This window comes from Gymnoscopelus microlampas, assembly GCF_963454915.1.
Source record: "Gymnoscopelus microlampas genome assembly, chromosome: 2".
NCBI classification, from domain to species: domain Eukaryota; kingdom Metazoa; phylum Chordata; class Actinopteri; order Myctophiformes; family Myctophidae; genus Gymnoscopelus; species Gymnoscopelus microlampas.
Window position 1 is genome coordinate 13500918 of NC_139939.1, and position 125357 is coordinate 13626274.

General features: G+C 42.3%; 2 protein-coding genes across 3 annotated transcripts; one reads left to right on the forward strand and one right to left on the reverse strand.

The window, feature by feature from the left end:
* Window positions 1-18728: 18728 nt before the first annotated feature.
* On the forward strand, window positions 18729-61865 carry cplx2a (complexin 2a). The gene is made up of 4 exons (XM_084083594.1): window positions 18729-18959; window positions 20407-20532; window positions 54013-54194; window positions 59916-61865. Exons 2-4 carry the CDS (start codon window positions 20502-20504, stop codon window positions 60108-60110), a joined length of 408 nt encoding a protein of 135 aa, XP_083939720.1. The 5' UTR covers window positions 18729-18959; window positions 20407-20501; the 3' UTR covers window positions 60111-61865.
* A 9215-nt stretch (window positions 61866-71080) lies between these two features.
* Window positions 71081-117664, reverse strand: tmod1 (tropomodulin 1; the record flags this gene model as incomplete). Of its 2 annotated transcripts, none has more annotated exons than XM_084082802.1 (11): window positions 117317-117661; window positions 106300-106380; window positions 105400-105536; window positions 99182-99338; window positions 96232-96348; window positions 93448-93537; window positions 90476-90606; window positions 83359-83466; window positions 81431-81574; window positions 78468-78612; window positions 71081-75120 (listed from the first exon to the last, which is right to left on the reverse strand). In XM_084082802.1, exons 3-11 carry the CDS (start codon window positions 105520-105522, stop codon window positions 75062-75064), a joined length of 1074 nt encoding a protein of 357 aa, XP_083938928.1. In that variant the 5' UTR covers window positions 105523-105536; window positions 106300-106380; window positions 117317-117661. The 2 variants fall into 2 exon arrangements, with proteins under 2 accessions (XP_083938928.1, XP_083938927.1); XM_084082801.1 differs by lacking the exon at window positions 71081-75120 and adding an exon at window positions 76025-76134 and having other exon boundaries at window positions 117317-117664.
* Window positions 117665-125357: the final 7693 nt, after the last annotated feature.

A 125357-nucleotide genomic window follows, 5' to 3' on the forward strand; every position in this document is an offset into this window, starting at 1 on the left:
TGTCAATTTGGGGGTCCTTGACATGAAAGAAATTGAGAACCACTTCTCTAAAGCACGCTGCTATTACACCCTGACTTATGCAGCCTGCCATGTTTTGACCCTGCTGGATTTGATAACCTGAACTGGACATCAAACTACCAAATCAGCCTATAGGCATCATGTCATGCACTTTAGATTTGAACAATCACGCTTTTCATTCATATTTCTTAAATTGATTTCCTTCATACTGTATATATCGTCTCTGTCGGGTGGAAACCGCCCAAACTGTTACTGTCCCAAACTGTTACTTTTCAGGATTCTATTTCAAAAATAGCAAAAGTAGCTGATCTACAAACTCAAAACACGTCGCTTCACGCTGCGTTTCAAGCTTGTATATCTGCTACTTTTTATGCTTTTGTGTGACGCTGTAGTATGTATGATCAAGCAGGGCGCTAATTTACGAAAAAACACAAAAAGTAAAAAATATGGAGATAAGAGGTTTCTGCCCGACAGCAACGATATGTTTAATGTCTTTTGTGTTTCAAGGCATTTCATACACCCGAACATTTCTTAATTTAGGCGATTCAAATGAGTGATCACAGAGCTTGTTTTTTCCGTTTCTAAGTCCTTTGTTTTTATCCAAACATTTATCACATACATTTTGTTATTTGATAATATTGTATCAGTCAGAGAGATATGATGGCCGATGAAGAGGGAAGGTTTTCCCCTGAGTCAGCTTATTTCAATACATTTAGAGACGTTTGTGCATCTATTCAGCTGAGCATCTACAGTGTTTCTTCATTATTTTATCTTCAAAGGAGTTTTTTTAAACAACCTCTATAGCTTCCAAATGATAGCAGCACAGACAAGACAAATACCAACCACAGTGTGCAAAGACAAACAGGGAACCTCAAAGGTTAAGCGGAAAATAATCTGCATGAGAGTCTTTTTTATTATTATATAGGTGCAGACTATTTGTTTTTATATGTGGCAGCCTAGGACATACCCACAGACTGGTTAGAGGGTTTCAACAACTGGGGATGCCCAAAAAGGAGGCAAAAAGGCTGGCAAAGTATTGTGCTGTCTCTGCTATAATTGGCAGCTGTGTGTGTGTGTGTGTGTGTGTGTGTGTGTGTGTGTGTGTGTGTGTGTGTGTGTGTGTGTGTGTGTGTGTGTGTGTGTGTGTGTGTGTGTGTGTGTGTGTGTGTGTGTGTGTGTGTGTGTGTGGATGGTTGTCTCATGGTTACAATGATTTTTAGATTTATTTTAGGCTTATAATTGCATTCTGTTGTCGCGCACCGAAAATAGCCTTAAAAATGACCTTAAACATTGGCTATTTTCAGCTTCAGGGTTTCAAAATGGTACAGTGGTACACAAAAAAAAAATGGCATTCATAAAGTCTCCGTCCTAAATGTTGACGTCCTCACAAGTAGTACTAGTAATACAAGTGCGTGTGTGTGTGCTTGTGTGTGTGTGCGTGCGTGTGTGTGTGTGCATGCATCTGTGTGTGTTTTGACAGTACTTTTCCGTCTTGTGCTGAATGACCTCTCTTGGTTGTTATTAAAGGTACGGTACTCATATATTAAATTTAGCGTCTGTGGGAGAAGCCAGCAGGCATTAGCTCATTCGAAGGCATACACATTCATATCAGTAGGAGGCCACAACACCCCACCCCCCCTTGGTGGTATATCCAATCAATCTCAATGGTTCTAGGACATTGGTTCTCAAAGTGGGGTCCGGGGACCCCCAGTGGTCCGTGGGGGGGCGTTCCAGGGGGTCCCCAGCAAAATGTGTTAATATACTGTCGCATCGCAATCATTAGAACCACTTTAACCTTTTATACTTTGGCTATTCAAAAATAGCAGATATACAAGCTCATAGCGCGGCACCGAGTGCCGCGCTATGAGCTTGCAGATCTGCTATTTTTGAAAAATCTTGAAAATTTGTGCAAACCTTTGAATATATATATTTTTTTAAAGCGAACATTTGTAACTCAAATCTTTGCTTCTGGGGGTCCATGGAAGAAAAGAGATGGTGTTCCGCGGCCAAATACATATCGTTTTGGGGGTCCTTGACATGAAAAAGTTTGAGAACCACTGTTCTAGGAGCAGGCTAGCAGTGGAGGTACAGTATGATTACATGACAGAGCATCTATTGGGGTTTTAAATAGCCTTTCACTGATCTTGTCTTTACAACCACTGCACGTTATAGCATGTAGCTTTGGTGCTATACGGTAGGCGTGTTGCTTACTTGCTCTACTAAATTACTGTTGTAGCATATCGTCACAGTCAGGCAGAAACCTTGCATCGCCATATTTCAACTTTTAATGATTTTTCTTTCGTAAATTAATGCCTACTTCGGTGTAGAAGGGTGTCCCGCAAAAGTGCCGGAAATAAACGCATCACATTGCGATATCTGCTATTTTTGAAAAACTTGGAAAGTGACTTGTAAGTGTCTTGTAAATATTTAACCAATGAAAGTTATTATAGAGCTTGTGGTTGTGAATAGAGCTAATAATAACCACATTGGATCCGTTGGATCACAAGCTCTTTTATTTTCCATTTCCGGAATAGTAACGGTTTGGGAAATGACAGCGACGATACCTTTGTTCCCATAACACTCTAATCCCACGGCCACGTGCCCTGTTGTGCCTTGACAAACGCTCATGGCGCTTTCCTCTGACCTTGCACCGCCGTAAATCGCTCTGCAAAAGAACGTCTGCTAAATTGTAGATTTTACTGGAGCATCTGCACTCGCATGCTCACATAAATCACCGGAGGGATTTTTACATATTGCAATGAAAGGGCCAAAAGAAACGGCAACGAAACAATCTGTCATTGTCACAATTGTGACATAATGGTATGTATACCACAGACTGACCCCCTTCATTTGATTCAAACCGTAAATAACATTAAGGACAGGATATATGCAGAAATGGCTCCACTTGGAGCTCTATAAGACTGCAGGATTTTTTTCCTCCAACCGATTCCTCCAGGGGGGTGAAGCACAAGTCTAATGGGAATTCTATAATGATTACATTTGTACTGCAGGAAGGAACAATATGCTTTGTAATTGATTTTGCTCCAAAATGTTACCATCTCTATATACAGCCCAATGTGCTACCTAACACAATGTCCGGCTATATGTCGTTCTTATTCCATTCAATCTGGGCGCGTCTGTGTCGTCTGTGTCATTTTAGATCTCTTTTGGCTATTCAAAAAATAGCAGATATACAAGCTCATAGCGGGAGTGCCGCGCTATGAGCTTGTAGATCTGCTATTTTTTTGAAAAATCGTGAAAATGTGTGCAAATCTTTCAATATATATATTTTTAAAGCGAACATTTGTAACTCAAATCTTTGCTTCTGGAGGTCCCTGGAACAAAATATATATTCAAAGATTTGCACAAATGTTCATGATTTTTCAAAAATATCAGATATACAAGCTCATAGCTCGGCACCAAGTGCCGAGCTATGAGCTTGTAAATCTGATATTTTTGAATAGCCAAAGACATCTAAAATGACAGAGATGCGTTCCCGGTCTTAATGGATTATTCTATGGACCCTGTGAGGAAGTCTCCCAGAACTAAAACCGTTTTTGATACCCGTTGTACCCGTCTGTCTGTCTGTCTGTCTGTCTGTCTGTGTCTCTTTGTGCCCATATATGGAGATATCTGTAGAGATGCACACTCGTAATACGCCTGCACGCAGAAATTCGCATAATTTATTCATAGCATCGGGAACGGTGAAAATGGTGAATGCATCAATGCAGTACCCTCTACCACAGTACTTAGAGGCTAGTATTACAGTCAGTACTATGACGTCATATAGATGACATCACCTCAATATATGTCCATACATGGGCACAGCGGTCGGTAAAGCGTTTCTGGACAATCAGACCGATCCGACTGACTTCACACCAGGCACTGCCCAGGGTCCTCAGCAATATGCTAACACTATAGCACAGGATTGGAGAAACATGCCAGGGAAGAGCTACAAAGGAAAACAAGAAACGCACTAATATTACAAAATAAAAGGAACACATGTAAGCAGTGGTGTAATCAAATGTTTTACTTAAGTAAAAGTAGCAATACTGCAATGTAGAAGCACTCTGTTACAAGTGAAAGTCCGGAATTAAAAATGTACTTGAGTAAAACTACAAAAGTATTGGTATCAAAAATGTTTGAAAATAGCAGATCAACAAGCACACAACGCATCGCGATGCGACGCGTTGTGAGTTTTCAAATAGTAAAAGTACAATAATTGCATCTGAGATGCAGTGGAGTAGAAGTCAAAGTATAGACAATTGGAAATACTCCAGTAAAGTAAAAGTACCTCAAAATTGCACTTAAGTACAGTACTTGAGTAAATGTGCGTAGTTACTTTACACCACTGCGTGTAAGTAATAAGTAAGTAAGTACGTAAGTAAACCTTAACTACAACAAAGAAACCAGGAAACACAATAACAGGTACAAAACAAAATAATAACACAACAAGGTGATGGCTCATATGTCACTATAGAACCACAGCTTTCTTTTGTATGATGCTACGTGCTGTCGGATGAAAACCTCCAAAGAACCTGAGCTTCTTCAGGAATCCATGACGATGACTATTTTTGGATGGAGGTTCATGTATTTTTAAAATGACAGGACGGGCTTTAAATAGTCGCCCATTCATTGGTTCATGATGAATGATCAGAGGTTGTGCTAATATCCTCATGGGACTGCAGCTCTACGTGAATACAACATTTTTGCAGAATCCTTGAAGCAGCGCCACTGGCACGATGACAGTGACAACAACAATGCAGAGATGGGTTACAAATAATAATACTATCCAGTGGTGTAAAGTAACTAAGTACATTTACTCAAGTACTGTACTTAAGTACAATTTTTACGTATTTTTTTTTACTTTACTTGAGTATTTCCAGTTTTTAGTACTTTTACTTCTACTCCATTACATCTCAGAGGCAACTATAGTATTTTTACTCCACTACAATTATTTGACAACTTTAGTTACTGGTTACTTTTCAGATATAAATTATGATATTATGAAACATACATAAACCACTTTAGCCCTATTTTATACATATAGGCTATTTGAAAATAGACGATCTACAAGCTCACAACGTGTCGCATGTATTTTCAAACATGTTAGTACTTTTACTTTTGGTACTTAAAGTATATGTTGATGCCAGTAAATTTGTACTTTTACTCAAGTAACATTTTGAACACAGGCCTTTTACCTGTAACAGAGTAAACATTGCAGTATTGATACTTTTACTTAAGTAAAACATGCAAGTACTTTTTCCACCACTGATAATATCTGAAATGTATATAGCCCTTTTCTAAGAACCCAAATACCCTTTACATGGGGGGGAGGAGAAAACAGTAATGAAAACTGTGAGGTGTGCGGTTGGGGAATACCATAATGGAGAGGTGGGTTTTGAAGGATTGGAGGGTGGGGGGCTTCTCTGAGAGTATTTGGGGAGTGCATACAAAAGGTATTGTATATATATGCATATTGTATGCGTCTCATTGTGAGCTGGCAGATCAGCATGAATATTCGCCCCGAGTAATGAACGACTAATTAAGTGATGAACAACTTATTGTCTACCCCCTACTGAGCTTGTAGATCAGCTATTTTCACTATTTTTATACACCACCCATTGTACAATAATGTATAATACAGGGTTAAGTGGTTTAGTCCATTATAATTTTAGTTTTAGTTTTTTTTGTAGCGATTTGTTGATATATAAGGAAAACGCCTCGTTTTTTCGCCTCGTTTATTCAATTAACCTACATGAGCAAGATTAAGTCGGATATTGGCTCTGATATATGTTTGGTTAATTGCCTATGGAGCCCTATAGGCTGTTGTTGGGGTACAAACTCAGACTGTCCAAACATATGTACACAATGTACAGTATGTTTGCAACCTTACGTCAGAAAACCAGGACACCGTAAAATCAATGACCATTATCACGAGAGAAACAACGCTACGCAATGGTCTATTCATTCATGGGACACACTCAAGCCGTGTCTCTCTGTGTGTGTGTGTGTGTGCGCGCGCGCGCGCGCGCGCGTGCGTGCGTGCGTGCGTGCGTGCGTGCGTGCGTGCGTGTGTGTGGGTGGGTGCGCGTTCTTGTTTGTATTACAGAAATTGTAAAAATGCCATTCATAATATGTGTGCCACAATCTTGATGTCCTCACACGTACTGTATAGAAACATAAAGGTGTGTGTGTGTGTGTGTGTGTGTGTGTGTGTGTGTGTGTGTGTGTGTGTGTGTGTGTGTGTGCGTGTGCGCGTGTGTGCGTGTGTGTGTGCGTGTGTGAGTTAGGCTTATAATTAGGAAAAGATTCAGGTTAGGTTTTAGGTTAGAATTATGCCTGATTCATACTAGGTTGCATGCTGCTGTCGGGCACTGAAAATAGCAGATGTACAAGCTCAGAAGGCGTCGCAGCGTGACGCGTTGTGAGCTAGTACATCTGCTACTTCCAGCTTGTAGATCTGCAATTTTCGGCTTCAGGCTTAGGGATACAAATGGCGAATATTGTGAAAACGGCATTCATTAAAATGGCCATCCTAAAGTAGTGATGTCCTCACAAGTATAGTAATACAAACGTGTGTGTGTGTGTGTGTGTGTGTGTGTGTGTGTGTGTGTGTGTGTGTGTGTGTGTGTGTGTGTGTGTGTGTGTGGTGTGTTTGTGTGTTGTTGTTGATGATGTTGCAGGGTGTGTGTGTGTGTGTGTGTGTGTGTGTGTGTGTGTGTGTGTGTGTGTGTAGGCTATAAACAGAGTGATGGATGTGTGTGTCACAGTGTGTTGACCGGACACACGCTCCTCTGCATTGATTCATTGACGGACCCACGGGAGTTCAACGTTCCACCGCCCTGCTCCGTGTGCTCATCACCTCTCTCTCTCTCTCTCTCTCTCTCTCTCTCTCTCTCTCTCTCTCTCTCTCTCTCTCTCTCTCTCTCTCTCTCTCTCTCTCTCTCTCTCTCTCTCTCTCTCTCTCTCTCTCTCTCTCTCTCTCTCTCTCTCTCTCTCCTCTCTCTCTCCCCCTCTCTCTCTCTCTCTCCCCCCCCCCCCCCCCCCCTCTCCTTCGCTAAGCACAGAAGCTCTCATTATTACAAACATTGGCACGGTAACAGAGGGGTTAGAATTAACCCATTAAGACCTGAGGCCGATTAAAACGTTTTTTTTTCCTATATCCTAACGCTTAAAAAAATATATGTATTCAAAGATTTTCACACATTTTCACAATTTTTCGAAAATAGCAGATCTACAAGCTCATAGATCTGCTATTTTTGAATAGCCAAAGAAATCTAAAAATAGGTTAAGTTGTAGTCAAGGTGACATGATTAGTGTGAGATTAAGACGCCATGAGGTGAAGGATAAAGTAAAAATTAAACAGTGTGTGTGCGTGCACGTACAGTATGCGCCCACGTGCGTGCGTGTGTGTGTGTGTGTGTGCGTGCGTGCGTCTGTGTGTGCGTGCATGCCTGCGTGCGTGCGTGTGCGTTTGTGCGTGTGTGTGTGTGTGTGTGTGTAAGCACCTGCTCAGTAAGGAGAAGGGGAGAGTTGAGAAGTCCTGGCCCTCCCTGGTGCTGAGCTGAACACAGTCCTCAGGGACACGCTGTGTTATGTGCGGGGACACACTGTCCTCAGGGACACACTGCCTCTGGCCCACCAACATTACCTCCAGCAAGTCCTGTTCTGCTGCAGAGGAGAGAGAGGTGGGCAGCTCTGGATGATGGAGACACTCTGAGTGGTTCTCCAAAAAGTGGGATCTACAAGCTCGCAAAGTGTCGCGATGTGACACGTTTTGAACTGGTAGATCTGCTATTTTCTAAAAAGCATTTAAAAGATGTGAAAAATGTTGAATATTTTAAAAGATGTGAAAAATGTTGAATATTTTAAACAACACAAATCTTGCATGGGGGTCCCCCCCCCCTGGCACAAAATATTTTCTATTCATCAATTTGTCATGGACAATTAATCACTGCGACAACACCGGCCGGGCAAAGCTCTACGGCATGTATCAAATGCCTGAACGCTCGATTTGGGAACAGTTCCTACCCGGCTGCCATCATCTGACTGTTGAACAACGCATGAACACTGTCTGCCTGAGGTGGGCGGTGAGGCTGCCTCAGGCTTGCCATTTAAAATATGTGTTGTTGTTGTTTTTACATTTCCATGCTGCATGAACTGGTCTTTGAAGCAGCACCTTAAGAAACACAGTGGCTGCTGCCACTTTATTTTACCCAGCCTTATGGCTTCACGTTATGCACACACACCTGCTGTCACAGTCACAGATTTTGCCTGTCTTGACTAGGTCTTGTATGTCTATGTTTTGTTCCCTGGTCTATAGGTTTCTATATTGTACAGTATAAGCATATGTTTTATTTAGTTTTTTGTTTTTTGTTTGTCGTTGCTTTTAATTAAATACAGTAACTCATATTATATGTAATGTAAACGGTGAGGTTCTCTACCTCACCGGCACAACAACTATTTCATAAATGTCCTGTAAATGTATACATACAGTATCAATCAATAAATAAATAAGTCTAGTATTCTTGGTTCTATGTTTCTGTTTGCCCCAGCTGTATCTGATTTGTAATCACCCCTCATGTGTATATTAGTCTTGTTCCCCAGTGACTCTTTGTCGAGTCATTGTTTGGTGTCACTGCCTTAGCTAGTTTGTATTTGTGATTTATTTTCTGTTCACGTACTGTTTATTAAAACACCCAACCATGGGTTTTGATCACTACCTGCCTGGCTGTCCTGCTTTTGGGTCCTCACCCACCACACCAGTACGTGACAGAATGACTCGACCAGACTGGACCCAGCGGGCAGCACTCTGACCACAGCCTGTCCACGCCTGGTGAGGCCTTGGGATGTTTAAATGGACATCAATGAAGCTCAGGCTAGTTGACTGTCGGGGGTGCAATTCGTTTGATGAGCCAGCTGGGTTGACTGTCGGAGGGAATGCTACTGGCGCACCACACCAGTATGTCACCATATGATGCAAATATTTCTAAATCATATGCAGGTGCATGTGATGCTGAGGTTCTAAACATCACGTGTATACTTGCTTTCACACAAGCTCTCTGTATACATTTTATATCTGTATTTGACATGTTTTCTATCTCTTCCCCTTTGCTCTCACTCGACTAATAAAATTATTATTTCACTCTGCTTTACACTGCAGATGATGGGCCATCACTATAACCTGGAGCTGGATGCGTGGGCACGCACACCCACACTTGGATCTCTGATATCTGTTGAGTCATGGAAATGTGCAAAGCAGCATTGCAATGGCAATAAAGTTACATAATGAAACATATCGTTGCTGTTGGGGCAGTAACCTCTTATCTCCATATTTTTTCGGGTGTTTTTTTAAAGTGAATTAACGCCCCACTTGATCATACTACAGCGTCGCACAAACGCATCGAAAGTAGCAGATCCACAAGCTCGCGAAGCGTTTTGAGCTTGTAGATCTGCTACTTTTGCAATTTTTGAACTTGAATCCTGTAACAGTTTTGGACATACAGTATAAGGTTTCCACCCGATACGATATACTGCATTGAGTAGTTTCCGCGGTATGTTTCCGCGGAAACTACTTTGCTGATAATCCCATGCTGTTTACTGGTATGTGTAACCACTATGTACTTATGAACTTTTAAGAGCAGGCTCTGGTACCTCGAAAAACTTTGAGGTTGCCTGAAGAAGACCTCATTTCAACACACGTCGCTTGTTTGTCCTGAATTCACTGGGGAGAAAAACGACCTTGTGTTTTGTTTTGTTTTGTTGTGTTGCGTTTTGTTTATCACTTTGGCGTTTGGCCAATACATTCTGCCCTTTTGGCACTTTTGTTTTGTCCTGTTCCCAGCCTGGCAACTCTGATCACCACCGATCGATCACGTTCCATTGAAAATAACCCCTAAAAAACCCTTATACTTCCTTCACTGGTGGGCCCCAGGGGTCATGGCCTCAGCCCCTTTTAACTAATGAAATAGCCGATGTACAAGCTCACAATGAGTTGCGACGATGAGTAAATTGTCTATTCTCGCCGAATGTTCGCCTATTATGACATACCCAGAATTGGGATGCGGTTCATGTGTTAAATCTAGGAATTATTTTGCTACGCTTTTTGTGATTAATTCAGATCATTTCAGTGACTTTATCCCTTTCTGTAGCCTTGTCTCTTGTTTCACTCTCGCTTGGCTTCATTCAACCTTCCTCTAGCTACAGTGGGTTGGGTCAGAACAAGCATGGATCAATGATTCTGGGTCATTGCTAAACTGGTTTGTGCTCCCCTGCCTTACTTATAGTTTGTGACACGTTGTGAGCTTGTAGCTCGCTATCAACACGTTCATGTGAGATGAACTTAATGTCAGTTTTTACAGGTGCTGTAACTGCTATTTCTTTGGTTAATGATAGTAATAATCTTTGAAGACTTTGCAGAATTTTTAATCTTCTCTGAGGAAGGCTGCTGCCGAAACGCGTTAGCGTTCTCTCAATAAAAATGAGAAATTACATCTGAGCCCGTCTTGCATTATTTATTTTGGAGTGCCGCTTTTTCCACTTTGTGGTTTTTGATTCAAATAATATTTGCAGTGTTTGTTCAGTAACAGGGGTCTCCCCGTCTCTCCTGCTTTTTAATACACAGAAAATACATTTTCAGCTGGGTGACGAAATTTCATCCAATCAGGAGAGTGATCCCATTTATCAACTTCAATTTTAAAGTACTCCAATTTTGTCCGCCCATTCTTTAGTTGCATCGCTTTGGTCAAATTGGTATCCCAACCTGAACGTATATTTTCTGATTATTAGAGCTGAAGAGATCTGGAGGCTGAACAAACTCTACAGCAGTGATTAATATGGGAATATACTTATTTTAAACACAGAAAAGATCACTTACACTCCCTTTAAGAGGTTTCGTAAGAATAGGTCCAGTAAGCGTTGCATGCTGGGAAAGGTCATCAGATTCCTGGCCCTGAAAAAGAAAGAGACAAAAGCATGAAAAGAAAATGTAAGAGTTCAACTTCCAACCGTGAAAACAACACACTGAGATTCTTCAAGCAAAACACCCGAGCACATTGACACCTGCAGGCTACACACAAACTCATGCAAATACAGCGTTCAGACGTTGGTAGGAAGATAGCCCGCTGAGACAATGTATACAGTATCTTTGTCTAACAGCAGGTGTGGGCAGTAATTTGTGCTGCAATTCTGATTTGGATCTATGTTTCAGAAAGGAATAAGTACATTTGTACAAGAAAACAAACAAACAAAATAGAGCGGCGTACAATTACTCAACCACTTAGGTACCCAAACATACTTAGGTACTTAGGTACGCCAAGTGTTAACGTGGTTAACATACATTTTTTATTAACTTAAATTGTGAGTCTACATTACATTTACCCAAAAGGAAATGCATGTATTTAATTCAGTCTTACCAGAAGCAGGGATACAACCTATGTATGAACCAGTGGTGGAAAAAGTACTCAAATGTTTAATTTAAGTGAAAGTATCAATACCACAGTATAGAAATACTCTGTTACAAGTGAAAGGCCTGTGTTCAAAATGTGACTACAAAAGTATTGGCATCAGAATATACTTAAAGCACCAAAAGTAAAAGTACTAAAATGTTTGAAAATAGCAGCTCACAACGTGCAAATAACCTAGATTTAAAAAAAAAAATAGGGCTTAGGGGTTAATGTATGTGTTTTAATATAATAATTTATATCTGCAAAGTAACTAGTAACTAAAGTTTTCAAATAATTGTAGTGGAGTAAAAGTACAATATTTGCCTCTGAGATGCTGTGAAATAGAAGTAAAAGAACTGAAAATTGGAAATACTCCAGTAAAGTAGAAATAGTACAGTACTTGAGTACATGTACTTAGTTACTGTACTTTACACCACTGGTATGAATCATACAAAAATTACAAATGAATGACCAGAGGGGGGATATCAAAAGCAGAGGCATGCCCCCCCCAGCAAATCCAACCTTAGGAACAAGGAACTAGAACTGCACATTATGTGCCTCACTCCATTTTGTGTGAATTCCTCTGCAAAGGACTGTCAAAGTTTGTTACACCCACCTCCTTGCCTGGGCATGATGTATTATAGCATCGCTGTCCGGTGGAAAACTTGTATGTCCAAGACCGTAACTAGTCAGGAAATGTAAACAAGGAAAAGAAGCTGTGAGTTCTGATGGATATTATTTCATCACTAGCTCTTGTTAATACGTGTTCTCACTGGTTAAATATCGATAAAACCCACAGACAAAAACACACTTTCAAAATGTTTGCGAAATAGTGAAAAATAGCAGATCTACAAACTCGCTATTTTCGCTGCTTTTGCGTAAAGAAAAGTTGAAATATGGAGATACAGGGTTTCTGCCTGACAGCAACTATAGTCAACAGCCTCCTGGGCAGCATTAGTGCGAGTACAGGACCATGCCAGGGTTTCTGCTGCCAGTGAGACGCTCACTGGCAGATATGGGTGCAAATATGGGTTCAGCTCAGTGCTGCAGTGAAGGTATATTCATTCTCCATGACATTTCTCCTGAAGTAAATAAGGAGAAGAGGCCAATTCCACTCCCGAGCCCCCGTCAGCTCACTCTGTGCTGATGTACTGTGTTACAGTGGTGGAAAGTAACCACGCACATTTATTCAAGTAGGGCTACTGTACTTGGGCAAAAAAATGTTGAGGTACTACTTTTACTTCACTTGAGAATACTTTTATACTCTGTTTCGTAACATGGAGAGGTTCTCTGGAGTGGGTTGTTAGCTCACAGCCAGAAGTCCTCAAGAGGCGGCTGTTCGTAGCTACAGTGGAGTCAGTATACTGCTGTATGGGGCTGAGACATGGACCCTCACAGCTCAACAGGAAAGGGCCCTGGATGGAGTCTACAGTACACACGAATGCTACGAATGGCAATACTGTAGGTGTCACATGGACGCACCACATCAGAAACGTGGTGCTCAGCGGGGGACCTACCACGGGTCACAGACAAAGTCAGAGAGAGACGGATGTAGCTGGCAGGGCACTGTGGGAGCCAACCCATGTCACGGTCTGAGACAGGGCAGAATGTATGACCATGTGCAGGATGAGGCAGAGGCTGAACTCAAAAGGGGGAGATACAAACTAACATTAGAATTGACCTAGCAAAAAGATCGTGTAAACACAGGGATTAAATAGACAGGGAAATAACAAGACACAGGTGAACTCAACAGACAATCAACACTGGGATAGGCTGGGGGACTAAGAGGACACAGGAGGAGAACATGACTAATCAAAGGGTAGGCGAGACAAGACAGGCAACAGCTACAAAGAGAACAAGAAACAATGGAACGACACTACAAAATATGGTACAGGAGTGTAAAGCAAAACATAACAAGGAAACAAGGACTGCAACATTACTTCAGAATAACAGGGACACAACTGAAAAGTAAGAAACTAACTATAACTGGGAAACAACAAATACATGAAAACACAGCAGGGAGACAGAGCACGTCACGGATCGTGACAACCCAGGGCAAAGCCAGGAATGGCAAGAAGCGCACCACCTACTGTATGTGAATGCACTGCGGCACGACAGCTTAGCTCGCAAGACCCTGATGCTAGATAGGAGAGTGTGGAGGGCAGTGATCCCGAGTGTTGGTGTTGGCTAGACCAAACTCTGGCATGAGACCAGTTTGCCATGGGAGACCCTATACCAGGAGCACAAGGCTCGGGACAACATAGCTCTCAGTGTCACAAACCTCTCCGCCACGGCAGTGTTGATTTTGACAGCAACATTTTAATTTTGTTTTTGTCAAAGTCTTTAGAATAAAATTCCATTTAGTTTTAGTCATATTTTAGTCATCTGTAAAGTTTTAGTTGTAGTCTAGTTTTAGTCGACTAAATATCATTAGATTGTAGTCGACTACACTTGATTTAGTCGACTAAGATGTATCTTGGCGGAACTTGATGGGCGTTATAATGCCTGATTTATACTTCAGCGTGTGCAGAAAATAGCAGATCTACAAGCTCACAACGCGTCGCTCTGCGACGCGTTGTGAGCTTGTAGATCTGCTATTTTCGGAGCATGACACCTGCACACAACCAAGCATAAAATGACTTGTCTTTTAGTTCTACTGGATCTCTTCTCCACTAGTCCCCCCCCAACATTTGTGTCTAGTTTTTATTTGTTGACGAAATTGTCAGTATATTTAGTCAAAGTTGTAGTCATCATAGCTTAGTTTTTATATAGCTTTTATGTAGTTTTCTAGTCGACGAACATTTTTCGTGATAGTTTTAGTCGATGAAATTAAGACTGCACCACGATATGGTGGTGGTTTCCGGAGTCTTTTGACATGCGCTAGACTAGTACGGCCATATCAAAAGAACACCCTATACATACAAAATCCTCCACCCAAAATGCCTCTGGCATGTGTTTTTTATACGGTGGTATTGTTACTGTGATACTTCCTTAAATCGGAGGACTTTTTCCACCATTGTGTACTCACGTGTTATTTTCCAGTAGGCCCAATCTCTCCATTATGTTGCTTAGATCACTGGTTCTCAAACTGGGGTCCGGGGAGTCCCCAAAGGGGACCTTGAGGGGGTTCCATCGTGTCCCTGCAGCAAAATGAACAGTTTGAAACAAGGCCTGGAATTTCATTATTGTAGGCCAAATGCCAAGGCAGCAAGGTCATCATATCATATAATATATTATTATTATTGTATGAACTCCTATGAGTCAAACGTTCATACAAGCTCAGCCCTGGACTAATCAGAGTCATTGGATTCATTTGAAGATGCGGGGATGACAAAAATAAAAACGCATTGACAGGGAGTAGGCAGAAGCAGAGCCGGCGCGCCCTATTAGGCAGAGTAGGCAGTTGCCTAGGGCGCCACTAGGGGGGGGGCGCAAAAAAAAAAAAAAAAAAAAAACTTTTTTTTTTTTTTTTTTTTTTTCAGAATCTAGGTGGCGCTGTGGCAGAAAACGGTGGCGGTGCGGGGGGGGGGGGGGGCGCCAGGAAAAATATTGCCTAGGGCGCCAAATTACCTAGCACCGGCACTGGGCAGAAGAGAAAACAGTGAAATCAGCTGGGGCCGAGTGGGTAGTGGTGTAAAGTACATGTACTCAAGTACATTTTTATGGTATTTTTTACTTTACTGGAGTATTTCCAGTTTTCAATACTTTTATTTCTACTCCATTACATCTCAAATATTCTACTTTTTACTCCAGTACAATTGTTGCAAAGGCCCTCAACACAGGCCCTTGGACACACCAAGGCGAACACTGCCAACCATGAACCATTACATACAGTCCTTTCCTTCCCTTCACTAAGCCTATTTTACAACAATTATTTGAAAACTTTAGTTTCTAGATACTATTAAGATTTTGATTATGATTATTTTGATTATTATTACAAAACCACTTCAGCCCTATATTTCGGCCATTTGAAAATAGGCGATCTACAAGCTCACAATGCGTTGCGATGCGACGCAATGTGAGCTTGTAGATCTGCTATTTTCAAAATATTTGTATACAATTTATTCATTTGAAAACTTGCAAAACGGGACATTCTGCATAATGACTACTTTCTACTTTTGGTACTTTAAGCACATTTTGATGCCAATACTTTTGTACTTTTACTCAAGTCAATTTTGAAAACCGAAGCTATTTCCACAATAGGGTATTGATACTTTTACTTGAGTAAAACATGTGAGTACTTCTTCCTTCACTGCTAAAAACCGCATTGACAGGGAGTCGGCAGAGGAGAAAACAGTGAAGTCAGCTGGGGCCGAGTGGGCAGGGCATCAAGGCCTCTGTGATCTGCCTCAGGGGCAGATCATGTTTTGAGGGGGCAGAAGAAAAAAGGGCAGGATTGTCACGGAGGCCTCCGTGGCCTCCGCGACATTCCTTCCATAAACAATTAAGCCCTATTTTATTATTTTTGTTTATTCGAAAATCTGATCCGCAAGCTCACGACGTGTCACAATGCGAAGCATTCTGAGCTTGTAAATCTGCTATATTTAGAAAGATTTGGACAAATCTTGACAAATCTCCTCTTAAGGGGGTCCCTGCCGGAAAATCTCGTCCGTGGCCTAATACATTTTGGGGTCCTTGACATGAAAATGTTTGAGAACCACTAGTTTAGATGGATTTAACAATTGATTGCATCCATGTTTCTTTATCATGGATCGATAGCTTTTAGAATTACAGTAACCTCCTACTGTATGGTGTCTTTTTACTGTGGCGTTTACCTATCTATATTTATCATCTTGTCAGTGCTGACCTGAGCAAAATGAATTTCCCTTGTGGACAACAAAGGACATCTAATCTAATCAAGCCAATAATCAAAACCCTGCACAGCACTGACACTCTGCCTGCCACATATGTGAAAGCATTTCATTTATATGGATTTCAATAGAAAGTTTCAATCAATATGGCCTAAATGAAATGATTTTCCGCCATGTCAGTGAGACATTTTCTGGGTGATCTGAAGGAGGTTCAAAAGACCTTCCACTGGACCAAAACACTCCAGCATGTGCAGTAGCTCAGAGGTACAGCCGTCGCTTGCTTGGGAATCAAAAGGTTATCGGTTCGATCCCCGGTTCGGTTAGTGTTGAAGTGTCCTTGAGCAAGACTCTGAACCCCTACCTGCTCCCGATGAGTCGGCTGGTACCTTGCATGGTTTCCACATTGGTAAAGGTGTTCTATACCCTTTTCACCTTAATGTCAGATTTGTTCACATCTGGGTTTAGTTTTCCTGAGGTAATTAACTGTCCCTGATTTATTTTATCAGCCATTCTTTAACCACCTAAACCATATACAGTTAAATAGTATCAACATCAATTTAACCACTTGAACCCTATTTTATAACTGCTTAAATCCACAAGCTCTGAACGCGTCGCAATGTGATGCATTGTGAGCTTGGGGGGGAAATTGCAAAGAAAAGAAATCATGGCACCCATCCCATGGACCCCCACCCTTTTCGGGTGGGGGTCCATGGCCAAAACCATCAATTTGGGGGTCCTTGAAATGAAAATGTCACTGCTGCACACTGTCTGCAATCAAGCAAAAACAGTGGCGCTACTGGTGAGGGTGAGGTAATGCAACAGCAGTGCATAACCTGAGAGGCTTCATTCAATACACAGGACGCAGTGCAAAAATCAGTGGTGGAAAAAGTACTCATATTTTTTACTTAAGTAAAAGTGTCAATACTGCAATGTAGAAATACTTCCAGAATTCAAATTTACTTGCGTAAAAGTACCAAAAGTAGAAAGTACTCATTATGCAGAATGTCCCATTTCACAAGTTTTCGAATGTGTAAAATGTATACAAATCTTTTTAAAATAGTAGATCTACAAGCGACACATTGTGAGCTTGTAGATCGGCTATTTTCAAATGGCAGAAATTAATGTATGTTTTGTAATAATTATTTAAATATCCAAAGTAGTAGCCTAACTAAAGTTTTCAAATAATTGTAGTGGAGTAGCCTAGTAAGTAAAAGTACTGAAAATTGGAAATACTCCAGTAAAGTTTTACTTAAGTACAGTACTTGAGTAAATATACTTAGTTACTTTACCCCACTACCCAAAAAAAAAACATGAGTGGAGTTATGTATGTGGGGGACAGGGCTTTTAAAATACTGTTATATAGGCCTACATGCCAGTAGCATTCGCTGTATATGCTGGGTATGCAATTTACAAAGAAAACATAACATAGGCTGCAGGGACAAGGGTTAACTTAACTAACTAATTATAGTGGTAATTTGGAAAGACACAACTGAACACTGTGGTGGAGTTTGTCAGCCGGCACAAGCCTAAATGTAGACTATCATAAACGTATTATTATTGTATTTCATCGAGTCTGGCTTTTACTTTCGTATGTACATAGTCTTGGCCTGCACCCCCCAGTGCGTCCTGCACTTTCACCAGTAAAACCCGTAGGCCTACTTCTCCGTACATGTACAAAAACATATATAAGGTGTTTACCCGGTTGCCTCAAATGTTAACTCACGCTTCGGAGTCTTTGTGCAATGTATTAGTCCATATTTTACAATAAAAAAGTGTTTTAATCCCGTCTGTAGCCGAACGCCATTTCCCCCCTCGTTTACTTCCTGTTTACATTGAGTGTAATACCGGATTTCACCGGATGCGCCCCGTCACTACCGCCCATTGAGGAATACAGGGAATTTCCGACAGAATCCAACACAGACGGGATTAAAACACTTCTTTATTGAAACATCTGGACTAATACATTGCACAAAGACTCCGCAGTGCTAGTTAACATTTGGGGCAACCTGGTAAGCAACTTATATATATATTTTTTTTTTGGATGTACGGAGAAGTACGGGCTTTACTGGTGAAAGTGCAGGACGCACTGGGGGAGTGCTAGCCAAAACTATCGTAGATATACGAAAGTAAAGGTCAGACTCAATAAAATACATAGATCTATGATAGTCTTGATCCAGGGCTAGTGTGTGTGTGTGTGTGTGTGTGTGAGATAGAGAGAGAGAGAGAGAGAGAGAGAGAGAGAGAGAGAGAGAGAGAGAGAGGTGGGGAGGGAGGGATGCACATGTGATTGCCATCATCAGCATCATCATCATCATCATAGGAGGAAGGCGGCAGCCAACTGCAGTTCCCCCCTCTCTCTCTCTCTCTCTCTCTCTCTCTCTCTCTCTCTCTCTCTCTCTCTCTCTCTGACGCCCTCCTCCTCATCTCTCTCCTTGCAGGAAGAAACGGCCGCGTCCTGCGCTGTGTGTGTATGTGTGTGTGTATGTGTGTGTAGTGTGTACCTTTAGCTTCTTGGACATAACAAGGATGATGATGATCGCAAACTGAGTGCCTGAAAAAAACAAAAAACAAAAGACACACGCTCCGTTTTGAGCGACAACTTCATTTTCCGCACAAGGATAAAACACGACACCGCCGGCCGCTCTCTCTCTCTTGTTTTTTTGGCGACAGAAACAGGCTCAAGGTAAACGCTATGCGGCCGATCCAACCCGCTCGTCTGTCGTGGTGGCGATACGATACGACGACATAACGGTCGATTGTTTGCGTTGTTTGTGTGCGGGACGGGACAGGACAGAGGAACTGTCCACCCCACACGGTGCTGAAATGTGGATAACAGGATAGGGTGGGCACTATAGGGACATCTGGGCACCTCAATGTAAAATTGGCTATTTTGTCCGAAATGTTAAAAGATATAATACTTGAAAATGGTCTTCTTAAGTAATGTAAAGTATATATGATGTGAACATGCAGGGTGCATCATTATCAGACTCAACTTCTTGTTTATGCCCCAAAAGGACTGGATATACAGGGTTTGTAGCACATTGTAGAAATTGAAGAAACATTTGACCTTAATTGTCGAATGTTTAAGCATGTTCTAATCGCGTATACTTTACTTTGCTTAAGACCATTTTTCAAATATTTATCTTTCTACCATTTTGGACAAAGTAGCCAGTTTTACATCGAGGTGCCCAGATGTCCATGATAGTGCCCACCTATCCTGTATCCATCCCGAGGAACTGTCCACCCCACACGGTGCTGAAAAACGGGATGCCGTGGCATAGATATAGAACTGAGTGCTTTGCGGTTCATTTGAGGTAATATAATGATAATAATAATATAAAAATAAATACATAATAATAATAAGCATTATTATGTCGCGGATGCTGGAGACGACGAGGAGGTGGGAAAGGAAAGCCACTCAATAACGGCGATTGGCTGTTTTCGAACTCAAGTTTGGACGCCCTGCAGCGTGTAAATTAGCCCGGGTTTTTTTTTCCTTTCTTTTTTTATCGTTACGTGACGTAAAAACGTTGCGAAAAATATAACCTTTAGGTTTTCCAAATGGGGACAAAAAGGTAACACAGATCGGAGATAGGCTAGTATATTTACACCAAGGCTAGTCGTTAGGAGAAGGATATCTCTGCGGTATCTCACTCTGGGATAATGCAAGTGTAGCAATTCCTTATGATTTATTACAATGGATATCAGTCTATCTCAGCCGCTTAGGACCGACATAATGAGAGCATTGTCCAATGCACGAACCCAATGCTGTAGCAAAAAATGCTCTAGTCAGATCGAGGAGGCTACCTCATACCGCGAGTTATTTCCATAAAAATACATCATAGTCAGAGACAACCACAGTCAGCATAAATCTACAGCAAAGGGAGCCTGGGCTGCTATAATAGACGGAGGAGAGGACGCAGGTGCACCAGCCACCAAACGCAGCGTTAGTCATCATCATCCCCCCCATCCCATCAAACTTCAGTAGTATATAGGCTCATACCGATCGTATACGGCCACACCGTCGTCGTCATCATAGCTTAAAAGTACCATCACAATATTATCACAGAGGCTGCTACTACTATATCGGCCGTCATAGGCTCTTGTTCTCTCTCCTCTTCTCGTCATAGGTTGTCGTCTCCCTAACACAGCTGACCACAGAGGAACACGGATCTTTGTCCGTGATTAACTTGAGGACCAAAAAGGAAGGAGGAACACATTCATCATGAATTTTGTAATGAAAGCAGCGATGGGAGGTAAGTGATGCTGGGGGGAGTGAGTGATTTCGGTGTGTGTGTGTGTGTGTGTGTGTGTGTGTGTGTGTGTGTGTGTGTGTGTGTGTGTGTGTGTGTGTGTGTGTGTGTGTGTGTGTGTGTGTGTGTGTGAGAGTGTGTGTGTGTGTGTGTGGGAGAGTGAGTGAGTGAGTGAGTGAGTGAGTGAGTGAGTGAGTGAGTGAGTGAGCTCTGGTCTGGAGGCTGGTTTAACGGTACTGCAGTGGAAAGGATTTAAAGGACTGTTGCGGCAGTATATAGGCTATAGTCTATGAGCACTGGTAGGTTGGGATGATAAGTCATCCTGCGCAAAAAACTAATGACTCCAGGCGTTTGTACACCACCCCCTCCAGCCCCACCCCCAACCCCACCTCCACAGTTCTCAACAAATGGAATCTAAAATTTGTACTCGTAAGGGTCCCATTTGCTTGCATTCGTACACTCTCAGAGTTACAAAGGGGTCCATTAAGTCTGGGGACCCTGGTGGTCCCCGAAGCCACCGTTGAGAAACCAGTGTAATAAGAGCACAGGAGCAGTGCATGACTTGACCATGCTGAAAATGAGCCCCATGGGACAGAGGCTGTGGTGCTGACGCCAGCCTGTTATACCGACTGAGCACAAGCAGCAGCAGGGAAGCGACCTGTTAGTAGTTGGTTGTTCCATATATTTACCCTATTGTCGACTAGAGATCGGTTATTTTCAAATAGCGGATGTATATATAGGGTTAAAGTGGTAAAACATTGATTCTGATGCCCTGGAACCCCCTCAAGGACCCCTGGGGTGTCCCCGGACCCCACTTTGAGAACCACTGCTGCAAGGTGGTCCCCTCATATAGTCAATTAATCAGTTGGTTTTGTCTGTCAAGACATTGTTGGTTGATTAGTCATTTTCTATGTTTCTTTCCATGTATCTCTTGAAAATCTACATGCAATGCTTGAATTTTGACAGTATGACTTTCAACATTGAATGCTGCTCATTTATAAGCCTCATCAACCTTAAAAATCTGATCTTTGCATGATTATATATAGAAACACAATTTCACAGAATTGTCGATTAAATGAACTAATGGATTAGTCAACAAATTCCAATGACTATTAGTAAAACAAATTTCTTTAGTCGAGGAGATCCCTGGTACATCGAGTACCTTAATTACCTTTTGCTAGTTATCTGCTGTCGGTACAGTATTGCAGTTGTAAGCTGAACAAGGAGCCTATGAACTATTGGCTCAGGAGGTAGAGCAACACATTGGGAAAAGGAAGGTTCCCGATTCGATCCCCAGCTCCCCCAGTGTTAGTGTCGAAGTGTCCTTGAGCAAGACACTGAACCCCTAACTGCTCCCGATGAGCAGGTTGGTGCCTTGTACGTTTCCTCCGCCGTGTTGGTGTGTGTGAATGAATGGGTGAATGTGCATTGTAAAGCACTCTGGATTAAAGGCACTAAATGTACCGTATACAATACTAGAGGTTCGGGCCGCTACGTGGCCCTCACATCTAGTAGCCTACAATATCAGCTATATATATTATTATTACAATTATTGTGGGCATGCACATGGCTACATATTTAATGACAAACGCGATGCAACAACAGAACACGCACAAAGATGAGCGCAGAGTACGCGCAGTCAAAATGTTTGCAGACTTTTAGTTATGTGTTCCTATGAGTCTGATGTCTGCCTGGTGACAGTTACAACACACACACACACACACACACACACACACACACACTCTCTCACACACACACACACACACGCACACGCACACGCACACGCACACGCACACACACACACACACACACACACACACACACACACACACAGACACACACACACACACACACACACACACACACACACACACACACACGGGGCAGCTTCACACGTTCTGATTCACAAAGAGAATTTTGTTACCGCAGTCGCGAGGCAGGTCGGACCCCCAGCAAATGCTTCGCGGGGGTCCCGACGCTCTGCTCCGTTGTGCCACCCGGGGATGTGCTCTCTCTCCCACAGCCATGAGAAGTTGATGTTTAAGCTGTTTGAGCTAAGCTATGTGTGCTAACAACAACACAACCTGCATTCGAACATTGCACGTGTGCAGTTTGATATCAACTGCGTTATACTCCCGACCTGTGGGAGGCAGCAAAGTGTCAGAACATAACGTAGCAGAGACAAAGAATCACGCAAAGAATAACACGGAAACGATAACAGCCAAACTCCGCCCCTTTGCAGATAACCCGGAAGTCCTACCACTAGGCGTTTATATCAATAGAGATACCATGGTTTTAAACCCATGCTCTAATGCTAGCATACACTAGATAATAATAAATAGAATATGATAACAATAAACAACAGAAACACAATGACAGCCCTGACAAAGTGTGAACATTGTAGGCCTATTACAATGTAGATTATGCAGTTCTTGTCAAAACACTTTTGACACTTACGGTCCGCAGGAGGCATCCTCCACAGTTTTAATCCCACTTAACAATTCCTGTCCTGTCACTGCAGTCAAAATGTCCCATCTCCCGTGCCTCGCAGTGCTAGCCAAGCCATGTAATAAATGCAGCGATAACTCTGGGGAGCTATTGTATGTGTGTGAGTGTGTGTGTGTGTGTGTGTGTGTGTGTGTGTGTGCGTGCGTGCGTGCGTGCGTGCGTGCGTGCGTGCGTGCGTGCGTGCGTGCGTGCGCGCGCACCTGCGTGCCTGCATGCGTGTGTGTGTTTGTGTGCAGAAGGGCATGACACCCTACTTGTTAACACAATTATTTGTTCATTTCCTGTTGGTTATTAACAGCTGCAGAAGGGTGAGGATGGATGTTTACTTTGAGCTCATCCCTATTGCACCTGCCTTACAGTTACAAGTAAGGATTATAAGTAGCTAACACTATACTGTACCTGCCGTACAGTTACAAGTAAGGAGTATTAGTAACAGCTAGTATGGATGAATCAAGTAAGGATACTCAAATGGACCTTGAAAATGTCTTAATATAGCATTCAAATCAGTTCAACCACTTTAACCCTATTTTATGCTTCAGCTATTCAAAACTAGCCTATCTACAGGCTTACAGTGTCTTGTAGCCTACTGTAGATTGGCTGTTTTTGAAATAGACTCATCTTGGGGAGATTTATATATTATTTATTTATTTATTTTTCTCCTTTCCCCCAAATGTTTAACATTTGTAACATGTACTCTTATGGACGTCCCTGGCACGAGATCTTTTCAGATGGGGGTCAGCGGCCAAATACATATAAATGTGGGGGTCCTTGACACGACAAGGGTTGAGAACCCCTGCTGTAGCTAACATTTACTGTAACTGTAAAGACAGTTACAGTAGCAATGTGACACTGTGGTACAGTGAGACAGTTACAGCAGTATTGATGTTGTGGTACAGTGAGACAGTTACAGCAGTATTGATGTTGTGGTGCAGTGAGACAGTTACAGCAGTATTGATGTTGTGGTGCAGTGAGACAGTTACAGCAGTATTGATATACTAACTTTGAGGTTGTGGTACAGTAGTGTAATTGTAAAAAATGTGAAGTGAGTGTACTTTACCTGAGTATTTCCAATTTCCAATACTTTTACTTCTACTCCACTACATCTCGGAGGCAAATATTGTACTTTTACTCCACTACAATTATTTTAAAACTTGAGTTACTAGTTACTTTGCAGATATACATTATTACATTACAAAACATACATTAACCACTTATAGTCCTATTTTATGCCTAGGCTATTTGAAAATAGCCGATATACAAGCTCACAACGCGTCGCATCGCGACGCGTTGTGAGCTTGTAGATCTGCTATTTTGAAACATTTTTGTACTTTTACTTTTGGTACTTTAAGTATATTTTGATGCCTATACTTTTCTACTTTTACTCTAGTAACATTTTGAACACAGGCCTTTTGCCTTGTAATAGAGTATTTTTATATTGTTGTATTGTTACTTTTACTTAAGTGAAAATATCTGAGTACTTTTGTGGTACAGTAGCTCAGAGGCTGTGGTATACAGTAGCTCAGAGGCTGTGGTATACAGTAGCTCAGAGGCTGTGGTACAGTAGCTCAGAGGCTGTGGTATACAGTAGCTCAGAGGCTGTGGTACAGTAGCTCAGAGGCTGTGGTACAGTAGCTCAGAGGCTGTGGTACAGTAGCTCAGAGGCTGTGGTATACAGTAGCTCAGAGGCTGTGGTACAGTAGCTCAGAGGCTGTGGTACAGTAGCTCAGAGGCTGTGGTATACAGTAGCTCAGAGGCTGTGGTATACAGTAGCTCAGAGGCTGTGGTACAGTAGCTCAGAGGCTGTGGTACAGTAGCTCAGAGGTTGTGGTACAGTAGCTCAGAGGCTGTGGTATACAGTAGCTCAGAGGCTGTGGTATACAGTAGCTCAGAGGCTGTGGTACAGTAGCTCAGAGGCTGTAGTACAGTAGCTCAGAGGCTGTGGTACAGTAGCTCAGAGGTTGTGGTACAGTAGCTCAGAGGCTGTGGTATACAGTAGCTCAGAGGCTGTGGTATACAGTAGCTCGGAGGCTGTGGTATACAGTAGCTCGGAGGCTGTGGTATACAGTAGCTCGGAGGCTGTGGTATACAGTAGCTCAGAGGCTGTGGTACAGTAGCTCAGAGGCTGTGGTACAGTAGCTCAGAGGCTGTGGTACAGTAGCTCAGAGGCTGTAGTACAGTAGCTCAGAGGCTGTGGTATACAGTAGCTCAGAGGCTGTGGTATACAGTAGCTCGGAGGCTGTGGTACAGTAGCTCAGAGGCTGTGGTATACAGTAGCTCAGAGGCTGTGGTACAGTAGCTCAGAGGCTGTGGTACAGTAGCTCAGAGGCTGTGGTATACAGTAGCTCATTGGGATGCAGGAGACGCCTCCGCTGCCTAGTTCTGCATAGCTGCCGTGTCCTGTGTGTCCGCGCTCTGAATCCTTAAGTAAACTGCACCGCATTACATTACATATACCACCGACCACGCACTCTGAACCAACGCAGCGCAAGCCTCGCCGTTGTAACCAGCTGGTTACATTTGTACGCTCTCAAGGGTTACAAGTGGGGGGGAAATGAACACTGGGGATTTTTTTTTTACCGTGCACTCTCTCTCTCTCCTCTGCACTTTGCACTTTGGGAACGTATTTGACAGCGGAGTACAATAAATCACACGGTTTTATGTGTGTGTGTGTGTGTGTGTGTGTGTGTGTGTGTGTGTGTGTGGGTGTGGGTGTGGGTGTGGGTGTGTGTGTGGGTGTGGGTGTGGGTGGGTGGGTGGGTGGGTGTGTGTGTGTGTGAGTGAGTGTCAGCCGGTCTGCGTGGCGCGTGATCTTGATGGGGGAGGTGAACTTTGCAAATAGGCTACTATATCGTCTCTGTCGGGTGGAAACCTTGTATGTCCAAAACACTTTTCAGGATTCAAATAAAAAAAAATGCTAAAGTAGCAGATCTACGAGCTCAACGCGAGTCTCTTTGCGCCGTGTTTCGAGCTTGTGCCTGTAGATCTGCTATTTTTGCTGCCTTTGTGTGACGTATGATCAAGTAGGGCGACAATTTAGGAAACAACACAAACAGTTAAAATATGGAGTTAGATCAAAAACCACCGAAGTGGAAAAAGCGGCACTCCAAAATAAATAATGCAAGACGGGCTCAGATGTAATTTCTCGTTTTTATTGAGAGAACGCTAGCGCGTTTCGGCCGCAGCCTTCCTCAGAGCAGATTCAATTCATTTGCATTTTACCATAAGGTCTATTGATAATGTTTATGTTGTCAATTCCTTTATGTTTACTCTCATCTATCTATGTCTGTCGGTTGACATCTGCAAACAACACTGACCTCTCCTCTGAAGAAATGCTGACTGCATGCTGCATATCACACAAGCCAGTGGTGGACAAGAATAGATATTAAAGCTCACAACGCGTTGAGATGCGCCGCGTCGTGAGCTTGTAAATCTGCTGTTTTCACTGTATTTGAAATAGAGCTTAAGTGGCTAATTCATAATGTACTTTCTGCCTTCCTAGATATGTACTGGAGTCAAAAGTACAATATCTGTCTTTACAATGCAATGGAGTGAAAGTGTCCTAACACACAGATACTCAAGTAAAGTACAGATACTCAAAATAATGACTTAAGTACAGTACTCGAGTAAAAGTACTTCCTACTGCAGACAAATCAGATAATGAAACAAAACAATTCTCCCAGCAATCAATTATCTAAAGTAAACCATCAATCAGTTGTTGAGAACAGTCAGTCAATCAATACATTCATTTAAGTGAAATATTCTCAGTAAAATACTATTGAATTACAATAGTCACTTGCATGTAATCCCAAGGGAAATTCAGGATAGCTATCAGTTTTAGGCTAAAGCCTGAGAGGCTGCAGATACTCATTGAGAATGCAGGGCCCCAGGGAGGTCAAATTATTGATTAAAATATTGATTAAGTATTGATTCAAGCTTGCCTCTTAAACCGCATTAATATGCATGCCGTTGCTGTCGGGCATAAACCTCTTATTTAAACTTTTTATGTTTTTTTGGGTAAAAAATAATACCCCACTTGATCGTACTACAGCGTCACACACAAGTATCCAAAATAGCAGATCTACAAGCTCGAAATGCACTTTGTGCTTGTCATTCCATTAGTACACTCAAAGTTATTGGGGTCTGCAGTAGCCCAATCTGGGAACCCATCGCCAAATGAAAAGGAAAAACAGTGCCCTCTGCTGTTTTTACTATCTCAGTTGGCTCTGGGAGGAAGTCGACGTAGCACACGTGCGCAAGGAAACCGGGGTTTTGGTCTGCCTTCAGCCTTTCACTTCCGGTGGTGCGACTATGTTTTCATTCCCACTAACAATATTTCTACACGGAACACTAACACCACTTCTCCCAGAGGACATGGATCGTTTTGGTTATACGCCCACTTGTTTCTATGATGAAAGAGCAAGTTAAAATGTGAATATCTTTCCGTGGTTTTGTCTGCTCCGAGGACGCTATTGTTAAATGAGTTTCGGTTTGTTTCGAGTGGGGATCGGCGGACACGTAAATCCTGCCCATTACATTTGATTGGGTAAAGCGCGGCCTGCTTCCTGATCTGAAGGCACGCCCACTTGTAGGCCAGTGCGTACGCGATATGACGAGCCCCCCCGACAGATTCAAACGCTGTTCTTGAGAGATTAGCAGTAGCCTAATCCTAATGCATACTAATTTGGGCATCCTTGAAATGAAAAACTTTGAGAACCACTGCTGTAAATCAAAGTAATCAGTGATGTTTTCTACCCATGCATACTGTAGATGCAAGCAAGGCATACGGATGAAACATTTGTGTGTTCACCATTGACAGCATCAGTGGTGTAAAGTAACTAAGTGCATTTACTCAAGTACTGTACTTAAGTACAATTTTGAGGTACTTTCACTTTACTAGAGTATTTCCAATTGTCTATACTTTTACTTCTACTCCACTACATCTCGGAGACAAATATTGTACTTTTACTCCACTACAATTATTTGAAAACTTTAGTTACTAGTTACTTTGCAGATATAAATTATTACATTACAAAACATACATTAACCACTTTAGCCTTATTTTATAACTAGGCTATTTGAAAATAGCCGATACAAGCTCACAACGTGTCTCGACTCGTTGTGAGCTTGTAGATCTGCTATTTTCAAACTTTTTACTACTTTAACTTTTGGTACTTTAAGTACATTTTGATACCAATACTTTTGTACTTCTATGTTGCAGTATTGATACTTTTACTTAAGTAAAACATTTGAGTACTTTTTCCACCACTGGACAGCATTGACAGTGAGTGCTCGTCATTGTCCATTTTTGGACTGGATCCCGTTTCTACAAGAGTCAAGAAACAATTAGAAGAGATAAATGAGAATTGCCTCGCAATTAAGAAAAAAAAGAGAGAATGGAGCGCATCTGTTTGGCCGGAGTTAAAATCCCCAACAAGGTGCTCTTTGGTACATAATGGGTGATAACATTGATTTGCAAGAAAGGGAAGAGTCCAAGGCACTCTTGTGGAAAAATTCAAAAGCCTCTAATAGTCTAATGCATGGCAAGAATAGAAAACACTACGCGTTGCGGCAACAATGCCTTCATCAGGGCTACAATTAAATCGTTAATCCTAATTATTTGTGCAACAATTAATCAACTAAAATGTCATGATGGTGACAAGCCCTAACAGTGAGGCATTTACAGTAGGTATTTAGCCACGTAATAGCATGTGTGTGTGTGTGTGTGTGTGTGTGTGTGTGTGTGTGTGTGTGTGTGTGTGTGTGTATGTGTGTGTGTGTGGAGCCACCTGAACAACCTCAATTAAATGCACTTAATACATGGCAATACATGAGTTTATCATGCAGTTGTTTTGCTAAGGTTTGTGCAAGTATGTGTAGTTGTGTATGGATGCAAACCCTATTACTGACAAAGGCTCAGCACACTGTAATGAGCGAGTCTGGCGGGGGGATATTACATTCCTGTGCGCGTGTGCGCTTGAGTGTGCGTGTGCGTGTGCGTGTGCGTGTGTGCGTGTGCGCGTGTGCATGCATGCGTGTGTGCGTGCGTGCGGTACATTAAGCTATCCGCCAAGGCTCTTTTGGTTATCTAGAAGAAAAGAACATTTTTTTTTAGCATGATGAGTCAGCAGGATTCAGACTCAAGGCTACAGCAGTTTTCTCAGTAGTGACAGCCAAATTAGGACCTCGGCCCTGTTGCTCTGACTGTTGCTGCTGTATCTGCACTGGTTGAATCCCAGTGGCGGAAAGTAACTAAGTAGATTTACTTTACTAAACTACAATTTTGAGGTACAAAACGTGTACTAACCAATTAAGTCATATGTTATACTTCGTCTATTCAAAAATAGCTGAGCTTGTAGATCTGCTGTTTGATACATTTTGACAATTTTTACTTTGGTACTGTAAGTATACAATATTTTGATGCCACTACTTTCTTTCTTTCTTTTTTTACTGTTACTGCAGTAAAACTTACAGCAGGAGGACTTCTACTTGTAACAATGGTATTTTTTTTATATTTTGGTATTGGTACTTTTACCAACCCTGTTGAAACCTGAAGTTGTTGACATCTCCTCAAAACTATGTTATTATTAGAACAGTACAGTACTGTACAGTCAACACTGTTCGGCAAACAATGTTGTGACAACAGAAATGCAGCTCAAAATGTTGAACAAGATAAACATTTCATGGAACATTTCACAGCTCTGCTCTGAGCTGTTTCATTTCTTTATGATTTATTTATTTATTTTGGCGTGCGCGCCGATACGCACATTGTGTGAGTTGCTTCCAGATAGGTAATGTTTACATCTAAGTTTAGAGCACTATCTCATTGGGGTAAAAAGTACTTTGAAGAATGAATTCAGTTGTTGCCATGGAGAATAGAATTTTGGCTGAGGACTTAGCCTACTTCCCAATTAAAATGTTTCCAGTTTTGGAAAACAACAAGAGGTTCACAACATCACAGCCAAGACACGTGCGAGTGTGATGGAGGAACGGCTGATTTCCACTAAAGCTGTTACTCTACTATGGGCAATTACAGACAAAACCCTCACAACAAGTTTAAATATAGAACATTGTTCCTCAACGCAGGGCCTGGGGACCACCAGGGGCCCAAATGGACCCTTACGGCAGTGGTTCTCAATCTTTTTAGAGGACCCTCAAATTTAGGTGTATTTGGCGTGGACCCCCATCTGAAAAGGTTTTGTGCCAGGGACCCCCAGAAGACAAGATTTATGTAAAAAAAAATGTCTTGAATAGTCAACATATAAATGGATGAAGTGGTTAAAATAATTGTGATGCTGTATTTACTACTTTTACTGGGGACCCCCTGGAACCCCCCCAAGGACCCCTTACGGGACTGTAACCCTGAGAGTGTACAAATGGAACCAAATATGTTTTAACCGACGTGGCTTCTACTTATAAATGGCTATAGATCTACTTGGTTATAATACTAAATAATTATAATATAAAATATAAAGTTATATAACTGTGCAAAATCGATAGTCATGAGAGTTTAATGCTTTCTACCACAAAACATATTCTGCAATTGATTCCCATCCCCCAATTACATTATATCGATAAAGCCCCAAAATATACCTAAATATTATGATTTTTCCATTCAGGGCTTTATGCTCAAAATCCAAAATGTGTATGAAAACTGGTTGATGAAAACCATTAATTTCTAACTACTACCGGTATGGTACTTTATTTCATTTCACTTTAAGGTTTTTCAATTATGAGTTCATCATTCAATGACTATCAAACCACTTTGGTGATTGAGGTTGGGTGTAAAGAGCAGCATGGCCTCTAGGGGGAGCTAGCTAGTGAAAAAAAACAAAACGTTTTTGGCACTACAGTACAGAGACATGTCAGCATGGTAGCTTGTTAGCATTTTGTAAGATGTGAATAGAAACCAATGAGGTCAGCTTGACATTTGCCAATAAAAATTGATTTTCTCTTTTAGATTTTTGATCTCATCCCCATTCACTCATCCCTGACCGATGCTCAGGGGCGGAGGGTCAAGAGTTCCACCGATTTCGCAAATTCCAATTTAACTCCACGCTGCGGATGGTCAGTTCATCAATACGGGGTCGATGCCGTCCAGATGTGTCGTGTGCCGCACTAAACACTGCATTGCAACGTGTGCTGCTTAGTTCACAAACTGCAAACCTATAGTCACTTATATTTAACTTACTACTGGTGGCTAAAATAGTCTTGTTTTGTGCGTTCCTATATGAAAGATAGCAGACTAACTAATTATTCTGTGGTTTCATTAGACATTATAGAGTAGTCATACGGATACTTCAGCGATATCGTGATATTTGAGACTCTACATCATATGGGATTTTGGATACAATAATTCCGTGATATGGCATAAGTAGCCTTATCTTCCTGGTTTTAATAATGTAAGCCCTATTTTAATACATTTATCAAAAATATAATATCATAGCGAAAATAGCCGATCAATAATTTTTTATATTACTGCCGCAATACAATAACAATATCAATATCAAGGTATTTGGTCAACAATATTGTGATATTTGATTGGTAACACCTGGTTAGAACCTGACTCTTTCTCTATCTAGCATCTATTCTGTCACCAACGCTTCTCAAAGCGGGATCTTCAGCTAAATTATTGACAGTTGGAGGAACCAAATGGACCCTTAGAGGTTTGCAATTCACCCTTACGGGTTCATTTGGTTCCACTTGAACAATCTCAGAGTCATGGGGGTCAGTGGCCTATTACGACACAAACTGGGGGTCCTTGAAAGTTTGAGAAACACTGCTGTAAGCTGTCAATGACAAAGCTGATAAGCCGTAAAAAAACAGAAAGTTGCTTCTCTCTGTATGACCTTTGCTGTGACCTCAAAGGTTTGTGTTGTGAGCCGTATCTTTGTTCTGTTCAGCCTCAAGAGACAGGCATGACTGTAAATCTTTCTCTCTCTCACAAATACGCACGCACGCACGCACGCACGCACGCACACACACACACACACACACACACACACACACACACACACACACACACACACACACACACACACACACACACACACACACACTGATGATTTTGCAAACTTCTGTGGACATTGCATTGATTGATTGATTGAAGTTTTTATTGACACATTTGCATAATATTCATGAACATATGGTAGTATGTTCACTCTGTATTGCATGTGTGTGTGTGTGTGTGTGTGTGTGTGTCATTCACTGTGTATGCGTATGTGTTTATTGCACGCGCGCCAACGTGTGTGTGTGTGTGTTTACTCTGTGTGCGTGTGCATTTGTCTGTGAGTTCACTGTGTGTGTGCGTGTGCGTGTGTGTGTGCGTGTGCGTGTGTGTGTGTGTACAGTATGCCAGCACTACACTCGCTAATGTGGCGATGAGCGCAGCACAGATGCAGAGTAATAGACTTAAACAATGAACATTCCAGCCTCACACTCTCTTTCACTTCATTATACATTCTTAAAGTGTTCCCAGTGCAGCTGATGTTTGACACAGCACAGTCCCCTGTGGTTAGTTTCATCTCCTAAACCCATTAAGACCTGGAACGCATCTGTGTCACTTTAGATTTCTTTGGCTATTCAAAAATAGCAGATATACAAGCGCGGCACCGAGTGCCGCGCTATGACTGTTAGGATTTAGAAAACATTTTTAAGAATCGCCTCAGGTCTTAATGGGTTAAACCAGCGGCCCCCAACCCTTTCTGGATCAGGGCCCACTTGAAACATCTGGAAAGTGTTCGCGGCCCACCCATCTGAACATTCGCCGGTGGTCAGATGCGAGGGCCGCGAACATTTTTTTCACAGAATGTTTGTTTTAACGATCCAATCAATTGATTGGATCAATGGAACTAACACATAGTATGCTTTAAGTTGTTGTTTATCGGCATCACAATGAGAACTCATTTTTTTAAGGTAAAAAAAAAATACAGTGACTTATTTTGGTGGAAAAAGTACTCAAATGTTTTACTTAAGTAAAAGTATCAATGCCAAAATATAAAAATACCCTGTTACAAGTGCAAGGCCTGTGTTCAAAATGTTACTTTAGTATAAGTACAAAAGTATTGGCATCATAATATACTTAAAGCACCAAAAGTAAAAGTACTAAAATGTTTGAAAATAGCCGATCTACAAGCTTGCGACGTGTTGTGAGCTTGTAGATCGGCTATTTTCAAATAACCTAGATATAAAATAGGGCTGAGGGGTTAATGTATGAATTTCAATATAATAATTTATATCTGCAAAGTAACTATAGTAACTACATTTCCAAATAATTGTAGTGGAGTAAAATTACTATATTTGCCTCTGCGATGTAGTGGAGTAGAAGTAAAAGTACTGTAAATTTGAAATACCTCAGTAGAGTAGAAATACCTAAATGTTTCACTTAAGTACAGTACTTGAGTACATGTACTTAGTTACTTTACACCACTATTTTGTATACATACAATCTACTAAATATGCATTTTGTATTACCATTAAAATCGTAGTGTTTCGTCATTTATTTTGGGTCCCGCTTGCAAAATCCTCACGGCCCAACACTCGGCCCCGGGCCGCAGGTTGAGAATCACTGCATTAACGAATCACAGAAGTAATGTTTCACAGTAAAGTCACTGAATTTGTCGTAAGCATTAACTCTGAGATTCATTTGCTATTTCAGTAGACTGTGGGGGGGTTTTATTAGACACAGACACTAAGCCTGCATTTCCATTTTGTTTCTCTTCATTATTGCTGGGAATCTATTCAGAACAGCTTCAATCGCAGCAGAACAGAACCTGGAAATGGCAACACAGAATATCATCGCTGTCAGGCAGAAAACCTCATATCTCCATATTTCAACTTTTAACCCATTAAGACCTGGAACGCATCTGTGTCATTTTTAGATTTGAGCTAAAAAAAGCATTATTTTACACTTTTGGCTATTCAAAAATAGCAGATATACAAGCTCGTAGCGCGCTATGAGCTTGTAGATCTGCTATTTTTGAAAAATTGTGAAAATATGTGCAAAACTGTGAAAATATATGTTGTTTTAAAGCAAACATTTTTAACTCAAATCTTTACTTCTGGGGGGGTCCCTGGTACAAAATATTTTGAGATGGGGGGTCCGCGGCCAAATACATATAATTTTGGGGATCCTTGACAATTTTGAAAAAGTTTGAAAACCACTCATATAGCAACATAAGTTTTTTAGAAAATTGTTGGGATTTAGAAGGCATTTGTAGAATAGGTTTTCCTTTTTTTCCCGTAAATTGATGGCCTACTTCATCACAGAAGAGTGTCACACTAAAGTAGTGAAAATAGCAGATCTGCAAGCTCACAACGCGTCGCATTTTACTTTTAAAAATGATAATATAATGACAGTTTTGGACATACAAGGTTTCCGCCCAACAGCAACGATATTTTAATGGCCGCGCCGAGCAATTCAGGGGCTGGAGCCAGCCAGTGGTGGATAGTAACTAAGTACATTTACTCAAGTACTACGCCTCAGAGTCAAATATTGTACTTTGTATTCCACTGCAATTCTTTGACAGCTGTAGTTACAAGTTACTTTGTAGATTTACATTATTAATACAAACTATACTGTACGTGTACATCAATCAGTTATTTTGCTTCGGCTATTCGAAAATCGCAGATCTTCAAGCCCACATCGCGAAGCTTTTGTGAGCTTGTAGATCTGCTATTTTCGAGTACTTTTACCTCGGTACAGTAGGTGTATTACTACTTCTTCCACTGGGAGCCAGGCAGCGAACAATCCGCTCTGTCTTGCTTTACTGATAAAGTATTTAACAATGACATTTAATACTGCTATTTCTACACATAAAACGAAAACCCAGAGATAGTGGCAGACTCTCATTAAAAGGAGAGTTAATCCCAGCACTATGATTCGTCACTGTCGAGCAGAAACCTTGCATCTCCATATTTTAATAATTGTTCATGCCAAGGACCCCTAAATTGATACACATTTGTACCCCACCTGAAAACGTTTTGTGCCAGGGACCCCCAGAAGCAAAGAGTTGAGTTAAAAATGTTCGCTTAAAAAAAATATATATATATATTCAAAGATATGCACACATTTTCAAGATTTTTCAAAAATAGCAGATCTACAAGCTCATAGCGCGGCACTCGGTGCCGTGCTATGAGCTTGTATATCTGCTATTTTTGAATAGCCAAAGCTAAGTGGTTAAGGTGATTGTAAACTAATTTTGCTGGGGACCCCCTGGCAACCAGGCCTGCACGCACAGATCTGCTATTTTTAACGCGGCGCGTTTTTGATGTCGTACTTCGCCCGAGGATCCGCAACGTTTTGAGCTTATAGATCGGCTATTTCCGAAAGATTTTGAAAGTGAAAGTGGTTGATTCTGTCTGAATAATAACTGCATTGGAACAGGTTATTTTTTCCATTTCCTTGTCCAAAACAATACAAGGTTTACACAATATGTACAGTAGGTATAGCCAGGCAACAGCCTACCGTGAACATGTACTATACTGTGCAATGTAACATTCCATTTCCTCCCTCATTTCATGTATCATCATATGGTGTGCAATGACCAGAACCAGTGGTTCTCAAACTGGGGTCCGAGGACCGCCAGGGGTCCCTGAGGGGGTTTCCAGGGGGTCACCAGCAAAATGAGTTCATATAGTATCAAAATCAGTTGTACCACTTCAGCCCTATTCTATACTTTGGATTTACAAAAATAGCCGATCTGCAAGCTCACAACGTGAAGATGTTTGAATAATCTTAAAGCACAAATCATCTCTTATGGGGGTCCCCTAGTACAACATCTTTTCAGATGGGGGTCCGCGGGCCAAGTACTGTCAATTGGAGGGTTCCTTGACATGAGAATCCTTGAGAAGCACAGGTTTAGAGAGGGTGTAACAAAGCTCTCTCATTAGCTCGCAGCAGTATGGCCTCTATACTGTATCAGCTCATTGTACAGTATACTATAGGCTGTGAAACGGCTACTTCCCTCGGCCAATAAGGCTTATGAATGATTGACACTATAGGCCTGCTGCCTGTCTTCATACTACGACCGTACTACTACACACAGACACGCGCGCATATACACACACACACACACACACACACACGCATGCACGTATGTACATAGAGGTAGCTACACACTCAGTCACACATAGCACCACTCACACACATACGCTATATTAACCCTTTAAGACCTGAAGACGATTCTACATGTCTCCTAAATCTCAACAGTATTCTTAAAAACGTATGTTTCTATATCAGTGGTGCTCAATCTTTTTCATGTCAAGGACCCCCAAAATGATATGTATTTGGCCGCGGACCCCCATCAAAATATTGTGTTCCAGGGACCCCCCAGAAGCAAAGATTTGAGTTAAAAATGTTCGCTTTAAAAATATAAATATTCAAAGATTTGCACACATTTTCACGATTTTTCAAAAATAGCAGATCTACAAGCTCATAGCGCGGCACTCGGTGCCGCGCTATGAGCTTGTATATCTGCTATTTTTGAATAGCCCAAAGTGTAAAATAATGCTTTCTATCTCCTCCATATAGCCATGGGAAGTTAATTGTAATTAAAACGACTGATCCGGATGGGGAGATGTAAAATCGCCACCTGCTGGTTAGAAGTTGTTTGATTGTCACTTTGTCCCTGAGTCTAGTAGTAGTAAGACTCGCGTTTCAGCGTTCTCTGCCCCGGGTGCTTCAAGAAGAAAATAGTTCAACTTTTGGAGAGGAGAGAGGAGCGCCGCTCGGCAATTTACGATCTGGCTTTGAATCATAACCAGGACCACGAGAAGTCCATGTTTACTGTTATTTCTGGCTATTTGTGTTAATACCGCAGAAGATTGACCATTCGAGCGCAGCGGCAGTTGATAGATTTGAACGTTTGCAGGCATTCTGTCAACTTAGTAAAAAGCACGCTGGACAGGATATGTGTATCTGTGGACTATGGTCCATTAGATATACCATACGTTTGACAGGTGTTGGTGTGTTTGTCTTAGATGTATGTGATCCGCAGGGAAGAGAATATTATTTGCTTTGAGGACCACAATGGAAATAAGTCCTGGACTTTGAGTTGTCCTCGTGAAGCTTTAACTGTATGTTGATTCTTTTTCGAATAAAGTCAACTAATCAAAACTTTACAGCGATGTGTCAACACTGTGAGTGTCCTCCAAAATACTCAGTGAGATACAATCTGTCACATTAAATATGAATGTAGCACACAAAAGTTTGGAGAGAAATGACATATCTGAAGTAGGCTAGCGCACAATGTTCTGACATTTCATGGCATGTCGTGAGCTACTTTGGATACCATCGCTGTCAGGTGTGTTAACTTTTCAGGAAATGGGGGAAAAAGACTCTGCGTTCCAATGGGTCCAATGTAGTTTATTATTTAGCCACAAGAAATGTGACTGAAATACTGCATGGAGATACAAGGTTTCTGGTGGACAGACGATATCCTGTTGCTAGCATACAACCTCCTATAGGCGCTTGAATGAGCTGCTCTGCGTCTATACAGCAGTTGGACACTGGCACAAAGAGGCTAAGGCAAAATACAACGGAGACAGTGAAGACAGAGGGCTTTTATCTCGTCAGAAACTACATCAAATTGCGTTCACGCAACGTTACTTGGATCAGTAATGTTTAATAATATTACTGTTTTGGCAAAAGGAATAGCCTTAGTTACATTAGTCGTTACTGGGGAAAGCAATAATATTACAGTAATATATTACTAAGTAACGTGTTACTGCCCAACACCACACTGCACAAAATTCAAAACTATCATTTTCATCAGAATTTGGCTTTTTTTTTGGGGGTGGGGGGGGGGTTTGCAAAAAAGCAAAGCTGTTGTTCCAAAATAAAGATTTTGACAGGATGAGTGACTTCAAATGAGTTGCAGTGAGATCTGACAGATTTGAGAAGAGCAAAGTAGCAGATGGCAGATTAAATATGTTTTTTGTTAACTCACTTCTGACTGGCTGCCACAATGATCTGGATTCTGGAACACACACACACGCACACGCACACACACACACACACACACACACACACACACACACACACACACACACACACACACACACACACACACACACACACACACACACACACACACACACACACACACACACACACACACAAACACACACACACACACACACACACACACACACACACACACACACACATTCACAGTGAACTCACACACACATGCACATGCATACACAGTAAACACGCACGTGCGTATGCACGCACGCACACACACACGCAATACACACACGCACACACACGCAATACACACGCAATACACACGCAATACACACTGAAGACACGCATGCACTACACAGCGCAAATTGAATGTATATTTTTTAAAGCGAACATTTGTAAAATATTTTGATCCAGGGACCCCCCAGAAGCAAAGATTTTAGTTACAAATGTTCATTTGTGGGTCGTGGACACATATTTATGGGTCACCAGTAAATGTCAAAAAATGTAAAAATATATATATATATCCCCAAAAATTCAACATCTTTCATGAATAAAAAAAATAGTCAATGATTGTTCAAAAGAATTTCATGAATAGAAAGAAAAAAAAAAAAAAATCCATAAATTAGAAAGTAGTGAAAATAGCCAAGTGTCGCGTTGTGAGCTTGTAAATCTGCTATTTTCACTAGTTTGGGTACCGGGCAAATGTCTCATTTCTCATTTTGGGTCTTGAGCTAAAACGTTTGGGAACCACTGCCTTAGACTTCACCAGATATCACCCCACTGCTTCCTTTCCTTCTATTCTGCTTGTTGCAAGTCAGGCCTTTAAATAATATTCCATTGTGCCAACCCCTTAAATGAAATAATGTGAACAAAATTAAAACTCTGTAATTTTCCTGTGCTCCCATGTGTACCCAAGGAAGGACCCCTGGGGGTCCAAAATTATAGGCGCGTTGAAACGTTTTTTTTTTAAATATATATTTTTTACTTTGGTGCTATAAGTATATTTTAATGCAAATACTTTTGTACCTTTAAATAAGTGAAACTGAGTATTTCTACATTGTGGTATTGGGAGTTCTTCCTCCACCACTACAACCCATGATACAGTACTTTAAGCACCACTGCCGTGGGCTATTATGATAAACCTCTTCCGCCTCAAAGTGCCTCCTGCCCTGTGCTGACTCTGCACTCTTTAAAGCAGAAAGCAGTTCGAGGCCTTCGTTAGCTTGACAAAAATGCCAACTTTACACTCCAAAGAGTCCATACCTTTGCCGCTCATGGAGCAGAACTGTACAGAAATAGCAAAATAAAGAAATACATCTGAACAGAAGCCAAAAGAAGAAGACAAAACAGAATAGAACAGAACAGAACAGAATGAAGCGAAACAAACTGAACAACTTCACGTTATCCAGTGCTGTGATATGTTATAGTCCGGTGGTTTTCAACCTTTTTCATGCCAACGACCCCTAAATTGATATCCATTTGGCCGCGGACCCCCATCTGAAAATGTTTTGTGCCAGGGACCCCCAGAATCAACGATTTGAGTTAAAAATGTACGCTTTAAAAAATATTAATATTCAAAGATTTGCACACATTTTCAAGATTTTTCAAAAATAGCAGATCTACAAGCTCATAGCGCGGCACTCGGTGCCGCGCTATGAGCTTGTAGATCTGCTATTTTTGAATAGCCAAAGTTAAGTGGTTAAAATGATTGTGACGCTATGTTAACTAACTCACACTGCACTAGTTCACACTGCACTTTGCAATCACACATATATACACACATATACTTCCCAGCATTCTGAAGTGCATTATTTAGTTGAAGGTTTAACCACATGAATCCTAGCGTCCCTATTTTGGGGGGAATACTCGGCAAAAATACCAGATCTACAAGCTCACGACGTGTCGACTATTTTCAGCTGAGAGATTTGGTGTAGGCTGAAATACTAGCGTACCTAGAATAGAGCCCTATAGGGAACCCCAATCAAGTAAGTATAGCCTATAGGGGTTTAAGTGGTTAAGACAACATCTACACGAATATAGATCTTTTTGAAAACTCAACTTATTTTCTCTGTTAAAAGAAAAAAAGAAATCCTGGTCCGTGCTTGGAGCATTTTAGAAAATGTCTCTGTATACACGAAACCGCAAAAGACAGGGCCATAGATGGCCACAGATGTGACAGCAGACAGTTTCTGATGTGTTTACAGTCACTGTAAACACACTACAAAGGGAAAATACAGGTTTTTTTTTAACATTCCCATCTGGCCAGCATCTTCAAAAGGTTTGCATTTTTGGAGACCGAAACCGAAAATGCCGTCCTCGCGTGGATGCCGGGCCAGAATGGAAAGGAAAAAGTTGCATGGACCAGACGGTCGCCGGGGACCCCCAGGGGTCCTTGAGGTGGTTCCAGGGGGTCCCCAGCCAAATGGTTGGGAACCCGGTGGACCCTTATGGGGCTGTAACCAAATTTTGTCTGCTCATTTCACTTTGTGTCATCACTTCCAATTTTGCTTATTTAATCTGTATCCTGTGTGACCTCTGATTACATCAAATTGGCATCCCGCCCTGAAATGCATTTTCTGTTTATTAAAGAGCAGGAGAGGCGGGGAGACCCCTGTTATTGAACAGACACTGAGTGCAATGAGTACTATCACAATATAGAGATATTTGACACTTATTTTAACAAAGAAATCACTTACCCGACCTCTAATATTTTTTATAATGTTTTCTTGAAAGTCACTTTTACTCTGACCCACATTGGTTAGTGAACAGAGAGAAGTGCATCCTGCAAGTTGGCCTTCAACAGAGGACTGTGGCTCGGGCCGGGGTGAGAGAAAACGTGATTGATTGCCTACCTTGAGATGCTCCTCTCTTTAAAAAAAAAAACAGGGTTAATCACATTTACAGTAGAAGCACTGTAAATGTGATTGGATGAGGGTTTCAGCTCTGCATCACTTGATTGGCCTGGAGGTTCACCCCCATCACGCACGCACACACGCACGCACGCACGCACGCACGCTCGCTCGCGCGCGCACACACACACACACACACACACACACACTTCATCTCCTTCCCATCCGCTCCCCTGAAGCAAATCAAATTCAATTCATCAAACCGACCTTGAGTTCCTCTTAGAGCCAAAAGTGTGTATGTGAAGCATTGTGTGTGTGTGTGTGTGTGTGTGTGTGTGTGTGTGTGTGTGTGTGTGTGTGTGTGTGTGTGTGTGTGTGTGTGTGTGTGTGTGTGTGTGTGTGTGTGTGTGTGTGTGAGAGAGAGAGAGAGAGAGAGAGAGAGGGAGAGGGAGAGACAGATAGAGAGAGAGAGAGTGAGAGAGCGAGAGGGGGAGAGAGAGAGAGAGAGAGAGAGAGAGAGAGAGAGAGAGAGAGTGACAGTGTAAATGGGCACATGTCCAGATTCTATAAATAATTTATTCTACAATCTATCCTACAAAGTCACGACTGGGAGCAGAGAGAGAGAGAGAGAGAGAGAGAGAAAGAGAGAGAGAGAGAGAGAGAGAGAGAGAGAGAGAGAGAGAGAGAGAGAGAGAGAGAGAGAGAGAGAGAGAGGGGGGAGGGGGAGAGAGAGAGTGAGAGAGAGAGTTAAACATGGAGGGGAGGGGGAGAAAGAGTAGAAGAGAGAGGAATAGAGATATGTTATGAGAAGATGGCTGGCTGTGACCTTGCTAATGTGCAAAAAAGTTGTGGCTATAAATCTGTAGTGTGTTTGTTCTACTGTATCACACAAATTAGACCATGGTTAGAGATTAACTTTCCCAGAGCTTTTTTTGGGGAGGGGGGGGCACTGATTTGATATGCAGTACATATTATCCACTGTTTTCTGATTGACAGCACTCTCCTACATGTATGTATGATTTGATTCATGATGTTCCAAATATCATATTCTCTACATAAGAATAAACCGTTTTTAGAATGTATGATGATAATGTAATGCTAATTTATACGTTCAAAAATAATCTGCAGATGCTGTGCAGTTATCAGTGAATAGAAACCAGACCCGTGAGGTTACTGCTCCATCAAACAGATTTAATACCACGTCTTCTACTTGTTATCAGTTCAATTCATTGTAATTCATTTTTATAATATGTTTGATAATGCATTGTTAATGCCTCCAGATCTATTATTTATACACTTATAAAACTGCGGAGGGCTTTTCTCTGACCCCCTTAAGTTATTTTTGGGGGCATTTAGTATTTTTTTTTGGGCATTTTGCCCCTGTAAATATCAAACCCCGAACTACACAGAATATTATTCATCTACAAGATGCGTTCTGCACCTGAGACATGGGCTTTATATTTAGCAAGTGCTATTGTTTTGTATTCCTGCACATTGTCTGTACTCTCTCCTGTCCTTTAGCAAAGTACCAAATCGTTGATGTCGGGTGGAAACCTCAAATATCCAAAACTGTTACGGTTCAGGATTCAAAATCAAGTGGCAAAAGTAGCAGATCGACAAGGTCAACAAGGTCAACACGCGTCAACACGCAACGCTTTGTGCCGCCTTTCGAGCTTGCGGATCAGCTTCTTTTGATACCTTTGTGTGACGCTGTTGTATGATCAAATAGGGCAGGGGTGGGCAACTTTGATGATGGAGAGGGCCACTATATTTCAACACTCACTCCAGGGGGCCACATTGCATAATACTGTCGGGCAGACACGTCTTATCGACGTATTTTAACTTTTTTCGTAAATGAATGCCGCAAACAAAAGTAGCAAAAATAGCCGATCTACAAGCTCAAAACGTGTCGCACTGCGACGCGTTTTGAGCTTGTAGATCTGCTATTTTTGCATTTAAAAAAAAAATTGGAATCCAGATTTTTTTTGTTGCTATTTTTACCAGGTGCTCGAAGAGCGCCGGGTCTACAGACAGGCTGGGACATAGTCCGACACCTAAGTGACACCTAAGTGTCATTGGCTGTCCTGGCTGTCCTTCACTCCTTTAAGCCAATGGCGACACGAATGGGTAACCGTGCTCCGCTCCGCCCCCCTCATTCACACTGCAACAGTTGTTGCAGACAGTGCAAGTTTTACTGCAGCCTCAGGCAGGAGGGTTAGCCTAAATGCTAGCGTGCTTCATTAGACCTAGTTTGGCTATTAAGTTATTATTTGGCCATGTTCACACTGACTTCAATCTTCGCTATTGTTGGGAAGACCCGTGTGGTGTCAAAAAATGTTGCCACCACTTATATAAAAAACATTATAGCGTTTAGCGTCGCAGATTCAATGTTGCTAGGTTTGGCGAGAGAAACAAGCAATCCGAAAAACAAGTAATCAGGTCTATGAAAACAATCACACACACACACACACACACACACACACACACACACACACACACACACACACACATGTGTGCATGTTTGGAATTGTAACAGCTGAAATCAATAATATATCACTATTCCGATATTAACCCGCGGGCCGCATTAAGTGAAGGCGGGGGCCGCATATGGCCCCCGGGCCGCCAGTTGCCCATGTACTGTATGAAATAGGGTATTCATTTAAAAAAACTCAGAATATGGAGATGAGAGGTTTCTGCCCGACAGCAAGGAGATATACAAGGCTTTCCTGCCCGACGACAGTGGGCCAAATCATCCTGACCAGACAGAATCTAAAAATTGACTTTTGTTTCTGGGCTCCGGTCCTGGCAGTGTTCTAGCTCTCTCTAATTAGAAAAAGGCTCATTTAGATGTGGAACAGCAGGTGAATGCCATGCACTACCTGGCTGAATGAGAATGAATGCAGCAGCGTGCCTGCACTGCCTGGCTCCTGGGAGACCGCAGACCAGAAAAATCACTGGCGTCTGCAGAAGGGAAGAGACAGTGGTGTAAAGTAACTAAGTACATTTACTCAAGTACAGACTACTTAAGTACAGTTTTGAGGTACTTTTCACTTTACTGGAGTATTTCCAATTTTCTGTACTTTTACTTCTACTCCAAATATTGTACTTTTTACTCCACTACAATTATTTGAAAACTTTAGTAACTAGTTATATATTATAAAACATACATTAACCACTTCAGCCCTATTTTAGACCTTGGCTATTTGAAAAAAAAGTAGATCTACAAGCTCACAAGCGTTGGGAGCTTGTAGATCTGCAATTTTCAAACATTTTAGTACTTTTACTTTTGGTTCTTTATGTATATTTTGATGCCAATACTTTTGTACTTTTACTCAAGTAACATTTTGTACACACAGGCCTTTTACTTAGTAACAGAGTATTTTTATATTATGCTATTGCTACTTTTACTTAAGTAAAATGTCCGAGTACTTCTTCCACCACTGTATTTGTCTCTGTTTTCTTTTTGTGAATTAATACCCTACTTGATCATACTACAGTGTCACACAAAAGCATCAAAAGATCCACCGATCCACAAGCTCGAAACATGGCGCGTTTCGAGCTTGTAGATCGGCTACTTTTGATGCTTTCGAATTTGAATCCTGAAATGTAACAGTCTTGGACATGTGAGGTTTCCACCCGACAGGAGACGATTCATATAGCGCTGCTCTAGTCTTATATAGAATAGAATAGAAATACTTAATTAATCCCCGAAGGGAAATGATAAAAAAAAAAAACACACAGCTGCTCTCATCAGCGAAGCAAGCACGCACAAGGCAATAAACATAGTGAAACTAAGTAATAAAAACGTAGCTGCAATAGCTGCAGCGAGCGGCCGACCGGGTCGGCGCGTTATATCGATATTGTGATATGAGACTATCTGGGATTTTGGGATATTGAAAAACAGTGTAATCATTGATTTTGTCCATATCGCCCCCAGCCCTACACGACCTACACTTCGGGAACGGTTACTGTAGGTTAGGGGTTAAAGTTTCTTGCTCAAGGACACTTCGACGCGATGCAGGGAGGGGCCGGGGTCAAACCATCCAATTCCACGATGACCTCTCTACCTCCTGAGCCACTAAAACAGATATATAAACCCACAGAATAAATGTTGAAAAGCATTTACCAGCAGTTGTGTTGCTCAGGTCTCTCACAAAACTGCCATTTTGAACCTTAGGTGGGACCGACTGCCTGTTTAAATAGATAAACAAAACAATAGGGGTTCAACAGTTGATCAAACTAAACGATTTAATTTAAAATGAAAAAAAAAAGATCAATAATTAATTAAAATAATTGATTCATCGCTATTTCAGGCATGCTATTGTAGGTGAAATATTTATCAAAATTCTGCTATTTTCACTAGTGTTAAACGACACCGTTGTGTAACAAAGTATGAAATAAAATAACGCTTATCTGGTGAATCAGGGAGCAGAATTGAAATGCTATCGGCGTCCATAGCGTCACGCTGGGAGCCATTTAATTGCTTCATAGGTTACAATCAACAGCATTAGAGGGTGATGGAGTGATTCTCAACATGATCCTGCATATTGATACAGGACCACCTCCATCCACCTGAAAACACACACACACACACACACACGCACACACGCACAAACACACACACACACACACACACACACACACACACACACACACACACACACACACACACACACACACACACACACACACACACACACACACACACACACACACACACACACACACACACACATACACACACACACACACACACACACACACACACAGCGTAACAAAGGTAGCAGAGATAGAGAGGTCGGGAAGAAGCAGTGAAGTGATGCAAGTGTGACAGACTGCAACGACTTCTTGAACTGTCTGTCTGTCTGTCTAACTGTCTGTCTGTCTGTCGGCAGAGTTCTATCAATGTTATTTAGGTCATTCGTTCTCAAAGCGGGGACCCCCATGGGTCCTTGGGGGGGGGGGGGGTTCCAGGGTTCCAGCAAAAGTAGTCACCACACCACAATCATCTTAACCACTTCAGCCATTTGTATGTCGGCTATTGAAATAGCAGATCTACAAGCTTGTACATCTGCTATTTGTAACATCATTTGAATAATTTTGCATTTAATTGAACACAAATCTTCTCTTCCCTGCCTCCCTGGCACAAAACCTTTTCCGATGGGGGGGGGGGGGGGGGGTCCGTGGCCAAATACATATCAATTTTGGGGGTCCTTGACACGAAAACGTTTGAGAACTACAGCTTTATGGGTTCAATTCTAATGTAATGCTATAACATCAGGTGTACGTGCAGTGATGGAAAACGCGTTGAGAGCTTGTAGATCTGCCATTTTCAAATAGCCTATGTATAAAATAGGGCTTAAGTGGTTAATGTATGTTTTATAATATAATGATTTATATCTGCAAAAGTAACTAGTAACTAAAGTTTTCAAATAATTGTGGTGGAGTAAAATTACAATATTTGCCTCTGAGATGTAGTGGAGTAGAAGTAAAAGTATAGACAATTGGAAATACTCCAGTAAAGTAAAAGTACCTCAAAATTGTGTGTAGTACTTGAGTAAATGTACTTAGTTACTTTACGCCACTGTGTACGTGAGACCTTCTCATGTGTTCCGCCGCTAACAAAGTTCTTCAGACTGTTAGCTCAAAGTGAACACACTCTGCACACCCTGTGGTCCTTTGTAATGGAATACAACGGAAACGAACACTGGCGCCGGTTCCCACATTATGCCAATATGGAACGTTGCCAGTGGATTACTGCTTTTCAGTGCGAGTGGGGAAAGGGGCTCAAGTTGCTCAAAGAATGAGAGAGCGTTGCATATACAAAAAAAACCTTACCTACATCTAGAGGTTGCAACACTAACTAATCAATGTAATCGATTATACAAAATAATCTATCTTTTTTTATATAAAATAATCTATTAACACATTCAATCCGGGAACGCATCTCTGTCGTTTTAGATTTCCTTGGCTATTCAAAAATAGCAGATCTACAAGCTCATAGCGCGGCACCGAGTGCCGCGCTATGAGCTTGTAGATCTGCTATTTTTGAAAAATCGCGCAAAATGTGTGCAAATCTTTGAATAATATTTTTTAAAGCGAACATTTGTAACTCAAATCTTTTGCTTCTGGAGGTTCCTGGTACAAATGTTCGCTTTAAGCTTGTATATCTGCTATTTTTGATTTTCTTCGCCAAAGAAATACAAAATGACAGAGTTGCGTTCCCGGATACGAATGGGCTAATACTCCATCCCTATGCCATTACAGTATATGCAAAGATATTTCAATAATAATGAATGTATACAGTATATCAAACAAAATCAAAGTCAGGTACAGCCCTAGTTTTGGGCGTGGGACTGTAAATGGGTCAGTGTCGTGCCTCCAGTGGGTCACCACACTGCAAGAGTGACACTGTGTTAAGACCATGCCAAGTCCTGAGGCAAGACCAAAAATAGATCAGAAGTCTCATATTTACATATTTCAACTTTTTTCTGATAAAAATAAAAAATGAAGGCCCTACTTCATCGACATGTGTCGCGATGTGACGCGTGAGCTTGTAGATCTGCTTCTATTTTGGATATTTTGAAATGAAAGTTAAAGTGGTTAACCCTTTCAATTCGGAAACGCATCGGTGTCATTTTAAGATTTCTTTGGCTATTCAAAAATAGCAGATATACAAGCTCATAGCGTGGCACTGAATGCCGCGCTACGAGCTTGTATAGATCTGCTATTTTTTTGAAAAATCGTGAAAATGTGTGCAAATCTTTGAATATATATATATTTTTTAAAGCGAACATTTTTAACTCCAATTTTTGCTTCTGGGACAAAATATGAGATGGGGGTCCGCGACCAAATACATATCATTATGAGGGTCTTTGACAGAAAAATATTCGAGAATCACTGATTATAGCAACATACGTTTTTTCAAAAAACTTTTAGTTACAAACGTTCACGATTTTTCAAAAATCTTAAAATGACACACATGCGTTCCCGGTCTTAATGGCTTAAGTGTGTCTGTGGGTTTCATAAACGTTGAACCAATGAAAAGTATATTAACAAGAGCTTGTGACTAAACAATAACTAGATTCCATCCATTGGAACACGGGTTCTTCTCTCCATTTTCCTGCAAAGTAACCGTTTAAGGTTTTCTCCCGACAGCATATACGACATATATGCTCATTATGGGCCCCTGGCAGAAATCGCTGGCTCTTAAGAGAATTTGTTGTTTGTATTAAAAATAACTGCCACCCATTAGGGGATAAACAGGCAGCGGAACAACAATGGCTAGACGTTCTGCTTTCTATGATTTACTCGGCTCTAACATTTTCCCAGGTGTGACATTAGAGGAGTACACACATACAATGGCTTCTATTATTAAAGCCCAAAGCCAGCTCTTTTCCTCCGTGGGGATTTAAATAAGGGATTTAGCTTGTGCCTTCCGGAGAGAATGATTAGAAAGGCATTTACATGTATCTAGCACGGAAATCTAGGTGTGTGCATTGTCACAATGAGCCACAGCTAGTCATTATCAGTCTTTTTTCCACTTTTTTTGCAATCCAGAAAGTTAGGTGGATTCCATTAAAAAGCTGAATTTAAGCCAAGAGATTGACAGCTCCTTATTTGCCAGACTGAATAAAAAGTTTAGTTTATTCAGTTTCCCTTTAGTTTTTAATATGCTATAGAAAAACGGAGGCCAGAAAGAATTTGTGCATGTAGTAGGTTGGGGCGTCAGACCAAAAGTTATGGTCCTTATAAGATTACATAATCACCCAAGTCAGCAAATGCTGAAATACTACACTGTCCCTTAGAGCATTGGTTCTCAAAGTGGGGTCCGGGTACAAATGGAATCAAATGGACCCTAACAGGTCCATTTGGTTCCATTTGTACACTCTCAGAGTTAAAATAACATTGATTTTACAATACAAATTGGGGTCCAAGAGATAGAAATGCCATTAAATGGGGGTCTGTAGCCCTAATGCATGTCAAACTGGGTGTCCTTGAAATTAAAATGGTTGAGAATCACTGCTAGAGCCGTACAAAATCTTCTCTTATGGGGGTCCCTGGCATATCTTTTCAAATGGGGGTCCGCGGGCTAATAAGTGTCAATTTGGGGGTCCTTGACATGAAAAAGTTTGAGAACCACTGTCTTAGAGATCACTTAACGTTTGTTTCAAAGAGTATTATTTTAATGTCTGTTCAGTGTTCATATAGTACAGTACAGCACATGCATCAGCGTCTCTGAACGGTAACAAACAATTGAGCCTATTTCCCAAGAACCTCCGTTAGCATCTCCACTAATGGAGAAAGAGAACGCTTTTAAGGCTTTTTGAGAATCTACACCTGGCTCCATGGGGTTTGCTTTGGCAAATGATATGAGGAAAGAGTCTCTTTGTAAATTGCTTGATAGGAAGAAAGCAAACAGTGCTGAGCTGTTAGCTTAGAGGATAATATCATGTGTGTGCCGCAGGTCTGGTTGTGAGTCATCATCATCATCACTCCTATGAGGATTAAACCTCTTGTGTTCACGGGGGCAACTTTTGGTTATCTGGAGAGGCACACACAGGATGTACATTAATATACCGCATAGGCACGCATTCACACGCACACACAGAACGGTATGCGTGCAATGCATGCATATATATATAGTGCATAAAGTGCAGGATTGCAATTATTCATGCCCACATGAACTGATAGGGCCATACAGCTCTCTCTACCCAACCCGCCCCCTCTCTCTCACTCACACACACACACACTCTCTCACTCTCTCTCTTTCTCTCTCTCACTCACTCGCACGCACACCCCCCCCCCCCCCCACACACACACACACACACACACACACACACACACACATTACACCTGGAGTTATGAGAGAGCAGAGAGAGAGAGTGAATCACGGTCAAAGCAGATGTTGCTGTGTCTGCATTCTGTCCCCATCGCCACACCGTTACAATTACATCATTATACTGTAAATCAATCTGTCTGTCTGTCTGTCTGTCTGTCTGTCTGTCTGTCTGTCTGTCTGTCTGTCTGTTTCCCCTTTTCTCTATATGTTTTATTTCAACCTCTCTTCCTATCCGCTTCCCCTCACACACCCTCCCCGCTGTTTTTGTCTCCTCTTTCGCCTCACCATGTGAACTTTCCTTGTGTTTTTCTGTCAATCATTTCCTCTCTTTGCCTTCCCCCTCTTCCATCCCTCACCCCCCCCCCCCTCTCTCTCTCCTCTCAATGTCATCCCCTCTTTCTTCCGCTGCGGTGTCTTTTCTCTCAGTATACGCCGGCTATCCAACGGCCAGCTGCTCTGCTGTTGGCTACTGCATCTTTCTTTCTTTCTGTCTTTCTTTCTCCCTCCCTCCCTCCCTCCCTCCCTCCCTCCCTCTTTTCTCTTCCTCTAATTCCTCTCGCTCCTTCGGGCGTATCTCTCCATCTCTCTTTCCACCCCACAACCCCAGTTCGACTCCCTCCGGTCCTTTCCGTCCTCTCCTCTCTCTCTCTCTCTCTCTCTCTCTCTCTCTCTCTCTCTTTCGGTTCACTTCCTCCCCCTGTTTCAACCCCTTTGGCCTCCCTCCTCTCCTCCTCAGACTCCTTTCCATCCCTCTGCCCGGCCTGCGATTCTGTCATCCTTCAATCCACACCCCGCGCCCTTCCTCCACCCTTCTCTTCTTCTCCTTATCTCTTCTCCTCCATCTCTCTCTCTCTCTCTCTCTCTCTCTCTCGCCGTCTACCTCTCTCTTTCTCATCCCTGTACAGTGTAATCTCTCTAACTGGAGCAGCTGGGCTTATTATAAAGTTATAAAGTTATAAAAGTTTCAGACAGAGACTATTCTTTCTCTTGCAGCACTTTCTCCTATTCACCATTTTTAGCCCCACTAGCGGCGGGGCTCCAAGGCATGGAGAGTTCATTTGTATTATGTAGCACATTTCAACAACGAGGCTATCCAAAGAGATTAAAACAAAGCATTAAGCATTGAGACGTTAAGACACAGGGCACTCAGACTTTGCCAAATGAACATATTATAAAATAACATTTGAAAGCAATTTAAAACAAGAAGAAGTTAAAATAAAAACAGAACAGAAATATCAGTGAATAAGATAACAGCGCAGAGGAAACGATCAAAGAAAAACTGAAAGGCAGGGGCAAAGAGAAAGGTCTTCAGCTTTGATTTACAAGAAGTGAGAGTTGTAGCAGACCTGATATGTGGTAAAAACTGAACGTTGCTTCTCCACATTTAGCTCTGACTCACAAACCAGACCTGTCCCAGACGACCTGAGAAGTCTGGAATGTTCATGATGTACAGCACAAGATCAGACATGTATTTTGGACCTAAACAATTCAATGCTTTGTAATTCCAAAGGTACTTTTTGATCCAGAGCGATGTGATGTACTTTCTTGGTGTTAGTAACGACTCAAGCCGCAGCTTTCTGAATCAACTGCAGCTTTCTGCAACTGCACCTTCATGAATCCCCACGGTGGTTGAATGCTACTGATACGCTCTATGCACAGCAGCCATATTGTGAAGAAATTCACAGGTGCTGCTAATGAAGGCTCTGTTCCATTCTGGTCAAACAGAGTCAGATTGTCAGCTGATGTTGTGCACATTGGCTCACTGGATACACTCTGCAACACCAGTGGGTCTAAAATTGGGGTTCAGGGACCCTCATGGTTCCTTGAGGGGGTTCCAAATGGCCTCTTACGGGTGTGTAACTCTGAGAGTTTACAAATGGAACCGGGTCCATTTGGTTCCATTTGTACACTCTCAGAGTTATGGGGGTCGTGGAAATTAAAAAATCTGAGAACCACTGTGCTACACTAAATGGAACAGAGCCTTCATTAGTATCATTGGTAACACCTGTGAAGGAAGTGATACTATGGCTGCTGTGCATAGAGCCTATTTCGGTGATCCAATGGCCTTCCCTCTAGCGCCACCCATAGGCCAAACATTTTAATATCTCAGAAGATAATTCAAAATCCAATGGGCAGATTGCCATGGATTTTGCAGTGGGGATTCATGCTTCTGGGAGGATGAAACCTGCGGATTTATGTCACCCCACGGTCTTTCCTCTAGCGCCACCCTTATACGGCCAAAATGCTGTGGGGCTCTAAGGATGGAAATATCAGTTGTTTCAAACCACTTTGGTCTAGCTGGGTGTGAGAAGCAACACGGCTTCGAGGGGCAGCTTGTGGGTCTTTTGACTCTTTAACTTGTTCTAAATCTCTCTCTAAACCTCTTCCCTCTTCTCTTGGCCCTCCGTGTCTCCCACCTTCCCTCGTCATTATCCGTCCCATTCTCTCCTCCAAATCCTTGTGACCCCCCCTCTCTAATCCACCAACGCCTTGTGACAGGTTCTTTCGCTTCCGTTTCTCTTGTTCTTTTGTTCAGCACTCAGCAGTTTGGGGCTTTTTACGCTCGCCCCGCCAGACAGCCTCAGCCTAAAACTCAGACGTGTTTTGGGTGCAGTTTTCTCTGTGATGCATGAGGCTTGTCGTAGCCCGACAATAAGCTTGCGTGAGCTGAATTGGAAAGCCTCTGCTAGCCGCTTCCCTTTGTAGGCTGTTAAAAAATATAAGCTTAGTTTTGAGAACTTTTCGAGGGCTCCCCGCATATACGGTTTGTTTGGCCTTCTCGTCACGTTGTGGTATTGTGTATGTCTGTCCCTCGCCACTCTCAAGTCTCACCAGAGTCAAGTGGTGGATAGTAAAGGAAGTACACTCGAGTACTGTACTTAAAGGTAGGGTAAGTGATATCTTTTGGTTAAAACAAAAAGTATTTTGTTAAAAGGTTAAAGCACTATATTCTGATAGTAATCATTGCTATAGAGTGTTTGTTCAGTAACAGGAGTCTCCCCGCCTCTCCAGCTCTTTAATAAACAGAAAATACATTTTCCGGTAGGTGTCAAAATCTCAGCCAATCAGGAGAAAGTACCCATTTTTAAGCTTCATTTTTATAGTGTTCCAGTTCCAATTTTGCCTGCTCATTTCTTAGTGTCATCACTTCCAATTCCACTTGTTTAATCTATGTCCTGATTGAGTTCTCTATCCTGATTGGATAAAATTGGAAATGAAACTGAAACTGTTTTATAAAGAGCTGGAGAGACAAGGAGACTAATACTGAACAAACACTCTATAGCAATGAGTACTATCAGAATATAGAGCTATTTAACACTTATTTTAACCAAAGAAAATCACTTACCCTACCTTTAAATAAATGAGTATCCGTACTTTACTCGGGTATTTGTCTTTTTGGATACATTTAAAGGACAAATATTGGGCCCGATTCACTAAGCTGGTCGTAAATATCAGTGTAAATATGGGTGTAAATAAAGTGACTAAAGGAGGGTGTATTTTCTCTATGCAAAAACCGACGTGCAATTCACAAAGGGGTGTGTAAATCCCTGATATGTGCGCATCACAGTTGTTCCTCATTTTTGCCTGAAGGTCAGAGGCGCGTTCATATGGAAGATTCTTTGCATTGCTCCACGCCCCCATTTAAGACCATAATATGCAGCTTAGTGAATCGGGCCCATTGTGCTTTTGACTATACATTTCTAGGAAGGGAAAGGGTGCGTTATGAATGACAAAGTGATTTGGTGTAGAGGGAAAAAAGAGCGCACCGAGTGCAGTGCCAACTCAGTATGGAGGGTCTAAGTCAGTGGTTCTCAACCAGTGGTCCGGGGACCGCCAGTGGTCCTTGGGGGGTACCAGGGGGTCCCCAGCAAAATTAGTTAACATAGAGTCTCAATCATTTTAACCGACTTAGCTTTGGCTATTCAAAAATAGCAGATCTACAAGCTCATAGCGTAGATGAGCTTGTAGATCTGCTATTTTTGAAAAATCTTGAAAATGTGTGCAAATCTTTGTATATATATATTTTTTAAAGTGAATATTTTTAACTCAAATCTTTGCTTCTGGGGGTCCCTGGCACAAAACATTTTCAGATGGGGGTCCGCGGCCAAATGTATATCAATTTAGGGTTCCTTAGCATGAAAAAGGTTGAAAACCACTGATCTAATCAGGTCTAATCAGGCCAAATGTATATCAATTTAGGGTTCCTTAGCATGAAAAAGGTTGAGAACCACTGATCTAAGTGGTTCATCTTGAATACTTCACTGCAGCAGTTCCTCATCAATGTCTCTTTCTCCCTCTTTGCCCCTCTCTCTCTCCAGGTGGCCCTCCCGATGTGAGTAAAATGATGGGGGGCGGGGAGGAGAAGGAGGAGGACCCCGACGCCGCCGAGAAGGAAGCGGAGCGACAGGAGGCCCTCAGGCAGGAGGAGGAGGAGAGGAAGGATAAGTACGCCAAGATCGAGGCAGAGAGGGAAGGCATGAGGCAAGGCATCAGGGATAAGGTACAAGAAACAACCACTGCATAACCAGATATATACACTCACACATGCACGCACGCACGCACACACACGCATGCACGCACGCATTCACGCATTCACGCATGCACTCACTCACTCACTCTGTTTTAACCAGTTATACCTACTTCTTTGTATAACAAATAGCAGAAATAGCCGATCTACAAGCCCAAAGCGCATTGTGAGCTTTTTAAAACAAAGTTGTAAATATTTTTTTCAAAAAGAAGGAAAAAAAGCCCAAAATATCTATGCCAGAGTTAACTATTTTTGTATTTTTTTGTATTCACAACTGTTAGAGAACTTTCGCGCGCACAGATTTAAAGGCTCTTTTAGCAGGTGTGAAGGCAAAATACAGTACAGCGAACATCAACATCAATCAATAAAATGATTACCCGTACACTGCCCAATGAAGAAGCAACGTTTCGGTCAGTGACAACCTTCATTGAACAAACTGCCATCTACAATCTACATTAAAATGTATACAATTAAGGAAGTAAAACTCCAAAGTCATGTACATTATCCCGCATCTTTGATGAATGCTGTTTTACTCCATGCGACAGCTTTTCACAACAAAAACAGATCACTCCTCATTAAAGCTTCAAAATGTCCTCTAAAGACCAAGCGTTCTTCTGAACAGAATATCATTTTTGAAACAGACAATGTTGTTGTTGCTGCTGCTATTTTTGCCAATAGGTGTCAAGTCTGTCAACATTAAAGACTTAAAGGACGGTGGCAGGACAAGAAAAACACAAAAGTGATACACTGTCATTAAGGAGATGGAAAAAATAACCTATAGAAACCTTGTATATTCATATTTCAGTTTGTTTTTTTCATAAATGAATGTCCTATTTTATAATTTGTTAGCAAAAGTAGCTGAACTAGCCGATCTACAAGCTCACAATGCATCACGATGCAACACCTTGGGAGCATGTAGATCTGCTATTTTGACTATTTAGGATTTTTTTTAAATCTAAAATGACATGCCTGAAAGATGCCAGGTTGAAAGTGGTTAAGTCTGTCTGGTTTTCTAAATAGTGAACCAATGAAAAGCTTTAACAAGAGCTTGTGTCTAAATAATAACTACAGTGGCTCCATTGGAACACAGGTTCTTTTTTTTCCTTTTCATTTCCTGAAAAATATCAGTTTTGGACGTACAGTATGAGGTTTCCGCCCGACGGCGACGATATGCAGAAGAGATTGGAGAAACAAGATGTGGAGCACGCAAACAAAATGGCAGGCAGTGTACAAACAAAATGGCAGGCAGTGTACAAACAAAATGGCAGGCAGTGTTCAAACAAAATGGCAGGCAGTGTACAAACAAAATGGCAGGAAGTGTACAAACAAAATGGCAGGCAGTGTACAAACAAAATGGCAGGCGGTGTACAAACAAAATGGCAGGCGGTGTACAAACAAAATGGCAGGCGGTGTACAAACAAAATGGCAGTCATACAGTAAGCATTATTACCACACCGTTTATTATTCCGTCAACTGAACTGAATGCACCGTGTGACAGAAATGCAACGTGTTACATAAACCGTACCGCCCCGTCCTCAAGATAACTTGTACTTCGTCTGAAAAGGAGGAGAGAGAGTTACATGTGCTGGATGTAAAGGCACATGGCAAGAAGGAAAAACACCAGTTCACCTACAAATTGGGACAGCACTGGCCCTCAGGTGGTTGCATGACTGTAGCATGGTTGTTACGTTATGTAAGCTCACTGCAGAGAGAGAGAGAGAGAGAGAGAGAGAGAGAGAGAGAGAGAGAGAGAGAGCGAGCGAGCATAGGTGTAGCCAGGGATATTATCAAGGCTCCACCCCTTTTCCTGGAAGGTTGGCCCCACGAGGCTGGTCCAACTCCCCAAGCGTTCGTTACTACAGGCGCTCCTGTCATCATCTCCTTCCACAACTTATCCCTCGATCTGCTGCGAAACAAACAAAAAACGCTGGAGTGCATTTCTGGAGAGTTTTGCCATTTTGTTTTAGAGATGTTATCAAAGTTTGGCATGACTATAGGGTTCGTTTCCCATCAGATAAGCATTATTTTGACCTTAATAATTCGTTATCGGTGCTGTACTATGTATAGCCTACTCAACACAGGAAGTAAAATGATTCATTTTATTCATACAAGTGCATTATAGAATGTCTGTCGTCTCTAGTCGGGTGGAAACCAAAACGAATGTGTCCAAAATGTACTTTTCAGGATTCAAATAAAAAAAATAGGAAAAGCAGCAGATCTACAAGCTCGAAACGCGTCGCTTCGCCCCGCGTTTCGAGCTTGTAGATCTGCTGCTTTTGATGCTTTTGTGTGACGCTGTAGTATGATCAAGTAGGGTATTCATTTACGAAAAAAACACCAAAAGTTAAAATACGGAGATAAGAGGCTTCTGCCCGACAGCTACCATATGCTACTACCCTCTGTGTACACTTTCAACATGCTATACCAGCCTCCATAATCAATAGGGTGCCTTGTATAGCGTTGCTGTCGGGTGGAAATCTAATGTCCAAAACCATTACTTTTCAGTAAATATAATCCAAAGGATACAATGTAGTTATTTAGTCACAAGCTCTTGTTAACTGCCAGAATTATTTCAGATTTTTTGCAGTCTTCTGCCAGAGATTTTTCATTGGAAAAAAAAAAGTACTCAGGAGCCGAGATACAAAATTTTAAAGTTTTAAGTTAACAAGGAAGTGGATGAGAGTAAAGATCTTCGAAAATTCATATCTCCTTGGTCTTTGGGTAAAATTTAAAAAAATATATTTTTTTGCTAAAATCGAGTTATCTCGATCTTGGCAGGCAAGTGATTCGATCTAGGCAGTCAATGTGTTAATACTTTTCATTGGTTAAATAATTATAAAACCCACAAAAAGACTGCATTGTGAGCGTGTAGACACTGTCATGCAACCGTAAAATAGGGCATTCATTTATGAAAAAAACATTAAGATTAAATATGGAGATTACAAGCTTTCTGGCCAACAGCGACAAACATATACACACTTTCTATCGAGCTTGAGTAGGCTAAATGTAAAAACTGCATGTTAAAGCGATAACGAAATTAACCACTTAAAGTTTGCATGGGTCAGCCTCACACTTCCAATAAACATGGATAAGGTTGTACAGTAGACACGTTCCGTCCTTAACCCTTTAAGACCGGGAACGCATCTGTGTGTCATTTTTAGATTCCTTTGCCTGTTCAAAAATAGCAGATCTACAAGCTCATAGCACGGCACCGAGTGCCGCGCTATGAGCTTGTAGATCTGCTATTTTTGAAAAACCTTTAAAATATGTGTAAATATATGTTTATTTATTTTTAAAGCGAACTTTTCTAACTCTGTTACAACTTCTGGGGGTCCCTGGAACAAAATATTTTGAGATCGGGGTCCACGGCCAAATACATATATTTTTTGAGAGCCACTGACATTATAGCAACATACTGTACGTTTTTAAAAAAAGCTGTTAGGATTGAGAAGACATTTGTAGAATCCCCAGAAGCAAAGATTTGAGTTACAAAAGATTTGAGTTACAAAAGATTTGAGTTACAAAAGATTTGAGTTACAAACGATTTGAGTTACAAAAGATTTGAGTTACAAATAGCAGATCTACAAGCACATAGCACAGTGCCGCGCTATGAGCTTGTATATCTGCTATTTTTGCATAGCCCAATGAAATCTAAAAATGACAGTTCCCGTCTTGAATGGGTAAAGGGTTTAGTCCTAACCTGACGTGTCACAGCCATAGATAGTTCTACAGCCGTGTCCAACATCAGCATGAGGTTTCTGCTGGGTAACTTTGTCACAGTGGAGTCCTTCTGACGTCCACCGTACGTACAGATGCTGAGGAACTATAGGTTCTATTTCTGACTTCGTACCAAAATGTTCTCTCTCGCTGAAGGACGAACGACAGACAGACAGACAGACAGACAGACAGACAGACAGACAGACAGACAGACAGACAGACAGACAGACAGACAGACAGACAGACAGACAGACAGACAGACAGGAAGGAAGGAAGGAAAGAAAGAAAAGAAAGAAAGAAAGAACGAAAGAAAAGTGCTGCTCAAAACATGTCAACAGGAAGCTATTGCTCTGGGGTACCGAGAGACGCATTAATTAGCAGCTATCATCGCACGCACGCACGCACGCACGCACGCACGCACGCACGCACGCACGCACGCACGCACGCACGCACGCACACACACACACACACGCGCGCACGCACACAAGCACGCACGCACACACACACACACACATGCACACAAGCACGCACACACGCAAGCTAAATCCCTACAGTCTGACACCATTGCTCCAAGCGTCCTCAAATAGCCTTTTAGCGCTTCTGCTATGCTCTGATTTTACTGGGACAACGTCGTCTTATGTATTATTGCAAGGAAAATAGGAAAGGGTTAGATGTGTGTGTGTGTGGGGGACGGGGGGGACGGGGTGTTAATGGGTTGTGTTCTGTCACCATTGTAGCTGCAGTGGAAGTTTGACAGAAATAAAAACTACCAGACCAGAAGAGTGTTAAAGAAAGTGTAACTTTCACATCTGCTTAAATCTGATATCAAAATGTCTGTGTGAACAAGCATATTTCTTGGAATCCTTAAAACTACACTAGGTCTAGTTATAGTTCCGTAGTTGTTACTTGTTACTGCTTTGCAATTTCCTTAAACTTTCACAAATGTCACTTCTCGCTTTACAAGGATAATTACAGAACCAAGCTACTTATAAGCTACTCCTCTCCCAGCTACAGTATGAGTGTCAAGAAGCCATAACCTAATTCTGCTCTAAATAATCTCTACAAATGTCAGTAAGCGAAAAACAGGCTGCAGTCTTACTGGACTGTTTCTCCACAACTATAATACAATACATAAAATACATGTAACTTTCTTTACTCACAAAAGCTGCTGTTTATTCTATTTCTACTTTGTTAGTCATCATAATAAAAAATAAAACTCTTGCTTGTAGATCGGCTATTTTCGCTATCCGTAGGTATACAGGGTTTAAGTGCTCTTTGCTTATTCACGGAATTACTGTACTTAAGTACAATTTACGATACTTTACTTGAGTATTTCAATGTCACACACGTACTAGTTACTTTAATTAAAATTACAAAACATACTACATTAACCAATTAAGCCTTATTTTACACTTCACCTATTAAAAAATATCAGATCAGCTATTTTCCAAACATGTGAGCACTTTATTACTGTTTATTTTGACACCAATACTTTTGTACTTTCACTCAAGTACAAATCTTTTTTACATGTATTTGTATTTTTGGGGCGGTGTAACCGCCCCCTATAAGTGAGGTTTGGACACTGAGCAATCCTGCACCGTGATTGGCCAATAGTCTACAACGCCGCCTACAACCCTAACCCTTCCACAGTCAATGCAAATCTATACTTTTGCAAAGTCAGCCAATCACAGCTACAGCTAGTGTCATCACCACTAGCTGTAATGTGATTGGCTGACTTTGCAAATTCAGGACTGTGATTAGCTAGCGAAACACATGACACATGTGCAGCCCTATGAATAGCAGTATGGACTTAAAAAAAACACTTTTATGTTTTTTTAAGTGAGTCATGTTGTGATGACCACACACCGCCCACTTCACACTGGGTGTGATTTTTTATTTACTTGTAACAGAGTATTTCAATATTGTGGTATTTGCTATATTTTAAGTAACACCCCAGCACTTCTTCCATTCCCTCAGTACGGCATCAAGAAGCGCGAGGTGGTCGACGCAGAGGCCGCGGCCGCCATGGACCAGCAGGCCGAGGGCAGTCTCACCAGGCCCAAGAAGCTGGTGCCGGCCGGCTGCGGTGACGAGGAGGAGGAAGAGGAGAGCATCATGGACACGGTGATGAAGTACCTGCCCGGCCCCCTGCAGGACATGCTGAAGAAGTAGGAGCCGGCGCCGCTCGACACCAAACGGCATCTTAGCTTAGCTGACCAATGAGGCTTAAGAGATTCACAATGCTGGCTCAAATCAAAACAGTGTGGGGTTTGTTGTGTATGTTGTCGTTTGTTGTTTTTTTTTCCCATCCAAAATGACAAAGCTTTGAGGTTTTTTTTGGACATTGTTGTCTGACAACAGGGGGGGGGGCGTGAGGGTTGGGAAGAGAAAGTTTTTTGTCACATTGGTGGGAAAATCGAGATTTGAGCCACCAGTGTGAATTGCAGCCATAGACCAAGGTATAAGGCCAATATGGCCAGATGAGAGTTAGCTTGGCTGATGTTGAAGACACAAATATACTAGATTGTTTATCCTTCTAGTTCGACAAGTTTTAGAGTAACTTACTTGTTCTTCCTCTCTGCAGTGGGTGTGCGGAGATGTTTAGCGGCACCGTAAAAACTAATCTTCCTGTCCGCCGTGCTTTTCACCAAATTTATTTGTACATAAACAAAGTATATACGAAAAAAAAAAAAAGGCTCACGGTGGACAAAATAATCATATTAAAAATAACGAAATAATCATACTAACTGTGTGTCTGTCTATAAAATAGTAAATATAAATGAGAGAATAACTCGACAAGCCATATTTTAAAAAGGAAATTTGAAGACTCTTATCAGTGTACTACTTAAGGCTATATGTTGTGTTTTCGTTGTTCTTCCATGTCTGAGATTTATGTCAAAACTTTTTGCACACGCATACTGTAGTTAGTGTTATAATACATTCTCTCTGTCCGTTCCCCCCCCGAGACCCCCGACACATCATCACGTCCGACATCACGTATCTGTGGTAAAGTGTTTCAAGGATTTTTCTATAAGACATTTAGGCTATCCCCCTGTTATTTGTGTCTCTTTACTGTCTTGCATGACATTTTGTCTAGTCAGGTGTATTGTGAAAAATATGTACGATCTCCCCCTTTCTCCTTTTACGTCTTTGTCACGCAAGAATATAAAAGGCAATAAGTCTTGATTTTGAATGTGGTTTCACTATCCTGTCAACCAACAACAAAAACGAGTCAACAATAACAATAATGACAATGTGTAATGCATTCAGGAATTTTAATTTACAGGTTTTTTTCGTTTTGGTTTGGATGAGGAATGACTGATTTAGTAGACCTTGTTTCAACAGCCACAAACCTTCAGCTATCAAGCCACAAAACCGAGAATTCAACGATGTAGGCCTATCGTATTATACGGTACATGCACCACTATCAGAATTCACTTAAAACTGTAAGAGGGGAACTCTAACCAGTGAAAACATGTTAACAATCATTTCTACACTTTCAAGTAAAGCAGTATTGACCAGAAAGAGGGCAGGATGGCTTTATTCTGCAGAGAGAGAACAATACTTTTTGCCCCCTCAGATAATATGTAAAATAAACACTGCAATTTGGCTTTCAATGATGTTTTCCTATAAAGCCTGATTTCTACTTTTGTCGTCTGGCGGTGTCGCGCATCCAAAATAGCCCGATCTACAAGCTCACAACACGGCGTGTTTTGCGACGTGTCGTGAACTTGTAGATCGGCTATTTCCGGGGCGCGACACTGCTTGTACGACGGAGTATTACTCGGTAAAGAAAGGGGAAAAAAAGAACAATTTTAAAAAGGAGACGTGATTCTGTTCTACTCATTGTTGGACTGAATGTGAGAATGTGCCGGCCTGGCAAAGCAGAATGGAATGCCATTAAGCAATAAAGGACCATGTTGTATGTTTTCTGCCTGAGATTCAATAAAAATCTTTAAAACTTGTTCACAGACAAAACCGTGTTGTGATCTCTTTTTTATGACGCCGTTTGATCTTCTCCGTCTCAGCAGAAGTGCAGAGAGAGACACACACACACACACACACACAGACAAGATGTTAATAGGATCATTGCTTTGTCATCTCTATTTAAAAATAACTGCCTGATCAGACCATTGAGTACAGTCTGTTCCAATAAAGGGGGTCAATGTTTTCCCTTTGATGAAGGCTAGACATTCTTGTTATGAGGAAAATGTGAGTAAGCTGTTGTGGAAGGTAACTGGCAAAGTAGATTTACACAAGTCATGTATTTAAATGGACTTTTGAGGCACTTTTACATTACTTGAGTATTTATATTTAATACTGTATATAATACTTTATATTATGTAAAAGTATATGTAATGCAGTATAATATACTGCATTACATCTCAAAGGAATATATTGCACTTTTTACTGCAATTATTTAACAGCTCTAGTTAATCGCTACATTGCAGATTTAGATTGTTATTACAAAGCATACATTATACATTACAAGTATTATGATGCATTATTATAGGTTAAGCTTCCCAGCAGCAGCAGTAATTAAAATCAGCCCCATCTTTACCAGATGCAACATTAAAGTGGTTTTACTAATTACAATACCGTTAACGATATATTACACTGGTGGTAATATGTTGAGGACCAGGAATTAATGATGAGTTCATGATAAATTCATGATGAATTAATGCATGAGTTCATCATTAATTCATAATTAAGCGCTAATTATGTGTAGGCATTTGCCCCCTTAAGTAAAGTGTATTTTGATGCCAAACCTTTGAAAACAGGATTTAGAAGATCCCCCAGAAGCAAAGATTTGAGTTAAAAATCTTTGCTTTGAAAATCTATCTATCTATCTATCTATCTATCTATCTATCTATCTATCTATCTATCTATCTATATATATATATATATATATATATATATATATATATATATATATATACACACACACACACACACACACACACACACACACACACACACACACACACACACACACACACACACACACACACATATACAAAGATTTGCACACATTTTCACGATTTTTCAAAAATAGATAGCAGATCTACAAGCTCATAGTGCGGCACTCGGTGCCGCGCTATGAGCTTGCAGATCTGCTATTTTTTAATAGCCAAAGAAATCTTAAAATGACACAGATGCGTTCACGTTAAATTGGGAGAAAATGTAAATAGCAAATATAAAAAGAGAAAATAAAAAAAAGTTCACACTATATGAAACACAACCGACTAAGTCTTAGTTGTCTGTCTCTGTTTGTTACTAAGACATAATCCAGTGGGATGAGATGGGGACAAGAAGAGAAAGCTTAAAAAAGAGACTAAAGTGGAGAGTAAAAGCGAGGAGAATGAGAGGAGGAGGAAGAGGTGGACAGAGAGACATCTGAGGTAAAGGATAAGAGCTTTGGCATTGTTGGAACGTGGGATGGGACCGGAGGGAGAATTTAGCATGGCATGACATAAGTTTGGATTAAGTCTAAAATACCACTTGAAGTTGAACAACAAAAGGTATAAAACCTTGACTACATGGCAGTGTTTTCAAACTTTTTTTGTTTGGTTTAAACAGTATACCTGTATATCTCTTAAACTAAAACAAAAAAAACTATCTAACAAGACAAAATACTAACTACTTTTTTCTACTTTTACAGATAGTTCACCTGTTCTGCTATTTTCAAAAAATCTTAAAGGATCTACACCATGAATTTAAAAAATAATGATAAAATTGAATATCATATTGTTTACAAACGTTTTTTCAAAAGGTTTGAGCCTAAATCAAGCCTCAGATTGAGATATACTCATTCCAATAAACTTCTCTCTGGCTTATAAAGCACTTTCACCTGCAATACCACATTGTCCTGTTTGGCACGGGCGCTATTGAGCCAGTTTGTATGCATGTTATCTACTGGTTCTGTGTGGAAAAAGTAAAAAAAAAAAAATAAGAAAAAAAGTTTTTTTTTTGGGGTTGGAACTGAAAAACGGGAGGTATTGTACCCTGACGTGACGTCACGTCAGGGTGCAAATCAGTTTGGCCTGTTTTGAGACCAATTTACAGAAAACCCCAGATTTGCTGTGAAAGCCTGAGTGTTCAAACTGGGGTATTTTGGGGGATAGAACAGAGATAGGGGAGACCAAAAGCACACAAAAAAGAAGAAAAAGTTAAAATTCATGGTGTAGTCCCTTTAAAGTTTTGAATATTTTTGATATTTCTTAACCATGTCTTAAATGCAGGTCACTGGCACAACCTATTTTCTGATGGGGGATAGGAAATAACTAGGACTGAATTGAGTAACTGGCAAAAAGCGTTACCGCACACTGGAAGTTGTGAAACGATCTGGCATCACATGCAGAGAAGACCATGGCTTTATAGACTGTGGAGGTGATGAGCTGATGGCAGGCAGGTGGGGTAGATGAGGGAACTGGAAACAGGTGTGCCAAGCTGGGAGCTGGAGCCAAGCACAAAACACACGCCCACTCACAAATACACACAAAGAACACACAAACACAGACAGAGACTGTGACAAAAAGTGACCGTGTGCATGTCAGTCCAAGCACCCATAGGTGCAATAAGATGTCAATGTGGGCAAAGTGTGGGTGTGCCTTCCGCACTAGAGGGTAGGGGTTAGATACCTGAGGAATACAGGTCAACCAACTGTACAACTATAAATAAGACACCATTCATTTCAATACATTTAGACCCAGTTTAGACTCAGACTCTGCTCTGCCTTAACCATTCCTTTAGGGACAATTTTAAAGATTCATAGGAACTGTTACTCTTAAAGGAGTAGTTCACCCAAAAGATGACTTATTTTCTATCAATTGCACATCACATGAAGCCTTGAATTTGTTGTTTTTGTCAAATTTCTAGGTCTCCGGTAGGAGACAGTCTCCATTGAGTCCGATGACCGGACCGGTCATCAAATTATTGGCTCAGGAATGGCTTTTTTTTTTTAATGAAGGCTTCATGGGGTGTGTAATTGATAGAAAATAAGTCCTTTGTTGGATGAACTACACTTTAAGGTCTTCATGAATGTACACTGTCCTCTTAAATCTGACAGGAACCAGGTCAGTGGATCTCTCCCTTGCAGCGCGGTCGTGAACATCACTGACCTTTCTTTAAATAAGTACTGAGGTACTTCCGAGCTACATTATTCAAAATCCTATGCACCCTCCCTGCACATCTTGATTTGGGTCACTCTCTCATCTAGTCTCTAGTCTAAGCCATTTCAGGCCGTCAAAGTGTGCTGGGAGGAAGCGAGTTCTGGGACCAAGCTTGAGTATTAAACCATTAAAATCGGGAAAGCATCCGTGTGATTTTAGTTAATATAGCATCACAATCATTTTAACCACTTTAACCATTATTTTATACTTTTACTTACTACTTTTTGAATAATCGTGAAAATGTCTTTGTATAGATATATTTTTTTAAAGCAAACATTTGAACTCAAATCTTGGGGGGTCACTGGAACAAAATATTTTCAGATAGGGGTTGGCATATAATTTTGGGGGGGTCCTTGACATGAAAAAGTTTGAGCACCACTGGCCTCAGGTCTGGGTGGTCTGGAGTTTTTATAATTTTGGGGGTGCTGGTGTACCAAGATTTCTGTTCAGAAACGTGGACATTCTCCCATGGAATCTGATTCTCTGGTTGACCTTAGAGGTGACTTTTTCGGCCATACTAGTAGAGACTATGCTCTGGGGGGTTTGTGATTTCAGATCTGTTGTCCTGCTTGCGCAGGTAATCTGTAATATCACATGAGCAGAGTCACACCGCCAAACTTGAATGCAATATCATTGCATATATGGTAAATGGTTAATATGGTAATGGCTAATAAATGGTGAATGGTTAATTAATGGTCTGGTTATTTCTGAGCTGAAGTGTCTAAATGAAATATAGGTTGCAGACTGTTGGCTTCAACTTCATGAAATGGGATGAGAAAAGGCTGCTGGAAAAAAAAAACTCCAGTATCTCCAGAAATGCACCCTGCAGACCACCTGAAACCCCCCATGGAGTAGAATAAATGGGCTGAGGAGCAACAAGTGCCAGTTGGAAAAGACATGAGAGATAAAGAAAGGTCATAGCAGGTCAGAAGCCACTCAAGAGGAGCTGCAACCCGAGTTCCCTGTGGAGGGGTTGCAATTTTCATTTCAGTTGAAACATATACAGGCCTAGATATATGTATATACTGCTTATGGTATATCATTTTGTTTATTTTTTTTTTACTGATATGATGAAGAAAAGACAAAACTTTGGAATCCTCTACCAAGAGACTCACTACCTTTTCGTGTAATTACTGAAGGCTCCACTAAGGAAACCTGTCTTAAGATGTGCGTTGCTGCTTGAATGATTTAGTACTGTATGAGATCTGTAGGCTACAGCAGTAGTTCTCAACCTTTTCAGGCCGTGACCCCCCAAAATAATCCTATTAGAACTGGGGACCCCCCAAAATAATCCTATTAGAACTGGGGACCCCACAAATAATCATATTAGAACTGGGGACCCCCCCAAAATAATCATATTAGAACTGGGGACCCCAAAAATAATCATATTAGAACTGGGGACCCCCCCCCCCCCCCAAATAATCCTATTAGAACTGGGGACCCCCCCCCCCCCAAATAATCCTATTAGAACTGGGGACCCCCCCAAAATAATCCTATTAGAACTGGGGACCCCCAAAATAATCATATTAGAACTGGGGACCCCAAAAATAATCATATTAGAACTGGGAACCCCCAAAAATAATCATATTAGAACTGGGGACCCCCCAAAATAATCATATTAGAACTGGGGACCCCCCAAAATAATCATATTAGAACTGGGGACCCCCCACCCTGACAAGCACTTGGAATTGTAGGAGTTGAGGTATTACATTCAGTTCCACAGATAAATATTGTGAAAATAGTTGATCTACAAGCTCACAATGCCTCGCAACGAGGCGTTGTGAGCTTGTAGATCAACTATTTTCACAATTGTTGCCTCTTTCTTATTTTATTTGACAATTTATTTTGTCAAATGTTTGACCAGTTTTTTTGTTGATTACTTTAGATGCAGTAATGGTCTTTTTTATTATATTAAAAAGGTCTTAAAAGTCCTAAAATTGTCACTTCACTGTCATCTAAGGACCCCCCCAAAATCATGTTAAGACCCACCTAGGGGTCCCGACCCACATGTTGAGAACCACTGGGCTACAGTATACTGACCCACGTACACACACAATCATTTCAGTAGGCTACAGCATACAGCATACTACTTACAAACCACACAGAATTAATTGTAATTCTGCTGTTTAGCCACAGAGTGGCAGGATTTGAACTGGTTGTTTGGGTGATAGAACTAAATCACTTACATTTGTTCAGTGACATGTAAACAAGATGGATTCATTAAAAAGGGCTTTCACCAAGCTGCTGCAGCAGCTCTCCTTTGCCCATTGGACGCATATCATTTAATGGAAACTATAGGCTCTGCAGACTGTTGGCTTCAACTTCATGAAATGGGATGAGATGCAGAGTACTCACAAATTAAAAGTATCAATACTGCTATGTGTAAAAATGTAAAAAATACTCTGTTACAAGTAAAAGTCCGAAATTCAACATTTACTTGAGTGAAAGTACAAAAGTATTGGTATCAAAATGTACTTAAAGTACCAAAAGTAGAAACTCAATGTCCCATTTCACAAGTTTTCAAATAAAATGTATAAAAATCATTTGAAAATAGCAGATCTACAAGCTCACAGCGACGCATTGTGAGCTTGTAGATCGCTTTTTTCAAATGGCCGAAATGTAAATAGGGCTGAAGTGGTTCATGTATGTTTTGTAATAATAATCAAAATCTACAAAGTAACTAGTAACTAAAGTTTTCAAATAATTGTAGTGGAGTAAAAGTACAATATTTGCCTCTGAGATGTAGTGGAGTAGAAGTAAAAGTACTGAAAATTGGAAATAATCCAGTAAAGTAAAAAATACCTCAAAATTGTACTTAAGTACAGTACTTAAGTAAATGTACTTAGTTACTTTACACCACTGTGTAACAGGGTCAGGAGGTAGCTCAACAGAGTTCAAGAAAAGGGCACAGGGCTCCATGTTGCTGCTGAAAAGAGTAGACAACTCCAGTATCTACAGAAATGCACCCTGCAGGGCCGACTGAAACCCCCCATGGAGCAGAATAAATGGGCTGAGGAGCAACAAGTGCCAGTTGGAAAATACATGAGAGAGATAAAGGTCATAAGGTCAGAAGCCACGCTAGAGGGGTTGCGATTTTCATTTCAGTCTAAACATACTTAGGCCTAGATGTATGATACTGCTTATTGTATATACTTGGGCATGTAATGTTTATTTTTTTTATTTTATTGATGATTTGGTGAAGAAAATACAAAACTTTAAAATCCTCTACCAGGAGACTCTTTTTCTGTAATTACTGAGGGCTCCACTAAGGAAACGTGTCTTAAGATTGAATGATCTAGTACTGTATGAGATCTGTACAATGTGCTGACGCGCGCGCACACACACACACACACACACACACACACACACACACACACACACACACACACACACACACACACACACACACACACACACACACACACACACACACACACACACACACACACACACACACACACACACACACACACACACACACACACACACACAGTAATTCTACTGTTTAGCCACTGAGTGGCAGGATTTAGCCTGAAATGTAATCCTTACAGAATGTAAAATAGCACAGTTGAACAAAGAAAACCATCACAACAACCTGGCAGTAATTTTTAACTTTTCTATATATATATATATATATCTGAAACAAAAAATGTAAACACGTTGAACTATCTAACAAAACAGTCAAGCGATAAAATGAAACAGAACTGCTCTAACAGTTACATTTGTATGTGTGGGGTTCCTAATGTATGTTCCATGTAGAACCACAGTTTGCCTACTGCATACTTTCTTTAAACTTTGATTAATTTATGGTTAGTTAGGATTGGGGTTAACTACACCACTGAAAAAACATGTAAACAATTTGTTATATGGGTCCAGAAATAACCTTTTCTTAGCCATGGTTTAGAAATCACAATGACAGTGATCAAATACCTGGGGAGGCCTTCCAAATCAATGTTCTCTTGCTAATGTTGTCCTTTAGATTTATATCCATCGTACTTGGTTGATCAACATTTTGCCTATTATACAATACCAAAACATCATTTTCATGAAAGTTTGGTTTTTAAACTTCTGTTTCCATTATCTTCCTTTATTTGTGTCATTGCTGTTTGTCACACATTATTCACACCTGTGAACAAAAGACAAGAAACAACATGAAATAATGTTAAGTGGGTGAACTACATTTACATTTCATTCGTGTTTGAGTTGGAAGTTCACGTCAACTCCATAAGGTTTCATCATCAATCGAGATCATCATGCTATAAAGAAAACATCACATGGATGCACCTGGGACGTATCATCAGTGTTGTAGCCTGGGGTCATCGGGTGTTTCGGGTCGCGCAACAACAAACACCCTCGCCCAGGTGACCCAGCCGGGGTTGATCAAGCCCCGACTTACCTCCCAGTAGCTACCCACGGTCAGTCCTCTTAGGGAAAGACAGGGCCACTCAGTCCGCTTCTCCGGAACTACTCTGCTGTGACTGGGGGAGGCTCTGGCACGTGGAGGGACTAGGCTCTGTGGATGGCCCCCTGGCCAGGCTCCTCCTTCGTCTCACCAGGTCCAGTTGCATCAGACTACCCCCGATCCAATCATTTCCTTCTGGCGTGATGGTTCCTTGGGCCGTGGTGGTACTGCGGGCTCCACTTGCGGTTTGCTGGAATAGCCCTCCTAAAGGCCTCACGGTGGATTTGTTGGGCTTCTTCCTCACGGAAGACACAGGCTGGGGCACTAACCCATACTGCTCCCGGATGCCGTCTACTTTCCGGCTGTCACCCGTCTCTCCAGTGGTCACCAAACTACTCCTGGTTGTCACGTAGTCTAATTCCTATGAGCCACTATAAATGAATTCATTAATTTGTTAGACGCTTTAACTGAATGTAGGTATTCAGAACTACTTCATCTTGAGTCTTCATTGCAACAGGAAGAACACCCTTATTATGGTCCCAAATTAGAGGTGTTCAAAGACAGAAATAACGCATAATCCTCCGACTTCTGAGCTGAGCCAACTGCAAGAGCAGCAAAATCATAAAGGAAAGAAAAGGGCTTGCAACTCACTTTTGTTGATCCAAATTGTATTCCCAACTGCAGCCAATATTATTCGCTGCTGTTGGGAATAAAGTTTGGAGCATTAAAAGTGAGTTACCCTTCTTTCGCATACCAAATTAGATGTAAAAATGATTATGAAAGCCATAATTATACATTAGAGATAATAATTAAGAAGACTATGGCCCAATTTTCTGCAGCAGTGTTGTAGGCTAATAGGATTTTTAGAACCATACTTCCACTTCATATTTAGCTTATGTACAGTGTGAGCGCAAAATCACATTGAGTGCCTTTTTGCTTTTCATTATTTATTTTATTTTCCTTGCCCCCCCTGCTGCAAATCTGTGATGTGACAATAAAGATGATTATGATCAATGCCAACCAGTGGTGTAAAGTAACTAAGTACATTTACTCAAGTTCTCAAATTTTGAGGTACTTTTACTTGAGTATTTCAAATTATTTCAAATTTTCAGTACTTTTGCTTCTACTCCACTACATCTCAGAGGCAAATATTGTACTTTTACTACAAACGTTTAGTTACTAGCTCCTTTGTAGATATACATTATTACATTATAAAACATACATTAACCACTTCAGCCTTATTTTATACCTAGGCTATTTGAAAATAGCCGATCTACAAGCTCACAACGCGTCGCATCGCGACGCGTTGTGAGCTTGTAGATCTGCTATTTTCATACATTTTAGAACTTTTACTTTTGGTACTTTAAGTACATTTTGATACCAATACTTTTGCTCAAGTAAATTTTGAATTCCGCACTTTTACTTGTATCAGAGTACTTCTACATTGCAGTATTGATACTTTTACATAAGGTAAAACCTTTGAGTACTTTTTCCACCACTGATGCCAACACAATGATAATCTAATCGAATGTAAAACATACAAATAAAAGGCAACAGTTTGTGGTATTTAAACTCTTGATATTTAATGTTTATTTGAACTTCATTTCCACTGACTATGACCATGATAAAAGGCCCAGCCCAGAATCAGTGTATTATACCCCCAACACACTGTACACGACACAATCTGACCTGGAATTTGGGCTTTAATCCACTGATGGGAAACTGTACAGCCGCACAGTAAAAACCTGAGTAAATGTAACTCTGAGCGTGTACAAATGGAGTTATATACCCAAAGTTACACTCCCACAAGGGTCCATTTGGTACCCAACTATCAACCATGTAGCCGGAGACCCAAATGAACCCTTATGGGTCTGGGACTCTTGAATGGAAACAAATGGAAACGATTATGGGTCCATTTGGTTACATTAGTACACTCTCATAGTTACATTAACACTCAGGCATTTACAGTGCATCTCATATTTAACCACAAAGCTCAGCTCCAGTAAATAACAACACAAGCACAAAAAAACAATCAAAAAAACAAACCGTAGCTGGTTGAAGTTGTAATCACAATCCATTCAAATACACTAAAGTTTACACTGTGTGGTGCCGGCTTCTCCACAAAGGTCCCACGACCGAAACACTGACTGAAATACATTGAAGCTATTTTCTCACCCTCAGCATAGGACTTCAAGTCAAGTTTATTGTCATACATGAAAAGTATACGGCTTCAATCCAAGTCGGAGTAGGCCTATTTAGAGACAGATGAAGTATTTCCAAATTTCAATACTTTTACTTCTACTCCACTACATCTCAGAGGCAAATATTATACTTTTACTCCACCACAATTATTTGAAAACGTTAGTTACTAGTTACTTTGTAGATTTTGATTATTATTACAAAACATACATTACCCTCTTCAGCCCTGTATCCTTTTCGGCCTTTTGAAAATAGCAGATCTACAAGCTCTGCGATTCATTGCGAGCTTGTAGATCTGCTATTTTCAAAAGATATGTATTCATTTATACATTTGAAAACTTGTGAAATTCTACTTTTGGTACTTTAAGTACATTTTGATACCAATACTTTTCTACTTTTACTCAAGTACATTTTGAATTCCAGACTTTTACTTGTAACAGAGTATTTCTACATTGCAGTATTGATACTTTTACTTAAGTAAGAAATGTGAGAACTTTTTCCACCACTATGACCTGCTCTAGATATAAAGTGCTATGATTTGGTACTATACTGTATAAGATTTGGTACTACATAAATCAAGTTGATTGGTTCGTTGATGGTTAAACAGTGGGGTCCTGTGCTGGTCTAGCATGGACAGACTTTTAGTGTCTATAATTTGCCGTGATGCTAAAGTCTGGAGGCAGGCAATACAATTTGATATAAAAGACATTTTAATACCCCCATCCAGACTTTAGCACCAGGGACAGTGCTGACCCTACTTTTTGGATGGACTTTAACATCACCAGTGTTAAAAAATAAAGATAAAAATCATATACAATAATGTAAAATATAAACCCATTTATGAAACAAATTTGTCTTTGCAATAACAAACTGTAACCGAAATAGATAATTCATCATACATGACGCTATAGGGCAGGGCACATAGCTAATGTACAGTATTTGTTCAATAAAAGTGGTTTCGGTCAAGGAAACAGACATCTTGTCAAGTCCCATTTTAACCCTGTAGTTTTGAACGAAGGGCAGTTCACATTTCAGCCTTGCTATGCTAGCTTAGGCCCGCTCAGTGAAATCTCATAATGATGTATTTGAATAGATTTAAACAACAGAGCTTCTTGCCAGGTCTACCAGAAATAAATACAACCTGTATATATAGTGGACCGGTCTCATAGTAACCAGGTTTATATATCAACCCATTACTGAAATATCTCTCTGTAGGCAAATACAAAGTAAAATAATCAGTGTTCATTTCACTCAGACTTGGATTAACACTCATGATTTGACAGTGTAGACACTGACTACAAGATATTATCAAGACTACACACGAATGCAGCCGGATGGAAAGGCCACCTTAGTGTTTTAACTCTTTAAGACCGGGAACGCATCTGTGTGTCATTTTTAGATTTCGTTGGGCTATTCAAAAATAGCAGATCTACAAGCTCATATGAAAAGTTGTGCAAATATTTTTTATTTTTTTTGGCGGACATTTGTAACTCAAATCTTTGCTTCTGGGGGTTCCTGGAACTAAATATTTGACAAATGTTCGCCTTAAAAAATATATAATCAAGATTTTGCCACGAATTTTCACGATTAAAAAAAAATAGCAGATCTACAACCTCATAGTGCGGCACTCGGTGCCGCGCTATGAGCTTGTATATCTGCTATTTTTTAATGGCCAAAGAAATCAAAAAATGACACGCAGATGCGTTCCCGGTCTTAATGGGTTAAATATTTTAAAAGGTATCTTGCAGGGTGCATCCACCTTAAACCAACATCAGTAGAAAGACTGTGATGGGATGACACTAACAACAACAACAACATCATCAACTCATTTACAGCAGAATATTATTAATAATTAGAATCCAACAAACTCAACAACAGGGCTTGACACAGGAACAGGGCTTGTAAAAAAAAAAAAGGTTTTAAATGGGCCCTAGTTAAAAAAAAGAAGAAAGAAAAAACAGCCCTTAGTCTTTGTACATTGGAAACTATAGACCCTTGAGGAGATGTTAAAGGATTGCAAACAGCATGTTCCAACTACTGTATTGGTTCTAAAAAGCTACAGCAAATGGTTATTCAAGTTATTTTTCCCCCAAACCTGGGACTCCATTTGAAATCCCCAGTTCCACAACTTAAGAAAGAAACACTGTGCTAAGGTCGGCCAACACACAGCGCTAGTCGGGGTCACTTCTCAAGTGACACTCGAAACATTTCCCGCTGTATTTGCGTAACGACGTTCAATCGCATCCTTTAAAATCTACTGCAGCGGTTCCCAACCTTTTTCTGGATCAGGGCCCACTTTGAAAATCTCAAAAGCGCTCGTGGGCCCACCCACGTGAACGTCGCACAACCGCAGCCGTTCAGGCTGCCGTGTTAAGTTGGTCAGTTGGGTGGGCCGTGTCCATTTTCAGAACTATTTCAACGATCAATCGATCGACTGTGTTCTGGCTTGGATCGATGGAACCAACGTAGTACACTTTAACCAATTAAGACCGGGAACGCATCTGTGTCATTGTTATATTTCTTTGGCTGTAAAAAAAATAGCAGATATACAAGCTAGTGTGGCACCGAGTGCCACACTACGAGCTTGTAGATCTGTTTGTTTGTTTTTATCGTGAAAATGCGTGCAAATCTTTGAATATACAGTACAGTATATATATACATTTTTTATACATATTTTTTTTACTCAAATTGAACCACTGATCTAGACACCATTTTTTTTAAAAAAAACTGTTAGGATTTAGAAGACAATTGTAGAATCCCCAGAAGCAAAGATTTGAATTACAAATGTTCGCTTTAAAAAACGTATTATATTCAAAGATTTGCACAAATTTTCACGATTTTTCAAAAAATAGCAGATCTACAAGCTCATAGCGCGGCACTCGGTGCCGCGCTATGAGCTTGTATATCTGCTATTTTTGAATAGCCAAAAGCATAAAACAATGGTTAAAATCTAAAATGCTTTTCCCGGTCTTAATGGGTTAAGCTCTCATTTTATTGGTATCACTGAAAACACATTTCGTAAGGTTTTATCATTAAAAAAAAATTGTACCGTTTTGCCAAATATTTGGGGAAGCCACCTGCAATACCCTGGGGGACCACCAGTGGGCCCCTGGCCAAACAGGTTGGGAATCGCTGATCTGCTGGAAAGTGTCTAGGCAGCTTAACGTAGAGAGGGATTCATCATCACAGACCATCTCGGACGCCGTGCCTTCGAGCCCAGTGGCGCCAGGCGGGTCACGACCTTCGGGGCAGATCATCGGAGGACTTGGAGCTTTGGGGAGGGGTCTGGGAGGGGCAGGCAGGGGGAAACGGGGAAAAGGGGGGGGTGGAGGTGGTTCGAGCCCCAGTTTCTACACGTTTGTCCGACACTTGGGGAAGATGGGTCCTCCTTCAAGCCTTCTCTTTCTTACTGTGGGATGGAGAGACGGGGGTGAGGGATGGATGGATGGAGAGAGAAAGAGGGAAAGGAACAAGTGGAGAAGGAGGGGGGGGGGTGGGAGGGATAAACGGAAGGAGGGATGGAGGAAGGGGGTAGGAGGTGGGGAAGAGGAGGGGCGAGGAGAAAAGGAACACAGAGAAAATATAAGTCAGACTTTACAAAAACATAATTTTGAGGTAATTGCTGAGCTGCTTGTAATAATAGAATTAACAATACAAAAATAAATGTGTTCAGCTGGAAGGAAAAGAAAGCTGGTGTATCGACGGCTTTTGCAAGAAGCACGTTTCAAAGAACAAGCTTTAAAAGGGAAAAGGAAGAAAGGAACGACGTGTCAGTTGCGCTACTTTCCTTCCAAGTGGCCGTAAAAGTTTACTTTTACTGCAGCTATTAGCACTCAAGAAAAGACTTCAGAGGAAGATTTGGAGCTTCTGAAGAGTGACCTTTGGAGGCCAGGAGGGTATTTAGAGAAGGAGAAGAAGCCTTAAAAATTGGAAATGGAAAAAAACAGGACAGAGGAAAAGAAAAAACAAGAAGGGTGGAGGCAAACAAGTGCCCCTAGCCTTGTGGAGAAAACACCAAAGAGAAAGTCTGCATGATAACCAGACGCAAGGAAAACGAAGCAAACGCAGTCAGAAGGAGGACTGCAGTACAGCTGTCATAATCTAGAGCTTCAACACAACCCACAGCTGAAGAACAAACGGCAGCAAGAAGTTCTCGCAGAGCAGAACCCAGGCAGACAAACTAAAACAAAAAACAAAGAGACAGATGCATGTTCTGTATCAGCGGAAGCAGAAGATCACAGAGGCTGGAGTTCAGAAGCAGGAGATATTTTGCAGAGGGCTGACGCTGGTTGCGCCTGTTGGCTTTGTTGCTTTTACTTAGTCTTGGACTTGAACTTCTTGCCAAAGGCCCGCTCCAGCTCGGGAACGGACAGGGTGAGGGTGAAGGAACCGTCAGAGTCCATTTCTGATCTAATTACCCGGGCTAAGAGATGACAGGGGGGGGGGGGACAACGAATTGACAAATAACAGTCAAGTCAACAGTCATACATGAGCACTCTGGTTAAAAATAGTCATCGTTAAATACATCACCTTCTGCAAACATGATCCAATGCACCATGAGTGTACTAATTAAACAATTAAAAGTGAGTCAGAGTCATGTTACGTGGTTATCTAGGAGGGGGATTTGCCACAAGAGCATAAGGGTCATCCGAGTTGTTTTCGCTGGCACTCACTTGTCCCCACATGCTCTCCTACTTTGGCAAGAGCCTGGAGAGGGCTGTAAAGACTGTGATGAACACAGCCATGAATGGCCTCTACTCACTGCCATTCTCTAAGTCAGTGGTCTGAACCTTTTCAGGCCCTGACCCTCCAAAATAATCAACTGGGTGCCCCAACCCTGACAAGCACTTGGAATTGTAGGAGTTGAGGCATTACATTTAGTTTGACTCTGTTCAACAGATAAATATTGCGAAAATAGCCGAAATACAAGCTCACAAGCTTGTAGTTCGGCTGTTTTCACAATATTTGCCTCTTTCTTAAGTAATACTTTACAATTTGGCCAATTTAGTATTAAAAAGGTCTTAAATTAAATTGTAACTTTAGAAATGTGCAGATACCCTGTATACATATACTGCGAGTTCTTTAGTTTAGTTTTTTACTGTTGAGTGAGAAAACGATGTTGCACATTAAGCTAATCATCTGGGGACCCCCCAAAATAATTTGGGGACCCCCTGGGGGTCTCTCGACCCACAATTTGGGAACCACTGTTCTAAGTCACTCTCGTAGACAACAACAAATATAATTCACTTTGTCTGTTTCTCCGTCTAGCACGCATGTTCGAGGGGGGTCCCCAGCTGAATTATTGAATAGTTAGGAACCAAATGGATCCGTACGGGTATGTAACTCTGAGAGTGTACGAATGTAAGGGTCCATTTGTACACTCTCAGAGTTAGAGTAAGACTGAGGATTTTACAGTGTATACTGGGGGGTCCCAGATATAAAAAAAATCATATTGAATGGGGGTCCGCGGCCTGACGCATCTCAAACCTTGAAATAAACAAACTGGTTGAGAATCACCGTTCTAGCACACTCTCCCACACACACACACACACACACAGCATGCACCCCGCACTCCGCTCTTAGTGCTGATGTCACGGCCCAGGAAGGCGTTGTTTTGATTGGCCGGGGGGCTCTCCAGTCGTACCGAGTTACCGGGCCAATGACATCACTCTGATTCCTCTGTGCTGGGAGGCTGATTACAGCACAACCATATACAGAGATAAAGAGTTACCACCGATAACCACTGCCAAGAGCAGCACAACTCAAACCCTTTGAACGTAATACAACTCCTCGTTCTGTTTTAGTGCTGCACGGACGTGTGCAGTGGTGTAATAGTAACAAGAGTACATTTACTCAAGTACTATAATTACAGTAAGTACAATTTCAATTGTACTTGTACTTCACTTGAGTATTTCCAAGTCTTGGTACTTTATACTTCTACTCCACTACATCTCACAGGAAAAGGTTGCACTTTTTACTTTGCAGATTTAGATTATTAATAATGAATGATTCAAAAACCTTCAACCGTGTGGTGATGTGACACGTTGTGAGCTTGTAGATAAGCTATATTCGACAAAATAGTGCTTAAGTGGTTAATGATCAATAAAATAGTCCTACAAGATCATCATTCTGCATGATGAGTTATTTTACCTTTGCTACTTTAAGTATATTTTGATGTTAATACTTTTGTACTTTGCCTTAGGCAAACTTTTGAAAGCAGGGCTGTTACTGTAAGAAAGTATTTTTTACATGGTGGTATTGCTACTTTTACTGTAAGAGTGCTTCTTCCACCTCTGGATGTGTCAGTGAGCTCAGAGGAGCGCCATGCACTGTACTTTTGACACTGCAGTTTGAATCCGACTCTTTCGATCTAAATCATGTCTCTCTTATCTTTACTGGCGCTCTCAACTGCATACTGCAAGACAAAAGCATTTTGTCAGCTTTATTTATCACAGCTTAAATCATCGTAGAGTCTTTGCATATGTCCAGGGTCTAACTAACACCAGAAAGTACATCAGAGATGATGATTTACCGCAAATTAACCGCAAATGTTATCATAAACTAGCTCAACATAAAACAATTCACCACAAAGTAGCTTAAATTCTGCCAAAACGTATGTGTGTGTGTGTGTGTGTGTGTGTGTGTGTGTGTGTGTGTGTGTGTGTGTGTGTGTGTGTGTGTGTGTGTGTGTGTGTGTGTGTGTGTGTGTGTGTGTGTGTGTGTGTGTGTGTGTGTGTGTGTGAGTGAGAGACCCACCCAGGTCGTTGTTGTTCATCATGGCATTGGAGCTACGTAGGCGGGGTCCCTGCTGGGTGAAGTGGTAGCCAAACTTTAACAGAGTGGTGTTCTTTTCCAACATGCTGGCTATCTCCATCTCCACATGGTTCCCCAACGGCTGGCTCTGGATGGACGGAGAGGAGAGGAGAGGAGATGGGAAACAGAAAGGAAGGAATGACAAACAAACAAAAGAATGAGCAAACCAACAAAAATGAAATCAATAAAGAAAAAATAGAGAGAGGCAGGAGGTGTGGTGAAAGTTGGTGGTGAAAAGTGGAGATAAAACAGAAAAAAGCGAAGAAAGAAAAGTAAGAAAGAGGAGTCAGAAGGCGGGAAAGAGAGGAAGAGAAGAGTGGACACACAAGATGGACAACAAAAGGACCATCAGGGAGGGGAGGGGGGTAAGAAGAAGAGAAACACAGGAATGAGAGTGTTTTTCCCTTTGATGTTCAGTTCTAAATGCATAGGGAAGATACCAGACCTGTCATCACAGAGTCTGTCTGTCCCTGAATGTTTGTGGGGACTAATTGTCTCCGCCTGGCCGAAGCATAGACTGTATAAATGAGATGGACAAACCCCCTCCGCTGCTTTCTACAGACCGAAAATGAAGCCTTTGCTGCAAGATTGTAGGTCCGCCATCTTTCAATACGCGTCAGAATGAGTTCAGACCATTATTGGTTGGGTAACTTGTCAATCAAGAGCGGGGGGCGGGGAATGAATGCTATTGGTTGTGTAGCGTGTCAATCAAATCATCCCGCCCCTCCTAGAGAATAGCCTACTTTATCGTCAATTTTATAATAAATAGAACCATAATTTAGCAAAACGCATATCCTGATGATTGAAAGGAGACTTTAAACTAGCGACTGGAAGCATATAAAATTTATGACAATTTTTATTACAGTAAGAAAATCTAGTCTAAAGTTTGTCAAAAAACCCATTCACTTGCGCTAAAATAAATTCTTTCTGAACTCACAGGTCGGCGCAGGGTAAAACAGCGCCACTCTGGCCATTTTGTCGGCCTCATCGTAAATATCTCAGCCTTGCCCCTTGGGCCGAAGGCATGGCCCGAGACTTGATTGCAGCGAAACTGCGCAAACACACTCCCTGGATGCCAGAACAGAACCTCTGCCTCAAACTTTTCACATGGGCCTGTTATAGTGCCACCAGGCGGCCAATTTTTGCAAAACACGTTTTTTGACAGTACTCCTACAGATTTTGTCCAAACATCACGCAAATCTGTACACAGTATCTCTATAGTCATTAAACAAAACCAGACTTTTGGATTTTTCATATTCCATCCTGATTGGCTAAGATTGGCTTCCAAAGTTTGCAGGAGTACTCCGTTTTGTACAAAATCATGAACGCAGCGTACGATTGCTGTGACACTTTGCACGCACAGTCGCACTACATTAAGGAACAAATGCCACCCATTTAACATCTATTATAGCTGTTATAGCTCTATTATAGCGTCACCATGAGGCAGATTTTTTGCTAAAGAATTTGTTTATATTACTCACATATATATTATATATAAGTGATAAATATTACACATTTTGTCTAAACATCACTCAAATCGGTACACATTATCTCAAGTGATCAAGACGGATCCGTCCGATATTTCCTATTCCATCCTGATTAGCAAATTCCGAACATTGCTGAACAACACCTGTGCTACGAGGAACACTTTTTCTAGTTTAGGTGTGTAGTCACAGTCACACCTGGCTCTGAGTCCAGTTAATTTGTCTCAGGCCAGGTGTGACTGCTTAAAATCAGCCATCCCCCATCCCCCAACATTATATCTTCTTAAAATGACTTGAAATCAATTGATAAATGATGGCACAATAGAACCAGACAGAGAGGGTGAGGTAGATAGGGGGAGAGTGCACAGAGGGGTGAGAAAAAGCACAAAGTACACAAAGGCATAATGAAACAAGGGGGCAATGTGGTGTGTGTGTGTGTGTGTGTGTGTGTGTGTGTGTGTGTGTGTGTGTGTGTGTGTGTGTGTGTGTGTGTGTGTGTGTGTGTGTGTGCGGAATCCATTTCTATGAATCATTCAGCTCGTCACATTAATGAGCAAACAGTGAGTCAGAGAGCCTTATAAATATGCAATATGGCAGTATGCAGTTATCTGGTGCAATCCAAGAACATTAGACTGAGGTGTCTAAGATTGCCTGTGTACAGTAACTGACTCACCAGTGTGTGTGTGTGTGTGTGTGTGTGTGTGTGTGTGTGTGTGTGTGTGTGTGTGTGTGTGTGTGTGTGTGTGTGTGTGTGTGTGTGTGTGTGTGTGTGTGTGTGTGTGTGTGTGTGTGTGTGTGTGTGTGTTTTTACTCTGCACCAGAGTGACTCAATTCTAGGTCCTTGCAAGGTTAAAGATACTGAGGTAAACAAACATCATCATCGCTGCACAGCACAGCCACACAGTGTTGTTTGGTGGCTGAAGGCATAGGGTTTGTCTGTATGTACATGTATGTCTGTCTTGAGGTACATGTACACCTGTCTGTCTGTCTGTACTTGTAAAACAGTGGTAAAACAGTAGCACAGGTTTACAGTTTTAACAACATATTACATCTATCCATACACGTTTTCAGCAAAGACTTCATGTAATCCGTAAGTTAAGATCATTATCTGTTGCCTTTCATCTGTTATTACTGTACAAAAGCATTATTCAACCTGTTCTGTTGTACAGTGAGTGACGCATGGTCAGGTGTTATCAGTGTCGTCACTATCGCACAGTTTGAGAGTGAGAATATATTATGCGTGTGTGCGTTTGTGTGTGTGTGTGTGTGTGTGTGTGTGTGTGTGTGTGTGTGTGTGTGTGTGTGTGTGTGTGTGTGTGTGTGTGTGTGTGTGTGTGTGTGTGTGTGTGTGTGTGTGTGTGTGTGTGTGTGTGTGTGTGTGTGTGTGTGTGTGTGTGTGTGTGTGTGTGCGCGCGCGTGTACCTGGTTGTCTATCTTGAGCTCCAGCAGTGTGGTGTTGGACTGCAGGGCCTGTATGAGGGCCAGTATTCCTGTCCCTGTGATGAAGTTGGACTCCACGTTCAGGCTCTTGAGTGTCATGTTCACCTTTAACATCTGAGCCAGGGCCTGCATGAGCAGTGGTGGAAAGAAGTACTCACATTATCTACTTGAGTAAAAGTATCAAAACTGCAATGTAGAAATACCCTGTTACAAGTAAAAGTCCGGAATTAAAAATGTAGCATTAAGTATTAGTAAGTATTGGCCACAAAATGTACTTAAAGTACCAAAAGTAGAAAGTCATCAAAACAAACATCAAACTCCTACAAGTACAGTAAGCAACCAAATAAAAGGACACCATCATGAAATATCACACTAGTAATAAAGTCCACTTTGGATGGGAGGTAGGCATGCAGACTCCTGTATTCACACATGGCAGGCAGATGGCAGCAGACATCTGTTGGTATGGTGTCCCCTGCCAGTACCACAATCACTATCTCTCCTTTGTTGGTGCACTTCTGAACCTGGTCAAATCTTCCTCGTCAAAGCGCTATGAGCTTCTGCTCATAGCGCTATTTTTGAAAAATCGTGAAAAATGTGTGCACATCTTTGAATATGCATATTTTTTTAAGTGAACATTTTCAACTCAAATCTTTTGCTTCTGGGGGATTCTACAAATGTCTTCTAAATCCTGACAGTTTTTTGAAAAAACTTATCTTGCTATAATCAGTGGTTCTCAAACTTTTTTCATGTCAAGGACCCCCAAAATTATATGTATTTAGCCTGCGGACCCCCATCTCAAAATATGTTGTTCCAGGGACCCCCCAGAAGCAAAGATTTGAGTTAAAAACGTTCGCTTTAAAAATATATATATTCCAAGATTTGCACACATTTTCAAGATTTTTCAAAAAGAGCAGATCTGCAAGCTCATAGCGCCGTGCTATGAGCTTGTAGATCTGCTATTTTTGGATAGCCAAAGAAATCTTAAATGCGTTCCCGGTCTTAATGGATTGAAGTGGCAAACACCTCTGCATCAGTAGAAAGCTACTGTTTTACTGGGAGCTGAAATTTCATCCTTTCTTTCACGCTATGAGAGGTCCCCTAGGAGTTTATCTTCATTGAGACACATAACAGGAAATGTGAGGGTCAGGGGGGCCAGAGGAGAGAGGGCTCTGGGCCTTCTGGCACGCTTAAATTACTAAATTAAACTATTCAAGGTTGCACACTCCTCTCCATCCAAAAAATATTGTTTATTACCACACTGACACGACCCGCTCTGGCAACATGCCTTCTCCAGGGTGTCATCGTAAGAATTCATTTCCAGCCCAGAGACGGGCTGCACGTGGTTCCGGTGATGGAGGTGTTATTAACCGCTACGCTATCTATCTCTGGCCATTTCATTACTCTTACAGCAGAAATATGAAAAGTGTCACCCTGAAGTCAGACTTACACCCACTCCTAAGAAATCACAAAACTGCATGGAACACATTTTAGTGTTTTGGCAATTATGTGGGGGCCACACACACACACACACACACACACACACACACACACACACACACACACACACACACACACACACACACACACACACACACACACACACACACACACACACACACACACACCCGTCTCTGTCGGGTGGAAACCTCATATTTCCCAAATGTTACTTTTCAGGATTCAAATTCAAAAGTATCAAAAATAGCAGATCTACAAGCTCAAAACTTTCGAGCTTGTACACTAGATCTGCTACTTTTGATGCTTTTGTGTGACGCCGCCTATGATCAAGTAGGGCGGTCATTTACGAAAAGGCACAAAAAGCTAGAATATGGAGATAAGAGGTTTCAGCCCGACAGCCACGATACGTATGTACACATCTTCTAACAGAGAGCGATATTGGAGCTGTGACTTACAAAGGCGATAGGGTCATTGCTCCGGGTCCCAACGAGGCTGAACCTCTCCACCACTGTGTTGTCAGCCAGCGCTGCAGCGTAGTCCTTCAGCGTGGGGACAGGGATGTTCTAGCACACACACACACACACACACACACACACACACACACACACACACACACTGTCAATGTCTGAACCTCGTCAAATGGTGATGATTATCTCACCCATCACTGTATTCTATATGATAAAGTGGGTTGGCCATCTCTTGCAGTTCGTAGAGAGTGTGGGGCGTCGCTAGGCAACAGCCTGCCAGGTAAGCACCTCAGCAGGGAGAGTCAGTGGGACAGAGGCGGTGCACGGCCAGCCAGGCCCCGCCCCCAGCTGGGCTGCGTCATCGACGGGCGTTACCTGCCCGTCTACCTGTGGAATCAGCCTGAAGTGAGCGCAGCCGTGGCACCCAGCTGGGGAGCGCACAAACAATGTAAAAGCACTGTCTCTGCCTCCGTGTGGACTGACTCTCCACGCTGGCCAGACAGGTGCACAGGCGGTAAGCGACCCCCCACTTCTTATCCTCCTCCTCATTTACCTGGTGTTATATAGATCGGAGTCTAATGTCTGTATCTCTCTGTTATAGGCAACCTAGGACCTGGTCCAAACCTTACAGAGCGTCTGTGGACAGGAATCCCCCGCAGAGCGCGGGCAGAGGATTACGCACAGACTTTATATGTTTCACTGAACCCTGGCTGGGTAGTGATAGTTATTGTTCTTGTCGACTTATGATTTGAAACGTAATAACAAGACGGCACCGGGGGAAACCCCGTGGACGTGCCGTATTCATTAATAAAACGCCCTGTGAGGCCTTCGCACATACTGTCTCCGAGTGTTGGTTTGGTTCAGTCTTCACAAGTGGTGGAGAATACGGGTAAAGACTGATCCACGCCAATACCTCTGATTATGGAGCATGCACAGGCACTCACTGCGCTCCTTAAGAGCCAGACCGAGTTACAAACAGCAGTGCAAAAGTTAATGGATAAAATGACACGGGACCCGGTGCTCTCGCGGGCACCAGGCGATGTACTCACCAAACTGTCTCCGGATGACGATGTGGAAGCCTACCTGGAAGTATTCGAACGCACCGCCGCTCGGGAGAGGTGGCCAGTGGCTGACTGGGCCTCGCTCCTCGCGCCGTTTCTGACCGGGGAAGCCCAGCGAGCGTGTCGGGACCTGACGCTGGCCGATGCTCGAGACTTCCCCAAATTAAAAGCTGCGATCCTGGCCTCCCACGGCTACAGCCTCCCCGCCCGGGCCCAGAGGTTCCACAACTGGGCCTACCAGGTGGCCCAGTCTCCGCGACCGCAGGTAGCCGCTCTGCTGAGAGTGGCGCACAGCTGGCTGACCACCGGGGGAGATCCGCCCGCCATCGACCGCCTGGTGATTGATAGATGCATCCGCTCGTTGCCGCCTGATGCACGGAAGTACGCCTCTCAAGTCAGCCCCAGCTCCCTGGAAGAGTTGGTGGCCCTGTTGGAGAACCACCAGGTTAGCGTGGAGATGCTAAAGACGACCAAGATGGACGCGCCGCGTGGCGGCCCTGACGAGCGCTCCGGCCGCGAGCGAAAGAGGACGCCGCCGCCCAACCGCTCGCCTCCCCGTCGGAGGAACTCGGCCCCAGAAAGGCCCAGTCGGGGCCCACCGACCCGGAGGTGCTACGTGTGTGGCCAGCAGGACCACATTTCCTGGAGCTGCCCGGACCGGGACCGCGACGTCGCCATGCCTACCGCGTCCAGCGCGGACGGAGCCAGAGCCTGCCTCCACTCGGGAAGCAGCCCGGGAAGCCACTCCGTCCTGCCGGTGAAAGTGGGGGGAGTCGACACGCACGCGCTCCTGGACTCAGGAAGCGCCGTCACCCTGGTCCACGCCGCCCTGGCCGGGCCCTTGGAGAAGGCCACCATCCCGGTCACATGTGTCCATGGCGACCTCCGCCATTACCCGGTCAGCCACATCCACATCCAGACGGCCCGGGGCAACGCCGTGGTGACCGCCGGCGTCGTCCCGAATCTTCCCGTGCCGCTCTTGATCGGCTCCGACTGCCCGCTCTTCGCCAGGTACTGGGAGCCGGGTCTGACCCGTCCGCCGCCGCACCGCCGCCAGCGACGGCCCACTCGGCCCACTAGGCCCACTCGGCCCAGCCCGGCCACGGGCCGCCCGGCCTGCCCCGCCTTTGGAGCTCTCAGCGACACCTCCCTCAGCGGCGACTCCACAGGAAGGGACGCGGCGGCGCCCGAGGAGGAGGATCCACCCAACGCCCCGGCGGAGACCACGCCGGAGCCAGACGCAGACGCGGACCCGTTCATGGAGTTTCCGCGCCCTGAAGCGTGTGCCTCGGAGCGGAGAGGGGAGTTCGCCACGGCCCAGTGGACCGACCCGAACCTTGAGATGGCCAGGCAGCACGTCGTGGCCATAGACGGACAGAAGGGCGAGGGGGTGAGTGACCTTGTGTCGCCATACTTTAATGTGAAAAATGGATTGTTATATCGGGCCGTGTTAGTTAGCGGGGAAGAGCTAGTGGAACAGCTCTTGGTGCCGAAACCGTATGTCACTCGAGTTCTATATTTAGCCCACACTCACCAGTTCGGGGCCCACTTGGGGGTGAAGAAAACGTATGATCGCATATTGGCTCGCTTCTATTGGCCCGGGGTGAAACGGGCTGTGGAGGATTTTTGCAAGAGCTGTCCGGAATGTCAAAAAATGTCTCCCCGTCCCTCACAACGTAACCCCCTGGTACCACTACCGATTATCGATGTGCCGTTTTCGCGACTAGCTATGGACATTGTGGGCCCACTCCCCAAGTCCGCCCGGGGCCACCGTTACATTCTCGTCATTGTGGACTATGCCACCCGCTATCCAGAGGCCATACCATTACGCACCGCGTCAGCCAAGGCTGTTGCGCACGAACTGTTAATGCTCTTTAGTCGGGTGGGAATTGCGGACGAGGTACTCACGGACCAGGGCACGTGTTTTATGTCTCGAGTTATGACACTACTGTACCGCTGGCTAAAAGTGAAACGCATACGCACATCGGTGTATCATCCCCAGACCGACGGACTGGTGGAGCGGTTTAACCAGACTCTAAAAAAAATGTTGAAAAAGTTGATTGATGTGGATGGCAAGGACTGGGACCAGTTAATTCCCTACGTCCTGTTCGCCATCAGAGAGGTGCCCCAGGCTTCCACAGGGTTTTCTCCGTTTGAACTGGTGTATGGGAGGAGACCGCGCGGCCTGTTGGACCTCGCCAAGGAAACCTGGGAAAGCCAGCCATCTCCCCACCGGAGTGTAATCGACCATGTCGCGCAGCTGCAAACACGAGCAAAGAAGATTTGGCCCCTGGTCCGCCAGCATATGGAGCAGGCACAGAGGGACCAGTGCCGCACCTACAACCGGGGGGCCAAGCTCCGGGAGTTCCAGGTCGGGGAGAAAGTGTTGGTACTGGTCCCCACCTCCGAGTGCAAGTTCCTGGCCCAGTGGAAAGGGCCCTACGAGGTGGTGGAGAAAGTAGGCCCGGTCGACTACCGAGTGAGGCAGCCGGGTCGGCGCAAAGGCCACCAGATTTACCACGTGAATATTCTAAAACAGTGGCACACAGCGGGGCCGCTGCCTTCCTCGGTCCTACTGGCCACCACCTCTCCGCGGACCCCCGCCGCCGTGCCGACAGGAGATGACTTGGCCCCGTCGCAGCGCCAGGACCTGAAGGAGCTGCTGGCGCGCAACGACGACATCTTCTCCGAGCTGCCCGGCCGGACCACCGCCATCCGCCATGACATCCGCACCAACCCCGGCGAAATCGTGCGCCAGCGGCCCTACCGGATACCGGAGGCCCGGAGAGTGGCCATCAAAGAGGAGGTGAAGAAGATGTTAGAACTCGGCGTAATAGAGGAGTCCCACAGCCCCTGGTCCAGTCCAATTGTGATCGTGCCGAAACCTGACGGGACCTTGAGATTCTGTAATGACTTTAGGAAGCTGAATGAAGTCTCGGCCTTCGATGCTTATCCCATGCCACGAGTCGATGAGCTGATCGAGCGCCTGGGACCGGCCCGCTTCGTCAGTACCCTGGACCTAACGAAGGGGTACTGGCAGGTGCCCCTGACGGAGAGAGCCAAGGCCAAGACGGCGTTCTCCACCCCCGAGGGCCTCTTCCAGTACCGCGTCCTGCCGTTTGGAGTCCATGGCGCCCCCGCAACCTTCCAGCGGCTAATGGACCGGGTCCTGCGGCCCCACCGGGACTATGCTGCCGCGTACCTCGACGATATCGTCATACACAGCCCTAGTTGGTCCCAGCACCTCCTGCACCTCGACGCCGTCCTGGGCGCCCTAAGACGAGCCGGCCTCACCGCGAACGCCAAGAAGTGCCGGGTGGGTCTAGCGGAGACTGACTATCTTGGATACACCATCGGACGAGGGTGTGTGAAGCCCCAGGTCCGGAAGGTGGAGCGGATCCGGGACTGGCCCCGGCCCGCTACTAAGAAGCAAGTAAGATCATTCATGGGTCTAATCTCATATTATCAAAAGTTTATTAAAAATTACGCTACTATTGCAGCACCCCTATATGAGCTGACGCGCCAGAGCCTGCCCCACCACGTCGCTTGGACAGCGGAGACTGAGGCGGCGTTCGTCACGCTGAAGGCTGCACTATGCGAGGAACCGGTGCTGATCGCCCCGGACTTCCAGAAGCCGTTCCTCCTCCACACCGATGCGTCCGGCACCGGGGTCGGAGCCGTGCTGGCGCAGGTGGTGGAGGGAGACGAGCACCCGGTCACGTTCATCTCCAGGAAACTCCTCAAACATGAACGAAACTACGCCACGGTGGAGAAAGAGTGCCTCGCCGTGAAGTGGGCCATTCATCACCTGCGGTACTACCTGTGGGGGAGGACCTTCACGCTCGTCACGGACCACGCCCCGTTGAAGTGGATGGCCAGGAACAAGAACCGAAACGACCGGGTCACCAGATGGTTCCTTGAGCTCCAGGACTACCACTTCACCGTGGAACACCGTCCAGGGAAAGAGATTCCCCACGCCGACGCCCTCTCGAGGCTGTACGAGGAAAGAAGTGAAGCTCCCGACCCAGGCACGGAGCTTAGGGGGGGGATATGTGGGGCGTCGCTAGGCAACAGCCTGCCAGGTAAGCACCTCAGCAGGGAGAGTCAGTGGGACAGAGGCGGTGCACGGCCAGCCAGGCCCCGCCCCCAGCTGGGCTGCGTCATCGACGGGCGTTACCTGCCCGTCTACCTGTGGAATCAGCCTGAAGTGAGCGCAGCCGTGGCACCCAGCTGGGGAGCGCACAAACAATGTAAAAGCACCGTCTCTGCCTCCGTGTGGACTGACTCTCCACGCTGGCCAGACAGGTGCACAGGCGGTAAGCGACCCCCCACTTCTTATCCTCCTCCTCATTTACCTGGTGTTATATAGATCGGAGTCTAATGTCTGTATCTCTCTGTTATAGGCAACCTAGGACCTGGTCCAAACCTTACAGAGCGTCTGTGGACAGGAATCCCCCGCAGAGCGCGGGCAGAGGATTACGCACAGACTTTATATGTTTCACTGAACCCTGGCTGGGTAGTGATAGTTATTGTTCTTGTCGACTTATGATTTGAAACGTAATAACAAGACGGCACCGGGGGAAACCCCGTGGACGTGCCGTATTCATTAATAAAACGCCCTGTGAGGCCTTCGCACATACTGTCTCCGAGTGTTGGTTTGGTTCAGTCTTCACAAGAGCAACACTGTATTTTATTTATTTATAAGGCCTTGTGTGGTAAACTTCCTTTATACCTATCCTCGCTTTTGAAACCAAAGGTTACAGGACATTCAACACGTTCACAAACACACATTAGATATACCAGTCCACGTAAGAGCAATGAACAAGGAAAGATTGCTTTCATGTATTATGCTCCACACAAATGGAACAAACTTCAGGACTCTCTGAAACTGGTGCGATTGGTCTCAATAGAGACATTCAGGGTGCTTCTTGAGGACACACTACATAGTGAATGCACCCGTTTCATGTAACACTATATTTATTTGCATCTGTGACATTGTAACGTGATTCAAATGTTTGTTATTGTTTTTCATTATGTATGTATTTTATATGCTGTTATCAGGGCGTCCTTGAAAAAGAGAGCTTGCTCTCAATGGGCTTCCCTGAATAAATATAGGAAAAAGAAAGAAAGAAAGAACGTCCCACAGCTCTCAAACAAGGTAATTATGGTTCAGAATTTCATTCATTATTATTATTTCTCTTTTTAGTTGACTTTGTTTTCAATATCGGTTTAGTCACTTTTAATTTGTTTTCATGTGTGTTTGCTTGTTTAGTTTACGTTTTTTGAGGGATTGGTTTACGTTTTTTTATTTGTTTTATTAGTTTTGTTGTTATTTTTGTAATATGGGGCGAGATTCACAAAACAGAAACATTTTGAAAATAGCCGATCTACAAGCTCACAACATTTTTTTAAATGTTTTGACAATTTTCACAACTGGGCTTAAAAATGGCATAGCTTAAAATATTGGAAGATAAGATTTTCTATTTTGCCCCAAATATTAGGCTTATGTGAAATATTGAGAAAGACTAAAACTAAGGACATTTTTAGTTAGTTTTAGTATATACTTATACTGTATATTTATTTCAGCTAGCTAAAATGTTAGTTTTTTCCCCAGTTCTATCTGTTGTTTTGTTTCCAAATAGTTTTAGTTCACTATAATAATAACTCTGCTCTGAACTCACCGTTTACTGATCTTTACACTTTACTGCAAGTACAGAATGCTGACAGAGTGGGATAATTATTTAATAGAATGTCTAATTGGTTCCAGATCACCATCAGTAGCCTTTAGATTCGATTAGACTTTACTGTCCCAGAGGAGTATGTGCTTTCTCAGCCTGTTCAACATGGAACACGTAAGGAACAGTACAGTGGCATGCAACACAACATAATACAGTAAAGACAATACATAGAATCTCCACAGAACAGTGCATCCATACTTCCTAACACACAACATGCATTAGACAGTTTGTTTAATGCTGCAACGGCCGAGTGGACAAAGTCATGGCAGTCTACTCAGTGTGTTTGTGAGAGAACGCCAAACATACTCTGATGTTGTTGAGGTTGACCTCCACCAGCTCCGGGTCGTTCATCTTTATTCTCCTGAGGGTCTCCTCGACGTCTGTGGAGTTGGGTTCCTCGTCTGGAACGGGTTTATACTGAGTACACTGGATCACACCTAGACGTGCAACAACAAAGCTCATTATTTATGCGGCACATTTCTACGACAAGCGTAGATGTGCTTAAAATGTTTTAAATAAACTGAATATGCAAAGATCAACGATAATAAAACATAAAAGATAAGAATAAATGAAATAGATACATTAATTAATAAGAACTATAAAACATAAGCATTAATTACAATGAAGCAACAATATAATAAAAAGGAATAAGGTAACCACACACTTTAAATCTAGCTAATTTAGTTGATAAATAGCCTCTAGAGACACTTATAATTACACTTGGACTGAGAGTAAAAGCCATCTTCATCTTCATGTGGCATTTAGTGACAGTACTTTCATCATCCTTCAGCATGTCCTATTATTCGGCTCATTACTGTCTGGAGACCAGTGGTGGAAAAAGTACTCAAATTCTTTACCGAAGTAACAGTACCAATACCGCAATATAGAAATACCCTGTTAGGACGCGGCACCACCGCACTTTTATTTTACCTCTGGGGCGGAATGTGCCAATGCTTTGTCAATGCAAATGCGTGGATTGGACCAAAAGTAAAAGTACTCAAATATTTGAAAATATCAGATCTACAAGCTCAATGCGACGTGTTGTGAGCTTGTAGATTGGCTATTTTCAAATAGCCTAGGTATAAAATAGGGCTGAAGTGGTTAATGTATGTTCCATAATACCATAATTTATATCTGAAAAGTAACTAGTAACTAAAGTTTTCAAACAATTGTAGTGGAGTAAAAGTATTTTTTAATATTTGCCTCTGAGATGTAGTGGAGTGGAAGCAAAAGCCCCGAAAATTGGAAATACTCAAGAAAAGAACAAAAGACCTCAAAATTGTACTTGTAAGTACAGTACTTAAGTAATGTACTTAGTTACTTTCCACCACTGTCTGGAGACAAAAGGTTTAGATACAATGCATGATGAGTTCAGGGGGCTGTGCGCTCTCCCCATCCCTCCCCCACATTACACACATGTTTTAGCACCTCCAGCAACATCATATGATATCATATGGATTGTTGATCACTCTGCTGGGAACTGCTTCACGTTATCTGTCAACATTCCTTTGTCTGTGTAGCCAAATAAAGCCTGTCCTTATCATTTAGTAATGAATACAGTATTTTCTCATGGTCGGTAAACAATGCAAAGAATTCATGGGATAAATATGGGCCCCCCGGGTAGTCCGGTTCAATTAGAAACCGTTATGTCCGTTATATGATATGTTTCGTGTATGTCTAAGCAGAGTTAAACTGAAGTCACGTTCAACAGTGAAAAGAGTCACTTTAACTTTAACTGAAAAGTCGGACGGAAACCTCATATGTCCAAAACTGTTACTTTTCAGATTTCAAATTAAAAAATAGCAAAAGTAGCAGATCTACAAGCTCCAAACGCGACGCTTCACGTTTGGAGCCTGTGTTTGTACGTACTCACTCCCACTCGTAAATGGAACCTTACGGGTCCATTTGGTTCCATTAGTTCACTCTCTGAGTTAAATTAACACTGAGGCTGTAACAGTGCATTGTGGGGCAGCAGGAGGTCATATTTGGTAGTGACACGGCACCTCCTCTATTTGTAAAACTTATAGGATAAACTACTGTACCATATAGGATAAACACATGACTCATCAAAGCCTGTGTGTGTGTGTGTGTGTGTGTGTGTGTGTGTGTGTGTGTGTGTGTGTGTGTGTGTGTGTGTGTGTGTGTGTGTGTGTGTGTGTGTGTGTGTGTGTGTGTGTGTGTGTGTGTGTGTGTGTGTGTCAAAGTGCTATAGTTTCCATAGCGTGGTGTAAGTCAGATAAACAGATGAGCCATCCACAGGATTCCTGGAATGGCTATAGGACATTATGTGTGTGACGTGTGTGCGCGCATGTGTATACTTGTATTACAAAATTTGTGAGGGCCAAATGTTAATTTACAATAGACGCTCTTATAGAGCGACCTAAGTAAACATGAAAAGGAGTGACCAAGATATGTCTGCATGGTAGCCAAGTAGAGTAGAATTAGACATAGTGATGATAATAGACATAGTGATGATAATAGGCTCTATGCACAGCAGGAAAGAAATTGGGCCTCTTCTTACTTCCTTCACAGGTGTTACCAATGATACTAATAAAGGCTCTGTTCCATTCTGGTCAGGGTGCTGATAACGTGCATGTTGGCTCACTAGAAACACTCCATTTTGGTTCCCAAATGGCCCCTTATGGTGGGTGTGTAACTGGGTGTGTAACTCTGAGGGTGTACAAATTTACAAATCATTTGTACACTCTCAGAGTTATGGGGGTCCTTGAAAATAAGACAACCACTATTCCACACTAAATGGAACTGAGCCTTAATTAGTATTATTGGTAACACCTGTGAAGGAGGCCCAATTCATTCCCAATATGGCTGCTGTGCATAGAGCCTATTTGGTTGAAAACGAATGGCTGTTTTCACAGTTGAAGACCGAATGAAATATGATGGCTTTTCAAAAATAGCATAGCGCAGCACAGAGTGCCGTGCTATGCTATTTTTGAAAAATCTTGAAAATGTGTGCGTATCTTTGAATACATATATTTCTCTAAAGCGAACATTTTTAACTCAAAGCTTCTGGGGGTCCCTGGCACTAAACATTTTCAGATGGGGGTCCGCGACCAAATGTATATCAATTTAGGGGTCCTTGGCATGAAAAGGCTTGTTTTAGATGTTTAGCTGCATCTGTGTGTAAACGCTGCATCCGCCATCTTTGCTATTAGTCAAAATCGTAACCTCTAGTTGTGATAGTCGCGCAAATTTGTGTGTGCATGCGTGCGCGCGTGCGTGCGTGCGTGCGTGCGTGCGTGTGTGTGTGTTGCACTTACTGTTGAGTCCTTGCTTATTGACTATGTTGCTGCTGGCCAGGGCCTCATAGTACTGCTGGTTGCTCATCAGGGTGTGCATGCCCAGGATGGCTGCAACCGGACGGAGGAGGAGGAGAGGATGGAGGACGTACACACAAAGAAAGAGACCAAGAGAGAGGCAGAGAGATGACAGTGAGGATTTTACCGTGAAGGAATCAATTATAAGAAATAATAGATTTTGAACGGATGCATGAAATTTACCATCCTTCTACAGGCTCACAAGCTTGTACATCTGCTTTTTTCTACTTTTTCTTTTACCCTTTTTCTCCCCAATTTAGTCGTTATGCCACTGAATTCCTAGCCTGGTAAACCCTCCCTCCGGAAATCTCATTTCCATTTGATTTCAGGAGAGAGTCTGGGCTGAACCGCCTTTCTGCAATAATCGCTCTGTTCTCCGAACCGACGAGCCTATCAGCGTCGTCGCACATCGTTCTGTGATTGACAGCGACAGTTGGCCAATCAGGTGGCGAGTTCGAGTGAGCCCGAATGAAGCCGAGTGCAGCCTGACTGGGGCCGACAAAAGACGAACGGCAGCCATTGTTGTTGTCCGAGTGCCTTCACTGTTTACTTTAGTTTTTAAAACGGTCTCAAACTTCTTTTTTGAGGCACGGAATTTACTATTAAGATATCGTTTGGATAGAATTTAGTTGTTTAACTTCATATATGTGGTCAATTAATCATGACAGAGCCTATTTAAAAATATAAATTTAGAGAACCGGCAGGGGCGGGGAGTGACACGCATGTATCCCAATAAGGCAACCTATTTTCGGCATGGCCGTCCCAAAAGTCCCGTTGCGTCACATAGTCTGGAGCTCGTCAAAATGAACTGCTGATTGGCTGAAGGGGAAAAACGATCATTGGTTGAAGGGGTTGTCAGTCAACGGTATTACTCCCGCCCAACTCCAGCCCACAGCGATTATTGCAGAAAGGCGGTTCAGGCCAGACTCTCTCCTGAAATCAAATGGAAATGAGATTTCCGGAGGGAGGGTTTACCAGGCTACTGAATTCCTCCCCACACACATTTCTGTGTTGTCACTGCTGCTGTATATCCTACTGACTCACCTACCAGTGAGGAACCCTCACCGGGAGGACGTAGAGCCTTCGTCCCACTACTCCCGCCCAACACTCCCTGCTGACAGGTGCCACCCCAGCTCGTTAGGAATACGTGCAGTGACTATTATCTCCCACCCCGCCCGGCTTCCCTCCCCTGAACACGGGCCGATTCTGTTCATGCGTAGACAAACACTCGACAAAACCAAGATGCACCACGGTGGATTCGAACCCACAACCTCCGTGGTTGTGGGCCGCCACACCACCCGAGCACCTATCTGCAATTTTTTATTTTATATTTGTAGAATGGGCCTCCAGTCTTAATAGGTTAAACTAACACTCAGGATGTTGCAGTGAGTGAACAGAACAGAGAGTGAGTCTTTGATGGGAGCCCATTAAGTAATGACACACTCAGTCTCACCTGACAGCAGCGCAGTAACAGTATGGACTATGGAGGCAATATGGCTTTTAAGCGAAGCGGCAGCGGCTACTTTAGAGCGGGTCTGTGAAACAAACCTATTGAGAGAGAATTATCACCCTGTCCGTGTGTCAGGGAGACGGAGAGCGTGAGAACGCCATGTGTTTGTAAAAGACATAAACAAGCCGGAGAACGTGCGAGCTGCCAAAGGCCATTGTCAGTTGGGCAACGAGGAAGAGGACAGTGAATTAATGACCACTCACAGCACTCGCATGCTTCAAGGCCTGGTTTCGTGCATCTAGCGTTTGCCACCGACCATTATGCGTCGCATAAGTCAGTGGCTCTCAGACTTTTACAGCCTTCGACGATTCTGGCGACTATGCTGAAACTCAGGGAGTTTCCCTTTTAACGCTCTTGTGAGCAGCAATCATCTGACATTTTAAGGGTCTGGTCACAAATCCGCAAGATGTCTGCCTGTGTTAAATCTGCAATCCTAACTTATTTGAATAAAAAAAAAAAAAACATTTTAACCAATCTGTATAGTAGAGTATGTTAATACAATATAACTAGTACATCATTCTGCAGTGGTTGACGGGGGTCTACCTGCTCGGGTAGGACACCTACTGGTTAACAAGTAGTACTGCACAAAGCTCATAAACACACAATCTCTCGTCTTGCCTCTTAACCCGAGCAGTATACATTTGGTCTGTCATGCAGGAGGAGACTGGGTTTTCAATCCCGGGCTAGGACGTACACAGAAATTAGGCATTGCAGCTTTAAAGCTTAGAACGTGAACACGACAGAACGACAAGAGACCGCCCATGCAGACAGTGTTGCGTTCGATACCCTGGATGGAGCTCTGCTAACAGACAGCGAGGTCCGCCGGCGATGACGGGGGGGGTGAAGACAGTGGGAGCATTGGTGGAGAAATGAAGGAGGGGCGGGGGGGTGGTTGGTTGGTGGGGTCACGGTGAGAGAAAGGTGGAGGAATGGAGGAAGGAAGGATGGATGGAGTGCTAGAGGAGACAGGAGAGTTTATAGGTCAACAAGATGGTGAGATGAGAGGTTACGCTGATGATGCGCCGATGTGGGCTTGAGTTGAGCTTACCGGTGGATTAGTGGTAGGATGGGATGAAGAAAATAATCATCATAATCATAGTATGTTAACCACTTAAGAGTCCCTCAGGGATCTGTACTAGTGTCTTTTCTGTTTTCTGTTATCGTGGGGAAAGCTTTAGCTGAATATAGCCGTGTTACTGTGTGTTTCTGTCATATACCTGCGATGTCGCAGAGTTCGGCATCGCTGGCGTTAGCCAGGGCTTCCTCCAGCTCCGGCTCCAGAGTCACGTTCTCCATGATGGGATCCACCATCTTCTTTGGTACAAACGCTTTCCCTACAATGACAAAAGAACAAAAAACAAATACACAGTTACACACAAATACAGTAATGTGTGCCACTGTCACCAGAACCAAGGACGGGTGCTTTCAATGTGTATAACAGGGTTCAAATGGAGTAAATAAGAAAAATGAAGTTTGAAGTTACGATGGCTATCTATCTATACACGGTAGAAAGGGGGCGTGTCAGATAACATTTATATCAATCGAATATCTAAATATTGAATCAAGCAACTTAAAAGCTGTCCGGGGCGGGGAGCACACAAAAGCCCAAGTAGACGTTAAAATGACCCCAGAAGTGTTTCAAAATGACCTATGCCATATCACAATATACTGTAATCATATCATGATATCGATGCAGTGTTCATTTTGGCAACTAAAACTATGTTTTAGTTGCAACTTTTTTCTGACCTGGAACGCATCTGTGTCGCTTTAGATTTCTTTGGCTATTCAAAAATAGCAGACATACAAGCTCATAGCGCGGCACAGAGTGCCGCGCTATGAGCTTGTAGATCTGATATTTTTGAAAAATCTTGAACAATTTTTTTTTTGTTTTTTTTTCAAAAACTGTTAGGATTTAGATTTTTTTAAAGAATCGCCTCAGGTCTTAATGGGTTAAGCTATGATGACTAAAACTATGGCTAAATATATTGACAATTTCGCCAACAATTAAAAACTAGACAAAACATGTCTTGAAAATGACTTGATGAAGTGTGTGGTGGTTAGCTCCATTTACACTGTTATGCAACATCATTCTGAAAGAGGCCAACCTTGAGGTATCACATGATGTCATGGAGGACCCTGGCCTGTCGTCACCTTGTCTGACTGACTAGAGCGTGTGTGTGTGTGTGTGTGTGTGTGTGTGTGTGTGTGTGTGTGTGTGTGTGTGTGTGTGTGTGTGTGTGTGTGTGTGTGTGTGTGTGTGTGTGTGTGTGTGTGTGTGTGTGTGTGTGTGTGTGTGTGTGTGTGTGTGTGTGTGTGTGTGTGTGTGTGCGCGCGCGTGTGTGTGTGTGGTCTGCCCCTAAAGTTCAGCCAAACATAACATGCTAGTCTTCATCCTGTCATCAGCCTAAATAACGGCAGACAGACAGACAGACAGACAGACAGACAGACAGACAGACAGACAGACAGACAGACAGTCCCACAGAGAGCGAGAGACAGGATAGACACAGAGAGGAAGGTATATTAATTCATATTATAAAAGATTGTGGATAAAGAGAGAATTATACTTTGAGATTATATTCTATTATTTTATTTATGGTTACTGGTATTCAGGTGTAATGATTACGTTTTAGTTCCCATGGTGCAATACATGCGATAGTGACTTGTGGTTCTCAACCTGGGGTTGCCAAATAATTAAGAGTGTTTGAGTGAGGAGAGAGAGAACATTTGTGAGCGCGCACACGCCTATGTATGTATCTGGCAACCCAGAGACAGACAGACAGCTGGCTCTGTGCGCTCCACACAGCAGCCAGTCAAGACTCACTCCTTCCTTTTGCCACGTAAACTTAAATTGCTCCGTCAAATTTTAACCCTTTAAGACCAGGAACGCATCTGTGTCATTTTAAGATTTCTTTGGCTATTTATTTTTAAATGGAGATTTAAGATTTTTTGCAAATCTTTCAATGTATATATATTTTTAAAGCAAACATTTGTAACTCAAATCTTTGCTTCTGACGGGTCCCTGGAACTAAATATTTTGATATGGGGGTCGGCGGCCACATACATATCATTTTGGGTGGTCGTTGACATGAAAAAGTTTGAGAACCACTGATATAGAAACATACGTTTTTCAGAAACCTGTTAGGACATTTGTAGAATCCCCAGGAGCAAAAATGTTCCACGATTTCTTTTTTAAATAGCCAAAGAAATCTTACAATCTTACAGATGCGTTCCCGGTCTTAATGGGTGGGTCTAATGGACCTGCAGACAGACAGTCACTTTTGGGGTCACAGCAGACAGACCTTCTAGGGTTTCAACCACAGATGCCTGGTGTCTGTCACCCTCCATCACACCCTGCCAAGTGCATTGGGTCACCCTCCCGCGAAAACGACCAAAATGTGCTTGTGAGGCCAAGCCGGAAGCACCGCGGATGATTCAAACCCTTTACGGCCCCTGCATGCTACCACATGAGGTGCTCATAGTCGGGGTGATGTCCTTTAGGATGTCCCTCTAGTTCAGATGCGCCACCCGTTGGCCCCAGGAGGGCACCGCCGCGTGCGCACCGCCGACCCGGATCCGACGAGCCCTCCACCCACGGTCACGGAGCGGCGGCCGTTTTCCGGACGGAAAACGCAGATCTACAAGGCCGAAAAATATATATTTTTTCCGGCCGGGGGTCCTCCGAGGGGTCCACTCCCCGCGGACCCCAGAAGACCCGACTGCCCTCCTGGATACCCGATGGCACCAGTCCCGCGTCTTTTGCCCGGGGTAACATTTCCATGATGGGAGAGGGGAAACAGCAAAACCAAGGGGACCGCCCACCCAAATTCTAGGCCAATCACATTGTCCGGAATTCCGCTCGAGCAAGCCAGTGGTGATAGGGTGATGTCGGTCAGTAAAAGCAGAGAGAAGTGTCAGGGTGAGCGGTGAGTCGCCTATCACCGCGGCTCAGTGACGTCATGTTGTAGTTTTTAAACCACCGCGGTGATAGTGTGACCACCGAAAATGGTAGCATGCGCCCCTCTTTAGTATCCATGGTGGTGGGCAGGAACTTTAAACCCGGGAGCCCCATTTCTCCCTCTCTTACTTTCACTATCCGTCTTTCCTTTTCTTTCTTTCTTGCTTTCCTTCCTTCTCACTTTCTATCTCCCTCCTTCCCTCCCCTCCTACCTCTCTTCTCTCCAGTGAAGGGCACCAGGTCTTCTTTGTCAGGATGCTCTTTGGCTTGTTTCTCCAGGTGAGCCACCAGGTTGTCTCTCTGGAACGTTCCGGTAGGAGCCTTCTTCGTCTGGTCCTTCTGCCTCATGCCCGCCGGCAGCAACTCATTCTACCGATGGATAAGCAAAGAAAAAACAACATATCGTTGGTTAGCCGTTTACAATTTAGGCATAGCAGACGCTCCTATCCAGAGCAACTTACAATAAACAAGGTAAATAATCACATGAATAGAATTCATAGCAGTGTAGTGCCTTAACCCTTTGAGACCGGGAATGCACTTTAACCATTATTTTATACTTAAGGCTACTCAAAAATAGCAGATATACAAGCTCATAGCGCGGCACCGAGTGCCGCGCTACTTTGGAAGAACCGTGGGCAAATCTTTGAATATATATATTTTTAAAGCCAACATTCTTAACTCAAATCTTTGCTTCTGGGGGATTCTACAAATGTCTTCTAAATCCTAACAGTAAAAAAATAAGGAAAGAAATACGTTATGTTGCTGTATATTATATCAGTGGTTCTCAAACTTTTTCATGTCAAGGACCACCCAAAATGATATGTATTTAGCCACGGACCCCCATCTCAAAACAATTTGTTCCAGGGACCCCCAGAAGCAAATATCTCAGTTAAAAATGATGTTCGCTTTAAATATATATATATTCTTAAGTTTAAGTTTTTCACAAATTTTCACGATTAAAATAAATGTCAGAGCTCATAGAGCTTGTATATCTGCTATTTTTGAATAGCCAAATAAATAAATAAATAATGCTTTTTAGCTCAAATCTAAAATAACAGATGCTTCACCGATCTTAAGAGTAGGGAGAACACCTCCATGTTGTTATATTGTAGTAAGCTACTCTACCATATAGATTGGTTCAATTCAATTCAAACGTATTCATTCAAATAAGTCCAGGGTTGAAGCTCTAATGGAATCAAATCTAATCTAAAAATAAAGCATAAATAAAACTGATCAAGGAAGTCAGAATCAGAATTACAGGTTATACAGGTGTAAAACAATGGGTGAAATGTTTTTTTTTTGGGTGCAAGCTCCATTGTTTTAGTTGTTTCCAGAAAGAGAAAGAAAAAAGCAGAAAAAAAGAAAGAATCAAAAACAAAAAGGCATCTACATATTTACTGTACAAGTCCTCTTGCGTTATGATTTGTAATTTAATACTCAACAGTGCTGCTGATACAATGAAGCCAGTACAGTATCTGTCAATAATTAGATTGAATCCATAACAACAGTTAACCCAATAAGACCGGGAACGCATCTGTGTCACTTTAGATTTCTTTGGCTATTCAAAAATAGCAGATCTACAAGCTCATGATGAGCTATGAGCTTGTAGATCTGCTATTTTTGAAAAAGAAAAGTCGTGAAAATGTGTGCAAATCTTTGAATACATATATACATTTTTAACTTCAATCTTTGTTTCTGGAGATCCCTGGAACTAAATATTTTCAGATGGGGGTCCGCGGCCAAATAAAGAATAATTTTGGGGGTCCTTCACATAAAAAATTTTGAGCACCACTGACATATAACATACGTTTTTTCAACAACATCAAATGTTAGGATTTAGAAGACATTTGTAGAATCCCCCAGAAGCAAAGATTTGAGTTACAAAAAATATCTATCGCTATAAAATATATACAATCAAAGATTTGCTCAAACTTTCGCGATTTTTCAAAAAATAGCAGATCTACAAGCTCATAGCACGGCACTCGGTGCCGTGCTATGAGCTTGTAGATCTGCTATTTATTGTTATTTTTTACTTCTACTCCACTACATCTCAGAGGAAAATATTGTACTTTTACTCCACTACAATTATTTGAAAACTTTGGTTACTAGTTACTTTGCAGATGTAAATGATTATATCATAAAACATACATTAACCACTTTAGCCGTATTTTATACATAAGCTATTTGAAAATAGCAGATCTACAAGCTCACAACGCGTCGCATCGTGAGCTTGTAGATCTGCTATTTTCAAACATTTTGGTACTTTTACTTTTGGTACTTGGTAAGTATATTTTGATGCCAACACTTTTGTACTTTTACTCAAGTAACATTTTCAACACAGGCCTTTTACTTGTAGCAGAGTATTTCTACATTGCAGTATTGATACTTTTACTCACGTAAAAAATGAGAGTACTGTCTCCACCACTGGAGAGACATACAACACAGGTACTCTGTAGATGGAATCAAACAGGGGATCATCTGATCATGTGGTTGACCTACCGTCCTGTCAGCTATGGGCACGCTCCCTATACTGACTTAGTTTACACTGTGTTTTACTGGGGCTGACGACTGGGTTTTACTCCATGCTGTTTTGGGCATTTCTTGTCCATTTTGGAGGTGGTAACGTTCTAGAAACTGTTAAATGAAAGTCCAACGTGACAGGGAGAGGTTTGCCAGACCTCCAGAGTTATTCTTGTACCTACAGTACAGAGACAGTCCTCACAAGTGCTACTTATAGCCTCCTATCTTATCTCCCCTCTCACCGCTCTCTCTCTCTCTCTCTCTCTCTCTCTCTCTCTCTCCCTCTCTCTCTCTATACTGATTCTGTCTCTCTCTCCCTCAGCTTGCTCTTTCCATCTCACTCCATTTGTCTCCAGCCCTTTCCGCACCTCTCTCTCTCTCTCTCTCTCTAGCTATGAATAAAAAGGAATAGGCTCTATGCACAGCAGCCATATTGGGAATGAATTGGGCCCCTTTCTTACTTCCTTCACAGGTGTTACCATAATACTAATTAAGGCTCAGTTCCATTTAGTGTGGCATGGTGGTTGTATTATTTTCAAGGACCCCCATAACTCTGAGAGTGTACAAATAGGGTCCATTTGGTTCCATTTGTACACTCTCAGAGTCACACACCCACCATAAGGGGCCATTTGGGAACCAAAATGGAGTGTTTCTAGTGAGCCAACATGCACGTTATCAGCACCCTGACCAGAATGGAACAGAGCCTTCATTAGCATCATTGGTAACACCTGTGAAGGACGTAAGAAGAGGCCCAATTTCTTTCCAATATGGCTGCTGTGCATAGAGCCTATTCTGAAAACAGACAGACAGCAACACTATCTCCCTCCAATTTCTGTTCTATCAGCGACGGATCAGTGTGACCACACTCTCTCTCTCTCTCTCTCTCCAGTGCATCTCTCTCTCATCCCTCTTTATGTTCTACAGATCAGCTGGAAGGCTTGCCGCATTCTCTCTCTCTCTCTCTCTCTCTCTCTCTCTCTCTCTCTCCCCATCTAAGTACCGTTTCATCCTGAACCCCCCCTCCACCCCACTTAGCACCTATAGCAGTGGTCTTTAAGCGCCCATGTGACGTGATATTTATAGTGAAGACTAGAGTATATACAGTATCACACCATCAACCAGTGGTGGTACTCAAAGTACTACATGATACTGTATCAAGTACTCAAACCCATGGTACTGGTCAATTATTACTCAACCACAAGTGAGTTGTCAACAGTCACATTTGTACTTGAGTTATAGTTCTAGAGTGCTTTTAAATATCGGCTGTTTTTGCAATTCTTTTAAACTTACAAAATCATTTTAATGCGAAAAATAGGGACGCCAGGTTGAATTGAAAATGAAAGTGACTGAAGAGCCTGCAGTATTCTCTCTCTCTCTCTCTCTCTCTCTCTCTCTCTCTCCCATTTCCCTACTCTTGTCCCTTTCTTTCTTTTGTCTGTTCTCTCTCTCTGTCCGTTCCTTATCTCTTCTATCTCTCTCTCTCTCTCTCTCTCTCTCTCTCTCTCTCTCCAGTGCAGAGGGTCTGTAAGTGTTTGTGTCACATGGTATGTGTAGAGAGGATTACAGTAAAACACAATACTCTCAGCTGTGTAGACTTTAACACATACAGTACCTTATATCCTGTATGGTTCTTACCTAACTAGACAACAGGTAGAGTTGAGTGGAGAAGCCTAGCAAACAGTAGCATTTTGGCAGTCTTAGTTTTAGGCTTGAGACGATAAGGGGCCGTGTGCACCAAGACGTTCTTTCCTGGGAGCTTACAATAGGTTAACAATAAGTTAAAGAGGTTTACAATAGGAGCGCTGCGTTTTTTGGCACGACGCCAAGCTGCTGAGAGTTTGTTTGGCGCTCATGCGTTCACGTGTGCCGTTCTTATATGCTTGCTGAGAGCTGAAATATTTTCAACTCAGGTGTTTGGAAGCGTTTTTAGGCAAGTGCGAGTGGTGGCTAAAGTACTGAAATGTTCTACTTAAGTAAAAGTATTAACACTACAATGTAGAAGTACTCTGTTACAAGTACAAGTCCGGAATTCAAAATTGACTTAAGTAAAAGTACAAAAGTATTGGTATCAAAATGTAAAAGTTTATGGTACCAAAAGTAAAAGTACTAAAATGTTTTTTCAAAGAAAATAGCCTACGAATAAAATAGGGCTGAGGTGGTTAATGTATGTTTTATAATGTAATCATTTACATCTGCAAAGTAACTAGTAACTAAAGTTTTCAAATAGTAATAATTGTAGTGGAGTAAAAGTATAAAGTATAGACAATTGGAAATACTCCAGTAAAGTAAAAGTACCTCTTAATTAAGTACAGTACTTGAGTAAATGTACTTAGTTACTTTACACCACTGGCAAGCGCCATGGCATTTTCAGCCAGGACAAAAAAGAAAAACGCCTCGGTGGACACGACCCCCAAGTCCACGAGTTTTTCACATTTAGTTCCTTCATATTTTTAGCCAACGAGGATACCACATAATGCACCGTCATCACAATCACAAAAAGTAACACCGTCACCTTATTACTTTTAATTAGTAACATCAAAGTAACTCCTCGCCCTCGGAAGACTGCAGTACTTCAAAACAAACGAAGCACCAGAGGTTATTGTGGTGTTCCTCCCAGTTAAAGCCCAAGTCCTTCTAATGGTTTACTGGAAGAGATGAGGACCGCTTCACTAGGAAGCCTAGTTCCCACACAAACGGGCACGCACTTACACACACACAAACATGGTGTGCTGTGCACGTACACACACACGCGCGCGCACGGTGTGCTGTGCACGTTCTGTACTCTCTATTCTGCGTACGTCACATAGCCCTTCATGGCCAGCCTGTCTTGGTATGAGAACAGAAGACATGCACTCACGTAAATACAAACGTGCGTGCGCACAGCCGCGTGCACAGCCACACGCACACACACACACACACACACACACACACACACACACACACACACACACACACACACAGGGTTCTATAAATTTCCAGTCATTCCCTTGGCACCGAGGGCATTCACGAGCAGTTTGCCATTAATTCAGAAAGCCATTACAGCTGCTGTCATCACCCGCAGATACAGTATGATCCATCATCACTGGGCGCGCACAGAGCTTACAAAACACTGACTGCACACACATCAAACACATAAATAAACGCATAATAGAAGAGCAAAGCTAACTAAACAACAGTATAACTAAAGCACCATAGGTACACAATGCTATACTAACTACATGATATATGACACAGGGCTACCAGACGCTTCACAAACTGTGAAGAGCAGAGCCTCTCGGTTCAAAGCCATAAAACACAGTGGTTCTCAACGTGGGGTCCAGGGACTCCCGGGGGTCACTTGAGGGGTTTCCAGGGGGTCCCGAACTAAATGAGTTACTGTAACATAGCATGAAAATCTGTTTAACTGCTTTAACCCTATATATCGGCAATTCAAAAACATAGCTGCTCTACAAGCTCGCAACTCACACATTTTCACTAACAGGGTGATATTATTAATCCTTTTTAAACATTTTAACAACACAACTCTTCTCTTATGGGGTCCCTGCCTGGCACAGAATATTTCCAGATGGGGGTCCGCGTCCAAATCCATAAATTTGGGGGTCCTTCTGGATGAAAATGTTTGAGAACCACTGGCATAAAAGACACAAAAAACACAACTATTCGAACTGCGCCGAGTCGGCTGAAGCAGATTCTGCAATGGTCGGCACGGCGACAAGTCCCCCGAAACGTCAAATAGTGCCATATGGTCAAATCCGGCCCCGGCCTTCCCCCGTTTGACAAGATGGGTGTTTTAAGTGCTATCCTCTGGACTGTTTTGCCTCTTGTAGTCATCATGAAATGATGCATCGTTTGAATTGTAATTCAAATCAATCAACCAATCAAACAATCAAACAATCACTGATGTACTCACGTCAGGGTCCAGCTCCTCCAGTTCGTCCTCCAAGCGCTGTAACTCCTCCTCCGACAGCTTCTTCAGCAGCTCGTCCTCATCGATGTCCCTGTACTTCTCCATCTCCTTCTTCAGCTTCGACATGACGCTACGCTCACCTGCAAACAGCAGGACATAAACGGTCTAATATTATGCAGTCACACTTCACGGTCACAATTCACAATTCACATTCACGATTGTGACTTAAAATGATGACTTAAACCCAAAAAGCAGAGAAAAACGACAGGACAGTGTCGATCGCACTTTCAAACTCTGCAACAGCCCTTCAGTCAGTCAGTCAGTCAGTCATTGGGTCCATGTGGTTCCATTTGTACACTCTAAGAGTTAAATCAACCCAGAGGAATTTGCAGAGCAGACTAGGGGTCCCACATTGGGGTGCGTAGCCTAATATCAAACTCATGAGTCCTTGAAATGATAAAAGCTGAGAATCACTGGTCTCCTCCACAGGACAACAGTGGCAAAGCGACAGGGCACATGTAGCGTAGAATCCCCCCCTGCATTTACACTCTCTAACCCATTAGATTCCTTTGGCTATTCAAAAATAGCAGATATATACAAGCTACGAGCTTGTAGATCTGCTAATTTTGTTTTATCGTGAAAATGTCCACTACTGGGGGGGTCCCTGGAACAACATATTTTGAGATGGGGTGAGGTGGGGGTACATATCATTTTGGGTGTCCTTGACATGAAAAAAGTTTGAAGTTGAAGTTAGGATTGAGAAGACATTTGTAGAATACCCAGAAGCAAAGATTTGATTTAAAAAAAATCGTTTAAAAAATATATATAAATAGCTCAGACCGTCTCTAAAGTGAAGAGAAGACCTGTCTTTTTTTGGCCCCTCAACGTGGTCGTTGTACTCACCTCGCTGACCTCCGGCCTACTGAGGAAAAATAACAGCGGAGGTCGTTGAGTGCCTGGAAAGCCCCTGGGAAAGGGAGAGACCTGGAGGAAAATAAAACAGATGGATAGAGTGAAGAGAGATTAATAGCCCGAAAGGAATAGAATCCATGCAGTCATCTGTACAGTAGAGCAGTGGTTCTCAAAGTGGGGTCCGGGTACCCCCCTGGGGGTCCTAGGGAGTTCCGGGGGGTCCCCAGCTAAATTAGTAACTTAATATATAATCAAAATCTGTTTAACCACTTTAACAATATTTGTATCGGCTTTGGAAAATAGCCGATCTACACACTCAACGCACAGTGATGAGACGCATTGTGAGCTTGTAGAACGGCTATTTTCAAAATTATTGAAATGAATATATATATTTATTTATTTAACAAATCTTGTATGGGTGTCTCTGGCACAACATACGTTCTCATGGGGGTCCGCGGCCAGATATATATTAATTTGGGGGTCCTTGAAATTTAAATGTAAAGTAAGAACCATTGGGGCAGTGGTGGCCTAAAGGTTAGAGGAGCGCCCTCGTTGCCGGAAGGTTGCCGGTTCGAATCCCCGGACCGGTAGGAAAAGGGAAGTGAATGTTCACCACTTCCCCAACACCACTGAAGTGCCCTTGAGCAAGGCACTGAACCCCAACTGCTCCAGTGGAGCTGCGTAGTGGCCAACAGTATAAGACTGTGGTTGTACTAGTCAGCTCCCAGGTTTTAATGTGTCTGTCTGTCTGTGTGTCTGTGCAGGGCGTTGCTGAAAATGAGCACTTGTGCTCAGCTACTACCCTGGGTAAATAAAGAACAAAAAAAAAAACATTGAAGTAATGAGAGACCCATTAAACCTGGAAAGAGTCTGTGTCATTTTAGATTTTCTACAAGCTCACAACGCGGTGTGATGCAACACGTTCTAGTTTGGCTATTTTCACTACTTTTGTGCGCCACCATTGTATGATGAAGTAGGGCAATAACTTAAAAAAAAGAAAGAAGATACAGTACAAGGTTTATGCCCGACAGGAACTACAGTATACTCAATTTCTGCTGCACTGGCACTACTTATAATCTTACATGTTTGATATGGGCTGCTACGGTATATGTTTTCTATACCTGCTGCTACAGTATATCTGCCACTAAGTGTGGCCTCTACTTGCACAAGGGACTGTGATATTCTGCCTCATTGTCTCCGCCAGGCCGAAAGGCATGGCCAAGACTATGTTTAGCACCCTGTCTGCCCGTCCGTCCGTCCGTCTGTCCGTGTGTCCGTCTGTGAACAGCTAATCTCCGGCACCGCTGGCTTGACCGCAGCGAAACTGTGCACACACACTCCCTGGATGCCAGAGCCGAAAATGTTATAGCGCCACCAGGGGGCCGATTTTTGACAGTACTCCTACAGATTTTGTCCAAACATCACGCAAATTGATACACAGTAGCTTTATAGTCATTAAACCAAACGGGGCTTTTCATATTCCATCCTAATTGGCTAAGATTGGCTTCCAAAGTTTGCAGGAGTGCTCTGTTTTAAACAAAAACATAATGAAATTTCCCTATTATAGCGCCACCAGGAGGCCGATTTTTGACAAAGATTTTGTTTATATTACTACTATAAATGTATTCCAAACATAAACATCACGCAAATCGGTACACGTTATCTCTATAGTCAAGTGATCAAGCGATTTTTCATATTCCATCCTGATTGGCGAATTCCGAACATTGCTGGCCCACAATAACCTACCTGACCTGGCGGAGACCTGTGCTCCGAGGAGCACTTTTTCTAGTTTGTATTTCATTTTCTATTTTGACCACGCACCTTAATGTATATTTGACACTATGTAGCCTACTGTTACCTGAGTTTGTTTCCTTTGTTTCTTTCTCTATTCTTATGACAATTTTTTAAACTGCAAAACGCTGGGAGGTTGTACGAAAAAAAACAATCAAAAACAAACTTCAACTCTTTTACGCCTGTAAACTTTTGATGTGACAAAAAAAGTTGAAATTCAACTTCAACTTTATGGTGACAGTGACAGAACAGATGGTGTTTATCCTCTCTCCGTAGCTCTGCCTCTGACACACGTCTGGGAAGACTCTTTTGGCTGTTAGACCAGATGACGGATGAGGTGGGGGCAGAACATGTGTGGGTCACAACCAGGCTGAATGCTTGGCATTGGTTGCCAACTTGCCGGCCGCCTCTAAAGCCCTGATTCCTGAAACTACAGTACAGTACGTGTCCCAAATGGCTCCATGAGCGACCACAGGGGACCTTTGGCTCGTGGAGACTTTCATTGTGGGATCCAACTCATTCATGGTGGGTTATTTCCACTTGTGCCGTCCATCATGTCCATACAGGGGCATTAATGGGCCAGTGGTGGGAAAAAGTACTCAAATGTTTTACTTAAGTAAAAGTATCAATACAGCAATGCAGAAATACTGCAATGCAGAAATAAAAAGTGAGTCTGTGTAATAAAAATGTACTTGAGTAAAAGTACAAAAGTATTGGCATCAAAATATACTTAAAGGGGCTACACCATGAATTAAAAAAATATATATTATATATAAATATTGCCCCCTAATACGTTTTAAACAGGTTGTAAGCCTAAAAAACACCCAGATATTTTTTCTCACAATCTGACTGTCTGTCATTCCAAGCTTTTTCAGCTGCAATACCAAAACGTCCTATTGGGCAGGGGGGAGCTACTGAGCAATTCTGTCTGGCCATCGTCAATGCAAAATCAGTGCAAGTGACATCACTTGCACAGCCATTCTGAAATGGCCTGTTCAGACACGCCCATTCAGGAAATCCATGAAATGAGCATGAATGACTGAATGTTAAAAAAAACATATTTTCTTGGGTACAAGAGACACTGGGGAGCCCAAAAAATACTAAAAACCTAAAAAAAATGAAATTCATGGTGTAGCCCCTTTAAAATACCAAAAGTAAAAGTACTCATTATGCAGAATATTCCTGTTTCACAAGTTATCATATAAAAATCTTTTGAAAATAGCAGATCTACAAGCTCACAACACGTCACGATGTGACGTGTTGTGAGCTTGTAGATCGGCTATTTTCAAATAGCCAAGGTTTAACCACGACTGAACTGAAGTGGTTAATGTATGTTTTCGTGATAATAATAGAAATATTCAAAGTAACTAGTAACTAAAATTTTCAAATAATTGTAGTGGAGCAAAAGTACAATATTTGCCTTTGAGATGTAGTTTGGAAATTGGAAATACTCAAGTAAAGTGCAAATACCTCAAAATTGTACTTACTGTAAGTACAGTATTGAGTACATATACTTAGTTACTTTCCACCACTGTTAATGGGCCTTAGTTCCAGAGCGATATTTATGCAAACATAAACTGCTACTTCGCCAAAAATGGACCATGAACATAACTAGTTAACTAAAGACAAAGTGGCATTTATCTCTTGACAGCTTAAATGCTCTGTGTTCAAAGTGCAAAGTATTTTGTGATATTGGAAACATGCATTTTGTTCCTACGTACGCTTGCCTTGCAAGGCTGCAGGTGAATCCTGCTCAGGGTCAAGCCATTCCATTGTTCTGCTTCTTCTTGCACCGTGACAAGACAAGTTTCCAGAACCAAACATGTACAACTGGGCTGAACTCCAGATAACGCTCAAGTCTGCAAGGAGAGAGGCTGAACTGACCTAGCCAAGCCAAACAAACAAACCTGGGGGCCTGGATTTATAATGTTTCTTCTTTTCAGAGGGAGGGGGGGGGGGGGGTAAGGTTTTGTAGGGCATTTCCATTTTACTACAAGACATAAATAATGGTGCTAACGGAGAGAAAGTAGAAAAACCACATCACCTGTTTCTAAAACTGTAATGTTATCAGAACAGTCAACTATTTAAATTCTAGTTTCCAAGGAGAGGAGCTGGGATCATGGATTGCAACAAGCCAAGTCAGTTTAAACACACAAACTTGGTATTTTTATGAAGGGCAAACTAGTCTTGATCTGCACACATATTCAAAGCTCTGTGTTATGTACAGTCCCTGGACCGTATTGCTTGCAAACTGCCTCTCAGGACTACAGATAATACAGCTTATTAAAAACTAGCAACTGCATAAAGTAGCCTATAGTCTCAGACACTCATGGACAGTACAGTATGTTATAACGAAATGGTATTTGTGCACTGCTGTCATTTAAAGGTAGGATAAGTGATATTTGTTTGGTTAAAACAAAAGGTTTTTTGTTAAAGGGTTAAGACTATATTCTGATAGGCATCATTGGTATATAGTGTTTGTTCAGTAACAGGAGTCTCCCTGTCTCTTCAGATCTTTGATAAACAGAAAATAAATGTTCAGGTAGGTGACACATTTTCAGCCAATCAGGAGAGAGTTCCCATTTATCAGCTTCATTTCGATAGTGTTCCAGTTCCACTTGTTTAATCTGTATGCTGACTGAGTTCTCTATCCTGATTGAATACAATTGGTATCCTAACCTAAAATGCATTTTCTGTTTAATAAAGAGCTGAAGAGACATGGAGACTCCTGATACTACTGAACAAACACTCTATAAATGATTACTATTAGAATATAGAGCTATTTAACACTTGTTTTCACCAAAGAAAATCGCTTATCCTACCTTTTAACAAGTGATATTTACTTGTTGCATGGCAATGGAAACTGCAATACAGTGCAGTAGAAGGAAATTAAGCTTTGTCGAAAATTAAGCTTTCTCGTCAGATCACCTCAATGCCAGTGACAAACTCGTCTGAACTGGGATTCTGCTAGTGACGCTAATGGTTCAAGTTGGTTAAACCTAATTTATAAGCTGTAGTAAAAAGTGGAGGCATTGTTACTCAGCTTGCAAATCAGTGCTTGTCAGAAAGCACTGAATTCATACGCTCGTCAGAGTAGGCTGTATGAATTAGGCTTCAATGCTTGCAAACCTCAGACCCAGCATTTGGACGATGAAAAAAAAAATGCATAAATAAAATAAATGTGCCTGATGGGTGGAATTTGCCACAGAGCGGTTTTCTTTTTTTGACTCACAATGAATTGGTCTAAACCAGTGGTTCTCAACCAGTGGTCCGGGGACCACCAGTGGTCCTTGGGGGGGGGGGTTGCCAGGGGGTCCCCAGCAAAATTAGTTCACAATCATTTTAACTGCTTAGCTTTGGCTATTCAAAAATAGCAGATCTACAAGCTCATGAGTGCTATGAGCTTGTAGATCTGCTATTTTTGAAAACTCTTGAAAATGTGTGCATGTCTTTGAAAAACATATATTTTTTAAAGCGAACATTTTTAACTGAAATCTTTGCTTCTGTGGGTCCCTGGCACAAAACATTTTCAGATGGTAGTCCGCGGCCAAATGTATATCAATTTAGGGGTCCTTGGCATGAAAAAGGTTGAAAACCACTGGTCTAAAAAAAAACGAACCGGACAATCTACTCAAGCACATCAAGGCAGACGCAGAGGAGAACCATATACAAGCAGCTAGCTTGACCCCAGGCCTGAATGCCAGGACAGTAGAGGCTTGTGGGTCAAACACCAAGCTCTTCCCAGTGGAAAACAGCTGAGGACGGCAAGCTGTAGGGCCTCCAGATGGGAGAGAGGCACTTCTCTTTAGACTCCAGTGGTTCTCAACCAGTGGTCCGGGGACCACCAGCGGTCCTTGAGGAGTTTCCAGGTGGTCCCCAGCTAAATGACGGAGATTTGGTAACAAAATGAACCCTTATAGATCTTTAACTCTTGAGAGCGTAAAATGAAACCAAACGGACCCTTACGGTATTGTAAAACATCTGCATTACTTAAATTACAAGAAGTCTACACATTTATAGAATGTAGAAGAATTGTTATTTTGACTAAATCTTATCCAATGATAACAAAATATTCTACGTTTTTGGGTCTGAGAGGCTAAATCTCATCGGTGGTCCGTGGCTCAAATGGCGAATAAATAATGGACCTTGATATGAAAAGGGTTGAAAAGCACTGCCTTAGACAGACTGGTACAAAGCCAGAGTGATTTTAGAGCAGTGGTTCTGACACTGTTGTTTTATGTCAAGGACCCCCGCAAATTAATATGTATCTGCCCACGGACCCCCGTCTGGAAAAACATTTGTGCCAGGAAGGAAGAAACCCTCATACAAGATCGGTGTTAAAATGTTTCAAAAGATATTCCACGTTTTTTCACCTGTGACGCGTTGTGAGCTTGTAGACCGGCTATTTTCAAATAGCTGATGTACGTATAAAGTGGTTAAACTGATTGTAATCATGCCATATTAACCCTTTTAGACCGGGAAAGAATCAGTGTCATTTTTTGATTTCTTTGGGCCATTCAAAAAGAGCAAGATATACAAGCTCGTAGCTGTAGATCTGCATTTCTTTTTTTAATCATCAATCATGGAAAATGTGTGCAAATCTTTGAACATATGTTTTTTTAAAGCTAACATTTTGAACTATGTTACAACTTCTGGGGGTCCCTGGAACTAAATATTTTGAGATGGGGGTCCACGGCCAAATACATTTAAAAAACAAATAAATTAGGATTTAGAAGACATTTGTAAAATCCCCCAGAAGCAAAGGTTTGAGTTACAGTACAAATTAAAAAAAACATATATATTCAAAGATTTGCACAAATGTTCATAATCTTTGTGCATGAAGGATTACAGTATGTCTAGGTATATTTCTAGGCATTATTGCTGTTCTAAATTGGAGCCTCTCTAACCTTTAACAATCAATGTCTAATGAGCAGTGGTGGAAAGTAACAAGTACATGTACTCAAGTACTGTACTTACTGTACACAATTTTCAGGTACATTAGTAGTACATTACCAATGTTCTAATACTCCACTACATCTCAGAGACAAATATTGTACTTTTACTCCACCACAATTATTTGAAAACTTACTAGTTACTTTGTAGATTTTGAATATTATTACAAAACATACATTAACCACTTCAGCCCTATTTGAACTTTGGCTATAGGCTACAGCCTATTTGAAAGTAGCAGATCTACAAGTGAATCTATTTTCAAAAGATTTTTTATACATTTTAGACATGTACTCCGCAGACAGAGTACTTTTACTTTTGGTACTGTAAGTATATTTTGATGCCTATACTTTTGTACTTTTACTTGATTACCAGACTTTTACGTGTAACAGAGTGTTTCTTGGTTGCAGGATTGATACTTTTACAACAACATTTTAGTACTTTTTCTACCACTGTTAATGCGGATGTCCCATTCTCATACACAGTGGATTCACATGGATAACACTACTAGGCTGCTGTAGACTGTCGGGGCCTGGCTTTGAACAATGTATGGACACAGCACTTAACTAAAATAGACACTACAGAGTATATATAGCCTACAGTCGTATATCATGAGCTTGATAATGAGGAGACTATCTGCTCCCTCCCTGGCTGGGTGCACAAGACGAGGTTCTTATCTGCAGTGGTGGAAAAAGTACTCAAATGTTTTACTTAAGTTAAAGTGTCAATACTGCAATAAAAAGGCCTGTGTTCAAAATGTTACTTGAGTAAAAGTACAAAAGTATTGGCATCAAAATATACTTAATGTGCCAAAAGTAAAAGTACAAAAATGTTTGAAAATAGCAGATCTACAAGCTCACAACGCGTTGCATCAGCTATTTTCAAACAGCCTACGTATAGGGCTGAAGTGGTTAATGTATGTTTTATAATACAATAATTCATATCTGCAAAGTAACTAGTAACTAAAGTTTTCAAATAATTGTAGTGGAGTGAAAGTACAACATTTTTGTCAAGAGATGTAGTGGAGTAAAAGTAAAAGTATTGAAAATTGGAAATACTCCAGTAAAGTCAAAGTACCTCAAAATTGTACTTAAGTACAGTACTTGAGTACATGTACTTAGTTACTTTACACCACTGTTTATCTGTAAACGTTTCAGGTTGTTTCTGTACAGCTGTTAAGCTGTCATGAAAAACTAAGTTATATAAATATGCATAAGTATGCATGTTGTTAGAGAGCATGAGAAAGATATCTGATGCGTTCATGATGGGATATTACGAAAATGGCATAAGACCATTATGTTGACTGATTAAATGATGTCCTTTTGAGTAATGTGGTCTTACTATATATAATACTCTAGGTCAGTGGTTCTCAAAGTGGGGTCCAGAGACCTCCAGGGGTCTTTGAGGGGGTTCCAAGGGGTCCCCCATCCAAATGAATGACAGTTAGGAACCAAATGGTATATGGGTCTGTAACTCCGACAGTGTACACATGTAACCAAATGGATTTAGCTGTCTGAGTTCAATTAGCTGTGAGGATTTTACAGTGCTAGCTTGGGGGTCCCAGAGATTAAACTGGGGGTCCTTGGAATGAATGAAAAAAAAGTGTGAGAAACACTGCTGTCATGAAACGCATGCAAGTTTGCTGAAGTATGATAAAGATCAGAATTAGACATGCTTTGAAAATGGTAACGACCATTATTGATTGTTTGATTGCATTGTGGTTTTCCATAGTACTCTCTTCTTCTAGGGCATTGGCTCTCAAAGTGGGGTCCGGGGACCCCCAGGGGTCCTTGGGGGGGATACCAGGGAGTACCCAGCAAAATGAGTTAATGAGTCATTCCACGAATTCGGTACACTTTGCAGTCCCCTCTGACCTTTTTAAGTGTATTGTATCCATCGGGTCACCAAAATCAAATTTTAAAAGCTTTTTAGAATCAATTGACATGTTCCCTTTACTATTGTGTAAAAATATTATATATTTTATCTTTATATCTGAAATTATCTGCCTTTTCTACAATAGACACCGCCTAAATTTGCCCATTTGTCATGTCCCCAATGGCCGATAGAGAGATTGGCCTTCAGATATGACTACTAAAAGTGTAGAATAATCCATAACTTATATTATTCACATAAAAACAGCAATGTACTCTATTGCTAGTCATGTTTCGTTTTTTAATAAATAGTTGATTTATCATTAAAATCACGTTATATAGCTCTGTCCCACAGTCACACTCAACCCCGTTACACAAGTCATTCTCCTCTCTGTAAAAAGTATAAACTGACCCTTTAGTGGCATCAACAACATGTGATGGCATTCTACAAGTCTTCTGAGCAAGATGCTGCAGAAAGAGGAACATTTCGAACTTCTTATACAGCTATTTAGGGTCATTTATACTTTCAAAGCGTGGTCGTAAAGCATAACAACTCAACCCCGTTACATGACATAAAGATAGAAAACTATTATTATTTTAAATTGTCTTTGTCATTTCAGCAATATATGTGATTGACTAATGTCATGCATGCCATGTGGTCTCCTCTTAATCATCACAGGTAGAGTTATGGCCATCTTGAGTAAAAAATCTCAACCCCGTTCCACTCAACCCCGTTATGAATTTCAACCCTGTTACATATATTATTCCATATAAAAATATTAATTTAATGCCTGAGATGGGAAAATATGTTTTTCTGCATGTTAAATATGTCCTTAATGGTGTGGGCTATTCAAAAAAGTAATTTGTTTCCATCGATTTTTCACAAAAAAAAAGTGCAAAGTGTACCGAATTCGTGGAATGACTCTAATAGAGCTTCACGATCATTTTAACTACTTTAACCATATTCTATGCTTTTGCTTTTGAAAGATAGCAGACCTACAAGCTCATAGCTGCTATTTTTGGAAAATCTTGAAAATTTGAGCAAATCTTTGAATATATATATATATTTTTTTTAAAGCAAACATTTGCAACTCAAAGCTTTGCTTCCGGGGGTCCCTGGAACAAAATATTTTGAGATGGGGGGGTCCCCGGCCAAATAATACATCATCATTTTGGGGGTCCTTGACATGAAAAAGGTTGAGGACCTACTATTCTAGGGCATTGGTTCTCAAAGTGGGGTCCGGGGACCCCCAGGGGTCCTTGAGGGAGTTCCAGGGGGTCCCCAGCTACATGATAGATTAGGCACCAAATGGACCCTTATGGGTCTGTAACTCTGAGAGTGTACAAATGGAACCTCCATTTGTACACTGTCAGTTAAATTGAGTTAAATTGAGTTAAATTGACATAGATTTTACAATATAAATTGCTGTCCAAGTGATAGAAATGCCATTAAACGGGGGTCCGTAGCCCTAATGCATGTCAAACTGGGGGTCCTTGAAATTAAAATGGTTGAGAATCACTGCTAGAGCCGTAACAAATCTTCTCTTATGGGGGTCCCTGGCATATCTTTTGAAATGGGGGTCCGCGGACTAATAAGTGTCAATTTGGGGGTCCTTGACATGAAAAAGTTTGAGAACCTATACTGTTCTAGGGGTCATGCATGCATGGAAAACACTCCTACCATTCCACTCAGATGTAGGTCATAGAATTGACACAACTGTTGCATCTTCCAACACACAGCAGCCCTGCTGCAGCTGTCACTGTAGGATTAGCCAGGCTATTCATTTGATTTGCTTTAAACACGAGCTAAATATTATTTTTGCAACCAAAAATGTCTATGTTGTTGAGTTATTTCATTCAGCCGTGCTTTAAATTCCAAGCCAATTTAGCCTTAAACTCTACATTATTATCAGAACTCACATTAACAATCGTGATCGTGCTCACCAGCGGTGGAAAAAGTACTCAAAGTCTGTACTTAAGTAAAAGTACCTACCAATACTGCAATACAGACATACTCTATTACAAGTAAAGGTCCAGAATTGAAAATTTACTTGAGTAAAAGTTCAAAAGTATTGCTATCAAGATGTACTTAAAGTACCAAAAGTAAAAGTACTAAAATGTTTCAAAATAGCAGATCTACAAGCTCACAAAGCCTCGCATCACGACGCATTGTGGGCTTGTAGCTGAGCTTGTATATCTGCTAAAAGTACCTCAAAATTGTACTTATAAGTACAGTACTTGAGTAAATGTACTTCGTTACTTTACACCACTACAATCGTGATCACCATGTTTTAGTCTATATACATGAGAGCTGAGCGGTCGTGTGTTTGTTTAGCAGTTCATTTGCACATTTTATTGCACGCTATAGAACTTTGCATCAACTTTCTCTAACGTACCTCCTCCAGTGCTTTTATCCCCCGGCCGGCGCTATTTATAGCCGGGACGTCCTGCTTTGTGACAGCAGCAACGAATACTTTGACCAGATATGGTTTCCTTTCTGAGCCTTCCCCGGCAGTCGCACTCTGAACGGTCAGCGTCTTTTGTTCTGCCGGCCAGAGGACGCAAAAGTCGGCACGAAACTTTTTACTGCACCAAACCGTCCATGACACCCAGAGAGAGAGAGAGAGAGAGAGAGAGAGAGAATAATCCTTCAATGTGTGAAAGTCCGCTCCTGAGACGCGCCTCTATGGTGGAGCTTCTCTCTGCCTGGAGGCTCGTTGTGATGTATCTGTAGTCAGAGAGGCTGGCTGCTCTCCCCTCCCCTCCTCTCCTCTCCTCTCTCCTCCCCTCCTTTCTCCTCTCCTCTCCTCCCCTCCCCGCTCCGCTCCTCTCCTCTCCTCTCCTCTCCCGCAAAGGCAAAGCAAACAACAGGAGAGAGAACCCCCCCCCCACAGGCTGCCCTGTCACTCAAATGCAGTGGTGGAAAGTAACTAAGTTGAGTTATTTCTAACTCCACTACATCTCAGAGGCAAATATTGTAGCCTACTTTTACTCTACACAATTATTTGAAAACTTTAGTTACCAGTTACTTTATATTATATAGTATATTTTGATGCCAACACTTTTGTACTTTTACTCAAGTCAATTTTCATTACCGGACTACTACTTGTAACAGAGTATTTGAGAACCACAGCCTCATGTTAGCCTTATGTTTCCCTACATTGAACCAAGGAATGGGCTCTATAAACAGCAGCCATATTGGAAAGAAATTGGGCCACTTCTTACTTCATTCACAGGTGATGCTGATTAAGGTTGTGTTCCATTCTGGTCAAACAGGGTCAGGGTGCTGATATTGTGCATGTTGGCTCACTGGAAACACTCTGCTACAGCAGTGGGTCTCAAAATGTGGTCCAGGGACCCTCATGGTTCCTTGAGGGGGGTTTCAAATGGCTGTGTGTAACTCTCAGAGTTATGGGAGTCCTTGAAAATTGAAACGTTTGAGAACCACTGTGCTACACTAAATGAACGGAGCCTTAATTAGAATCATTGATAACACCTGTGAAGGAGGCCCAAAAAATGGCTGATTGAATACTTTATTAACACTATTATTAACAGTACAGGTAGTACTGCCTCAGGAGCTTAATTGTTTACATTTGGTCCTTTGTACTTAATTAATCAGTAATAATCAACACATGGAGTAAAGCTAAGTAGAATTATAAGGTATATTTACAGAGAAAGTAGGGGAGGGGGCGGGGGTCAGAGGATTCTGCTAACAAGGTGTTCAAACAGCTGATCTACAAGCTCGCAATGTGTGGCAATGCGTTTCAGCTATCTTAGCAGAATGTTTGCCTATCATGACATGCCCAGAGTAGGGATGCTATAGGGTTCATGTTGTTCACTAATGTCCTGTGTTCCCGGGATCAATGATTCCCTCATTGAGACGGTGTAGAGCTGAGTAAAGCATGGGTCTTCAACAGGCAGTCCGGGGACTCTAGGGGGTCCTCAGAGTTACTAGAGTGGGGCTGCCAAATTTCTGTTTAACATGTATTTTTACATTAACCACTTGAACCCCTGTATCCCTCTTCTGGGGGAAACATTCGGCAAAAATAGCAGATCTACAAGCTCACAACGCATCGAGAAGAGATTTGGTGTAGAGGGAGAAAAGAGCTGACCAAGTACAGAGCCAAATTTTACGTTCACACCCTGCTTGGTTGCAGGAGATACCAGGGATCACACAGGCCGACCCACGTTTCTATGGGAATATCGGTCGGATCAGTGGTTCTAGGCAACCATCCGACCTTTGACACCGGGCATCGCACTCCTTCAGGTCCTTTCAAAAAATATATATATATTTAAAGATTTGCACAAATTTTCATATAAAAAAACAAAAAATAGCAGATCTACAAGCTCATAGCGCGGCACTCGGTGCCGCGCTATGAGCTTGTATATCTGCTATTTTTGAATAGCCAAAGAAATCTAAAAATGACACAGATACTTTCCCGGCTAAATGGGTTAAATTGCTTTTTTAAAAGCCATTTAAGCTATAACTAGGCTAATTTTGAACTTAGTGTGAGGTGGTGCAACTGGTCCCTGATCAATCAGAACAGCTCTTAAACTGTTCTTGCACGAATTGACAGTTGTGTGACATTGGAATGCTTGTCCCAGAGTTTATGCCTCTGTATTTGATGGAAAATTGACCATGGGTAGAGTGATAGAGAGGGTAATGTATTGTAGTTAATTTATTTGGAGAGAAACAATTAAAGTCATTATTACAATTTAAGTTGGAATGTGAAAATACTTGAAAGTAAAAATACATCTGATAGATCTGTTGATCTGATAGACTGCAAATAACTTTAGCTTTTGAGAGCTTATAAAGAGTTGGGCAGAAAGTTGTTTGTTTAGAAAAAGTAGCTGTTCTGAAAAAAATGTAATACATTCTGAAGTAGATAAATACTATGGAGGTAGGAGACATTATTAGGCCCAATACAGTAAATCAAGTTGTATTATAAAATAAGTAGACACAATTATGATTGACCAAGCCACACATTTTCCTGATTACATCAAGTGATCTAGACCAGTCCCTGGAATCCCCTGAAGGACAACTGAGGGTCCCCAGACCCCACTTTGAAAACCACTGTCTTACTGTACAGAAATCATTGCTGTTCTTCTGAATGAATATCATAAAAGCTGTAGCTTACAGTTACGTTGGCCTACCTAGTTAACATGTTTCAAAAGGTTGATTTAGAGGAATTGTTATTTATGTCCACAGTAATGGCTTTATAAACATCATTACCTGATATTCTTCTTTGCTGCCAATTGTTGCTTCAACAAAATTATTCTAAAGCTCCATATTCGGTCTTTGCAGCCAATAGGCAACATGAGCCGTGTTGCGAATGTTCAGGGCATACTTGCCAGCACTTGCCTATATATGGAGATCCCCATAAATGGAGACGATCGACCTACGAAGTCGTGTCATAGATACGGAGTCTGACATCAGCGAACCCTTCTCAGAGACTCCATATATGGAGATGACTGTCACGTCCAGTACTGGCGTCATGGTCCCATATTTAGGCATAACTGACATGGGCAGCTCCATGTATGGAGATGTCGGACACTATCTGACATCACCGTGGTGACATCAGGGGCACAGCCAGCAGTAAACAAGGACGCTGGATGCCCTGGTCATCATCATGATTTGTGTGCATGGCCATAGGGATCTCATCAGTGCTTAATGAGTCTTCCAGTTTAGTAGACCTTGTATTGTGAATTTGTACTTCCATGTACTGATGTTCTCATGTCTTACTAAATAAAGTACATCAATCAATCAATCAATCAATCAAGAGAGTGCCCTCAGCGACACTTGAAGAACATCTTAACTCTCTCCAGAGTACCAGGACGACTAGCTGGCCTTACAACCCAGCTAGGCCTTCACAGTGACTCTTGAGTCCAGTCGCATCTCAACGAGTTCTGTCATCTGTCAGTCACTAACGGTACAAACTAACTAACGACGTAAGAAGACTAACAATTGTTCTTGTTCAACATGGAGAACAATCTTAAATCACTCTGGATGAGAGTATCTGCTAAATGCATAATCTGTAATTATACATTTGTGTTATCATCAGATTCAGCACTCCACCACCAGTCCAGGAGGAGGATGAAATTGAACAGCGGATGATGTTCTGCTTCAAATTGAGGAAGAGGCTGAGCAGGCATGCTGCTGGAAGGAGAGAGAAGGTTGCTGTGGACAAGTTACAGTAAGTACACTGACCATGATGTGACATGCTTACTGTGTGTTGTGTTGTGTTCTCTTATCTGCACTATGACAGCACTATTGAGGGTGTATAGTGTTGTATATTTTGTTAATTATCAATGGTGTTTCTTTGAGTGTGATGCATTTTACTCTGCTGTATCTACAGTACCTTTCTTGCCCTTTAACGTTATCTTAAGCTGCTGTGCTGCCTTTGGCGACTGAATTTCCCTTGCAGGATTAATAAAGGTCTCATCTTATCTTATCTTAATGTGTTCAGGTCCAGGCTCCACTCACAAGAAAGGACCATTAAGGACATGGATGAAGTGAGGGAGAGCACAGTGATCTTGGTCGACTGTTTGAGGACTAAGATAGCAGCCATGGAGAGAGACGAGGAGAACAGAAAGTTCCAGCTCCTGGTCATGGTAAGAAGGTTGGTTGAAGTGGAGACAAAGACGCTCGCATTGCTGGAGGAAGAGGCCAACCTACACATTGCAAACCTCAAGGGACAGTTGAGGACGGAGAAGGAGAAATGGGGCGAGGAGAGACTTCAGCTAATCAGAGAAAAGGAGGAGGCTCAGTCACTAAAGTTTCTCTCTGCTTGGAACATGGAGAACAAGCCACAGCGGACGACAGACAGTTTCTTGATGAGGTTAGTTATGTTTTGTTTTTGTTATAACTGTTTATTCACTAGGCAAAGAAACACACCTTTATGGAAAATGTAGGGTATTTATTGAATACATGGAATGTAATGGAGGAAAAGTGAAAGGGGTTCCGAGTCTTTGGGGAGGAGGTCGTTAGCGTAGTCGGCACGGCGGCTGGACGGCTGTTAGCGTAGTCAGCACGGCACGCATGGACTGTTACCCCCAGCAGGAACCTGAGAAAGGGAAAGAAAGGGAAGGAAGGAGAGAGAGACGGAGAGGTACAGAGAAAAGAGCGGAGTGGTGGAAAGCACAACCTGTGGAGGTGAAAGGGGTGGTGGAGGGATGCAGAACGCTACGAGCTTGAGTACGAAGTACGAAAGCGAGTAAAGGGGTTTCTGGGTAGTTCTGAAGTGTATAAATAGCGCCAGGTAGATTGGTAAATGGGCGGAGTAAAGGTGTGTATCCCCACCTCCCGAACATCTGTTGTTCCAACGCCATTTCACTAGGCAAAGAAACACACCTTTATGGAAAATTTAGGGTATTTATTGAATACATGGAATGTAATGGAGGAAAAGTGAAAGGGGTTCCGGGGGGGGTCGCAGACCCTGGAGTCTTTGGGGAGGAGGTCGTTAGCGTAGTCGGCACGGCGGCTGGACGTCTGTTAGTGTAGTCAGCACGGCACGCATGGACTGTTACCCCCAAAGAGAGACAAAGAGAGCAACTAGACTAAGGGATTATGGCTGCTCTGTTTTGATAAGCCCCATAAAAAACACTAAAACTGGTCTGGACTGGGGAATTCGGAAATTGACCGAGTGGCTAACTAAGGAGAAACTGGGGTGTGGAGGTGTGGGAGGAGAATGGAGTGAGGGGAATAGACACGTGTGAGAAAAGAAAGAATTAGAATTCAAGAGAAGTTGGTGAGAATGGCAGAAAAAAGGGGAGAATTGTTAGAACTCCGGGGCGGGAGCCTGGTGGAGCAGAGGTAGCGTGGTGGTGTTGTTGCCGTAAGCAGGACTAACAAGGGGGGGGGGGGGGGGGGGGGGGGCGGACGATTAGCTAGGGCTAGGGGGTTTGGGGGGGTTCTGGGGGCATGAGGCCCGGGCGTGGGCTCTGCCGCAGTGGCTGCAAACATGGAGCAGCTTGCAAGCGCTGGCTGAGCAACCTAGATCGTTATAGTTGTTGCAGACCATGGTCTTGCCGCAAAACATGACGGGGCGCCCACGTCGGTCAGTGGTTCTATTGTTGGCTGGGTAGATGGGTGAGGGTGTGGGGGGAAGCCCAGGGGAAGCTGAGGAGGGAAGGGGAGCTGGGGGCTGGAAGGCCACAATGGCTGGAGACGGGGTGGGGCTGGGAGTTGCGAAAGCGCACGAGCTGGCGGGGTGGGCCGAGTTGCCGCATAGGGCGCAAGAACGCTACGAGCTTGAGTACGAAGTACGAAAGCGAGTAAAGGGGTTTCTGGGTAGTTCTGAAGTGTATAAATAGCGCCAGGTAGATTGGTAAATGGGCGGAGTAAAGGTGTGTATCCCCGCCTCCCGAACATCTGTTGTTCCAACGCCATTATTCGATATGTTCCTGGTGTTTGCACTGTTGTCATGTCTGTTGGTTGGGTGGGTATTGATATGTTGAATGTTTTAAATGCGCCACAGTGGAAACAAACGTTGGCCTCTTTGTGATTTATATCGTGGCGTTTTTAATGGTTGCACTGTTTGCTTTTAAATGATGCCAATAACACATTCTATCTATCTCTCTATAGGTTAAAGAAGCGCTTCTTTGGCAAATCAAAGAGTTCAAGTGATGCTCCAAACATCATCAGGCATGCTGCTGGAAGGAGAGAGAGTGCTGCTGTAGAGAATTTACAGTAAGTACACTATGTGACATGCTTACTGTGTGTTCTCTTATCTGCACTATGAAAGTACTGTTGAGGGTGTATAGTGTTAAGTGTATATTTTGTTAATTATCAATGGTGTTTCTTTGAGCGTGATGTGGTTTACTCTGCTGTATCTACAGTACTTTTCTTACCCTTTGCAGTAACTTTATCTTAAGCTGCTGTGCTGCCTTTGGCGACTGAATTTCTCTTGCAGGATCAATAAAGGTCTCATCTTATCTTATCTTAATGTGTTCAGGTCCAGGCTCCAGTCACAAGAAATGACCATTAAAGACATGGAGGAGGAGAGGGAGAGCACAGTGATCTTGGTCGACACTTTGAGGACTAAGATAGCAGCCATGGAGAAAGACAAGGAGATGAGAAAGTTCCAGCTCCTGGATATGGCAAGGTTGGTTGAAGGGGAGACAAAGACGCCAGCGTTGCTGGAAGAAGAAGCCAACCTACATATTGCAAACCTCAAAGGACAGTTGGAGAAGGAGAAATGGGCGGAGGAGAGACTCCAGCTAATCAGAGAAAAGGAGGAGGCTTTGTCTCAAGTTTCTCTCTGCTGAGCAGCAGAAGAATAATGACGACAAAGACATGACGAACTTTGAGGGCAAAGAACAGGATCGATAGACCATGCAGCATCAGCACCAACTGCATGGTGCTCTCTAACTTCATTTCATTGAACAAGAGACTAGAGTCTTTCTGCAAGTTGAAGCAACAACCATCGGGTCAAAATTTAGACCTTGTGCAGCTGACGTTATGCAGAGTTGTATTGTGTTTTGTTTTCTCTTACTCTAGTTAATTATTAATGATTATATTTTGTATTTCCTAAAACAATGGTGTATGTATATAACTTGTAAATATTTATAAATAATTTACAATTTAAAAATGAGTCTGTTTGTATCTTACTATAATACTCATTGTTTTCAAGTGTTTAAAGTATGAGGGAAAAGGTGCAGTAGAATAGCTAGGTATTTAGATTTATGTCAGTGATCTTTATAAACTGTACGCTCACACGCTGAAATAATGCCATATGTAAACAGTGAAACACAGTACAGTTAAACACATACACGCACGCACATCACAACCACAGTTGTTTGTTTGCTGCATAATATGTAGTATGTTATGTTTTCTTTGATCATACTCTAGGATGAAAAACAATGTTGTATAATATAAATGAGATTTTATCTCACAATTTCTAGCTGTTTCAGTCAACACATCTTTTAAACTTTAAAAGGTTTTTAGAGTTCAACTTTACTGGCACATCACAAGTTTACAGGTGTCAAAAAAGTGCTCTGTCGTAAGTTTTAAGAAAGATGGAATGAGATAAAGGAAAAGAAAAACGGGTCACATAAGGTGGGTGATTTAAATAGCAGTGGGATGGATAAGGCAGTAAAAATATCAGCAGATATGACAGATATGTGCATAAGGTGGCTGGTTTAAGGAAAAATCAATCAATGGTGGCAGTTAAAGGTAACAGATTATAACAATGGTGACAGAGTTCCGTATCCAGTCATATAGTCATGTCTACCCAGAAATAATCCTGTGTGGTGGCCTGTCTCACCAGGACAGTCTGATGACAGGCACCTCAGAGCTTGTTCTGATAGTAGCCAGGTGGAATTTCATTTCAAACCAACATGCTAAATGCATGTTTACACTTACAGAATTAAACATGTACTCTATAATGAGTCCACACCTAATTTGCAATGGTTTCTTTCTCGAGAGCATTCATTCTA

Excerpts from the sequence above, each read along its gene's own strand:
- cplx2a (XM_084083594.1), top strand. The coding sequence starts at position 20,502 with ATGAATTTTGTAATGAAAGCAGCGATGGGAG. Across the intron at positions 20,533-54,012 it reads AATGAAAGCAGCGATGGGAG|GTGGCCCTCCCGATGTGAGT; the intron begins GTAAGTGATGCT and ends CTCTCTCTCCAG. Across the intron at positions 54,195-59,915 it reads GGCAAGGCATCAGGGATAAG|TACGGCATCAAGAAGCGCGA; the intron begins GTACAAGAAACA and ends CCATTCCCTCAG.